General features: G+C 40.3%; 1 protein-coding gene and 1 pseudogene across 1 annotated transcript; one reads left to right on the top strand and one right to left on the bottom strand.

Moving 5' to 3' along the window:
- Window positions 1-4,560: 4,560 nt before the first annotated feature.
- On the bottom strand, window positions 4,561-88,543 carry LOC149198822 (uncharacterized protein At2g27730, mitochondrial-like). The gene is made up of 3 exons (XM_089402171.1): window positions 88,205-88,543; window positions 31,639-31,677; window positions 4,561-5,090 (listed from the first exon to the last, which is right to left on the bottom strand). The coding sequence occupies exons 1-3, from the start codon at window positions 88,337-88,339 to the stop codon at window positions 4,905-4,907; spliced, it is 360 nt and encodes a 119-aa protein (XP_089258297.1). The 5' UTR covers window positions 88,340-88,543; the 3' UTR covers window positions 4,561-4,904.
- Window positions 88,544-123,731: 35,188 nt separating this feature from the next.
- LOC149198823 (uncharacterized) lies at window positions 123,732-124,194 on the top strand (annotated as a pseudogene).
- Window positions 124,195-144,179: the final 19,985 nt, after the last annotated feature.

Raw genomic sequence — 144,179 nt, forward strand, 5'->3', positions numbered from 1 at the left:
TAACATTACCATGAATAGCATATCCATACTAGGGCCTAGACTTGATCATTAAGCTACCCCACTCAAAAATTATTTGTTTCTTTCAAAAAACATTGCATGAAAAAACCCAAAAAAAGTTATAAAACTATGCTGTCCTGAGCCCCCACGATTTTTTCGTGAAAAATCACGCTTTTTTCGAAAAAATCGCGATTTTTTTAAAAAAACGCGATTTTTTCAGTAAAAATCGGCAAAAAAAAGTAGGCGATTTTTTCGTATAAAAATTGCGATTTGATCGGCAAGCTGAAAAAATCGCGATTTTTTCATTAAATCGTGATTTTATCGCGATTTTAACAACACTGCTAAAAACGCGATTTTTTGAACTAAACGATTTAATCCCCCGACTTTTTGGCGACTTTTTCACAAAGGAAAAAATCGCGATTTTTTCCTTATACTCCCGATTTAATCAGGAGTCGACCCAAAAAGTCTTCCTCCCTTCCCAGGCCACGGATAAAGAGGCCGCAAAGGTGAAAAAACTGTAAATTGAAGCTTCCATCCATGCATTTTCAAGTTATTGAATTGTATTGTTTGTCATACTTCTTGCGAGTATAGTAGTCTCATTTGTAATCTGTTAGTTTTGAGGTTAAGATATGTTTTTGTTTTCCAAGGAAAAACAAATCTTTATACTTCATATTTCTAGTTAGAAAGCAAAGTATACATTGGTTAAGCCTCCAGGCTTTCAGTGATCCAGACTCTAACAACCACTGCCCCTTCAAAAGATTACAAAAGTACCAAAAGGACAGGCATACAACAGTCTTCCGTAGAAAGAACCCCACACCATCAAAAACATTATTATAGTTGTTGAATGCTTCCAGAAGAAACAACAAAGAGGAGGTCATGAAGATCAAATAACAACAACCTGTCCAAAAAAAACAAAACCAGTGCCTCAAAAAAGAACCCATTTTCAGGCAGGGACAAAGTACTTGTGAAATCTTGTGACAGCAAAGATCCTTCCTGCAATGAGAGCACGTTTTGAAAGGGAATCTTCTTTAGTGGTGAACTCCTTGCAAATGTGGGGAAATGTTATGTATCAGAAGTGGATTTTACCTCCAAGAGTTTTTGAATAATAGATGCCAAGGCTAGGTTAGTAATCTGACATCTACTGTTTTCTCAAAAAATAAGCAGCTTGGAGTCAACAAGCATTAATTTTCACATCTACTGTGATACTCACTGTTAATTTTCATTGGACCTACCACCTGACACCTTATTACCCAAGCAGATTACAATCTACTGAATAAATGCATGACTTATTTCTTAATACAATTAGCGGAAACAAAAATTAAAAGGGGAAGAGGATCTCAGTGACTGATTACTTGATGACTTTTAGATGACTCATGATATACATTTATTATATTTTTTGTTGATATTTTGACTCTTGAGAGTTGAGACTCAGACAGGACTCAAAATTCAGGAGTTGATTCACTATTTTGATATGTGATGTAGCACTAGACTTCATATACATATTATATATTAGCTTACTTTACATGTTTATGTGGAACTGCATTTATTTGATGTTGTGGATACTCAAATGTTAAAAAATATATAAAAAAACGAATAATTTTGTGTTTTTTTAAATTTTGTCGACTTTTTGCTGACTTTTTCAAAAAAATCCCGACTTTGACGAGTTTTTCAACTTTTGGACCCTTGCCGAATTAATCCCGACTTCGACTTTTTCCACATTGGATAGGATACTTATCCTATCCTTTCAAAATGAACATTAATACCTGTTTGAAGACAACTCCCAAACAGATTACAATATCTCGAGTACTCTCTATAACATTCGGAAGCTCAGCACAAAACTGTAGATTATCTGTCGCATTCAAAGATTCTATATTTGGCAGTGCACATTGTTGTGGATGGTTTTTAAAACAGTTAAGATACTTATGTACTGTTATGGATGGTTTAGAAAAACAGTTAATATGAGATATTTATCCTATCATTTCAAATTAAACATTAATACCCATCTGAAGACAACTCCCAAACAGATTACAATATCTCGAGTATTGTTAAAATTGGCAACTAGGGCCAAACTCCATGTGGGTCATCTTATTTATGGCAGCTGATATTTTTCTTGGATCCCTCTCATCGAGAGGTGTAGGATTGATCTAAAGATCATCCGATTCCGATAAGTATTCATGGAATTATGAATTTATTTGTGTTATAAAACAATTCGTCAAGGTCGGCCAGCAACCAAATAGCCCACACAAGTGCTCAACGTTTTAGTATAAAAGGAGATGACTTGAGAGTCATTTCACACACACTTCTCTCTTGATTTCTCTCCAATTGTCTTGGGTTTTAGTGTGAGAGAAATCTAGGAGGAAGTAGCCCTAAGACGCAGGAGGAAAGGAGGCTTAACAATCAGCCCTAGCTTCTACGCATAACCTAGCCACAGTCTAGAAGAAGAAATACGCTGCCCTAATCTAGAGGACACAATCATGGAGAGAAGCCCTAACGTTATCAAGAAGGAGCCCTAAACTATATGCTGGTCTCTATGCAGTCAAGGAGGAGGCTTATAGCCCTATACGCTGGTCCCTACAAATACGCATTCAAGGAAGATAATAGCATGCCCTAGCCGCAGCATTCGGAGGCTGCCCTAAACAGCATGGAAGGGCTGTGTGGACAGCGTATCTCTGAGGTAAGTTTAAGGGCTAAACGCAGTTAGTTTAAGAGCCGCAGTCACAAGACTGATTTGAGGGCACTTTGGAAGAGTGCAGATCCATGGAAGGGCAGCCGCAACCCTACAGAGTCTTGCTGTAGGGTGCCACAGTAATTACAGGCAGGACGAGGTTGCTAAAGAGGGCTAGACTGCCCAGAACCACAGCAAGAAGGTCAGCCTGCTAACATAGGGCAACCGCACTCCTTAACAGCAGAATTGAAGGCTGGATATGGGACTGTAATGATGCCCTAACCATGCCTATGTGGCAGCATAAGAGTGGACCTTGAACAATGAACTGTAGCATGCAGCAGATTGTATTTTGGCAATGGGGATGCTAATGGATGAGGGACCAGGGTCCTAGGACATGGTCCAGCAGCATGCTGGGACAGCACAATGATGGGGCAACACTGACATTGTACAGCAGTGCTAGTAAATGGGACAGCTGGGCTACATGGTGCTGCTAAGACACATGGGACAACAACAAGGTATGGCAAGAGTATTGGGACAGCAGCAAGGTATAGCAAGCTGTGATGGGACAGCAGCAAAACAACGGGACAACATCAAACATGGAATGGCCATGTCACTAACACTGGGACAACAGTATGCCACACAGGACAACAGTGGCTAGCACGGTACAACAATGGCACATGGGACAGCAGTGCAGCATAAGGTCCAGCATTGTGATGATGAGTGCAGCATGGTGCAGCACGGTGAGGTGCAGCATGATGACGAGATGCAGCACAATGATAGGTGAAGGAGTCACCTTGGAGAATCAGTTGAAGCAGCATGTCTTCAACTGATCTCATGTATCATCTTCTTAAAGATGATCTACACTCTTATCTAGATAAGTCAAAGTGTTGACTTCTGTTGTAAATGTACTATCTCTCTCTCTCTCTCTCTGCTGAACTATTCAAGAACATTTAAAAAGAATTGATCAAGAGTTTCCCCACATTAGGGTTTGTCCCTGGCTAGTGCCACATTTTGTGTCCTCTTGTCTTGGCTTGTCTTCTGTGATTTATGTTTATGTTCTATCTGCAATTTACTTTAATGCTGATGTGATTGCTAATCTGGAAAAGATATTGATCTAACTGTGAAAATTGAAATAAATTGCTCCAAGCATAGGACATATCTAAAATTAACAAGTATTGTCTATCACATTCAGATAAGAAACGCTTCAGAAAAACAGTTAAGATAGGATACTTATCCTATTCTTTCAAACTGAACATTAATACCTGTTTGAAGACAACTCCCAGACAGTGTACAATATCTCAAGTACTGTCTTTCACATTTGGAAGCTCAGCACAAAACTGTATATTATCCATCACACTCAAAGATACTGTTATCAAATTTTAGAGTTTCTCATTCACTACTCTACATAACATAGCAAACGAAACAAACATACATAGACAATTATTTAAAATTCTCATTTAATATTTTGAATTCTGCAACAAACGAAACATGTCTAGAAACGTATTATTTCAAATAAAAAACTTGATGAAGACAAGGAAAATGATAGTTCAACTAATGATGTAAGTGTCACCACTAGATGATAAACCAATTCATCAGTGAAAAACAGCAAAACTTTACCAAATTCACACACAGCAATCTTATTCACACTCTCTGTTGGTGCCTCCATTGTTCCTCCCAGTGCAAATTCAAAATTCATTCACACTCTCTTGGTGCCTCCAATGTTTCAGAACTCAGAATTCTTTGTCCAACGAGGATTCTAGAGAATTGTAATTTCAATTGACAAGTGACGATTATGATGTAATTTAAGTCTACTTAATCTAAAATCGTACAAGTGTGTGATGGTATCATATGTAAGTCTATTTGGCTATCGAATTCATCAAACCATGTAAAACATAAAATGAACAATGTTAACATCGGTTTAGATTTCTCAAAAGTTTAATAATCCCAGAGTACAGACAATTCTAGTGACCGGATATCAAGCTAGATGACACTCATTTGATTTCCAGTAAAGTAATAGCTTGCTTATTTCAACTTCAAAAAGAAAAATGTTCATATCTCACAATATATTTCACGACACTCTGCAAGCATCATGCTAAATTGTATCTTTAACAAGCTACTAACTGAAATTATGGCAAATTGAAGAAAGGCCTTCTGAATCATACAGTATGTTATTTATTGAAATTCTGCTGTTGCAAAACCGTACTTCACATTCTGTGACGAAAAAGAGTCTTGTAATGAAGATTTAGTCATGTTGTTCTACTTTTTTGGGACTTGCTTTAACATACCACCAGACACCAGCAACTACAGCAACCACTCCTGCCAGAACTGCAACATTCTTTGTTGAATCTGTTGATACCTTTTCCGAGCTTGTAGATTCCCCCCCCTGTGTACTGCCCGAGCTTGCCCTATGCTCCTCAGGCTTCACACCCTGGACATTCAGTTTCACATGTCCTATTTCATCAGTCATCCTTCTCTCGAGCAAATTGTAACATTATTTTTCACAAGATCGAAAGTTGGCGAGGAAGAGACAAACTATATCCAACAATAAAACATATTGGAAGTCAATTGCCAGAAAGGTAAGTAAACAGCACTGTAAAAACCAAAGTTTGAGCTTTCAACAACGTTGAAAGCAATTCATTTTGTCTACTTTAAAATATGCAGATCAAAAACAAATTCAGTCACAAATTTTAGGAAAAACAATCGTTTAATCATTAAGCATCTGATAGCTAAAGACAACCCACACGAGTAACTATGGACTCACTTGGTATCAGAATGACACTAGGCTCTGTCAGGAATAAGTGGGTAGTTAAACTCATACATCATGTGCAGTGGATCATAGCCGCAAAGATGGCATGTAGAAATGGAAGAGCAGCTGATGGCAGAGAATTACTGGAGTTGAGAAAAGTTTAAAAGTTGATTGCAGCTTAAAAGTTGAAGCCCTGGTAAATTCACTGGGGGAGAGGGGGCATTAAAGCATTGAGAAGATTGAAGGTTCTTAAAGAAACAAGTTTGCAACTACCAGAGTGAAAGGACATGTTGCATTATGGTAGGAGCTTCTGCAGTTGGAGAGACTGTCTAAGGACAAAATAAGATAAGATGCTGGACTTGAAAAATGAGCAATAAATTCTTGTTTTAATAGATCCAGCATCTTATACAGCAAAAGCAGAGTGTACAAGAATACACAAAAGAGTTCTTGATGTGCATTGGACATCAAGAGGATGAAGATCAATGAGTTTTGAGATATGTTAAGAAAAAGAGAAAAATAGTAAAGAACCCCTTCAAAGAAGAAACAAAAAGCCCAAGGCTTCACGTCAAGTATCTTGAGGTGCAGATTAGGGAAGAAAGAGAAATTGTGGCACTTATTTTGGAGCCGCAGGAATAGATTAGCGTTGAACGGAGCTTGAAACAAAATCCACCTGCATGCGAAAAACCAAAAAATAAAAAATGCCAAAAGACTATCGCTTCACAGGGATATAATGCCTCAGAGAAATCTTGGCTGCTGAGAACTTTAGAGAACGACCCCAAAAAAATCATTCGATTTTCCTTTGACAGAGTCGTAGATGCTTTATATAGTTTTGAGGAGACATACATTGGGTATCCGACTAGAACACCATTCTAGACATTAAGTACCAAAAGTTAGGAAAAGAATCATTTTCCTTTATATAATATTTTCATATTTTCTTCCTCCCTTATTAAAATTTAATCTCCTTTTGACTTTGACTAGGGCTCTTTTCTTTCTTTTTCTTCCTGTCTTTTTAATATAAGTTGCTATATCATCACTTAAATAGGAATTTTAACCATAGTAAATTTTTGTCCAAAACTATATTTTGAAATTTCAAATTAATTTTGAGACCAAAATTAATTTAAATTTTGGTCCAAACCCTAGCTGAATGCTATGACTGCCAGCTTCAATCCTTCTATGCCACATCATCATACTCGGTCAGCCATTGGGGTTTTGGTCCCTAAATTAGACCTTCAACTTTGACAGGGCATATCTTACAAATCATGAGGGCCCATGAGACGATTCTCATACACCGAAACCATCTCCAAGCATAGAATCTTATGGGGAGGGTCTCTGAGGCAAGATCACAAATCTGCATCATCGAAATCTTCATCAAAGTGCGGGATATGATCATCATCCAAGAAACCAAACCCTAGAGCTAGGGTTTCTTTCATGCACCCTCTAATCTTCTTGATACGTGCATTTTCTCTTGCTTTGACCTCGATAACCTGTTGCACATCTGCTCAATCATCCTGCAACTGCTCCCACTTTGACATCAATGACAACCTGTTCAGCAGTTTATGAAGCTATATTGCTTCACAATTCGCCAACCAAGTTGCAATATACTCGGCTCCTGCAGTACTAAGTCCAACAGATGTTTGCTTCCTACTCATCCAAGAAATCATAACGAAGCCCAAACTAAAGCAATATCTTGATGAACTCTTTTTGTCTTTTGCACTCTCTACCCAATCTGAATTTGTGAATCTCTACAGTTGCACTTCACTGTTTGAGACATATCCCAAACATAATTGACTATGCCATCACAGACTATACCATGTTGGTACTTCAACTATAGTTTTAAAACCAGTCGGCTTGAACCGGAAATCGGTCAAACCAGCCGATTCATTGGGCAACCAGGCTAAACCGGCCAAAACCCTGGTTGAAGGGTCCATTTCGCCCAAATTTCACAAAAACTGGCCCTAACCGACAGGTTTAGGACGGAACCAGTCGGTTTATTGCCAGGCCAACTACAGATCCCATAGAATGCAGTTTTGTGGGTTTTGAAGTTGTTTTGTGGGTTTTGAAGCTGTTTTGAGGGAAACTTGGGGTTGTTTTCCTCCAAAAATAGCCCCTCTGTTAAAATTGGCAACCAGGGCAAAACTTCATGTGGGTCATCTTATTCATGGCTGATAATATTTTTATTAGATTCCTCTCGTCGAGAGGTGTAGGATTGATAAAAAGATCATCTGATTCCGATAAGTATTCATGCAGATATGAATTTATTTTGATTATGGAATTATTATCAAGCCGACCTACAACTCATGTAGGCTCAGAAGCCCAACAATCGCATCTATTCAAACACCAACGTTGTGTATAAATCACTGTTTTACAACTCGGCCGAGTTGAAACCGAAACGGTCGTTTTGGACAGAGTCAAACCCCTCCGCAATGACCCGGCCAGCAAACCGGCTCGGCTGACCGAGTCAGCTATGACTCGGCCGAGTCATCCAATGACTCGGCCGAGTCATAGCTGACTCGGTCAACCCGGCCGGGTCCGTATTGACTCGGCCGAGTCATGAAAAGGACGGCTGGGCAGCGTTTTTTATAAAAAAAATTCATTTTTTTGCTGATATTTGGTAAAGTTAAGTAGGGTTTGTGGATTCCAAAGGGTAATGGTAGATTGTTAAATGCTTTTGGGGTCCATTTCCCCCTCCCAAACTCTATTTAAGACAGCCAAATGCTCTCATTTCACTCACAGCAGTCTTATGCATTTGAGTGAGAGTCTTCTACAGTTGCAGTTGGAGACGATGATGATGAGGAGGAGCCATGGGGCCCCTTGTCTGACTCTGATGATGATGATCCAGAGATTGGTCGAGATGATCTTAGCTCCTCTGGCAGTAGCTACTAGCCTCCTTGGTTATTTGTATTTTGTTTTGACTCTTGATCATGTATGACAGACTACAGTTGACTATGTATTTACTATTGCCATTGGGTACCATTTTGATATAATGGATTGGTTCATGAGCCTACTTTGATCATATGTTGTCTTCCATGTATATTATAATGTTGTGTGTTTGGAAACTTGAATGAAAATCTTTAAAATTATGTTTAAAATATTTAAAATTATGTTTTTTTATAAAAAAATAAATATTTAATGTATTTTTTACAACGACCGAGTCATTGAAATCGAGCCGGCCGAGTCATTACCGAGTCGGAGTCGGAGTCGGAGTCGATCCTCGGCCAAGTCCGAGTCCGAGTCCGAGTTGTAAAACATTGGTATAAATATAGGATTTTTCCTCTTTTGGACTCACTCATCTCATCACATCTCTCTCTCTACTGCGCATAAAAGAGTCTTTTCTCTACTGCGCAAAAAAGGGTCTCTCCCTCACACATGTGAAGTCGGAAGCTGCTAAAACTGAAGTTGCAACTGCAGAAGTAAAGTTTGACCTGCGTGGACTAGAAGATCTCCTCATCTGAACTGCGATGTAGGTTCATCTGCACCTCCTCTGGAAGCCGCAACTTTTGGCGGTGGAATCAACTCAATCCGACGGACGGTTTGCAAGATATCGACTGCCCTAGTTTGAAGGAAGTTGTTGAAACTGAAGCTGCAACTGCAGAAGTGAAGTTTGACCTGCATGGACTAGAAGATCTCCTCATCTGAACTGCACTGTAGGTTCATCTGAACCTCCTCTGAAAGCCGCAACTTTTGGTGGTGGAATCAAGTCGATCCGACGGTCGGTTTGTGAGATATCGTCTGCCCTAGTTTGATGATGAAGCCGCTAATGCTAATGCTGCTGATCTAGGGTTTGCTACTGCTGATATAAATCAGATTTATTGTACTATTTCTCTCTGCTGAATTATTGAAGATAAAAGAAGATTTGATCAAAGGGTTTCCCCACACATTGTGGCATTTGTCCCTAGCTAGCCGCCACATCTTGTGTCTCGTGTCTTGGCTTGTTTTCTGTCGATCGTTTAATGTTCTATCTACACTTTACTTTATGTAGATGTGATTGTTAATCTATGGAATATAATAAGAAAAATAAGTAAATTGTTATAAGCATAGAACATACCATAACTTAACATGGTACCAGAGCTGAGGTGAAGACGAATCCCGAGCAAGAGCAAGAGCAATCACCAAAGAGAAGATTGGCAAGGCTATCCTAAAAGAACTATGGGGTCCTCAACACTCTGCCAAAGGCAAGCTTCGTGAGAAAGCTGAATATCACGGATGGCAGATGTCTATCGATCTAACCCAAGAAGATCAAAGAGTGTTGGACCATGTAAGAGGCAATATTGTTGAGCCTCCATCAAATGCATCCACTGCTGGATGGAACAAATGGAAAACTGGAAAAGTCAAAACAGAAGATCATCTGGGACTCTATTGACAAGAACTTGGTGGCCTACATCTCTGAACTGGACACCTCCAAGGAAATCTATGATAGACTGGTGAGTTTATTTAAAGTTAATGATGCAAATCAAGTGTTGTTTCTTAGAAATACGCTGAGGGAAATCAAGAAGGGTAAAGATGAGAGTATGCAAGCATACTTCTTAAATAACCGAGATCAAGAACGATCTCCTATCTATTGGGGAGGCTATTACTAACAGGAAAATGGCACTCACGACTCTTGGAGGATTACCATCCGAATGGTAAGTGTTCAGGACTACTCTTCTGAACAATAATGTAATTCCTGGTTTCGACAAATTAATGGCTAGATGCATTCAAGAAGAAACAAGGGAAGAAGAGCAAGAAATGCCCATGCCTAAAGGTCCTCATGCTGCCTTTTCTTTTCATGCTAAGAAAAGAAATAATTCCAGACCTAATTCAAAAGGAAAGACTGGACCTAAGGGTGGAAGAAAATGATGATGTTACATCTGTGATAAAGCAGGTCACTATGCAAGGGAGTGCCCTGATAGAAAGGACTCACACCGAGACGATGATCAAAATCTCTTTGATGGCAATCAAAGGAATGACAAATTCAATAGCAAAGGTAAGAGGAGAGCTGGGAATCAAGGAAGAGGGCAATCATTCAAGAAGGCTAGAAATTCCAGGATGTATTAAATGCACTTGACCTCAAGGTACATACATGGAAAAATAATGTTAAAGATGCCTTTACTCTTGGGTTTAGTGTTGATTCATTATGTCAGGTCGATGGAAGTCCGTTAGGTGTCATGTCTTATGACACATCTCTTCAGTCCGAACTTTGGCATCGGAGGTTTGCCCCTCTTCATTATAAAGCTATACTCGATGTAAGACAAATGGTGACAGGGATGCCCGAATTCCGAGTAGAGAAAGAAGGTGTATGTCCAGGATGTGCCGAAGGAAAGCTCAAAAGGGGACCATTCCCATCAAGCCAAAGCAAGACCTCCGATATATTGCAGTTGGTTCACTCAAACATATCTAAGGCTGGCATTAAGAGGGAGACTACTACACCACAAATTCTCTGAGCAGAATGGTGTGATTCTCTGTAACAACCAGAGGTGGAATCCGATTATTGAGGAATCCCGTATTCGTCGATTGCTCCAGCAGATAGACATCATCTAGGATATGCTAAGTCGATGAGCAAGGAGGTTCCATCGCATTAAGATGATGTATAGGCCGCTACACCTTGTCAAAGCCCCGAGGAAAGATCTAATCTGTGATTTTCCCAAATGACTTGGAGTCGTCAAGAAACCCTTGTACAAGGGTCCTACATGTTGCATACATTGAGCTCTAGGAGCTCTAAGGGCTTGCGGTTCTCACTGGAGCAACATACGACCACAGGGTGACTCACCCTCTGTTGGTGGTGCGCACTAGAACAAGATGATTCGCTCTCTTGTGGGACAAGATGATTCGCTCTCTTGTGGAATAGGATGATTCGCTCTCCTGTGTAGCAGGATGATGTGTTCTTCTGTGAGGCCTGGATTGATGTGTTCTCCATGGCAATTGTAGTAGAATTGATGTGTTCTCCTGTGAGGCCTGGATTGATGTTTTCTCCATGGCGATTGTAGCAGGATTGATGTTTCTCCTGTGAGGCCTGGATTGATGTGTTCTCCATGGCGATTGTAGCAGGATTGATGTGTTCTCCTGTGAGGCCCAGATTGATGTGTTCTCCATGGCGATTGTAGCAGGATTGATGTGTTCTCCTGTGAGGCCTGGATTGATGTGTTCTCCGTGGCGGCCTGGATTGATGTGTTCTCCATGGCGATTGTAGCAGGATTGATGTGTTCTCCTGTGAGGACAAGATTGATTAGTTCTTCTGTCGAGGCATCCTACCCATGCAATTTGGGACTCATGGGAAGTACCTCTCATCTGATCAATGAGCAGGGAAATGAAGTTAGGGACCATAGTAGTACCGATGGACGCATCATTGTATCTACCGTACTCCCTACGCTAGGATGACCTCCATTGATCTGGGATCAATGATACTGGTCTGGGACCAGTGGTAGGAGTTGTACCATACTATGACACTGACTTCGGGTCGGTTGAGACTGGTCTAGGACCAGTGGTACATACTCTGAGACTAACTTCGTGTCAGTGCACTACTGGTCTAGGACCAGTGAGAGTGGTACATACTATGACGCCGACTTCGGTTCGGTTGAGACTGGTCTAGGACCAGTGGTACACTCTCTGAGACTGCGATACTGGTCTGGGACCAGTGGTAGGAGTGGTACTTACTATGACGTTGACTTCGGGTCAGTTGAGACTGGTCTGGGACCAGTGGTACGTACTCTGAGACTGACTTTGAGTCAGTGGAGGATGATACTGGTCTGGGACCAGTGGAGTTGTACTCACTATGACGCTGACTTCGGGTTGGTTGAGTCTAGTCTGCGACCAGTGGTACATACTTTGAGACTGACTTTGAGTCAGTATGATACATCCTCGATCATTTCTTCTTCATAATTCCGACAAAAGTAGAGCAGTACAGAACAATGCAAGAGCAGAGCAGAACAAAGCAAAACAGTACAGATCAATACAGGGCAGAACAAGACAAAGCAGAACAAGCAGAATAGAGCAGAGCAGGGCAAGGGTCAGGTTGTACAGGGCAATGCATTTGATGGATGAATACTAACGACCGATAGACAAATTGCAGATGAAGTTCTCCCTAGTTGAGAGAGACTGTTAAAATTGGCAACCAGGGCAAAACTTCATGTGGGTCATCTTATTCATGGCTGATAATATTTTTATTAGATTCCTCTCATCGAGAGGTGTAGGATTGATATAAAGATCATCCGATTGCGATAAGTATTCATGTAGATATGAATTTATTTTGATTATGGAATTATTATCAAGTCGACCTACAACTCATGTAGGCTCAGAAGCCCAACAGTCACATCTATTCAAACACCAACGTTGTGTATAAATATAGGACTTTTCCTCATTTGGACTCACTCATCTCATCACATCTCTCTCTCTCTACTGCGCAGAAAAGAGTCTCTTCTCTACTGCGCAGAAAAGGGTCTCTCCCTCACACATGTGAAGCCGAAAGCTGTTGAAATTGATGTTGCAACTATAGAAGTAAAGTTTGACCTACGTGGACTAGAAGATCTTCTCATCTGAACTACGTTGTAGGTTCATCTGAACCTCCTCTGAAAGCCAAACTTTTGGTGGTGGAATCAAGTCAATCCGACGAACGGTTTGCAAGATATCGACTGCCCTAGTTTGAAGGAAGTTGTTGAAACTGAAGCTGCAACTGCAAAAGTGAAGTTTGACCTGCGTGGACTAGAAGATATCCTCATTTGAACTGCACTGTAGGTTCATCTGAACCTCCTCTGAAAGCCGCAACTTTTGGTGGTGGAAACAAGCCGATCGGACAGTCGGTTTGTGAGATATCGTCTGCCCTAGTTTGATGATGAAGCCGCTAACGCTGATGCTGCTAATCTAGGATTTGCTACTGCTAACATAAATCAGATTTATTGTACTATTTCTCTCTGCTGAATTATTGAAGATAAAAGAAGATTTGATCAAAGGGTTTCCCCACACATTGTGGGGTTTGTCCCTGGCTAGCCGCCACATCTTGTGTCTCTTGTCTTGGCTTGTTTTCTGTCGATTGTTTAATGTTCTATCTACACTTTACTTTATGTACATGTGATGCTAATCTGTGGAATATAATAAGAAAAAGAAGTAAATTGTTATAAGCATAGAACATACCATAACTTAACACCCTCCAAGAAAAGCATGCCTACCCTCTCATTTGCCTGACACATCTCAACCCTAGCAATGTTGGCAATTAATGGTTTGAGATTTTTCATTTCATCCTTTTACTTAAATTTTTAGCATTACCATGAAATGACTCGGGATGTTTTAGAGTGGTTTCGACCTCATTGGAATTCATATGGAGAAACTATAATTTTAGATTTCACTCAAAATTCAGCAGACTTAATGGTTTTCAGGATTTCATGGTTTGGGGGTTTGCAATGTTTCCATTTGATTCTATCATGCGTGAGGGTATGAGATTGGCATTTGATCAAGAGCATGAAGCCCTTCAAGAACCTTGATGTTGGTGGCATTGATTGTTGAACTCTGTTGATGTTCGTGGTATTGATTGTTGAACTCCTCTACCAAGTACCATGGCCTTAACAAGAATATACCCTTCACTCGAAGGAAAACCACTAGTTAGGCATGCTAATATTTTTCTACCACATTATAAGGTTCAGGAGATGAACCCTTCACTCAAACCAAAATCATTGGTTAGGAATGTTAAACTTTTTCAATTTCTATCATGTTATAAGGTTGAGCAATCCAAGCCTAAAGACTTTGAGCTAGATGATGTTTATGTATCTCTTGTTGATGATCCCATTTCTAGTAGCGTTGAATCAATGATGAGTTTCATGAGTGACCATGTTGATCAGTGATTTGTAGTTTTGATGTCTAGTTTTGCTACTACTACTACTACTAAAGTTTTAGGAGTCCTCAAACTCTAAGCCATATTATTTATGTAGCTCATATTGATGATGCCTTGTCTAGTAGTGGTGATGAGTTTGATCATGATGAGGAGTGATCGTGTTGTTGATCACTGATATGTAGAATTGTAGTAGGTCAGTGGCCCCAATCCCATAGCTTAGAGCATTGTTTTCGGACTCTAGAGGCCATTTAGAGCCTCATTGAATAAGAATTTTGTTGCTAATATGTATTTCACCCGATGCCATTTAATATATTCATCTTTACATGGTATATAGATGAGGAAACCTTGCATATTTTGTCTCTATTGGTTTGGAATCATGGTTTTGTTGGAAATATTGAGAGGGTGGTGAATCAATATTTATTTTCAATTGTTACTTTTACCAGTTAGATCACTTATATTTAGAACACAAAATGAACAATAGAAGTAAATGGTTTTATTAATATAATCTTTATAATGAATCAAGTACAACATGTGTAGGGCTCCAACATTTGATGAAGACACCAATCTTCAATCTCCCAGGCTCAAACCTGTTGTCAAGCACCAACGTGGACTTTTGTGAGGCTCTAACCTCTAGGGCTTCGACCCTATCTTATCCAAGGCACCAACCTTGAGTTTAGGAGAACTCCAAGGACACCAATCCTATAGCTTCGCTTTGTCTAGATATGTTAGGTTGTTCTTCATGGCTCCCAAAAGTCTTCTTCACCGAGCCATGTCAATCTTCAGCTTCACCACAGTCTCCACGTCATATCATAAATGACAACCTTGAACTCTTAGAAGGTGTCACCACTTCTCTTCATCATACCCAAGCAATTTCTCCAAGTTACCTCATGATGACATCAGCGATGCATCATGGTCTTCAATGTTATCTTCAAGATATCCCACCAAAATGTATTCAACAGTGTCTCCAAGGTCAGTCAAGGCTACTCATCAAGAGGGCTCCAATTTGGGATCTTCTTCAAGACCACTCCACAAAGACTTCAAACAAGGTCTCCACAAATTCTTCAAAGTGTCTTCATGGTACCCAACCAAAGATCTTCAAATAACTTCTTCAAGAGTCTTCAATTTCACTTCAACAAGCCACTCCACAAGATCTTCTTTAATAACATTGAGTAATGTACTTACTTGAGTGTTCTTTTTCAATCTGCCCCAAAGTAACTTAGTCTTCAATAATCTAAATTCTCAAGGTCTTCAATATTGTTATTTAAAGGCTGCTCCAAATTCTAGTCATTGTCCAGCACCAAGCTCTCCAACTAATGTACGCTCAATTAGTTTCAAAAAGCAATCTTGATTGTCCAATATTAGGTATGTTGCCAATTCACTGTATCTATGAGTCAGAACTAGAAGTCCAAGCCACTGGAGTCTATGAGATAACCAAGCAACTGTCCAATCTGAATCTGTGAGATAAATGAGCCACTGCTTGAGGTCTGTCTAAAAGAATGTAATCCTGAGCTTGACATTGAGGTTGCACCGATCTCTCCTCAAGGTAGCTTACCCACAAATCGAGGTCTTCAACTTTATTCACAGCAAGAGTAAGCTACATGATGTAGGTCTGATGTTTGGTGGATGCTTACCACAGACAAGTCTTGTTGCTTATCCAAGACTGCAATCTGGAAACCAACCGAGGTGCTCACAGAGCTTTTTGGCACTGGTTCAAGCTTCATGTATCATCCGCTGAACTATCTAGTTGTCCATCACGAGTTCTGTGGTAGGCAAATGATTTGTCACAAGTTGTGTTCTCTTCTTCCACCCACAGGTCCGCAGAAGTATAATCTTTGTATTTATCTGTGTTCACCAAATTCCGAACTGTATGTGTTGGTCAATGTTGAGGCGTTATTGCCAATATATATGAATTCATTGCATTTGGATTCTGGAAATGTTACGTTATGGAGAGTCGACATGCCAGAAGAATGGTCGACATCAAAAATTTAATACGCTTTAATGTTTAGAGTTTATTCCATAGCGTGGAGCGTTATAAAAGTTTAATACATGCCAAGAGAATGGCATTGACCAAAGTCCAACATCAAATTTTTAATATGGTTTAATGTTATAAAGCTTATTGCATGTTGTGGAGGAGCATTATAAATGCTTTATTAATGTATAAAATTATTATTGTAGAACATGGAAGAATGGAATGTTTTGAGGTCCCTTTTTTTAATTAATATTTTTTTTATGAATGGCTTTTTAGAGTTTTAGGATTCTATATTATAAAGGTAGGTTTCATTATGTTAGGGAATTAATACCTACAGTTTCTAGGATAAGGTCTAGGTTTTAGACATCATGTTAGCGTTTCTAGACTTAGGGTTAGGGTTTCGCCTTATGGTTCTTTAACAAGCAAAGGAGGAATTCAACATTAGATTACATAGACCTAGGGTTTTTTTACTTAGGGTTATAATTTCACACCTTAGGGTTAATGTCTTGCACCTAGGGTTTTCATGAGGTTCATGTATCATAAGAATATTTGCCATCTCCAATAAGGTCATATTGACATCAATGACAACCTAGATTAATAGGTTTCAAATCTTAAAAATATTTTTTGATTAAAAATTAATTATTTCATGTATTTTTTAAAGACCGGTTCATTGAGATCAAACCAGTCCCGGTTTGACCAATTTCGGTTTAAAACCTGGTTTATTAGGTGGACCGGCCCGGTCACTGGTTCCAGTTTTTAAAACTATGACTTCAACACATGTTGAGCCACATGCCTTGGCTCAACTATAAATCGATCATCTTTCTTTACTAGAACCATCATCGTGGCTATTTTCTAGTTACCCTAACTGGGTTCTCTTTCAAAAACAAATCCTACAATGTTCCAGCTATTGTTATATATTAGTGGTCTAGCCTCGCAATCCATCATCCTCAAAATTTGAGGGATCTCAGTATTATGCTTCAAGGAGGTAATGCATCAAACCTAGGTCCTTTATCTCGAACTCAAAGATCAACTCCCCTAAAAGCTAGAATAAGGTTTCCTAAGGAAGACCTAACTGCACCCTCTATAAAATAAGCAAATCGTTCTGCCAATGTTGCTCCTTCTGACACGAGTCCTTCTATTTTCATTAGAAACAAATCATATTGGATGAACCTTGATCCATCAATCCAAGTCTGAGGTACAACCTTTTGCACGCGAGAGACTCCTTCATGTCCCTCAAAGCCTTGAGGTGGTTCCATGAACACTTAGTCCTCAATTTCTTCATGGGGAAAAACGACCTCTACATTCATTTAATGCAAATTCCACAACAATTCTAATAGAAATGCCCCTAGCAATTGATCATCTCCCTCTCTCTGGGAGAACCTTCTAGTCTTAAGTCTCACTTACTTGTCTATGTTGCCATTTGCGGCACGCTAGATCTTGTAGATCCATATAGAAGTCACCATTGACTTTCATTTGACACAATCAAGATATAACTCAAATCAATGATAGACACATGGTTCGAGTTCAGCTACATTTAAGTTCGATTCAAGTTCGAATTTTCTGATGAGGTTCGTATGAGGTTTGCATTCAAGGTATATTTCAAATCAATGTCACATGGTTTGGGTTCGAATTTGAGTTTGGCTACATTTAAGTTCGAATTTTCCGATGAGGTTAATATGAGGTTCGCCATTCAAGGTATACTTCAAATCAATGTCACATGGTTTGGGTTCGAATTTGAGTTCGGCTATAGTTAAGTTCGATTCAAGTTCAAATTTTCTGATGGGGTTAGCCATTAGGTTCGTTCATATATGAACATAATTAAAATTATATAATTCTTTTATATTCATTTATAATATAAATCTTTTATGCCCTGCTAAGTCAAAGGTTCAAACCTCAACTTACTCATGCGTCGTGCTTGGGGGCGATAAAATTGCACCAAGAGGTTATGGTGGCAGTTTTCAAGAATCGACCCTATGTCACGCAAGTACGAGAGTCAGCGCGTTACCGATTATGTTAGTCACAAAAAAAAGTTATATTAATTTAGTATTTATAATAAAATTTAAAATAACAATACCCCAATTTCTTTAATGTTATATAATTCAAAATAGATTAAAAATAATACTTGTAAATATATATATATAATTTTTAGATTATGTTAACTTATCTTTGCATATAGTAATTTTATAATTAAAATGTGCTAATATCCAAACCTATTCATAACATTATTATATATAAATTTCACCCTATCCATCATTTAAACTTGTAACCGTCATTTTAACATTTCAACGTAGTCTACCAACTTGGGACTTTGAAGAAAAGTTGTTTAAGCGAGTATTGACGAAAGAATTCGAAACCACTTTCTGAATTGTCATTGATGTTACTTATTGATGATTTTGAACACCCCATGCAAGTTCAAGGATTTTCAGCAATGAAATGTGCACAATCGATGATGTTGTCGTTATTGCCAAAGATGAAAATCATTTGACCCGATCATTACACCCGCGTATCTGAGATTCTCAAATGCAAAGATTAAAAAAGTCGTTATCCACGCAAGAGACGGAGGTCATTTACCCCAATTCTTACACCCATATATCTACCATTTGTTGCTACCAAACCTCAACGCAGAGAGAACTAAAAGTCAAACCTCTTCGAACCTAACCGAACTTCAATATTTTTTTTTTGAAATTCGCCTAATTTCAAACCTTAACATTTAGGTCCCACGAACCCTGTGACATTGCTTCAAATTTGTTGTTTTGCCTACTCCCTTTGAGCTTGGATCTCATCTAGTACAATATCTCTCAGCACAAGTCCCTGATTCTAGGAGAGTCCTCTTGTCCCAAGCTTTGCTTCATTCTTCCACAACTTCAGTATGTTGCCAGAGCCCTGGTAGCCTTTATTATGTACCTACAATCCTCATTAGGAGGCCAAGGAAGAACGATTATAACCCAATAACAGAAACAAAGACAAGAGGCTAACTAATAGTAAAACATCAACAACAACAATAATAAATGAAAAGAGATATAAAGTACTTATCTTTTGAGGATTATACGGAAATGTCAGCACCCTCTTGATCTTGGCCTTCTTGCATCCATCTCGCAAATTTATCATCATTCTCGTCCTCATCATCAACATGATGTCATTCCTTCCTTGTATGATCTAGGCTTTCTTCTTTTAGTGGAAACATAGCCTTCAGGATTTATCTAGGGTTTACAAACTCTAGGGCTATCAAATCTCCCAAGAATGGTTCTTAGCACAAGATATTTTTCTCAGCTCCCTCTGTTCCTAGAGCAGATTTTCATGATCATATCTCAAGTTCAGCAATAGCAAGGGTCAAGCAATGACACCCTAGCATTATTAACATATCTCAGCAAATGAAGTTATAATGTAAGGCACTCAAGAGCTTTTACAAAGATAGTAGTACAACACACTACTTCATGCATTACAACCAAGAGAGATATTCCTATGCAGGTTTATACAAAACCTTCTATCCATTATAACATACTTTAGAATTCCACACGATCTCAGCACACGTGTATGAAATACACTTGGTCCAAGCAGAGCAATAGTTTGAGAACTTTTCTCTCCAAAAGAATCAAACCCTAGTTCAAATCACTGCCAAAACCCTAATGGCATATAAACTCAAGCTTCTGAAAACAACTTTGCTCATCATACATATTATGAGGTTGTCAATCCTTAGTAGGAATGACAACACTATCTCAAACCATTCTGCAATACAAAATTGAAGACAAATGTACCCTCTTACTGCAACACACCTTTGTGCTCAATACATCAACTATGAAACGAGATAGTAGTATATTCTTTTACTCATACATCAAACTCCATTCAACATGTTGTGGCAACATCTGCATACTACAATCTACTCATAAAATCTTTCTCATAACCTTCAACAATCAATATATCAATGTTAGCTATATAAAAAATGCATTCATGAAATTGTCCATTTTTACTTTCAAACCATCTCGGTTTGAGATCTCATGGACATATCAGCAAATAAACTGTCTTCTTATTTCATCGAACTATGAATTAGCCATGGTTCTAGAAACTTCAAATAACCATATTGGTTTGCAACTTCTTCCTGGATAAAACTAAGGAACATCCTTAATTAGGGCATTGAAACTTGTCATGTCTAAATTTTCTTGTAACATAACTGTGTATCCAAAACCATGAGTGGAAGATAATGTGCTATCAAGTTTCCATGCCTTTTCATATGTAATGAGTTTATCAATAAGCTAACTGTCTCTTCAACTATTATGTCAAAGTACTTGAACTTGCTTTATCAATGGAAGGACAGTGATCTCACAAATCATTTCATTGATGTGCAAAGAGTATATTTCAGCATGAGCACCCAAGCATCCTTGGATTGTGATCGCATATTGAATTTCTTGACTTATGATCAGAGTTATGAATAATAAGAATACTTCTTAGAATGAAGTAGACTTTCTTTAGTTTGAATATGTGACCTGGTCTAAGATTTTCTGAACTTCCGAATTTAGCAATACAATTAGTCAATACTCTCATTTTGAGAACTTTTTGCAAACAAGCTACAACAGAGAACAACTTTGTTGACCTTTCTACAAATTGTGACATTGAGGTACTTTGGATCTTTAACAAATGGACTGAGACCTTTAGAACTTTAGGGCCTCAGCCTCCTTTCTTCTAGTCTTGTCCTATTGTTAAACATAACCATGGGGAAGACAAGAGTGTGAAGGATAAGCCTTGAATGCTGAGGCCCAAGGGAAATTTGGGAAGAAATGAGTCTGGGGGAAGACGAACTGTGGGAGAAAGGATTCCCAGATGTTTAATTCATCACTCTTGTCCATATATTTTTGCTTGGCCCAATTGTGTAGCTCATAAAGGTCAAATTCTGAAATGGTTTCTGCAATTTTATGTTGGGTGTCTACTAAAGGGGCTTTGTTGAAATCCAGGACTGGGGGAATAAGGGGATTGTTCTCTGTGGCCTTTCCTTTTCCCTTACAGTTTGACATTTTATATGATAGAGAATCAGGTACAGAAGGAAAATGCTAAGAAGATTTGGACGGAAAACTCTGACAGAAGAAAGCTTCAAATAGAAGAAACTTTTAAGCACAGGGTTACCTGCGAAGTTGTCGACTGTATGCTGGGAGAATTGCTTTTGAACACTGACAGTTGGCGGCAGAGAGTTCTTCATTCTGTAGAATCAGATAGCTAGTTGATCCGGATTTAAACAGGAACGCAACAAATTACAGAGATAACCATAAATACAGAGATGCGATAACCATAAAAACAGAGATGCAGCGGAAATAATACTTCATTTCATTACTGTAAAATACTGAAATATGCTTACAAACAGAAATGGAAAGAAACCAGCTAGGGCGATGGTAGCTTATCTCTGAGAAGAGATGTGGCGGCTACATGCCTCTGAACTGTTCCGAACTGTGTTACAATGAGGCTCGAAGGCCTATTTATTGTTGAGAAACAATGGAAAACCCTTCACATCCCGAAACCTAACCCCAGAAGATGAAACGCCAAATTGTGGGCCCCGTTTGGGTAAATTGGTACATCAATTTCCCGGGGTCGTAACTTTGGCATACGATCTCCGTTTGACGCGTACGATAGCTCGTTAGAAAGATCTATCCGAGAACTACCACTTTGGGAAGGGCAACATCGGTCCATGGACCCATGTTGCCCCCAAATTTCCCAAAAAACGTCGTTTAGGGCCTCAAAACGGCTCCAGAAGTTGAGGACCCGAAAAACTGCTAAAAATAGTAAACTGTGCTACAATTTAGGAAACTGAAAAGACTGAAAGAGATAGTTGTGGGGGTCCAAATGGGTTGGTGGGTGGCCACCAACATCCACCTGGATCATTCCTCCCCCCTTAGGAAGCAATGGTCCCCATTGCGTTGAGTTCCTCCATCTGCTGAACTTGTCTTGCAATCTCTGATGTGTCCAGTGATGGTGGGAAGCATGGTCGACGATGGTCCACATTGAACATTTGGTGCAGGCGAAGGAATGGAGGGATGATGTGCTCCAAAGCATTGTTCCCCATAGCCTTGGTACTGCTGTAAGGACCATGTCGGAGTGATCTGAGCTTCTGATGGGTTCTGGTAAGGCGTTCTTTCTGTCGATGCAACCAGACTTTGTTGCCCACCTGAAACTTGTGTGGTACCCATGTGGGTGAGGAGAAGTTGTTCCTGTGTTTTTTCATGACCGTATCCCTTTGTTGTTGTTGCTGCATGGAGGAACCCTTTGCAGGGGTCATGGATGTAGCAACGATCTTCCCCTTACTTTGGGAGTGAACCAGACAGATGAATTTCCTGGTCTGTGATATGAGCTTGCTGCCTTTTTTGGTAGTGATCAAAGATGTGGCAGTAGGTGGGGCTGCCTCTGGTATCCTGTATAATGAATTGTTCAAAGAAATAATGACAGCACGAGGCCTTGACTCATACACAGCATGTCGCCTCCACAAGTATGGCTGGCCTAATAATACATCACAAACATCCAGAGGTGTAACATCACACAATACCTCGTCTATGAAGGGCTTGATGCTGTAGGGAAGGCGGCACTGCAGGCGAACTTTGAGATCTCGTCCTTCATGAAGCCACCCGATACTGTACGGCTGTGGGTGTGGTGTAGTCGGTAGGCCCAACCGCTTCACGACCTCTGCTGAAATGAGGTTCTTTTGGCTACCACTGTTGACAATGAATCGCAGCGGTGAACCCTTCACCCACATTTGTGAGTGGAAAAGACGCTCCCCTTCCTCTGGATTTTCGGGCTCATCTTTCTGGATCTTGGCGGTGGCAACAGTGGCGCTGGGATCCGCATCAATGATCTGCTTCCCTTTACCATTCCCCTTGTCGAGTTCTGGCTCAGGGTCGGAACATGCATCTGATTCGGAAGCCTTCAACTCAGCCACCAGCGACTGCTTGGTCCGACACTCACTTGTGTTATGAGTGGGACTCTTGTGGAACTCACACCACTTTCCTGTGTCCTTCTTCGGCTTCGTGGTGTTGTTCTTTTCTTGCGGCTTCGATGGGTTGTCTTGGGTCACCTCGCCTTGGCTTTGTCCTTTGGGCTTCAGATTTACAGATCCAAAGTCTCGCTTCTTCTGTTTGAACTTTTGCTCGATTTTGACAGCGTATCGGTATGTTGTGCCGAGTGAGGAGATGTTCAAGAACACCATCTCTTCCTGGATGTATCTGTGTAGGCAGCCACGGTATTTGAGTACCAGATGCAGCTCAGAACCTTTGATACCCAACTGTGTGCGAAGGGTATGAAAAATGTTTGTGAACTCCGGCACATCTTGGTCTCGTCCCTGCCGCAGTGTGGTCCATTTGATGTATTTGTCCTCATAGCATCCGACAGGGTAATACTGCTCCTTGATGGCATCCCGGAAGTCATTCCAAGTGGGTGCGGCTGAAAATAGTGAGCCTGTACTTTCATCCTTCTGCTCGCAGTAGGTTTCCCACCAGTCCTTGACGTGGGGGGCTGCTTTGAGAAGAGCGAAAACAATCTTTTCCCGACTTGAAAATTCATGAACAGAAAAATACCCATCTAGCAGATTTAACCATTTATCTACGGCATCTGCGTAAATTTTACCCTCGAATATGGGGATTTCAAAATTAACTTGTACCTTGAAGGGTGTGGCATTTCCAGAGTCGCTGTTGGAAGCCGATGCGTCGCCTCTGGGTAGCCGCTGAAGGATCTGCGCAAAGCTATCCATCATCGCGTTCCTTTGCCGCTCGAGCGCTTCTTCGAGCAAGATTTTGATAGGATCTCCTGCCCCCTCGTCTTTCTTCTCATCCGCCATGGGAGGCCGTCGGGATTTGCGAGGCTGGTCTTGCAAAGGTTCGACCAGTTCAAGCCCTAACTCCTTATATCCCGACCTTGTTGGGGACATGCAAAGAAAAACAGAGAAAAAGCAGACCGCTCTGATACCATTGATCCGGATTTAAACAGGAACGCAACAAATTACAGAGATAACCATAAATACAGAGATGCGATAACCATAAAAACAGAGATGCAGCGGAAATAATACTTCATTTCATTACTGTAAAATACTGAAATATGCTTACAAACAGAAATGGAAAGAAACCAGCTAGGGCGATGGTAGCTTATCTCTGAGAAGAGATGTGGCGGCTACATGCCTCTGAACTGTTCTGAACTGTGTTACAATGAGGCTCGAAGGCCTATTTATTGTTGAGAAACAATGGAAAACCCTTCACATCCCGAAACCTAACCCCAGAAGATGAAACGCCAAATTGTGGGCCCCGTTTGGGTAAATTGGTACATCAATTTCCCGGGGTCGTAACTTTGGCATACGATCTCCGTTTGACGCGTACGATAGCTCGTTAGAAAGATCTATCCGAGAACTACCACTTTGGGAAGGGCAACATCGGTCCATGGACCCATGTTGCCCCCAAATTTTCCAAAAAACGTCGTTTAGGGCCTCAAAACGGCTCCGGAAGTTGAGGACCCGAAAAACTGCTAAAAATAGTAAACTATGCTACAATTTAGGAAACTGAAAAGACTGAAAGAGATAGTTGTGGGGGTCCAAATGGGTTGGTGGGTGGCCACCAACATCCACCTGGATCACTAGTAAAGGAACCAAACAATTGGCGTTACGGTGTTTTATATAATCAGGCGAATTGGGTGCATAACGGCCAATCAAACGTCTTTGGAGCAGGGGCATTAATTGATAAAATAGATCAGTGGCAGGAATAAATGCGTCAACGTTTATAAAATTTCACAGGAGATTTTGAATCGCTAACGGATAGGTGACGTGGAGGAATGGTGATGTGGCAAGACAAGTGGCAAGAATCGAGTGGCGGGAGGTAATGGCTATTTGGCAGAAGATAAGTGGCGAAGGAGGAGACACTTGGCGGGAGATGGTTGGCGAAGGGTACAGCCGTTAGCAGGAGCGGAGGTGGTATTTTGAGGGGGGTGACGGTGGTTTGGGGTATTGGGAGGTGACCCCCCAAAATCCTTCAGCATTCGCCACACATGCTTTAGCAGTTTGGGTGGAAACCGCTTTTCACCCCCCCCCACCCCCATGTTAACTGTCAGTAGCGCGGCGTGGTCGAAAAGGTTCATCTACCGTTGATCTCAGTGAAGTGAATCAGAGTCGTTGCTTCCAGCGCAGACTTTATTTGCAATAAAAACATCAAATAAATCAATTATCCTAAGTTTTAACTTGGCAACAAATTTAATATTTATGAATCTGATAGCGGCATTTAAATGTGCATCGCTAAAATTATTGTTTTCTAGGGATTTCATTTCCTTTTTTTTATTTTTGTCAATATTTTTCATTTTTTTCTTTTCTTTTTCTTTATATATTTTTTTATTGTTCTTTCTTTCTTTTTCTTATTTTTTCATTTTTTGACATATAAATGTAAAAAAGCAAAACAATGTTACAACAAAAACCATAAGATAATCTACCGAAACAAACATGATCAGTGCTTAGTAGGGTTTCTTGTCAATGGATCCACCTCCAGAACCACATTATAGACTCTTATTTGGGGTGAGCCACCTCCAAATGATAAGATGTAGTGATACATGAAGCACCATGTCGGCAAATCCCATGCAGTTCCAAATGAATCTAAATCTGAATCCATATCGAATTTGTGGAACTGCAGATCTTGCCATTACCACGTTTCAAATAACATAGGATTTTAGGGTCACCACAAAAGTGTTAACACCATGCTTGGTGTGCTTCATAGCTTTGAGGTACATGGTGCATGCTCAACCGCTCTGATGATCCGAGATCAATCAATGGATGGGAGGTGGTCCATGACGGATTTTCATAGTGGAGATAGCTTGTTCAATGATTTCTTGACCTCAATTAGGTGTTGGCATGGTATGCTTCCCTTAGGCATTGGAGTTTTCTTGACAGATTGGTGGGTACCCTTCAATGTGGCCACATGGAGAATTCACTTGCTTGGAGAACACCCTACTTGGGAGGAGGAGTGTTTTACATCTTTGGAGGACGCCATCGGGCCCTAGATAGCATGGGGTTACATGGATTCTTGTTGAATGGCTTGGAATTAGCTCAAGGATAGTTGTGTTGCAACAGTGATCATGCAAGAAGCAACTAACCTAGTGGTGTATATTGCTTCAGAGAATCAATGGAGTCCATGGATGCTTGTGATGAAGGGATGTGTACTTACCATGTGTAGTTATATCATCCTCGAGCCCATACTGTGAATGGAATCGCCTTGGAGCATGACATGTGTACTTAAAAGTGGAGTACTTCACTTGTGTTGGCCTACAAGTGCCCACTATAGATTGCTTGTATGGGCTTAGGCCCACAATCTATTGTTGGTTGCCCTTAACTCTCATATAAATAAAGGAGACAATCCTTATTGTAATCATCACATCACATGATTGTATCTCTCTTCTCTTTCCACTTAAATTCTTGGAGTTTGCTCTTGTGACTAGGGTTCTCTCTTGTGGAGGATACATCGATGATGTTCACTCTTCTTTCTCTCTCTTGACTCTCCACTTGTACTTGACCTCTTGTTACACAAAAATATCGTCACCATGATTATTTGCAGTCAGTATGGGTCTATCATCACTTGTAATGTCCTCCTAAGCAAGTCTAAGACCTCAGCTCTTCAAATCAAGCTTTGGAAGTGGGAGAAAGACATTAAAAATCAATGTAACTCTGGTTCCGCACTTTCTCTCATGGTCACCTGCGGTCCCGCACCTTCTGTGTACAAAAGCTGCGTACCTACCCGCTCTGTTCCTAACGGTGCAGGTGCGAACCCCTATGAAAGTCAAAAGGCGCAATTTTTATCTTAAAAAACTCACTTTGGGTTAATTCTAGAGTTTTCTAGAAGGAATTTTGACGTGGATTGTTCGCTTTGAGGTGGTTCATGCATCCCAAAAGAGGAGTTAATCCCTTGACTAAAGGAGTTATCCCTTTGAAGGAGAGCTTTATCCCTTTGAAGGAGGACCTAGTAACTTCCCTCCATTGCACTATAAATACAGGCATTGGGGTGAGGACTAGGGAGGTTAGAAGCTGAACATTTTGAGGGTAAATGCTGGTGAAATTAAGACTCTTTGGTTGAGCTTGAGAGGAGAGATCACATACCTCTTGGTTCCATTGGAGAGTGAGTGAAACTTGTCAAAGTAGAGGAGACATCTTGTTGGACCCTGGGAGGAGCTTGTACAGCGTCAAGGCAAAGGTTGTAAAGTTCTTCTTCTTTTGAATTAATACAACCAAACTCATTTTTCTCAACAAGTATCTTATGTTATTTGTTTCATGGACTCCTTGACTTTCATGTTAAATATGTTTTATGCAATTGGCTTTTCAGGTGCTATTTAATTTGTTTGCCTTGTTTGTGTTTGCAGATTCGCGAAGAGGAGCTCATTTGGATCAAAAGAGCGAGGGCATCCACAAGCTTGCGTTGGACCAAAGGTAGGCCCTAAAAACACTTGTTTGCTATTGTTTATTGAAGCATATTTAGAGAAAGATAGTGTCTGGTTGGTTTGCTTGTTGTTAGGTCTTCTTTAGATTCTAGGAAGGTCTATCTTGTCCGCAAGATCGACCCATTCCGCGCGACACGTCTCTATCTCTTGACTCTCCACTTGTACTTGACCTCTCTCTCTCTCTCTCTCTCTCTCTCTCTCTCTCTCTCTCTCTTGCTTGGAGTCATTAAGATTTCTTGATCTTCTCACGATATCTTTGAGTATCTTTGGAAGTCTAGCACTACGGTTTATCCCTTGGAGGTTTGATATTAGGGATAAAACCCCAGGGTATCTTTGGCAAAGAAGAAAAAGAAAAGTGGGTCTCTTGCCTTGAGGATGTGTTATAGTGATTCTTGCATATTGGAACTCCCTAATTGAGCTAAGGGGTTTCATGTTTTCCCTAGTTAAGGTTTAGAGCTAATGGACTTGTATTAGCCTTGAGAGAAGGCTATGGTATGTACATATACTTCATCTTGAGCATATTAATGAAGTTTTTCAAAACCAGTTTATGTGGGATAAGTTGCCCCAAGGTTACTTGGGAGCGGGACCAACATTTTAAAATGCTCCTGATTTGGGAGCGAATCGGGGAGCATTTTTTTATATAATATATACTTTTTTATATTTTGATGCATATATGTCGACAAAAGCATGTAGAATGATGAATTAGATATAAAAAGCATAAAAAAACATAGATTAAACCATATAACAACAATCATCTAGAAGTTATAATCTTCATCAACCACGTCCACAAGTTCGTAACATACAATATATTGAGTCTCATGATTCATCAATCTTAAAGTTTCAAGCTTTCAAAATTCAATATCTAACATTTATCATAATTGATCACCAAAGTTGTACTTGTAAGCTAAGTGTAACCATTACAAGAAAGAATATCTAACATGAAATGAAACAATTTTCAACTTTTATGAAACAACATATTCATAATTCATTACCAATGAGTTATAACTGCCAACTTCAAACTTCAAACTTAAATTGTCATAGATTGTTTACAGAAAATATCATAATAAATATGAAAGGGTCAACAGTTATTGCAACTACTAGAAACTACAAAAGACAAGTAAATCTATTATCTACAGCTTCCTCTTGCCGCCACGAGAAACGTCTAATGTCTGAGCAGGTTGTGGTGGTCTTCTAGGAGTCTCCTCTCGCACAGTGGCACGACCAGAACCAGAAGGCACATGCCCTCCACGTGAGGATGTAGATGGAGGCGGTGACAACAAAGGAATAATACTTGGAACTCGAGCACTAGCACTGCTACTAGATGGTGGGGGTGGCATGGTTGATGTTGCTTTGTCATCATCTCTCATGAACTTTGCTTCCAATTCTTCAAGATGTATAGTGCCATCCTCCAAACTATCGTCCTCTGAGTGGTTGTCCCAAATTTTATATGTTGGATCCTCATAAGCCCAATCACAATAATGACTCAACAACCTCAAGTTGTAGTGCACATAAACCAAGCTTTCTTCCCAGTTTTCATTGAGTATGTTTCTTCTCACATTATGTATGAAGTTGAAGGTGCTCCAACACATATCCGCAGAAGAAGTATTTACAACCTGTGAGAGAACTTTCTTTGCCAATTTTGGTAAAAGTCCCTTGCCCCCGTATGCTTCCCACCATGTGAGAGCATCAAATCTATCTCTATCTTCCATTGCATGCAAAGAATCAAACAAACCAATGCAGCTAAAGTATCTGACTAAGTCAAGACGCATATTAGCACACTCCTCCTTGTTAGGTACCAACTTGTCTAATGCTTCCATATATCCTTTAGATACCTCTGGATCTGTATAGGGTTTGATCCTAACCCCACCCCTAGGTGAAAGTTGGCCCAACCAAAATGGAGAGTAGTATTTTAGCATAAGGATATACGCCAAGGCATGTAGTGGAACATTAAGTTTATCCCACCATGTACACACACACAATTGTGAATCAGTGTATACAAGTTGGGATCATCTTCCTCAATAATATCTTTTATTTGCCCCAACATGGTATCCATCTGCTCATACACCTCCCAAATCATTGGTTTATCTATATCTACAAAACGAATCATGCTATAAATGGGCTTGGTGAATTGCAATACTTGCCTCACACATGCCCAAAATAGACCATCACGAGCAGTCTCTTACACATGTTCAAAGCCTTGCTTGTCCACTGCGTTTGTCACCCTGTTCTTTAATACCTGCCAGTATGGACTTGATACCATTTTAGCCAATGACTCTCTTCCCTTCAAAAGGCGCCTGAAGGTGAGGTAATAGCTAGCAAATCTAGTCTTCGCAATCTTCAACAGCTCCAATCTTGAGTGACTGCAAAAAAGCCCAAGGGTATTGCTATGATTTGTAATAAATTTTATCATTTGTGTGCCTCTCTTGTACAAATCACCAATCCATTTTGTATTGTTAGTTTTATAATATCATGCATCAAAAGGTTCATTGTGTGAACCAAACACCTAGACCAAAATATGTTGAGGTATTTATCCTCAATAACTGCTCCCACTGCCTTATAGTTAGGAGCATTATCAATGATAGCTTGGATGACATTGTATGGCCCAATATGTTCAATTGTTTCAACTAATGGTTTTGTAATGTTGATGTCAGTGTTGAACTTCTCTGAGTAATTATATGCTGAAAGAAAGATGGCACCACTAACGGACACAACAACAACACTTATCAATGGCTTGCCTTTTACATTTGTCCATCCATCAGATACAATGGACACCCCATGCTCAGTCCAAGAATTTGTCATTCTACTCAAAGAATGTGATATTTTTGCTTTTTCATGATCAAGTTCAACGGTTCCAGCATTGTCATACCTAGGGCTCTTGTATCCTTTGGGGGCATCATTTATGGCAGAAACCATTTCATGCCAATAAGGTGAGTGAAGAACATTGAATGGTATCCCACATGCATAGAGAAACCAGTAAGTTTTTGAATCCACATCATTCCTACACCCTTCGTCAAGGATTTTGGGAGTGCGAATTGGGAGCGGGTTCGTGGGAGAGGGGGACGCTGCTCCCCCGCAACCCTGAGTTTCCCTAAAGAGCTTATGTTCATCAAGGTTGTTTGATATCTTTTTTCCTTGGAATGCCTAGAAAAGTAGAATGCCCTGTTAAAACGTAGAAGTTGCAATGAATATAGTCATCTTCTAGATCTTATTCAAAGGTTGTACTTGAGGAAAATCAGAAACAAATCTTTACTTTACAAGGTACTGAGAAATTGTCAAAGCCAAGCAAGCAATATGAAGAAACTAATATTAGTAGAAGTGTAACGCCTTTCAAGGCCTGAACTTAAAACAAGAGGAGGAAGATGCTATGCAACCTGCAAGGACAAGAAAGATTGATCCAAGGGGAGGAAGCCCACAATGTAGAATAAAAATTTGGAACAGGAGAAAGAAGTGGAATATGTAGGTGCTAACGGAGAATTTCAGGGGAAAATAATAGTAGAGTCATAGACCAAAACAAGGTGTTGCTATGGGCATTTGTTTTTTCAAATAAAAGACAGTAAAAGCCCCATAGAGCTATGTAGCAACTGGTTATGTTGTTGAGAAACATCAAGTCCTAACAGCTAGGAAATCCCATCAAGTTCTGTAGATGACCCCACTTGGAGTGACAAAGCAATAGGCTATGAAAGATTCATTTTTCTTGTTCTTCAATAAACAGATGCTCTTCATGTGTAGTGTTACCCTAAAAAGGCACATACATAAATTGCCAAAAGAAAGATAAAAATAGGCAATAGCAAGTAAAGTTTCAAAGAATTTACTTGTCTTTAAAGCACTTTTAATATAAGCATTCATCTAACTGTGTTTCTTCCATTTTATTGTTTAAAAGAAAGTTTTCACTTTTATCACATTAAAGATCAAACAAAATATTTTGGTTTTTAAGAGAAACACAATGTCTTTCAATTTCATCATTGACATTAATTAAAGAATCAAGATGAAGGTGGCTTGCTCTCTAATTCTTTCAAAACAGTTCAAACAGTATGTACCTTACGTGCAAGTTTCTCCAGCTTCTCTTGCTCCATTTTCTGCAAACATCAAAGAGTACCTTGTCAGTTATCGATCAGCTATATGGCAACCATTACTGTTGAAACAGACCATAGACCAGGTGGAAAAGAATCGTTTAGATGACCAGAAGACAAAGTTAAATGTCAAATAATTACACTTTACATTACTTCGCAGCGAATCAACATTGGACCCAATGAAGTTCGATTATTAAATCCTGCATTTATTTTAATGCTGACACATCTCAGGATTCTCACATAGCCCCATACTTATTAGGTACCTATGTTCTCATTGTGGCTCGATAGGTCCACACACTTGCCACTTCAATACACTTGGAGATCCACATGAGTACAAACAAAACCATATTCTTAGGAATGTATATCTTCCATCTCCATCCCCTTCCTCTCATTCTTAGAGGCAGGTCCACACACTTATTGCATCTCTCCTGCTTATCAAACAAGCAACATCCTAGCACTCAAGGCTGACAATGAGATCAAGATGAGAGGAGTTAAATCGGCCTAAAATGGTCTTAAACTTCATTTCTTCATTGAGTTAGACTCTGCCATTCAAATGATTTTAGGTCATGCAATACCCTATAAACACAAAATATTCCAGCCAAAATCTATAGACTGGGATTCAGCTAACTTGCATTGAAATGGATACTCAGACAGGGGAAATGGATTTGAAATTTTTTCTGAAAGGCCAGCTACAATACAGATATTACACACACACACATGCAAGAAAAACAAGAGACATAAAGATTTCAGAATATGATGCATCAATTAGATGTGCAAGCCAAATCTTATGCCCTATTTTTAAACCATGTCTTAGACTTTCAACACAAAGGAGAATAACTGTCACAGTATTCAGTTATATCAATATGGAGCCAATAAAAATACAAAACCCACAACTTGACTCCACAAGGCCTAAACATTAGGAGAATTTAGGCTATAGAAGTGGACTGTGGCAACATGTTTATAGATCAGAAAACTTGAAATATTAGATAATCAAAAATGTGGGGTGAGATTGAAAGTGGTGTATCGTTTTCATCCATGTGAAACAATTCCAAGATAATTTTGTTTTTACTATGTTTTGGTGGATCCACACTTGCCACTTTGATACACTTGGAGATCCACAAGTGTATAAAAAAACCATCATCTAAGGAATATAGTGTTCCCATCTCCATCATCTTTCCACTGTTAGACACAGACCAGTGCATCTTTCCTAACCAAACAAGAGCATCCTAGCTTTAGAGGTTTGACACCAAAAACAAGATGGGAAAGGTTGAAGCAGCCTCAAATGGTCTTAAACTTCATTTCTTCAATTGAGCTAGACATTGCCATTGAAATATTAACTGATTTTAGACAATACCCTATAGGCTATAACCACATAAGCATTCCAACCAAAAATAACAAACTAGGATTCAGTTAACTTGCATTGAGACTGTTGGAAATACTGAGGGGGGGTGAATCAATATTTTATAAATTTCAACAATTTAAGTATCAAAACAATTAATCAATAACATCACAGCAAGCGAACACAAAATATATATGAACAATATTTTTATATTATAAGGGAAGCTACAACATCCGGTTTACCAACTACAACTGGAAGGGCTACAAACCAAAAATTTACCAGCTCCCACTGGAAGGTGGCAACAACCTCCTGAAAGAAGCTACAACCTCCTAGCACCACCCTGCCACCCTATAGAATAAAAGATAAAACAGAATCTTCTTGGGCTCCCATACCAGGAACAATGGCCCAAATACAACAATATTCAAAAAACTTCGGTACTGTCCTTTGTCCTATATCCAATCTGCATGCTGCATCAACTTATACTGTATATAGTTCAACAATGAAAATGCATACCTCGATCACCGAGATCACAAATGCCCTTACTTTGTCTTTTGCTCCAAGACTTCAAAAATCTCCTTCAGATCAAACACCAAAGATTTGCTATAGTGATCAAAGTCTGCGTCAAGAAATGGTCTGTAACATCTCAAGATCTGCTCCAAAAGGGTTTGCTACAAATGATACTTCTGACTTGCCTGAACACATGTCAAGTGTCTGCTTCAATTTATCAAAGGTATGCCACAGTTCATATGTCAAGGTCTTCAAATATTAGTATATGCCCTCAAAGAATCAAGCTCCCAAAAGTCTGCTATACGTCTAGCTATAAAGTCTGCTCCAAGATGCCTCAGCTTCACCTTCAGACCTGTCTTAAATTGACTTAGGATAATGCTTCCAGTGGGACCTAACCAGAGGTGAAATTTACTCAAATCAGCTCCTTAATCTGCTTCAGAAAAAACGGTTCAGCCTTAGCATCAAATTCGGATCTCCTTGCTGGCCAGGACAGACTTCAAACAGAACTTAAGAAACCACCAGGCAAACCTCAAAACAGTGCAAACAGACCTCAGATCAGCGAATATAATCCTCAGACTGAGTGCAAATAGAGGGGGTTCAGGAAGGCCGAATTAGACCTCAGAACCAGTGTTGTGAAAATTGCGATAAAAATCCCGATTTTATCGTTTTATTGCGATTTTTATACGAATTTATCGCGGGTAATTTTTTTTGCACAATTTTTATGAAAATATCGCGATAATTTGATAAATTCGAATTTATCGCGATAACAATCAAAAATATCGTGGGGGTCTCCGGCAGCGAGGTTTTATAATGTTTTTTTTTTTTAATGAAATCATTTGCACAGTCGGGGCACCGAGGTTTTATAAGGGATGCTAAATGTTCGAAATGCAATTTTTTTTTGAAAGAAACAAATAATTTTTGAGTGAGGCAGCTTAATGATCAAGTCTAGGCCCTAGTATTGATATGCTATTCATGATAATGTTAAAAATTCAAGTAAAACGATGAAAATGCAGAAGACTTCTCAGTTTTTCAGGATTTCAGGATTGGGAGATTGTAATGTTTCCAAGTGACACCACCTGCCCGGGCTACCCCTGCCACCAGTAGAGGATGTGGTCTACCTCCTATAGCTCCTACTTCTAGTTCTTCAGCTTCTAGAGCATAGCAGACTCCACTACCAACTCCACCAGCACCAGCATCTACATCTAGAGGGAAAGGGAAAGCTGTGGCATTTTCTCGCAAGATGGGCAGAGGAAATCAATAGGATTGGACTTTAGTTATTTTCTTCATTTTATTGTATATGACATTATGACATGATGAGATACATTATTATATTTTTTGTTGATATTTTGAGGCTGAGTTGGGAGTCAGGAGTCAGGACTTACTATTCAGGACATGATTCAATGTTATGTGTGATTTTAGCACTAGAAATGATATTAAACATCTTATATATTAGTTCTTTTATCATATTTATGTGTCAATGTATTTATTTTATGTTGTAGATGGTTTAGATATTAAAAAAAAATGAATATTTTTGTACCAAACGATTTTTTCCCGATAATTACGATTTTTTACGATTTTTTCCTCGTGCCGATATTATCCCGATAACGATTAATGCAACATTGCCCAGAACAGACCCTTGTTTCTCCAAAATTTCTTTTCAGAAAAAGAGATCCAAATAACCTCAGGAGGGAGTCAGATTAGGGCCTCAGAGCAGCCCGAAATAGGGCCTCAGACAGGCCTGAATTAGGGCTGCAGATCCGTCAAAGAGCCTTATAGGGGTGCAGTGGGCCTCAGGAAAGGGGGGCCAAAATTCCACAGGTGGCTGAAAAACAACTGCAGGAAAATAACCTCAGAAAGAAGCCTTGAACTGCTTCAGGAAACCTCAGATCAGTAGCAAATTATGCACAGAAAACCAACCCAGATATAAACGGAACAAGATAACCAAACAAAAAAAAAAACCCTCCTTGTGATTCGGCCTTCTTCAGATATTCTATGAAGCTCAGACCTTGGTTTACTTCTCCTCTCTTTCTGCCTCAGATAATCTGCATTACCCTGCCTCAATTGCCCACGAGTTGGGTCAATATATAGCGGTTGGAAGAGCCTAGTTTGGGGCCGACCTGCCTAATCAAAGGATGTGACTTTTGCTGAAGCCGACATGAACTGACTTGATTAGGGGGACATTAGGACATTTAAAATTTTTGCCTTCCATATAATCTTCTTTCAAGCAGATTTGGACCCATGAATTTAGACTTCTTTTAGAGACAACAACAAATGTTTAAGCTCATTGAGGGGCAGGATGCTGCTGCAAAACCATTGATTTGAGGCATCAGTCTTCAAAAATTTATACCTCTCCAACTAAGAGGACCCACAAAATGTGCCACCTATCAAATGAAATGGCAAGACAAGGGCTACCAAACTAAGAGGTCCTTGCAACCAAATTTACTTGATTTGTGCATGCAAATCATCAAACAACTGTTGGTCCATTCACCCTTTGACATCAATGACAGCTTTTCAAACAATCTCCCCCTTTGTCATTGATGTCAACACGCATGCTCCCCCTGTCTCCATGCTTCACTTGGTCTCCATTCTGCACTTCCTTTTTTCTCCGTATTTGACATCAATGGCAAAGGATGACTCAGGTCTTTGGGGCTGCTCACCCTCAACATTTGGCACTCAGCGTAACTTTTGTCTTCTTATCATTCCCTTCTTTGTTGTTCTTACGACTCTTTTGTTTGGCTGCAATTTTCTTCTGTTTGCTTGGTCTAGAATGTATATGTTGTTTGGTCTTCTTGTGGTTGTTGCAATCAATCTTCCTAAGTCTTCTTCTCTGATTTCGCAATTTCAAGAGTCAAACAAGAGATCATACCCTTGATCACACATCTTACCAACATTGAGAAGATTGTTCTTCAAATCCTTAGCAAGCAAAACATTTTGTGACTTCATATGTTCGCTTCCAAGACTTGCTACACCTTTTCCAAGTATCTTGACAGAAGAGTTATCTCCAAATACAACATTGCCGCTCTTTTCTTTTAAGCTGACAAATTTGTTTTGATCTCCAGTTATATGTGTTGAGCATCCACTATCTATGTACCATTCATCTTCTTTATCTTCAGTGATCAATGCTAAGTTGCAATCTTCCTTCTTTTTCCTTTCCATTTTCATAGCTGGCTTTTTTGTTTTTATGATTGGAGAATTTTCAAGCCTGCAATCTTGTGCCTTGTGACCATGATTGTTGCATTTGTAGCACACAATATTTTATTCATTAGTGATTCAAATGGATTGTAGTTTCTATTGGTAGATCCCATGAACATTTCCGGATATGTTCCTTCCATAATCATCCCTGATTCTTGCATAATTGTATCTTGTATTGATTTTACAAAGGATTGCTTTATAGCCAAAATTTATGCAGGAGTAACATTGACCAAGAAAAATATTTTCATACCTGGGAGAGTAGGATTGTTATGAACAAAGTTCATAAACGCAACAGAATACTCAGAAGCTTTGAAATATGAAAATATCCATGATAGGACAGTAATATATTTATATGAGAATGAACAGAAGATATCAGATGATGATGATGTTACAAATGAGGGCCCGCTTATAAACCTAGGTAGGTGCCTCTTCATGAATAGCCATGTCCTTAAAGACATGTCTCTTCTATAATAATCACACAAATTAACCATTATATATTGTTGGAAATACTGAGAGGTGGGGTGAATCAGTATTTCTTTTCAATTGTTACTTTTACCAGTTAGATCACTTATATTTAGAACACAAAATGAACAATAGGAATAAATGTTTTTATTTATATACTCTTTACAATGAATCAAGTACAATATATATAGGGCTCTAACCCTAGATGAAGACACCGATCTTCAATCTCCCAGGCTCCAACCCTAGACGAAGACACTAATCTTCAATCTCCTAGGCTCCAACCTATTGCCAAGCACCAACTTGGACTTTAGTGAGGCTTCGACCTCTAGGGTTTCGACCCTATCTTATCCAAGGCACCAACCTTGAGTTTAGGAGCACCAACTCCAAAGACACCAATCTTATAGCTTTTCTTTGTCAAGATATGATTGGTTGTACTTCACGGCTCCCAAAGTCTTCTTCACCAAGCCCTATCAATCTTCAGCTATCCCCTCACTTAATCGACACATCACATCATCAATGACAACCATGCCAATTAGGAGGTATTGCCACTGCACTTCATCGTATCCAAGCAATTTCTTCAAGTCACCTCGTGATGTCTTTAGTGCATCATGGTCTCCAATAATGTCTTCTTCAAGATGTCTTCACAAGTTACTTCTAGGATGATACTCCAAGGTCTGCTCAAGACTATCCTCAAGACAATTCCAAGATGTATGTCACATTTGCTTCATGATGCTTCAAGAACAATGCTCCCTCAAGAATACTTCAAGGTCTCTTCAATGGGATGCACAAGTTCTGAACCAAGTCTTCACACAAGAGCCTTCAATACTAGTTCAATGTCTAGTCCAAGAATTGACTTTAATAGTGCTCCAAAACAATGTCAAGAGTGTGATCTGAGTACTCAGTTCGGTCCACAGTCCTTGGACCAAGTTCTGTAATAAACTCACAGTCTTGTTTGCACTGAGCTAAGGTATCATTTACAGCTTATCCAAGATAGTAGACATCACTGTTTCGGGGATCTGAGTGTGTGTTTCCTGAGCAACCAATTCACTGTACAATAAACCAAGCTAGAACAGAGATCAGAGGTTAATGCTGCACCAAAATCTGAGTTAATTGTAGTGTTGTCTATTCCAAGTTACAACACAGATGTAATGGGACCCAGCCAAAATAGATTGGTTGTTGCACCTATCACCACAACTGTTGCACTAATCCAAGACACTTGATCTGAGCCCTGTTCAAAGATACTGGCATCTATGCTACACCACAGTCCGAGCCTTTTAAGTGGTCTGAGCTACAAGAGGTAATTACTGTTCAAAACTATGGAGGTTGAGGTCACAGCTGCACCATAGTCCAAAGTTTTGAGCCAAAGATCCGAGGTGTTTGAAGCCACAGGTGCCAAGGTCACCGATATTTTTCATCACTGTTTGAGAGAACAGGTCTTTAAAATTTTGCCATGAGTAAGCTCAAGCTTGTTGTCTCCTGTCTAGATCCTTCTCCTGTGATCTGAGCTCTTCTGTGATCTTCACCGAAATCCTTGTGCAAAAAACAGAGGTCTAACCTCTTATTAATATGCTTTTGTCGTCCTTAAACGAACAGCCACGTCTAAAATGCAAGCCGACATGTGTTGACATGTTCAGGTCGGCTCAGTGACCAGAATTACACCATTAACTTGTAAAATCCATAACTTTTAAACACTTGGAGTTTCGGGCTGAGTAATAGCTCGTTGGAAAGGAAAAATTATGCTCTTTAAGATGGTGTAGGTCTCATGGAAGAATTTTGCCTCTAAGGTAGCAAAAAATATTTTTTAATGTGACTAATCCTTTATGAGTGCAGAAATGGAGTGTAGGGCTTCTTCATGGTGATTCCTTCATTAATAATCGTGTCCTTGTCATGTCCTTGTCTTCATAGGGTCATCATTATTATGTCCTTGCCTTCTTCAATGTAGGGTCATCATCATGCTTGCCTTCTTCAATGTAGGGACACCATCATGTCCTTGATTGCCTTCTTCATCACCTTGTCTCCTTCAACATTGTTGGAGGTTTGTCATCATGTGGTGTCATCATGTCCTTGATTGCCTTCTTCATCACCTTGTCTCCTTCAACATTATTGGAGGTTTGTCATCATGTGGTGTCATCATGAAGATCATTGGAGGTCGGGCATGTCAGCATGTTTATGTCGTATAGGCAGTCTTCCAAGTGTAGTCCACCTAAGTCATCATCATGGTCCACATAAGTCATCATGTAGTCTTTTATCATAGACATGTCATCAAGAAGCATGATTGGCACTTCATCAACTTAAACAAGAGTTGTAGTCATCTTCTTGCATCTTCAAGAATATTTGCCATCCAGTCACTGCTATATCAGCGATCAACTATTGACATCAATGACAAGGCTGTCAGCAAAAAGAGGCTTATCCTCTCTCCTTTTCGCAAATTTCTTCATTCTAAGTGGTTGGGGTTTTTTGAGTAAAATTCCTTTGAAAAATTTCGAGTTGTATTGAGGAATTTCCTTTGTGTCTCATTGCCATAAGTTTGTAAAATCTCCTCACTGGTTTCTTAAGGAAGGGTTCTTTCTTTTCAAAGTTTAATATCATTGTAAAACCTTCCTTGAGGATTTGGGCCCTTCTCACTCTGAAAGGGTCTCTTTCTTTGTAATATATAATAATAAAGCAATCTTGTTACTTGAGTGAGCTTGGGAATTTTACGACGGTATCCAACCTCCTCATTTAAAAAGGAGGATTTTTTTATTTCTTAGTTTAGTTTAGATCTAATCGCTAATTTGTTCTTTGCTTAATTTCATCCTCATTGTATTTGGATGTAATCTCTTGCATTGCATCTTTTGTCTAATTTGCTATATGATTTAGTCGCAATTGAGTAACTCATGTCTTCATCTCATTAATATCTTAGATTAAAGTAGTCCTTCTATTTTCGAATTAGCAATCTCATCTACCATCATTTACTTATTCTCTGTGATATAATTCTCACTTAGTTTAATCGCCATAATATATTACAAGTGAAGAAACATTTTATAGAGCACTTCCAAAAAAAGGCATTTGAGTTATCGTTCTAACTTTTGATCTAACTTTCTTTCATTGGCCTTCTTTCATTAAGTAATTGTTACATGTGTCATTGATTATTGTTATAAATCAATATCATATTGTGCACAAAGTGACCTTAATCATAAGTGGATCGCTCTCTCTTTGAAGCATCCTGTTTTCACTAATTCTCATTTCAGACATTGCATTAACATTTTGACATTCCATTCGCATATTAGATTTAGATTTGCACTTTTATAATTTACCTCCAAGCATAAGCTTGGTTGATAAATATTTAGGATAACTCTTCTCTAATTTTCATTCAACTTTCTTGATTTGATTTTCGATAAAGGGTTAAAACATATAACCTCGCAGTTCTCTTGTGTGGCTTGGTCCCCTTGTAGGAATGAAGGCATGTGGATTGTAAGGGGAACTAGGGGGGTTTCCTTAACGATAGACTAGTACCTCATTGTCTAGACTTCTTGCAACTCACTTGAAGCATCTTGTTATCACTATACCTCATTTGAGACATTGCATTAACATTTTGACATTCCATTCGCATATTAGATTTAGACTTGCACTTCTAAAATTTGCCTTCAAGCATAAGCTTGGTTGATAAACATTTAGGGCAACTCTTCTCTAATTTTAATTCAACTTTCTTGATTTGATTTTGGATGAAGGGTTTAAAGGTATAACCTCGCAGTTCTCTTGTGTGGCTTAGTCCCTTGTAGGAACGAAGACATGTGGGTTGTAAGGGGAACTAGGCAGGTTTCGTTAACAATGGACTAGTACCTCCTCGTCCTAGACTTCTTACAACTCACCTGGAGTACTTGCCAAGTTAAAGGAACTGAGGGGAAGAGATCACCCTACAGTAGGCATTTACTTAAAATTAACCAAGAACACTATGTTTCACACACTCACATACAACTTTGTTTCACCTTGAATGTAATTGGTTATCATTTGAGCTCTTTTCTCAAATGCATACAAGTTAGATTGTGAGAATATACACTTATTCTACTTGCAAGCACTTTACTTTATGTACTTGTACATTTCATTTACATGCGCATGTTAATTTTCTTCCGATGACATTATATTATATTTGAGCAATTTTCATTTTCAAGTACAAATTGTCTTCACTTGCAAATTTCATTTTCTATCTAGTTGCTCATCTTTCAAGGTTGTCAGGAAATCTTTAGATAGTGTGGTTTTGTATTGATTCACTAACATTTGTTTTGCAACTTTCCAATCTTGCAACTTATTGTAACTTGAAAGATATACCTTACATGCAAGTATTGTGATTTCATTTTGAGCATATATTTCTTGCAAGTATATTATATTAGCACTGGTCTACTCACATATACTTTCCTTGCAAATTCTATATTGTTGAATCTATTTCCTCTATCTACATTGTCAATATTTATATGCTCATAGTTATTTGTACTTGTTAATCATTTATTTGCTTCAAGTTATCTTTTTCAAGTTGTTGAATGGTGAATCCTCTACTTGATGTACTAACTATCTCCTAGGACTTTGTTAGTTTAACAATCTTTCCTTTAGAAATATTCCTTGGGGTCCACCCCCCTTGGCTTTAGCTAGGAGAGAGCCTAGACGAAGAGAGTTGCGATTAGGTAACACGCTGACAAGCCCTTCTTTGAGCTTTTCCACCAAGGCTACACCTAGTGGGGTTGACAATTTTTCCCCACATTAACTTAGGTGTGTAAGCGAGGTAGCAACAATGCATTGAGGGAGAATCTAAATGAGAGAAGGAAGGCACACTAGGGAGATAGTGATCATCTAAAGAAGGCAAGACACCTTTGAAAACAAACCTCACGCCCAACTTGGGGAAGGATCTGAAGCAAAAGACTCTTAAGGAGCAAAGTGTAAGGTAGGAATACCTTTCTCTCCCAATGGAAAAGTCTTTGGGAGATCAGGCAAGCAAAGTGTATAGTAGGGATACCTTTCCCGCAATGGCAAAGCCTTTGGAAGATCAAATGTTATGAACATAAATATGTACAAAATAAATATAAATAATAATGATGATAATGATTAATACAGTATAATTAATAAATTATGATAGGACATGTCCCAAAGGATATGACTCTATGAATGGGCACTCCTGCTTAGGCGGGACCCCAATTATACGCTCATCATCATATTTTCTACTATCGATTACTTCTATACTATTTATATATTCTCTACATGGACTTCTTTGTATTCCAAATATTTTAAATATATTTGTGTGAAAAGTTAAAACAAACTTTATTCATATCATTTGGCATCAAAGGGTCGTCATTTGATCCAGCGATTGGTCACATAAAAACAATTGTGGTCTCCCTTTGCACCAAGTCTTTAACCACATTTAGGCTTTCAACCACTCTTATTCTTGTAATTAACAGAAGAAAAGAAGTAAAAAGTAAAAGTTTTGCAAAAGAATTCTAGTGTTGTGGAAAAAAAACATTCATATATATATAAAGATTTTGAATTATTGTTAAAAAAGTGCACGTGCAATTGATTCCTCATTAATTGTTGTTGGTGGTTTACAAGCTCGTGGTTTTAGCAACCCATGGTATTTGCAAGGATATGAAAAACAATATAAATACAAATATCTCTTTATGTGAATGATAAGTTTTATCTTTTTACATGAAGGAAATTATAAAGGGAGATAAAGGTGTGTATGTGTATATATATTTAGAAGGTGAAGGAAATTATATATAAAAAAGGGCATCAATTACAAAAGAAATTATCCAAGGACTTAAAGGTGTGTAAGTGGATATATATTTAAAAGACAAAAAAAATTATATATATATATAACGGAATTAGTTACAAAAAAAGGACATTAGTGAAGAAGTTATAATTTCAAGTCAAAGAACTTTAAAAAATTATTATTATTAAAAGAATATTAGGTTAGAAAAACAGGACATTCATCATTATTAAAGTTTTAAAGTGCGAAAAGGTGTTACTCTTCAATTAAGGGGCTAATTAGGTGAAATTAAATATTTTTAAGTGGATAAGGGGTATTATACCAATAATGCCTAAATCACATTAATGTTAAAAGATTAAGCGAAAGAAAGATATTAGCCGAACTTGTTTTGAAAACCTCTACTTCACGCGCGCAGCAGCCCCTAGTGCGATTTGAGTACTCCCTCCATCGCCATGTCCTAGGGAGGGAGCCCTGATGCCCCTCCTCCTTCGCCTCCTCCACCAAAGATCCTTGCATTTAGGAAGCTAATCGGTGACAGTAGTAAACGCCCAGCAAGGGAAACTCAGCACAAGTTTGTAAAGAAACTTGACAGCATCCCCACAGTCGCCCTGCCCATTGAAGATTCCTGTAGATTTGCTTTGAACTTAGCTGAAAGAGGGTTCAACGGTCAATTTACAAGGCTATGGCCTTCCCCCAAGGCTGTCGAGGCGTGGGTACAGAGGAACTGGCGACCACTAGTAAAGGAAGGCATCAGAAGTTTCCTGGTTGGTAAGGGCTTTTTTGTCTTTGTTTTTTATTCAGTAGAAGACAGAAATCTCATCTTTAGGAATGGACCATATTTCATGGGACCTCAGGGTCTGTATCTAAACTTATGGTCACCAGATTTCGATCCGACACAAGATGTGCCGTCAACAGTTCCAGTATGGGTGCACCTCCCTCATCTTCCACTGCACTGCTGGAACCCAAAGTCACTAGAAACGATTGGTAACACCCTGGGAAAATACATAGGCAAAGCAGAGATGAGGGATCAGTATTCATGTGCAAGAATATGCATCGAAGTCGACTTGGAAATAGGGTTACCTGAAGCCATAAAGTTAACAATAGCAGACTAGTCTTATATCCAAGAGTTAGACTATGAGCAGCTACCATTCAAATGCAGAAATTGCCATGAATATGGGCATTTTGCAAGATACTGCAAAAAAAAAAAAGGAGGAGGAAGATCTAGAGAAGTCGAAAGGAGAAAAATGGATCTAGGTGCAAAAAGCAGTCCAGGCCAAGGTGAGTAACAGGAATAAAGGGAAAGAGGTACCGATGGAGTCTGGAACTCCCTTAATAAGAATGGTTCAAACGGAAGGAAGAGGAGAACAGCCAAAGACAACAGCCTCAATAAACCCATTCAAAACCCTCAGCACTTCAATCGAAATTCCAGAAACAGAGATAGAGGAGATTGAACGCCAAGTTCCTTCACTCGAAGCAGAAAAGAAGAACATAGAAGTAACCCAACTTGACTCCCCAGCAAGAACCTCCTCCTCACCTACATATGCAGAAATGACAAGGAAAAAACCCCCGGAAACCTCTGGGTCATCGAAAGACGAGACATTTGAGAGACCCTCTAAAAGAGTTGGAAGGAAATCTCATAAGGAAGCTAGGGAAGAAGAGGCGGAGAGGCAAAAAATGCAAGGCAGCCAATCCACCATTGAAATGTCTATCGGGAGAAACACTAGAACAAGGCCCTCTAAGGGGGGATCAACTCACTCCAATCCTGTTAAATAATGAAACTAGTCTCTTGGAATTGCAGAGGCTTGGGGAACCCTTCGAAAGCTAAAGCAGTCAAAGATCTTCTGAAAATAGAAACTCCCGAGATCCTCATGCTCCAAGAGACTAAGATTGAAGGGGAAACCCTTCTTGAGATCAGCAAATTAAAATGGGGAAAAATGCAAGAAAGGCCATTAGTGCAAGAGGTTCCTCTGGTGGCCTAGCAACATTGTGATTAGAGGACAAGTATCAACTAGAAATCTCCTTTGAGACCCAACATTGGATATTCACCGAACTTCGACACCTCTCTAGTAAGCTCTCCATCTCTCTCTTCAACCTTTATGTTCCAATCAATGTTGCACGAAGCGCCCCCCCCCCCCCACGGTTCCAAGCCCCGAAGCACGTCCTGTACAGAAGCGCCTAGGAAGCTTGGCAGGAAGCACGCTTTCGAATTTTTTGCCGCTTCTTGGAAATTCAGAAGTGTGGTATGGAAGCGCCGCTTCCGAATTTTTTGCCACTTCCTAGAAATTCGAAAGTGCGGTACGGAAGCGCCGCTTCCGAAGCGCACTTCGTACGGCGCTTCGGAGGAGGAAGCGTACGCTTCCCGTATGCTTCCAGAAAAGCGTTTAGAAAGTCGTTTTTTTTTCAAATTTTTTTTTTAATTTTAGGTGAGTTTGCTTGTTGGGGGTGGGTCCACCTTGGGTTAGGGTGACGAATGAAGGCAAAAAAAAAATATAAATATAGCAGATGCTCCCTCATGGTAATGTTAAATGCTTAAAGTAAAAGTGGCATTCTCCTTTATTTTTCATTTTCATTTTACTTAAATTTTTAACATTACCATGAAATGACTCAGGATGTTTGAGAGTGGTTCCAGCCTCATTGGACTTCATATGGAGAAAATAGAATTTCATATCCTATTCAAAATTCAGCAGACTTAACAGTTTTCAGGAATTCAGGATCAATGGGATTGTGGCATTTCATTAGATTATATCAAGTATGAAGGTATGCGGATTGTGGCATTTCATTAGATTATATCAAGTATGAAGGTATGTGATTAGCATTTAATCAAGAGCACCAAGCCCTATATGTATCCTAGTGTTGGTGGTCTTAATTGTTGAACTCCTTTGTCACGCGGCACGCCCTTAGCAAAAATTACCTTTCAAAAGTCAAAATCATCGATCAAGCATGTTAAGCTTTTTCTACCATATTTTAAGTCTTGAATTAGGTAGTTTGATCAAAATTGGGCAATGTTGACTAATATCCCTAGACAAGCAAGGTAGAGGCAAAGGCTAGACAAGCGCAGAAGAATCTAGATTCTAGATGGTTGATGCATCTAAATGGTTGATGCTCGAATAATTAATCATTAATGTACAATGGATGTTATATCTATCTTGATTTATGCAAAAATATGCATGTTTTCATGTCTTCTACAATTAATTTGCTATTTTGGATGTTTGTTTTGAGTATAAATGCAAAAAAATATAAATATATATATAGCAAACGCTTCGCTTCCTAGATTTTTGGAAAATGACGCTTCCGCGTCCCCGCTTCCAAAAAGCGCTTCCGCTTTGCCCCCGCTTCATGCAACATTGGTTCCAATCCACCTTACACAGAAGAAAGAATGTTCGCAGACCTTGTCTGATTTCTTAGACATTTACTCCCCTCAGAATATAATAGTAGTTGGAGATCTCAACCTCGTCATTGATTCAAAAGAAAAGAGAGGTGGCAATAGTGGCAGGGACCAAATGCTTCCATTAGTAGAGGAGCTAATACTTCATTGGGATCTTCTTGACTTCAAACCGAAGAAAGGTCTTTACACCTGGACAAACAATTGAGCTAGGGCATAACACATCTCTGCTCGCCTAGACCGTTTCCTAGTGCAGAGCTCTTTGTTGCTAGGAAAAAGAGTGATCTCCTCGAAAATTCTCCTAAAGCTGGCCTCAGATCACAAACCTATTCTCTTACAGCGGGAAGAGGAAGAAAATTTGGGCCCTATCCCCTTTAGATTCAACCCGCTTTGGTCAGGGAAAGAAGGGTTCATGGAAATTGTTCTGGAGGCATGGTCCATACCCGTGACAGGATCTCCTAGCTTCGTGTGGGAGAAGAAACTAAAAATAACCAAGAGAGCTCTGAAAAATGGATTAAAGAACCCTCAAATTCTCCTACCAGCAACAGAAAGGAGACAGTTCAGTTTTTATCAGATCTGCAAATGGATTTGGAAAGTAAGGAGATCTCTGCTTCAGATTTAGAAAAAGAACAAGCTGCCCAAATCAAATCATTTCGCGCTTTCCGCCATGAAGAAGAGACTTGGAGGCTTAAGTCTCGTAGCCTGTGGCTTAAAGCTGGAGACCGAAATACCTCTTTCTTCCATAGGCAATATAGAGCCCGGCTATCTCGAAATCATATCTCTAAAATCACTTGCTCAGATGGGACTATGCTCAAAGGTCAAGAACAGCTAAAAAAGGCAGCAGAAGATCATTTCCAAAATCTATATAAAGAGGATGGGAATGGGAGTGAAGAAGTCATCTCGGAATTTCTCTCCCACATTCCATCTTTGGTAAGCAAGGAGGACAACACTAGTCTTACGAAACCTTTCTCCGAGGAAGAAATCTATAAAGTAATATGGTCCATGGAACCAGACAAGGCACCAGGACCTGACAGCTTCTCAATTCATTTTTATAGAATCTGCTGGGAAATAATAAAAATTGATCTTCTAAGGATGATTAAAGATTTTCATCAAAAATCCAAAGTGGGAGGTAGTACTAACTCTACCTTCCTTGCATTAATACCAAAAGAAGTGAATTCGGGCACTTTTGACAGGTTTAGGCCAATCTCGCTCTACAATGCATCATACAAAATACTGACAAAATTGCTGGCAAACAGAATCAAGCCATTGCTTGGGAAACTCATTTCTCCCACCCAAGGAGGCTTTGTCAAAGGGAGACACATACTAGACAATGTAATATAGGTGCAAGAAGTCATACACTCCAGTTACCTTCGGCAGGAGCAAGGTATGCTCATAAAGCTCGACATGGCAAATGCATTCGACCAGGTAAATCTTTCTTTCCTGTACAAAGTCCTCCTTTCCTTTGGTTTCAGCTCTAACTTTGTCAATTTGATTAAAGCTTGTACTGAAAAGCCATGGATAGCACCTTTAGTTAATGGCAGGCCAGCAAACTATTTTCAAGCCTCGAGGGGAATAAGGCAAGGCTGCCCCTCTCCCCTTTCTTGTTCATTCTGATGGCAGACTCGTTAAGTAGAAAACTGACAGCTGAAAAGAAAGCAGGGACAGCTCCAGGAGTCAGGTTGATGAAAGGGCTAGAGCCTCTCAATCACGCACTATTTGCAAATGATACTCTTCTTTTGGGCGGAGCCTCCATCAAGATAGCCAAAGTTTACAGTGGAATTCTTCAAAAATTCTGCAACATATCAGGAGCTCTTAAAAGAAAAAGTGCAATATACTGGTGGAATGTGGATCAACAAGCAATTCAGAGAATAGCCCTCTCCTTAGGCTTTTTGGGATTCGCTTCTTGGGATAAAATCAAATATCTCGGGTTACAAATAACCCTGGGCCCTAACAAATTATCGCTGTGGAAATAGGTAATAAGCAAAATTAAGTCTAAGATTACAGCTTGGGGAGGTCAATGGCTCACCAATGCTGGCAAACTCATCCTTATAAAATCTGTTTTGTCCTCCCTGCCTCTTTTTCAGGCTTCCTTTCTTCTGGCTCCAAAGAAGATCACGGAACAAATCTCCATACTTATCAAGGATTTTCTGTGGAGAAGAGGAAGAGGAAACCAAAGAAAATTCCACCTAGTGAATTGGGATACAGTTAAACGCCCCATCTCTGAAGGAGGCCTGCAAATAAGAGACCCAGGCCTTGCCAACCTGGCTCTTGGAGGTAAAATACTTTGGACCCTCTTCTCAAACAGCAAACACCCTGTCAGTCATGTCACAAAAAAAAATATCTAAAAGGCTCATCGCTAAGGAACATTCAGATAGATAACAACATCAAAGGGACGTCGATATGGCATCTCTGCCACCGTGGGATAGAGTTCTTCCAAAAGCACTTGTATCGCATTCCTGGCAATGGAAAAAGAACGATGTTGTGGCAAGACAGCATAATGGGATAGTCGCCTTTGAGCAAAAATGAAGCAACAAAGAAATCAAGAACTGGCTCATACAACAAGGATTCCTCACCCTGGCAGATATCTCGACATGGGACAACTTCGGACAATGGCGAAATTGGGAAATCCCACGAGTTCCAGATCAAATGCGCAGTCGAAAGACCCTCCTGGAAGAAGCATTAACGGGACTGGCACCAGTTCACATGCGTTTAACGAACAAATGGGGAGGGGGAAAGACTGGAATCTACAATGCAAGGCATGGATTTGCCTCTCTTCAACCACAGCAAGCTTCGAGCCATACTGCATCTGTGTGGAAACAAGTCTGGGACCCTCTCGGTCTCCCCAAAATAAATTTCTTCACCTGGGTATTAATGCATGGGAAAGTGCTAACTGGAAACAACCTGAGTAAAAGAGGTATTCACGAGCCACATCGGTGTTCTCTCTGCTGCAAAGCCCAGGAAACCATGGAGCATGTGTTTGTGGATTGCTCTTTTGCTCAAGAAGTCTGGGACTGCATCCTTCAAGGCCTCAATGTCTCTGCCCCATCGCAAGTCAAAGTAGCTAACCTTTTTAGCACCTGGAGAATGCATTATCCTCACATGACCCAAAGAAAGACAGCATGGAACAAAATCTGGAAAGCAATACCTAAATACGTCTGCTAGAAAATATGGCTCGCCAAAAATGACCAGATCTTCAACAACATTCCGAACTCCCCTTTGAAGGTGGCAGCAAAAGCAAAAGCATTACTCCTCGAGACTGTGGCCAATCATCCCCTTAAAAACGATAACATGCTTCTCCCGGAAGAAAAAAAATGGATGGGAACTTATATATTTCGAGACAGGATAAACAACACCACTTGCCCCAGTAAAACTCTTGTATGGAGACTACGAGAAGCGGACTCAGATTTTCAAGCTTGGTGGAGGAAACAGGGTAAAACAACAATCTTTTTTGATGGTGCCTCCAAAGGCAATCCAGGGACAGCAGGAGCAGGCGGAGTGATCTACTCCCCGGAGGGTATTCGTGAAGATAGCTTCAGCTGGGGACTTGGACAGAGAACCAACAACCAGGCAGAAATCCTTGGGCTGCTAAAACCCTGTCAGATAGCACATGAAAAAGGCATTAAGGAAATACAAGTCTTCGGGGACTCAGAAATTTTGATAAAGATATTAAATTCGGAGGACCACTTCAGCAATCTGGCGCTCAACAAGACACTTCAAAGGCTAAGATATGTGCTCCAAGACTTCTCTTCCTATCTCCTTTTCCATATTCTACGTGGCTCAAATAAGGAAGCAGACGCAAAAGCAAACCTAGCATGCCTCCTGCCACAAGGAGCCTTAAGCAAGAATGATGAAGAACCTACATGGAACCCGATCCCGTAATCTAGAGTAAATCTACACCTATGTAAGGAAAAGGAGAGCTGCAACTAAAAGGAATTCTGAATATTGTAATGATGGTTGTTTTGGTTTCGGCCCAACCGATTTTAAATAATTCATATAACAGTTATAGTTAAAAAATAAATAAGATTAAGTGAAATATGACGAAGTTTGAATAAACTCAAATGAACAATTTTAGGAAGGGATGTTATTATCTCTATCACTACTACTCAAGATGACAATTATGTTAGTACCGAATGTACTAACCAATTAGACGGGGATGAAAAATAATATGACATAACCAATTTACAATTAAGTGTTGGGGACCATACTTTTGTCTCGCAATTCACAGTTAAATCTTTATTTTCTGATGATAGTGACATTATTCTAGGTTCACCCTGGATGGAATCACTAGGGTCTTATAATATGACATAAGCAATTTACAACTAAATGTTGGGGACCATACTTTTGTCTCGCAATTCACAGTTAAATCTTTATTTTGTGATGATAGTGATATTATTTTACGTTCACCCTGGATGGAATCACTAGGGCCCTATAAGAAAAAGTCTTTATTTTTCCTACAAGAAGAAAAAAATAACACTACAAGCCATTACATAGGAGCCAAAGTTAGGAACACCAAAAGACATTCAAAAAATCTCAAAAGTAAATACTTCAAGAAAACAAAAATAATGCAAAATATGCAAAAAGAAGTTGACAAGATTACTGCAAACCAAAATGAAGAAATTTCTCACCTCAAGGACCATACTAAAAAATTACTTATGCAAATTAAGAAGCTTAAAAAGGACAAAAAGTTGTTGGAAAGCAAAGTACAAAAATTTATCAAGAAGGAAGTATTAAAATCTTCAGATGTGAAAATTCAAGTTGAAGAAAAGGGAACAAATACAAATCCTGATAACCTCACAGGTCAATCAATTCCAAATCTAATTGAAGCAAAGACAATCTCATATGTTGTAGTTCAAACAACAAAAATTCCAAGAGAAGATCCAGTAAACAAACCAACGACATTAGTACACAAAAAAGATCATATGTCAAAAATAAGTAAACAAAATGTTACAAGTACATTAAGGAAAATAAGAACACAAGGATCCCTTATCAACACCAAATCATAAGAGCAGACATCTCAACCAGTCAATGAATCCATATGACCAAAGACAGAAACAATTGATTTCCACTTTGAAGAATATCAATGTCAGCACAATTAAGTCTTATGATAACAATTCATCTTTGGAAGCCTATAAGTGCAATGTTCCGCGGAAAATCAATTTGAGATGGTTAGATCACATTACAATTCGACAATTATGCTCAGCACTTACAAGCCTATATCGTGTAGTATCATGCAGCGTGACAACCTCAAAATCATGCAAAGACATTACAAGTGAAAGCACTGATATAAAAGCCTTTTCATCAAAATGCTTTGAGGACAAAGCATTTTTAAAAAGGAGGGAATGTTATGAACATAAATACGTATAAAATAAATATAAATAATAATCATAATAATAATTAATAATTATGCTAGGACATGTCCCAAAGGACATGACTCTATATGAATGGGCACTACCACTAAGGTATATATATGGGACCCCAATTGTAATCTCATCTTCATGTTTTCTACGATCAATTACTTATATACTATTTACATATTCTCCACATGGATTTCTTTATATTCCAGACATCCTAAATATATTGTGATAAGGAACTTTGTTTGTATCATCAAACTCTATTAAGGAAAGAAATAATGCACCTGAAAAGCAAGGCTTGTACTCTCTCTAATATAGTCCAGTTTGTCTACAACAAGTTCGATCCCCAAATCCCAAAGCCCTAGAGAACTATGGGTTTGAGGGTCACCTCCATCAGAAAGAGTTTGGTCGAGGTGTGCACAAATTTCCCCTAGAAGTATTGTCTCTCAATCAGGATTAGGGAACCATACCCTTTACTGGCCCAAGGATAGAGAGCTTGCTACAAACCAAAACAAGGCCCTGTGAACTATACTCCTATGTAAGTGAACATTGTGGTGATCTCAATCTCTATCCATCTATAGTATAAAGGTAAGTTTGTAAGAGATCTCTTCAATGCGTTAAGGATCAAAACCTTGGTTTTACCCAAGTTGACCTTTAGTTTTTGAAGGTAACAAATACTAGCCAATGTGTCAATTTGTCTTTATAAGCCCCAAGAGTAAAGGCCAACAAAGCGAAGTAAACAACAAATAGTAGCAAGAAGATCAACACATCATATAGAAGACAACCATCAACCTCCCAAATACGTTCATGAAGGAAGAACTCTAGCTCATCAATACGACTCCCAAAGAGGACCTACGAGAGGGGACACCTCTGTTTTACCCCAACGGTACTCAAGATGAAGTCAAAAAGGTCGTTTTTTCATCAATATAGATCCCAAAGTGGGTCGATGAGAGGGGCACCCCTATTGTTATCACCCAAAAAATGATCAGTTAGGCACTGCTTACTAAGTTGATCGAAATACACCATGTAGGATCAATTTTACCATGGTAAAACCTACTTTGACCACAGGAAATAATTTAGTAAACCATTTTTCCTAAATTACTTCTCATTAAAATTCAAAAAAACCCATGAGAATAATTAAGTAAATCATTATTTATTTAATATTTTCTAGAAATAATTATTAAATCATTATTTGATAATTATTTCTCATAACTTTTGACTTAATCATCATGGAATAATTAAATAAATCACTATTTATTTATTATTCCTTATTTATTCTATATTTTCCTTTTGAGATAATAATTATTTCAAATTCATATTTTCCTTAATTCTCAAAAAGTGATTAATAATTCATTTTTATTTGTTAATTACTTCAACCACTTTCTAAATAAAGATATTTGACCATTTTGAATATCCTTTTCCTCTCAAAAAATAATAAAGTATTCTCAACAGCTAGATTTTGATTTAGTCAATAATATTTTATTATTTTTTAATTCTTAATTTGGCTCAATACTTTGTTATAAATACAAGGTTTTCTCTTCATTCTTTACCATGACCATTTTTTAGTTCAAACACCATTTTTGTTTTGTCCATTACAAATTGTGAGAGAGAAGCACACCGCTGAAGCACAAGGACAAGAAAAGGACCCATCCCACAATGGGGGAACTACAAACCCATGTGGGAATTTCTCCTCAAGGTGTATTCATTAGTAAAATCATTTGATTAAGTCGTCCATTAGGATATTGCACCTTTTATGTTGTTATATGTTTCTATTTGCAAAATCTATTATGTTGCAAGGTTTTTCTTCATGTTTTATTGTAGAACTTAAGCATAGAAGAAACTATCTTTTGTTGTTAGGTTTATAAGTCACCTATAATTTAACGGATTTTCGTACACTTCTCCAAAAACTTTACACTAACATATGGTGACTCCACTGGTGTAGTAATTCAAAACCTTGGTGACTGTTGTTTTAGTTATTTTTAGTGTTTTTCCTGAATTTGTATCCCTCTCAATTTCTATTTTTAGATCTCTTCTATTTTCTGGAAAATTTTCTGCCTTTGTTGGGGTTTCGAATCTTTCCGCAAGTCACAGATACCAATTGAGCAAGAGACTGCACAATCTAGATCAAATCTGTCGAACGAGAAAGGGGGAATAGAGCACACTTTTTTGCCCTTTTTCATCGCACAATGCACTTTTCAGCCCACAAACTGCACCCAACACACTTTTCAAGTCATTTTCTACACACTACAACTTTTCAAAAAAAAAATCAGATTTTGCTGACATTATTGTGTGTCTCTCGAGAAGGGTTTTTGTTCTTTCTTGAATCACCTCTACGCCTAGATCTACTTAGTAGTTTCTCATTGAGGAAGGAAAAAAACCCCTAGGGTTTAGAGTACACCTCCATCATTTAGGAAGATAATTGTTGAGTTAAGGAGTCTAGTGTGCAACATTTTCAGCAATTTTTTTTAGTGTTTTGTCCACTATTTTGCAATCCCTTTAGACAAGTTTTTATAACACTTTACTCCCTTTAGAATCTTGTGTTTCCTTTCCCCCTCAGGATCCCCTTGTGTATCCTTGCTTTTGAAACTTTTTGCCTTTCTTTTTCTAGCATTTTCACCTTTGTTGTTTGTTGGTTTTATACATTATTTTCAATGGATTTTTGCCTTTAGATCCCAATGCCATTGACACTAGATCTTTTTGCCATTTTTTTTTGTCTTTAAGTTGCCTGTTTGCCATCATTTTTGCTACTTGATTGCCATCTTGGGTGGGGGGTTTGTGTGCTTCATTTTACTGTTCATTTTCAGTACTATTTACAGTGTATGCACTTTATTTTCAGTAGCATTGTCATTATCAAAACATGTTTAATTAACTCATCCACTTGACACATTATTCACACACGCACACCATAAGAGAATGTGAGCTTGGTTATCACTGCCAATCCAAGACTTGAAACAATCCACCTTAATAACTTAACTCACATAGATTAAGCCCACTTGGGCACCAAGGCCAAAACAATCTTTGTAGTTAGGTGTAGGATCAGTGGGATAGGCTTCCAATAACACCCATTAATCGCTTACATTGAGACATAGAAAGTTGACATATTAGGGAGCTTAAAATCCTTCACCATCCCACGATCCAAAGTTGGAGCGCATCAGAAACCCGATTCAAAAGGGGTTAAGGCTAGATCACGGTGCGAGCAGTTCTCCTTTAGGCTACCCAACTCGTGGTAGGGAATTTCGTGTCATGTTTGATCACCAAGAAGCTCAAGACTCAACCGCCGCTGTGGGACGAAGTTAACATTAGTGGCCAATCTTAGGAAAACACCCTAAAAGACCGGCTGTGAGCAAGCAGTTCGTTCTCTACCCCACCTTTCTCTAGGCAGCTCTACTCGTGCAAATCAGATTCTGTCAAGTAAGAAGTCTCTCGGAAGGCCATCTAAAACAGTGGAACTAGGGCTTGTTTGAGAATTTAGATCACCTTTAGGCTAGAGGTTGTTTTTCCTTTAATAGGACGTGTTTGCTTGAATTAGAGTAGCATAACATTGTAGTTAGTTTACACTTGCACAACTGCACTAATGTTTGCTTGTTGTTTGTTAATCTTTTCTCCTATCATCACCCTTTTGTCCATTGAGTCATCTTTGTCTTGACACCATTGTGCCCCCTAGGCATCTGTTGTAGAGACTTCGTGGCCTTCGCCCCCAATTTCCTTTAGGACATCTTACTCCTGCTCGTCGAGTTCAGACCCATCCTCGTAGTCCTCCATTGATTCCCCATATTGACTCTAGTTCTTTTGATTCTTCTAGTTCTTCCTCTGATTCTGCATCTTCCCAACCTCGCACTGCCACCATGTCAGGCACTAATGTGGGTGGTGGAAACCTAGGTGGTAACCAAGGTAACCCCACAGGCAAACATCTTCACGTATGGCCACTAATCCACCCTTGCTTCCCTATATGGTTGGTTTGAGCCTCCCTGATTTCAGCTAGCTTATCAACGATCCTCTTCTCCATAACCCGAATTGGCCTCCCATGCCTACCAAGCTTCCTTTCAACATTCCCAAGTTTGAAGGTAATCCTAGAGAATACCCCACCAATCATGTTCGCTCTTTTCACATGTGGTGTTCATCAAATTCCATTACTAAAGGCTTCATTCGTCTTTGTCTCTTCCAACGCACCTTAACTGGAGTTGTTGCCAAATGGTATGTGAACCAATCACATGCCTCTCATTCTACCTTTGCAACTCTGACCCAAGCTTTCCTTTGATATTTCCAGTTAAATCTCCAATACGACACAAGTGTCAAACTCATAACCTCTTTTCACCGAACTTCTGCCACCCGCCTTTCTCATCATGTACAAGAATGGCGCAGAAGGAGGAGCATGTGTAGAGCCTCTCAATTCGAAGACCATGTATATATGGATTGGTTTTTGAGAACCCTTTTGGCCCCCACTAATAAAGATGTCACCTCTCACTTCCCTCAGACTGAATAAGAAGCTCTCCAGATAGCCTTAAAATATGATCTGATCTACGCCCAGTCAGGTGATGATTATATTGTCCTCCCTGATCTGCCTCAGCCTAGTGTTGCTAATGCACCAGGGGCATCTCATGTCGGTGACAGTATTATTGGATCTCTTTCCCACCCTCAACCATCACCATATCCTCAACCTTCTATGAGTTATGGTCAACCTCGAGGTGGGGGAACTAGTTCCGCTTACAGCTATCTTCCTCTTGATCCTTCGCGTGTCAACCCTTACCAAGGTATCCTGAATCCTTACTATCCTAATGCACCGCCTAGCGCTCCAACCCCACCGCCTCAACCTTCCATGCCTCCAACCCCCTCTACCACAACGCAACCACCTCCACAAAATCAAGTGTATGCTCAACAAAGTACTACCAATCCCCCCAACCCCAAGAGAAGGAATAAGGGGAAGGGTAACCAAAATCAGCAACCTCAAGGTAACCAAGGCAATCAAGGTCGACAACCTAATGCCCCTAAGGGTGACCAGCCTAATCCTGCAACCTAGCAACAGGGCCAATAGCCCAAGAAAAACAAGGATCTTAGAACTAATAAGCCTTGTGCTTGTTGCGGAGTTTTTGGCCATTATACTCATGAATGTCCCCTTTTACCTCAGATGCACTAGGCAAGGGAAGCCCAAGCAGTTATCTCCAGAGGACCTCAGCCTATGGTTCCACCTCCTCCTCCCTCTTCATCATAGTCGGCAGTGCTGACTAATCCATTTTCTCATCAAGGATATGTGGTTGCCCAACCCACCCAAAGTGTCATTGTTAAGGTCCAACCCTAACCCCTTTATTTATGTAATAAGCCCAATGGGTCGTGTCATAGTCATAGTTAGTTAGGGAATCAATAAAGCCCGCATTAATAATTGTAAGTGGTTGACCCGCATTGGAGAAAAGGGACCACAATTAGTTGTAAACAGGCCATACTTAATAAATAAAGTGGTTAACCCTTGTTATGCAAGGGACCACTAGTAATTCGGGTTTTGGATGTCATTTAGCTATAAATAATCTTAGTAAGGGAAAGATCATGGAGTCTTATTGTAATCGAGCTCTGCTCTGCTGGAGGTTGCCCCTTTGAAGAGGCAAGTTAACATTGTTTATGTTTCTGAATAATAAAATACTTGTAGTTTTTCTCATTTCATTCTATGTTATGGGTTACAATTCTTTGCATTTCTGGTATTCTAGAATTTCTCACAGGTCAAGAGAATAATAGTCGCAGCCCCCCAACCTTCACAATCTGGCAAAAATAATTACTAGATCCTAATGATGGATTCTAAAGAAATCAACCTCCAGATCTCAGTTGTGCCAATATGACAAACCTCTTGATAAGTCAATCACTGATTCTGAACCCAAAGTTTCCACTAAGCCCCTGTCGTCCACTGTTTTAAAAACCGGCCGTTTCGACTCCGATTCGGCCGAGTTGGTCAGAGTCATAGCCCAACCGGGTCGACTCGGCCTTTGAACTAGACCAGCTGACCGGGTTGTTACCAAGTCGGCCGAGTTGGCTAACGACTCAGCCGGCTCGATAACAACCCGGCCCGCTCAACCGAGTCTGAGCCAATTCGGCCGACTCGGTAACAACAGCCAGCCAAGTCACTTCAGTGGAATTTTTTTTTTGAAATTTCATTTTTGGGGACTCCCTGGGCTTCCCTGTCTGACTCATGGGTTTCCCTGTCTGACTCTGATACCTAGTATTGATATGCTATTCATGGTAATGTTAAATTCTTAAAGTAAAAGTGACATTCTCCTTAATCTTCATTTTCATCCTTTTACTTGAATTTTTAACATTACCATGAAATGACTCAGGATGTTTGAGAGTGGTTCCGACCTCATTGGATTTCATATGGAGAAAGTAGAATTTTAGATTTCATTCAAAATCCAACAAACTTATCAGTTTTTCAGGATTTCAGGATTGGGGGATTGCAATGTTTCCATTGAATTTTGCAATGTATTAGGGTATGGAACTCGTATTTAATCAACAGCACCAATCCCTCTATGTACCTTAATGTTAGTGACATTGGTTGTCGAACTCCTCCAGGATTCGCTCCCAAACCAGGAGCTTGTGAAAATGTCGCTCTCGCTCCCGTTTTCGCTCTCGTCCCTGCTTTCGCTCCAGCTCCCAAGTAACACTGAGCTAGATGATGTTGGCAAATCTAGCAATAACCAGTAGTACTGGTCACAGACTTTTGTTGTAGAGGCCATTTTTAGCCTCCTTGGTTATGTGTTTTTGTTTTGATCTCTATATCATCATCGTGTATGTACTGGACAGTGCACTGGGTGCCATTTTGATATAATAGATATATTCATGAGCCTACTTTGATCATATGTTGTCTTCTAGCTATATTCTAATGCTGTATGTTTGGAAACATGAATGAAAATCTTTAAAATTATGTGTTTTTATAAAAAATAAATATTTAATGTATTTTTTACAACGACGGAGTCACTGAAATCGATTCGACCGAGTCGATACCGAGTCGGAGTCAACCCTTGGCCGAGTCGGAGTCGGAATCAGAGTTTTAAAACATTGTTGTCGTCACCTAATGGTACCTTATAGATCCCACCACCTAAGGTAGAGGTTCACCCCAAGATCACTAAAGGACCATTACATTGAAATGTTGCTTCTCCTAAAGCTGCCCATACATATAGCATAGTAGATAACTTTGTGCAATCTCTTGCTGCCATGTCAACGCTGGAAGTCCTGCAGACGTGCCCATCCCAACAGAAAGCTCTACTATATGCTTTGGGCGTTGTGGATCCCTCTGATGATCGTATGATCATCTTTGATGTTGATAAAACAAAACATCTCCCCTACCTTCATCCGTTGCCTTTCAGATATCAGTCTCCATAAAAACGCCACTATTCAGAGATGTATAATAGACGAAGCGCCTCCACTTGTGTGATGGTCGCTAATGTTTAGAAGCAACTTGATTCCCCTGACCTGTCACCATCCACTATCACTCTCCATGCTTGGGATGGTCACCCCTCGCAGCCCCTCAGTTTATATCGCAACAGCCCCATCACTATTACTGGCAAGACAGTCTTGATGGATATCGAAGTCATTGAAGCCCCTTTAGATTATAACATTTTATTAGGTCGTAGTTACACATATGCCCTGTTAGTTGTTGCATCCTTTGTCTTTCGCAAGATGTGCTTCCCTCATAATGGAAAGATTATCACTATCTATTATAGTTGACTTACTCTAACGCCCAATTGTAGGCTTCTCCTCGGCCCTAGACTTCTCCTAGACCGATCGAGTGTGAAATCCCCTCCCTCCACCTTGTTTTCAAACTCTTCCCGAACACCCAAACCTAGGAACAACAGGTCATCATGCTTGAGCGTGCTAATGAAGACCATCATGTTGCCTAGCAAACCATTGAAGTGGCCAAAAAGCGCACCAATGCTCAGTATGACCGCAAAGTACACCCTCATACCTTTCATGAAGGCGGCCTTGTTCTTGTCTATGACCAAGCTCATTATGTCCTAGGGCATGGAAAGTTCAAACCATTATGGCACGGTCCTTATATCATTCGTAGGTGTTTGGGAAAGTGAGCATACCTTTTAGAGGGTCCAAAAGGAGATATCATTCCCAATCCTCGCAATGCACTCTACCTAAAGAAATTCTAGCCATAGCATTTCCCATTGAAATGCATGTTCTTTTTTCTTTTCTGCATTTAGGTAGTTGCATGTTCTTTTTTCTTTTCTGCATTTAGGTAGCTTGCATCCCCCATCATCTCACTTCTTGTCTTCTTGCGTCTTTCAGATGGATCCATCATCCACACCATATATCGTTATGTCGATGGTGCGAATTGCTGCTCCATGAATCTAGTGTCGACAGCTTGGGCTAGTTTTACCCCTTTGCATTTGTTAGTCCACTCCAACAGTGTTTGCATCAGATTTGTCACCAATAAGCAGGCCGAATATGATGTTGTGATAGGTTTGTTAGCTGATGCCCTTGATCATCGCATCATCCACCTCCATGTTTGTCTTGATTCCTTGATTTTCGTCATGCAATTGAATGGCATTTATCATGTGTGTAATTATGTCCTATTTAGAAAATATCTACGAGTTAAGCTTTTGGAGCGTGAATTTGAATCCATTTCATTCAATCATGTCCCTAGAGCACGAAATAACTATGTAGATACCATTGCAAATTACATTCTAGATTAGCATTTATCACATGCATATACAAGAAAGACATTCATAACATAAACAAATGGCAAACCACATCGTCACAAAAAAATGCATAACCACATTATGTATCATAATATCCATCATATAGTGTTTTGAGTCCACTACTCTAAATACATCTGACATGCCCATCACATGTTACATACAAAAATGGGGGCACACATGCCCCTATGACTAATCATTGTCCTCTAGCGAGTCCCGTGCCAATGGGTCCATTCCCCCAGCTCGTAAGTCTCGAATTGTCTAACCGACCATTGTTATGCGCCTTGTGATAGCTTGCCACTCATAGGGAAGACTAGTACATGCATTTGTATACTAGTCTTCTAGCTCGTGCCACCCACACTCTATCACCCCAGTCAATAGCAAGTCGAACCTATGACAAAGATCCTTCAGTAATGCATCATTATCTGGTCTCTAATGTGATGTCGAACCCCCTGATCTGTAGCCCTAGATGATGCAGCTCACCCCGTATATCCTGTCAACCTCACTGATGCTATATCTGCATGTCACAAGTTTGAAAATTAATACCACATACATATGTTTTCTAAACTATACATGCAACAAAAATATAGCAACTATCACTTACCATTCAATCCCCACGTTCATCTGGGTGGTAGTCGTAGATCAGGATCTCCCAAGAAGTTCATTTCGTTGTATGGATAATCGTCTATGTACAATGTCATCTAATCCCAATGAGCGAAGAACTCAGGTCGGAACACTGATCTAACTCCCTCCCCGCCCCTCCTGTCCATCGAAGTAGTTACCCCAGTGGCGCATCCTTGGCTCCTGGGGGCCCCCATCACAGATTTGTACATGTGGTCAGATGGAAGGGGTCTTCTCAAAGAAATATGAGCATAGAACTATCCCAACCAAATAGTTATCATTGGCCCACTACCTGCATAGACCCAACTGAAGTTTCAACAATGTCAGCAACCTCTAGGTTCACCCATAGTAGGCCCCTTTCCAGTACACTCTCCATGAGCATCATCTTCCCTCCATAAATGCAGTGGAAGGCATGACTACCCAAGATCTACACCACTGCTGCGGCCATAGCTCATTTCTCAAGCGTCTACCAAGTCATGTAGTTGAATGCTTATGTCCTTTACCCAAGTACCAAGTACACAATGACAGTCCACAAACTCTCCAATATGCCTCCCCATGAGGCAACTTTAGATGAATCTCTCCCACAACCCCCAAAGGTGACAACCTTGTCAAAAAGTATATGTCCTGAATCATGATCTAGATCCCAGTAGCTCACAATCTGAGATAAAAATGGCTCATCTGCCCTCATCAATGTGCTCTCCAAGAACTTAAGCAACCCATACAGTGCCAGAGCCCCTCTAAGAGCCTAATTCCCCCGAATCTCAGTATGAAGATCATCAAAATCTCGTTCTCGCCATACCAACTTTAACTCTGCCATACCTGCAAAATACCACTATATTTTGTCAGCTCAGAGTCATAACATGCATTTTAGAACTCGGCTTCAACTCCCAGGAAACCCCCAGCTCAGTTTCTCCCTCAAGTTCTAGGCACAATTTTTTCCTGAAAACTGCAGAGGGCACACTTTTTAACCCCTTTTCTATGCCCTGGGACACAGAAAAAGGCCCAACGGGTGCGTTGCGACCATGAGCAAGAACAAGGATTCCCCCGGGCAGTTGAGGCCCTAATCTGAAAATTTAATCCACTGAAATTGATGAGTAGGGTTAGGCAACCTAACTGAAATTCACAGATCTAAATTCTGACAGTCGATTTGTCCACTACAAGCTCTCCAAGATTTAGGGCCCCCTCCCCTCCAAATTCTCCAACAACTCACTGTGCAAATGAATGGGATTTCAGGGCAAGAAGCCCTTTTATAGGAAAAACATGTTTTCCCTTTGTCCATTAAGCCCTAGTTTTTCGTTAACCATTGCGAGCTTGGTTTGACGAACCGTTAGCACTGTTGGAAAGCTCTAACCGAGCCCTATAGTGGGTCTTTCTTTGTTTTTGGTAATTTGAAACTTCACCAGGAAGCCATTTTTTCCATGAGGTCTCACTTTGTTGCCTCTCAAAACTGAATCTCTTCATATGAGTCGCCTTTAATTTGGCACCACTTTGCCTTTGCACTTGTTTACTTATGTGTCAAGTTTCATCATGGGTAACCATTATTTATTCATGTTTTTACAATCCCCCTTGGGGCTCACCCATGTGGCAGCATCATCGAGTCGCCCTTGCATCCATGGAGTCCGTTCAGAGTCTTAGCATGTCCTGTTACAATCCATCATCCATTGTTGCATTGCATTCATCCCATTTCACTCATATTTGGCCTCCAACTATATTGACCTATCTTTGAAAAGCCTTCATCTGAATAATTGACCATCCCCTCTAGAATCGAGTCAGTCGTTGCCAAGTCAACCATGCATAATATGCTTTGACAAGGGAATTCGTTAGTCCACCACTCATATTTTCCCTCCATCATCATCCTTGGTGTCAATCTATCAGTCACATTACTATGATTCTTGTGCCTTTGTTGAGGTATCCTCATTGCCTCAAATTTGGCGGGCCCTCTTTTGTCGACCTGAGCACATTTATTCCAGGAGAGTGGTCTAGAGGGTGGTGTACCTTGGATCCATCCTTCTTCATTGTTCGGTACCTTGGATCAAGCAAAGGGAATCATCCTTGCCCTTTGACTTGATTGTTTCTCCCATGTTCGACTTCGTCTCATTATTGCACGTTCGAGAATTGTACAATTGATGGTCCAGTGATCCAGCAAATTGTACCAACCTTTCTCGATTGTGAGTGAGATGTTCCAGACCTCATGAGGGGGTAGCTCTTCAGGTAGCCCCCCACACGCCCGGATGATAGCAAATCATGATCCAGCCTTAGATGCAATTCCGTAGATTCCACTGGCTCGGTTTTAGCCGCTTGCAGCACCCACAGGATGCATGTCTCCTTTAGATAGTCCATTCAGATCTTCAAAGCCCTATCCTGTTCAACAGGGCTTCTCTGATTGCGATCTACCATAACCATGTCAACTTGAGGGGCATTGTGTCTCATGTACCCATATCTCAGTCTTGGCCTCTGTTTTCCAGGCACATTATGTATATGGGACTCATTGTATCACTTCCTAGCCCATTGATGCCAACATATCATGTAACATGTACTTTGTTGCTTTGTTGCTTAGAGCCACACTGTTGGGCACGTCATTACTATTTGTACTCAGTTATCTCGGCGAATATGGGTATCCCTCAGTTATCTATTGTGTGCAAGGTTTTTCTTCATGTTTTATTGCAGATCTAATCCATAGACGCAGTCATCTTTTATTGTTAGGGTTATAAGTCACCTATAACTTAAGTAAGTGATTTTAATACACTTTTCCAAAAACCTTACACTAACACCTGTTTCACCCAAATGGTACTTTGGATGAAGTCAAAAAGATCATGTGCCATCCTGAAGCATCCCAAAACCGACTCATAGTCTCATGATATTTTTCAATAGGGTCTCAAATATGTTAATGTCACTAAGTCTCTAGAATTGTTAAATTATGGTATGTTCTATGCTTAAGAGCAATTTACTTCAATTCTTCTTATTAGCCCAATGTCAATTTCGAGTATAGCAATCACATTAACATGAGAGTAAAATGTTGATAGAACATTAATGAAATCAACAGAAGACAAGCCAAGACAAGAGACACAAGATGTGGTGCTAGCCAAGGACAAACCCTAATGCGGGGAAACCCTTTGATCAATTCTTCTATATTCTTCAATAATTCAATAGAGAGAGAGAGATAGTACAATATCACAAATTTGTGATTTACAACAGCAGTAATGAAACCCTTGAACAACAATAGCAAAGGTGATCAATCAGCTCCCAAAATGTCCTCAAGACAACCTAGGAGAACTCTGTCTCCAACAGCAGTAATAGCAGCCCAAAACAGTGAATGTAAGATGGTCAAAATAGCAGTCAATGCTACAACATACTGCAGCCAGCCCTAACCAGTCAACGTTGTCCCAAATGTGCCCTCCAACAAGTCAACGCAGGCTGTCCAGCAATGCGGCTAGCCTAGGAGAGGCTACCCACACAAAACCGCATTCCTTTATCACTTGTTGCACCTTCCTGCATCCTTGCTGCCCTAACTACGTCCTCTTTTCCCACATGAGAGAGAGTCTTCTTTCTCCTTCGTATACCCAAGAGACAAGGAGAGAGAAGAGATGTGAGGATGAGATGAGTGAACTAATGCCTCAAGGTCACTTCTATTTACATGCCACGTTGGGGTTTAGTTGGGGGTGTGCAACACAATTTTAATTGCTAGCTCACCTTGACAAATTGTCAAGAAACACAAATAAATTCATATCTCCATGAATACATGTCGGACTCGGATGATCGTTAGATCAGTCCTACACCTCTCGACGAGAGGAATTCAAGAAAAATATCCGCTGCCATAAATAAGATGACCCACATGGAGTTTGGCCCTAGTTGCCAATTTTAACAGTCCCTCTCAACTAGGGAGAACTCCATTTGCTAATCCATCTGTTTGTCGGTACAATCTATGCCATCAAATGCACTTCCCTGAACTGCTCAACTCTACTCTTCTCTGCTCTGTTGAACTATAAAGAAGAAGAAATGATCAAGAATGTATCATACCATCCTCTACTGACTCGAAGTCAGTCCCAGATAAAAGAGAGTGCCCAATAGCACTCTCACTGACCTGAAGTCAGTCCCAATAAAGAGAGTGTGTCATACCACTCTTACTGACCCGAAGTTAGTTCCAAAAGAGAGTGAGTTATATCACTCTCACTAACCCTAAGTCAGTTCCAATTGGTCCCAGAACAATGTCATCCTAGCATAGAGAGTACGGTAGATACACGATGTGTCCATTAGTACTACTACGGTCCCTATCCTCATTTCCCTACTCATTGGCTAGATGAGAGGCACTTCCCATGAGTCCCAGACTGCATGGGTAGGATGTCTCGGCAGGAGAAGGATGAACCACTCATCCTGCCTACATGTTGCCACGGGGTATCACAGGGGAAGGCTGCATCAATGACCCTGCACATAGCGTAACACTAGGGGAGGGTGAGTCACCCTATGGTCGCTCGCCGCTCCAAGAAGTACCCCAAGCCCCCCGCAGCTCCCATAGCTCAAAGTATGCATCATACAAGACCCTCATAAAAGGGTCTCTCAACGAATCCTAGTCGTTCTCGAAAAGTCAAGAATTTAACCTTTCCCAGGGGCTTTGTCAAAATGTCGACGACCTACTCATCTGTCCCAATATGATGGAGCCTTAATGCTCCTCGTTGTACCATATCCTGGATAAAGTGGTCCCTGATATCGATGTGCTTGGAGCGATCATGAAATACGGAATTCTCAGATAAACAAATATGACTCTGCTTGTCGCAGAGGATCACACTGGTATCCAATGTATATCCAAACAGCTCACTAAAGAGCTTCCTCAACTAGACAACCTCACAGGAGGCCATACTCGCAACAATGTACTCTGCCTCAACGGTGCTCAAAGCCGCTGACTTCTGCTTCCTACTCATCCAAAATATCGAGGCAGAACCTAAAGAGAAACAACACCCAGAAGTGCTCTTTCGATCCACCACATTGCCTGCCATATTAGCATCGGAATATCCATGTAGCCTCACATCTCTGGCAGTGTATCTCAACCCATGAGTGATTGTGCCCCAAAGATATCTCAGAAGATTCTTGGCACCAATCCAATGTGAGTGATGAGGCTCAATGGGTCTGTCACAGGAAACCTATATTAATAAAATTTTAGAGAGATTTCGGATGAAGGATTGTTCACCAAGTGTAGCTCCCATTGTGAAGGGTGACAGGTTCAATTTGAACCAATGCCCGAAGAACGACTTTGAAAGGGAACAAATGAAGAACATTCCATATGCTTCTGCTGTCGGAAGCCTGATGTATGCTCAAGTTTGCACAAGACCTGACATTGCATTTGTTGTGGGAATGTTGGGACGATATCAGAGTGATCCAGGTTTAGACCACTGGAGAGCTGCAAAGAAAGTAATGAGGTACCTTCAAGGAACCAAAGACTACATGCTTATGTATAGACGGACAGACAACTTGGAAGTAATTGGCTACTCAGATTCTGACTTTGCTGGATGTGTTGATTCACGCAAACCAACATCAGGTTACATTTTTATGATGGTCGGTTGCAAAACATATATGCAGACGGGAGTTCACCAAGAACATCAATTCTCCTATGAGTTGACAATACTCAGAAGCATTTCCCAAAACAGGTCTGGCAACACTACCGCATAACTTCTTGAAGTTAAGCTCCATCGGGGTAGTCACGAGCTTGCAGTCCACCATACCAAATCTCTCCAATATCTTTACCACATATTTCCCTTGAGATAGGAAAATTTCTCCTGGCTTTTTCCAAACCTCCAACCCTAGGAAATAGTGCATCAGTCCTAGATCCTTCATCTCAAATTCGAAAGCCAACTCCCTCTTACATTTGTGAATGAGAGGATTTGCACCTGTCAGAAAGAGGTCGTCTACATACATCACCAGTATGAGAGGTTTATCATACTCAACCTTAAAGTAAAGGTTTGGATCAACTTCAATCCTAATGATTTCCAGCTTCATCAAGTAGCTATCGATCCTCTCATACCAAGCTCGGGGTGCTTGCTTCAGCCCATAGAGAGCTTTCTTCAACCTGCATACATGAGATTCTCGATCATGAATCTCAAACCCCTCTGGTTGTTCCACATAGATTTCTTTAATCGAACCATGCAAGAACGCGATCTTGACATCCATTTGATGTAGGTTTCGTGCTTGCGAAGCGGCAAGGGCTATGATCGAGCAGATAGTGATGTGTCAGGCAATAGGTGCAAATATCTCATCATAATCTACACCTTCCTTTTGAGAGAAACCTCGAGCAACAAAGCAAGCCTTATACTTTTCAGCACTCCCATCAGCTCCATGCTTGATTTTGTAAAGCCACTTCGAGGTGTCAATTGTTTTGTCCTAAGGTCTAGGGACCACATCCCAGACATCATTCTTCATGATGGACTCGTATTCCTCATTCATAGCATCCTTCCATACTTGATGCTTCATTGCTTCTTCAAACAATGAAAGCTCATTTTGAATAATGGTGCTCATAATGGTCAAGTATCCCTGATACCTAGTTGGCTTCTTACTTTCACAGAAAGTCCCTCTGGGTGCAATATGTCCTTCGGCATCACCAAGTGTCCCCCTAAGCCGTGAGGGCCTCTTCCTAGAAGAGGAAGCCTCTTGCGGAGGGGGAGCAATAGGATCCATAGGTTCTTCCACATCAGGTACCGTCTCATTTTCCTTCTCATCCGCCTTCCTGGTGTCAACTTCTTTATCTTTCCTTAGAATAGGAAGATTGTCAACCTTGCTAAGAGCCATATCTTCGTCAAAGGTGACATCATGACTTATCTCGACTTCCCTTTGACCAGCCACATAGATTCTATAGCCCTTGGAATTTTCGCTATAGCCCACAAAGATTCCCTTCTTTCTGGATGCACCCAATTTGCTCCTTTTCTCTTTCGACACATGAAAATATACGAGACTTGCAAAAATTCTAAAATGAGAAACATCAAGTTTCTTACCAGTAAACATCTCTTCAGGAGTCTCAGAATCCAACGCTTGATGAGGACATCGGTTTTGAACACATACGACGGTATTCGCAGCTCCGACACATAGAAACTTCAAAAGCCTTTGATCATGAAGCATGGCACAAACAGCTTCCACAACCGTACGATTCATCCTTTCCGCCACACCATTCTGCTTAGCAGTGTATGGTGTTGTGGTCTCCCTCTTAATGCCAGCTTCTTTGCAAAAGTCATGAAACTCATTGGATTCATACTCGGTCCCATTATCAATCCTTAAGATCTTGATCCTCTTCTCGATTTGATTCTCGATCAAGGCTTTGAAGTGACGGAACGAAGAGAACACTTAATCCTTCTATTTCAAGAAGTATATCCAAGTCTTGCGAGAATAATCATCTGTAAAATTGAGATAATATAGATATCCTCCCAAAGAGTTCACAGGCATCATACCAGATATGTCGGAGTGAACCAACTGCAAAATGTCAAAGGTCTTGCTATGGCTAGAGGGGAATGGTCCCCTTTTGAGCTTTCCTTCGGCACATCCTAGACATACACCTTCATGCTCTATTTTGAACTCGGGCATCCCTGTCACCATTTGTCTCACATCCGGTAGAGACTTATAATGAAGGTGGGCAAACGTCTGGTGCCATAGTTCAGACTGAAGAGATGTGTTGCAAGACATGACTCCCAACAGACTTCCTCCAACTTGATATAAAGAGTCGACTCGAAACTCAAGAGTGAAAGCATCTTTAAAATTCTTTTTCCACACACGTACCTTGCCATCGATGAAGGCCACCTTGTAGCCTTTGTCTTCCATAGCCGAAATTGACACCAAGTTCTTCTTGAGATCGAGTACATATAAGACTTCTTGCAAATGAATTGTGTTGCCCTGATTTAATTGAAGCGTAACATTCCCTACACCTTTTACGAGATAGGTGGAATTGTCTCCAAGAATAATCTCCAAGTTTGTCTCCTTCTCTATCAAATTAGAGAGAGCTTCCTTGTAACCAGTGAAGTGCCTTGAGGCACCACTATCAATAAGCCAATTTCCCAACGAGTCCGAAAGAGAGGTAGTGGAGAGGGTTAATATCAGATAATATTCATCCTGCTTATTGTTAACGTTTGATTCATACCTGGAGTCCTTGCTTTCTTGGAGGGTTGACCACTTCCTTGATTTCCCGCATTCCTTTTTCCTGTCATTGAACCTGCCATTCCTTTGATTGTGGTTGGAGTTGCCCCGGGAGTGATTTTGATCATCATCATGTGATGAGTCCTTTCTATTTGGACACTCCCTCACATAGTGGCCAAATTTATTGCAGACGAAGCATCTTCCCTTCCTTCCACCCTTCGATTAGGTCTTTCCTTTGAAGTGACCTTTAGACCCAGAATTATTTCTCCTTTGGGCATGAGAGGAGAAAGCAGTGGGATTGCCTTTGCTTGAAGGCATTTCTTGCTCCACCATCCTTGTCTCTTCTTGAATGCATCTCACCATCAATTCCTCAAATCTTAGAATTAGATCATTGTTGAGAAGAGTGGTTCTAAATACATACCATTCGAATGGGAGCCCTCCAAGGCTAGTGATAGTTAGCTCCCTGTCAAATATGACTTCTCCAATCAATAGGAGATCATTCTTGATCTCAGTGATCCTTAAGAAGTAGGATTGAATATCCTCGTCCTTGGCCTTCTTAATATCCTTCAACTTACTTTTGAGGAACAAAACTTGATTTGCATCACTAACTTTAAACAAGCTTACCAGTCTATCGTAGATCTCCTTGGAGGTGTTCAACTCAAAAATGTAGGCCACCAGACGCTTGTCAATTGAGTCTCGGATGATCTTCTTTGCTTTGACTTCATGCTTAGTGCACTTGTTCCTTGTAGCAGTCGATGCATTTGATGGAAGTTCCGTAATTCTGCCCCTCACATAGTCCAATACTTCCTGCTCTCCCAATGTCAGATCAAGAGACATCTTCCATCCATGATAGTCAAACTTCTCACAGAGCTTGTCTTCAGCGGGAAAGTGTGATGAGGAACCCATGAAGCCTTTTGACTTTTTCCAACTGTTTTCGGTGATTACTCTTGCTCTAGCTTGGGCTTTGTCTTCACCTCAACTCTATGTCAATTTCCAGTATAGCAATCACATTAACATGAGAGTAAAATGTTAGAACATAAATGAAACCAGGACAAAGAAAGCCAAGACAAGAGAAACAAGATGTGGCGCTAGCCAGGGACAAACCCCAATGTGGGGAAACCCTTTGATTAATTCTTCTATATTCTTCAATAATTCAGCAGAGAGAGAGATAGTACAATATCACAAATCTGTGATTTGCAATGGCAGTAATGAAACCCTTGAACAGCAATAGCAAAGGTGATCAATCAGCGCCCAAAATGTCCTCAAGACAACCTTGGAGAACTCAGTCTCCAACAATAGTAAGAGTAGCCCAAAACAGTCAATGTAAGATGGTCAAAACAGCAGTCAATGCTACAGCATACTGCAACCAATCCTAACTAGTCAATGTTATCCCAAATATGCCCTCCAAAAAGTCAATGCAAGTTGTCCAGCAATGCGGTTGTAGCCTAGGAGAGGTTGCCCACACAAAACTGAGTCAATGGAGCCTCTACGCTGGTCAACGCAGTCTTTTATCACTTGCTGCACCTTCCTACATCCTTGATGCCCTAACTGCGCCCTCTCACAATGATGCCCTAATTGCGTCCTCTTTTCCCACGTGAGAGAGTCGTCTTTCTCCTTCGTATGCCCAAGAGACAAGGAGAGAGGAGAGATGTGAGGATGAGATGAGTGAACTAATGCCTCAAGGTCTCTTCTATTTATATGCCACGTTGGGGTTTAGCTAGGGGTGTGCAACACAATTTTACTTGCTGGCCGACCTTGACAAATTGTCAAGAAATACAAATAAATTCATATCTCCATGAATACATGTCGGAATCGGATGATCGTTAGATCAATGCTACACCTCTCGATGAGAAGGAATCCAAGAAAAATATCAACTGCCATAAATAAGATGACCCACATGGAGTTTGGCCCTAGTTGCAAATTTTAACAAGAATAATGCCTCCCTCAAGACTATGTCAAATGCTTTTCAAAAGTCTACAAAACAATTGTAATACTTCGAAGAGCAATGCCAAGCCTCCTCAATAATGGTTTAAGTGTGAAGATGTGATCAATTGTCTAGTAGTTGGGGTGGAAACCTATCCCCTAACCCTAAGATGATAGCTCTCCAAACTCCTCGTAAAGCCATTGGTGTAAGACCATGGTGTAAAGGTTGGAGAATGTATGACCCACTATGATAGTATGATGGTCATTTGTTTTAGAACTACTCCCTAATTTATGGATAGGATGAATAATGTGTCGAGCCCAAGACAAGGGGAAGCTAGAACATACCAAGTAATTAAATAAAGCAACAATATGGGAATCAAGGCACATGACAGCCATGCTTAAGAAATTCAACCTGAAGCCCTTCCTCATTAATTACTATGTTGGTACAAATAGCTCTAACTGCTCTCTTAATGTCCTACTCAAAGGTAAGGTGACAAGCAGAGTGGGAAAGGAGATGTAGGTCGAAGGTTGAAACAACGCAAACTTCATTTTAAAGTTTCCTCTTTGTGTTTCTTTATGTCCAAAAATCTCCTTTCTAGGCCAGAAATGTGCCCTATAGCAACCAAAATGTTTAGTTAAATTGACATATGTTTCACTACCTACAAAACACAGATTTGTCGAGATACATTTCACACTCATGCCAAAACTCAAATATTGCTTTTCAGTTTTCAAAAGCACCATTTCAGTGTTTTGCGAACGGCACCAAAACATTTCCATGCCCTTTCCAAGTTGTATCCCCTTCCTTTTAGGCTTTCAAACAACGGAAAATGTATCCCCCTTTCTCCCATACATTTCGAATAACTTAGGAATTCAGTGTTCCAACATGGAAAAAACATGTGTCAAGTAATGTTTCATATGGACAAAATTCCCAACATAATAACAATAATAATACTAATATTGAAGTGCTTCATTAGTCTATAAAAGAGATTCATAGTAAATAGTAACGCTATAAACAGAGTTACTCCATTTGCAAAAAAGTGCAAGAACATAACCAATCGATATAAATCACACCTCCATTGGGACCATTTAAAAGAATAAGTGTCTAGAAAAATGCATAAGCTAGTAGATCCTTTGAATATCTCCTTGATTATTAATGATTTAATATTGTTTTCAAACAATTAACTAAATTTCTTGTATAAAAATACTAGCCAAACAGTTGCAATTCACTAATCCAAACCAACTATAATATTCATTATATAATGAAATATATCATAGCATCCAATGGCTCTAGGTTAGTTGGTAAAGTAGGGGCATTTCACAAGCCCAAAGGTTCAAATCCCTCAAAGACGCATTGCCCATTATCGATAAATTGTCTTGTCAAGCACGTTGTTTCAAGTAGTGGAATCCAGAGAGTGATAATAAGAAGAATCATGTCAAAAATAAATAAAGGAGTAGCATTGTTTCTTGCTTTTTTAATACTCTAAAATAGGCCCAAAATTAAAATATTAACAATATTGATAATACTTCATAAGGGTAGGATGAAAGGGATCATTTGAATAGGAAATACACTACATGTTGTGTTACCTCACAAACTAGCAACTTAAATTAAAGTCCATAAGATTGGTATTAGCCTATAGCTAGCTACAAGGGAGACCAATGTCACCTCACCAACCCTCTTCACAGTTTAGGTTGGCTCTTCTCCGAGGGGGTTGTTAAATGAAATACTTCTAATGAAATGATGAATGTCTATAGAAAAAAGAAGTGCTTTATGATTGCTTTAAAAATAAGTGATGGGAGAATCAAGAATAGTGTCCAATCCATTGGGAATGTGGAGTCGAGAATTGATTACCAAGAGTCCATTGGTAATGTGGAGTCAAGAATTGATTACCAAGAGTAATAGCCATGGGATTAAAAGTGAAGATAGTCCTCAAAAAGGATCCACAAACCATTGATCTTATTGCCCATCAATATAGAAAATTACTTGTAGGAATTCTTGATGAGGAAACCCAGTAATGAATGTATGAAGGCATGTCTACAAATGGACAACATCAAACGTAGCAACCAATTCAAACTATGACAAGGGATGCTACATTCTAATAACAGTTATTGACACAAAGATAAATAAGAGTGGGATGAGCCACAATTAAAGTCTTCTTTATGAGGTAACTTTCTTAATTAGGAATAGATGTTACCTATATCATTTCAGCCATTCAAACATTTGTGACGCAAGTGACCTAGAAGTTTAGAACATAAATATGTGACAATATTAACCCCAAGAATAGATACCACAAACGTAGATAAATAAGAGTAGGATGAGCCACAATTAAAGTCTTCTTTATGAGGTAACTTTCTTAATTAGGAATAGATGTTACCTATATCATTTCAGCGATTCAAACATTTGTGACGCAAGTGACCTAGAACATTAATATTTGACAATATTAACCCCAAGAATAGATACCACAAACGTAGATAGCCTCTAGCCTTCCATTGCCTTCAATATCTTCAACAAAAGCTCAAAGGGGGGAGCTCCCAAAATCCAACTATACCTTCAAATGTGGAGACCAAACCCTTATATAGATTTGAGCTCAACTCCTTTTACAAGAAATAGGTAATTGTTTCCCTAGATCCACTGGTTCTCCAAGGAATACAATAAAATATTACATTTATAACCTCAAAACAAACTTCTCACTGGAAGTAGAAATGAGTTGTTGAGATCCACTTTTTGTTGAAAAAAGTAACTAGTGTCAATCTTCATAATTGTACTTGAGTCATGATGTAATGTAATTGTCAAACGAAAGAAAAAGGATTTTTCATTATAAAATAAAATGACTTAATAAAGAATGGGTTTCATGCTTGGGTCAACAATTTCTAGCTCAAAGCCTCCATTGAAGGCTTCTAGGTTTTCTATTGAATCAATAGAGTCATTGTCATTTTTATTTGACCCTTCCTGGGCTTTTGTATCATGTAAAAAGAATTATTTTTTAGTCAAAAGGATCATTTGTCACCTCCACACCAAGTCAGCCCTATTGTCAACAAGTCGATTTGAATTAGGGCTATTTGACCCAGCTGGAAGGCTATAAATAAGAGACAATTCGACCTATCTGGAGCACTCAAGAAGTTCAATCTACAAGAAAGAGAAGCAAAAAAAGAGAGTGAAATTGTTGGAGAAGAAGAAGATTAGCTGGGAAGGTCTAAATCGAGTTTTTGGGCATTCTATCTAACATGCATGCGAAGTCACTGGGATGTTGTTGGGGCCGAAATTATGAATCTACTACAGGTCCAAAGTTATGAAGTTGGGGGCCGAAAATCTGTAGTTGGGGGACCAAAATTCTGGATTGAAGCTACAACTATGAAACTAGTACTTGGAGACTTTGGCAACGATTACCTACAGGAAGGAAGGGCTAACTTAGTGGCTAGAAGAGGTCTTTGTCTAGGTCTAAGAGGTTTTGAATTGTCTCATCTTGATTTGATTCTACTAGTGGAAGAGTTGACTGGGTTTTCCCATATAGAGGGGTTTTAAACCTTGCTTAGTGCCTATATCTGGTGTCCCTGATCTTCATGTTTTGATTTGATGATTGCTTGATGAAAAGAAGAACATAAACAAAGTTAATAAGAACTCATGAATATCACAAGTAATTATCAATATAAGAAAATATTTTTTCCTTTCCGATTTTCTAACATGGTATCAGAGCTAAGGTGAAGAAGGAAGAAAAAGGCAGCTTGAAGATCTATTGAAGAAAAGGGAATCAAAAGAAGGTTATTAAGGAAAAAAATTATATAAGGAGAGAAGCCTACTATCTATAGGAACTATGTCAACTACAATGAAGGGAGAAAACAAGCTAGAAGGAGCCTCCAACTACAGGGCATGGAAAAAGAGGATAGATCTTATCCTCGCTAAGCACAAAGTTTTGGATCTTGTTCAAGGAAAAGTTAAGAAGCCTACAGATGATGCAGGAAAGGAGAAGTTCAGAGAAACTGAAATCTTGGCCATGAATCTGATAGTAGATGGAGTAAAGGACAATCTAATTCCATACATATCCAACATAGACTCTGCTCAAGAAATGTATGAAGCTCTTTCCAAGTTATTCACCATCAAGAACATTGGTCAGATAGCTAGCCTCAAGAATGAACTAAGGACAATAAGGATGACAAGAGACGATATTGTGTCATCATATTTTATAAGGATATCTAGAATAAGAGATGAACTCCAAGCAATAGATGAGGTTGTACCAGAAAAAGAGCTCGTAATTGTTGCTCTTCTAGGTCTACCAAAATTATGGAGTGTTTTTGCATCAAGAATTAGCAATTGGAAAGATACTCCAATCTTCGAGCAAATGTGGAATGCATGCAGTCAAGAAGAAGCTCGTATCTCATTAGTAGATAACAAGAAGGAGGATGAATACAACAACACCTCTAATGCTTATTCCAGTCATCACAAGAAGAAAGGAACATTCAAGAAATTCAAAGGACCAAAGAAGAAAGTTGACCTATCCAAGATTGAATGCTACAATTGTCATAAGATGGGTCATTACAAAAGTCAATGTCCTAAAAATCCAAGGAATAAGAAGACAAAGAACATGCAAATGTTGTCGATGAAGCTCCGCCTAAGAAGAAAAAGACTAAAGAATCTAAAGTCAAAGATCTATTTTCTAGAGACTCTTAGGGATATTATCCCTTGCATATCCTTCTATGTTTAAGTTCTGCAGTGTTTTCTTTCATGTTTTGATTTCTAGAGTTCATAGATATATCTTGTTAGAACCTTTTTAAATGTTTAAGTTGTAGGTATCCCTCAGAAAGATTGGATTAAGAGGGAGCCTTCACCATTTTACCAAAAGATAAATATATTGTTCTTTGTTTCATCTTTCGTGTTTGGTTTTCTCCTCACATCGAAATTTGTTTGTATTGTATACTAATAACCTTTTCTTTATATTTTCCTCGATAGGAAAGCTTGTAGAATACACAAAGGTTGTGGAGGAGACTTCAAAGGAAAGACGTAAATCATGAAAGAAGATTTGTTGCAAAGGAAACCCTTCAAGCACTGAAGTCCTACAAAGTTTGTGAAATAACAACTCAAGGAATGCCTTAGACTACAAGTGTTGTTCTTCTTTTGAAATTTGCTTTATATTACTGACATACTTATGTCTAGGGTTTTGAATCTTAAAGATTCTTGTTAGGGTGATTAATCATTAGATTGAATCTATTATCGTTATATTATCTCTTATCATTTGATCATTCTTGTGAAACCCTAACCCTTAGGGTTCACTGTAAAACCCTAACCTCTTGTTGCTAAGGGTATGTCAATGTTAATAATGAAACCCTAGTCTACTTAGGGATTGTTGATGAAGTCTAGAAATCTTATTCTTTTGAAGTTTAGGGTTTTGATAATGTTATGGTAAAAACCCTAGTCCTTTAGGGTTTGTTGTTAATGTCTAAATGAAACCCTAGATCTTTAGGGTTTGGTAAATTAGGGTTTATAAGCAAAACCCTTGTAATAGTTATAGTAAGATCCTAGGAATGAAACCCTAGGTATATATTCGTTTGTTTGATCAAAACCCTAGCCTAAATTGTTCGATGTATTGATCTTGGGTTTACCTAGTAGATATTGTTGTGAAATGCTAATGCATGATTATGAAATCCTAGATATGTATATGCGAGTATGCTAACTTAATTGTTGATATTCATGTTTTAGTTTGTGAGATCTGGGGTTTGTAACAAAAACCCTGGTAGATATTGATATTCTATGGTATGATGATATTGTTTTCATTTATTTATATGGTTTTAATAATAAAATATAGGTTTGCAACTAACCCTAGTAGAGTTTGACATAGAAGCATATTGTTGAAACCTTAGATGTATAGCACTAAGATTGGATTGTTATTTGATTAAATTGCTAATATCTAAGGCTTTATGTCTCGAAAATGGAGTTTAGGGTTTATAACAAAACCCTAGCAAGAAGTTGAAGTCTAGTATGTAAAAGGATGTAACCCTTGTTGAATATGAACCTAACTAGGTTTAGGTATTTGATGCTTCCATTGTAATGATTTTGATATAATTGACTTCATGCTTCTATATATTTGTGTTTGGTTGTACAAAGTTTTGCAGCTACATAATCTTCAAGATGTTGAAGATGTTCGTAATTGAAGATTATGATGACCATGATGAAGGAAGCTATAAGAATGATGATAATCAAAATCACCTTGATGACATGAGAAAGAACGAAGTATAATTGATACTATTGTTTTCCCTAAGTTGAGAGGGAGCATGTTTAGAAGAAGGCATACATCTCCCCAATTGAGAGGGAGGGCATATTATGATGAAATAACTTAAGGAAAGAATGAAATCAAAGAACGAATGAAAGTACTACAAATCGATTTGCAAACAAAAGATATGAGAAATACTGAGGTTGTATTTGGTGCTACTGAATAAATGAAAGAAGAAGAAAGCCTCCAACAAGTTGTATATAGATAACTTGATGATGATATAAGTAGCATCAGAATGTCTGAGTACCCCAAAGGTTTGTGTTTACTTGTATATATACTTCAAGGTTCATTACTGTTAAATTTGGACAACTAGGTCCAAACTCCATGTTCTGATGCTCAGATTAAGAGGCTAATATTTTTGTTGGATTCCTCTTTCTGAGAGGTGTAAAATCCATATAAAAATAGTCTTAATCCGATGAGCAGAACTTATATTTTGAATTTATTATTCTTAATAAATTATATGTGCAAGGTCAGCCAGTTTTGTAATGTAGGCTCACATGCCCAACAGATGTGTCACACACCCTCATTGATGGATATATATACAGGAAAAGTTGGAGAAAATTTGATCACAACACAACTCACATCTTCCTCTCTCATCCTAAAAAGTACGAGCTACCTGGAGGACGAATTTCAGCCACACGTGGGAAGGACGAAGAGGATTTTTCTGCTGCTAGGGTTTCGCAGAAGTTTGACCAGCGTTGACTTTGGTCAACGCTTGGTCCAAACAAGCTGAAAACTTGTGGGAGGTTCGATTTTTGAAGGCCGTACTACCTGGCACAAAAATCGAGGTCAAAGGGTTGACCGTTTTGCTACTGCGTTCACTTTTGGCTTGCTGCCCCTGCGTTGACTTTTCAGGACAGCGTTGACTTTTGTAGAACTGACTTGGGTTGACTCATCTACTGGTTGGAGGGTTGTTGTGACACATGCTGGGCTGGCTGACCAAAGGAGACTTTGCTGGTTGAAGCATCCTGTTGACCGCCGAAACGAACACATACATTTTTCTTGTTTCTGATTTGTCTTCTGTAAGATCTGCTTATATGTTCTATCTGCATTTTGCTTATCTACTTGTATGATTGCTGTGAGAAAAGTGAAATTGCTCTTAGCATAGAACATCTACAAAACTTTACATGGTATCAGAGCTGAGGTGAAGACAAACTCTATCTATAGCAATCATCATCGAAGGAAATGGATTCCTCTAAGCTTGAATTCAGGGAGAATGACAAGCTGACTGGAAGTGATGACTTCCATGCCTGGAAGATGTTATTAGATCTCAAATTAGAAGATCATGATCTCCTAGATCATGTGACAGGGAAGATTCAAGAACCTCCATCAAATGCCTCTGCTACTGTTAAACACAAGTATAAGAACGGACAAATCAGAGCAAAGCTGCTGATCAGGGAATCCATAAATAAGAGTCTGGTTGCCTACATATCTGAACTAGGCACATCCAAGGAGATGTATGACAAACTGATACTTATGTTCCGAGTAAACAATGTGAACCAAGTGCTATTCCTCAAGAACAAGTTGAAGAATATGAAGAAGGGCCGAGACGAGTCTATTCAAACTTTCTTTATGAAGTTGACCGAAACCAGGAACAATCTGCTAGCTATTGGGGAGACAATAGCTGATCGTGAGATGGTTCTCACCGCACTTGGAGGACTTCCATATGAATGGCAAGTATTCACAACTACCATTCTCAACAATAATACCATCCCTAACTTTGATGAGCTTCTGTCTAGATGTATGCAAGAAGAAACAAGGATGAAGGAATTTGATAATGAAAGAAATGCTGCCTATGTTGCTCATTCCCGAAAGAAGAACTCTGGTGGTTCCAAGGACAAAGGAAGGACTAAGACTCAAAAGAAGAAGGGTAAATGTTTCACCTGCCATAGGACTGGACACTATGCTAGAGAATGCCCCTTCCAGAAGAATTCTCCCGATAGTGACGACAACAACAACAACCGAAGGAATGGGAATCGAAGAAATGACAAATCCAAAGGAAAGAGGAAGGCTCACTTTGAAGGAAACAATCCACCTTCTAAAAGGACCAGAAATACCAGGTATGAGGAGTCTAATGTTGTTAATAAAAGAAATGAGTATATTCTAATATCTGCTCTCTCAGCTGCATCTCCGCCCGACACTATGGATGTCTGGCTAATCAATAATGGTGCCTCAAGACACATCACCGGATTCAAGGAAGCACTTTCTGACATTGTTGAAAGGGATACTAATCTAGAAATTATCCTTGGGGATAATGCCACTTATCCTGTGAAAGGGACCGGGACTGTGACCCTCCACTTGTCTCAAGGACAAGTCCTCCATCTACAAGATGTACTCTATGTACCCAAATTGAAGAAAAACCTTGTGTATGTATCTGCCATGGAAGACAAAGGTTTCAATGTAACTTTCTCTGATGGAAAGGTACTCATGTGGAAGAAGAGCTTCAAGGAAGCTATCTCAATTGGTTTTAGAGTTGGTACACTCTACCAGGTTGGAGGGAGTCCGTTGGGAGCTATGACTTGTGATACTATCCGTCAAACCGAACTATGGCACCGAAGATTTGGACACCTTCATTACAAGGCTCTCCCCGAAGCAAGGAAGGTGGTGACAGGGATGCCTGATTTTGGAAATAATCATAAAGGTGTATGTAAGGGCTGTGCTGAAGGAAAACATACAAGGGGACCTTTCCCCTCAAGTGTCACAAAGACATCTGAGATATTGCAACTGGTCCATTCTGATCTTTCCGGTATGTTGCCTGTAACATCCCTGGGGGGATGTTCTTACTATATGACATTTACTGATGACTTCTCTCGCAAAACCTGGATATACTTCTTGAAGAAGAAGGATGAGGCTTTCATGTGGTTCCGTACCTTCAAAGCCTTGGTGGAAAATATGACCGGAAAGAAGATCAAGATTTTGAGGACTGACAATGGCACTGAATATGAGTCAAATGAGTTCAAAGACTTTTGCGGAGAAGCTGGCATTAAGAGGGAGACTACCACTGCATATACTCCTGAGCAGAATGGTGTTGCTGAACGCAAGAATAGGACTATTGTGGAAGCTGCCCGTGCCATGCTATGTGACCAGGGTCTTCCAAAGTTTCTGTGGGGAGAAGCTGCAAATACTGCTGTGTACATTCAAAACCGATGCCCTCATTCCGCTTTGGACTCCAAAACTCCCGAAGAGGTTTTCTCTGGTAAGAAACCTGATGTCTCACATTTTAGAATTTTTGGATGTCCTGTCTATTTTCATGTGCCGAAAGAAAAGAGAAGTAAGCTGGATGCTACTGGGAAGAAAGGAATGTTTGTGGGCTACAGTGAGACTTCTAAGGCATATAGAGTCTATGTACCTGGTCAAAGGGAAGTAGAGATAAGCCATGATGTCACTTTTGACGAAGATGCTTCCCTGAAGAAAGTAGTAGATCTTCCTAGATCTGAAGAAAACCATGAAGAAAGACCTGGAAATCTGGAAGAACCCCAGGATGAGACTATGCCTGATGTTGAAGGGCCAATGGACCCTATTGATCCTTCCCCTTCTCTAGGAAAGAGGCCATCATGGCTCAGGGACACCCTCGAAGATGCTGAGGGTCATGCTGCCCCAAGGGGAACATTCCGAGAAAGCAAGAAGCCGTGTAGATACCAAGGGTATCTAGCTGCCATGAGTACTATTATACAATCTGAACCTGGATCTTTTGAGGAAGCCATCAAGCATCAAGTCTGGAAGGATGCTATGCATGAAGAATATGAGGCTATTATGAAGAATGATGTCTGGGATGTGGTCCCGAGACCGAAGGACAAATTTGTTGTCACCGCTAAATGGCTCTACAAGATTAAACATGGATCTGATGGTAGTGCTGAAAAGTTTAAGGCAAGATTTGTTGCCCGTGGCTTCTCTCAAAAGGAAGGAATTGACTATGACGATATATTTGCACCTGTGGCTCGATATACCACCATCCGATCCATCATAGCCCTTGCTGCTATGCAAGGATGGAGTCTTCATCGGATGGATGTCAAGACCGCTTTTCTGCATGGTGCAATAAAGGAAGAGGTGTATGTAGAACAACCTCTGGGATTTGAAGTTCAAGATCGAGACTTTATGTCTGCAGGTTGAAGAAAGCCCTCTATGGGTTAAAGCAAGCACCCAGAGCTTGGTATGAGAGGATGGATAGTTACTTGATGAAGCTGGGCTTCACTCGAAGCAATGCTGATCCAAACCTTTACTTTAAGGTTGAGGAAGGAAAGCCTCTCATTCTAGTGCTGTATGTGGACGACCTCTTCCTGACAGGTGATGACCCTCTCATTCATCAATGTAAGAGGGAGCTTGCTGCTGAGTTCGAGATGAAAGACCTAGGACTGATGCACTATTTCCTAGGCCTGGAGGTCTGGCAGAGACCTGGAGAGATTTTCCTTTCTCAAGGAAAGTATATTGTGAAGCTTCTGGAAAGATTTGGGATGGTGGACTGTAAGTCCGTGTCGACACCAATGGAACTCAACTTTAAGAAGTTGAGTGGCAGCGCTGCAGGGCCTATCTTGGCCAATCCTACTGAGTATCGTCAACTCATAGGAGCTTTGATGTTCTTAGTGAACACCCGTCCGGACATATGTTTTGCAGTGAATACTTTGAGTCAACAGATGGTTGAGCCTCATCATTTTCACTGGGTTGGTGCCAAGAATCTTTTGAGATATCTTCGGGGCACGATAAACCATGGGCTGAGATACACTGCCGGGAGTGTGATACTCCGGGGATATACTGATGTCGATTGGGCTGGCAGTGTGGTGGATCGTAAGAGCACATCTGGATGCTGTTTCAATCTTGGTTCTGCTTCGATCTCATGGATGAGCAGGAAGCAGAAGTCAGTGGCTTTGAGCACCGCGGAGGCCGAATACATTGCTGCTAGTATGGCCTGTTGTGAAGCAGTTTGGTTGAGGAAGCTCTTTAGTGAGCTGTTCCAACATGTGCTAGATACCACTGTAATACTCTGTGATAATCAGAGTGGGATTCGTATGACTGAGAATCCTGTGTTCCACGACCGATCCAAGCATATTGATATCAGGTACCACTTTATCCGGGATATGGTACAGCAAGGCGCCGTAAGGCTCGATCATATAGGAACTGATGAGCAGGTCGCGGATATTCTCACTAAGCCCCTGGGGAAGGTCAAGTTCCTAACCTTCCGTGAGAGTCTTGGTGTCGTGGAAAGACCCTATGATGTGGGTCCTGTTGGACGATGAGCTCTGGGAGCTCTGGGGGGATTTGGGGATAGCTTCTCGGAGCTATAAGCACTCATAATGCTTCTGCCCCACCCTTGTGATTATTGAGCTGGTTCGCCACTCATTTAATCTGTGCCCCGTATGCATCCTACCCATTGAGTTCAGGGCTCATGGGAAGTACCTCTCATTTGGACAATGAGGTGTGGAAAAACTAGAGACTATTAGCAAAGACTGATGGACGCATCAGAGATTGTCGTACTCTCTATCTAGGATGGCATGGTCCAACCACTTGATCTGGGATCAAGATTTGTGAGGTCTGGGACCTCTGGACTGATTATGTCAGTCAGGGAATGATGTCTTTGTGACTAACCCACTTCTGTTCTGAAATAAAGAAGCCAGCAAAGCAAGTTTCGGCGGGATGACTCACGATGTTAATTGCACTAATAGATGGAGTTCTCCCTAGTTGAGAGGGAGTGTTAAATTTGGACAACTAGGTCCAAACTCCATGTTCTGATGCTCAGATTAAGAGGCTAATATTTTTGTTGGATTCCTCTTTCTGAGAGGTGTAAAATCCATATAAAAATAGTCTTAATCCGATGAGCAGAACTTATATTTTGAATTTATTATTCTTAATAAATTATATGTGCAAGGTCAGCCAGTTTTGTAATGTAGGCTCACATGCCCAACAGATGTGTCACACACCCTCATTGATGGATATATATACAGGAAAAGTTGGAGAGAATTTGATCACAACACAACTCACATCTTCCTCTCTCATCCTAAAAAGTACGAGCTACCTGGAGGACGAATTTCAGCCACACGTGGGAAGGACGAAGAGGATTTTTCTGTTGCTAGGGTTTCGCAGAAGTTTGACCAGCGTTGACTTTGGTCAACGCTTGGTCCAAACAAGCTGAAAACTTGTGGGAGGTTCGATTTTTGAAGGCCGTACTACCTGGCACAAAAATCGAGGTCAAAGGGTTGACCGTTTTGCTACTGCGTTCACTTTTAGCTTGCTGCCCCTGCGTTGACTTTTCAGGACAGTGTTGACTTTTGTAGAACTGACTTGGGTTGACTCATCTACTGGTTGGAGGGTTGTTGTGACACATGCTGGGCTGGCTGACCAAAGGAGACTTTGCTGGTTGAAGCATCCTGTTGACCGCCGAAACGAACACATACATTTTTCTTGTTTCTGATTTGTCTTCTGTAAGATATGCTTATATGTTCTATCTGCATTTTGCTTATCTACTTGTATGATTGCTGTGAGAAAAGTGAAATTGCTCTTAGCATAGAACATCTACAAAACTTTACAATTACTGATTGGGGTTGTGATTTGCAGGATCTCTTCGTAAAATATTGGATGTTTGAAGCATGCTTGGAGTGGTGGATATATATCTTATTTAGTTGATAAGGAGAGATGAAGCATCCTGTGGCAACAAGATACTTGGGAGGACATCTAGTCGGCCTATGTGTTGATGTGGGTGGCGTTGGTCATGGAGCTCTCACCTTGGATACGCAACTAGATCCCTGGGTTGGTGATAGAGCTTAAAAGCCTAATGGTACCTAGTGGCTAAAGCTTGAGTTCACCTTGGTCCCACCCAATTAGAGTACCCAGGTCAAGAATCTAATTTGTAGCACTATGTGTGCTAGAACTCTTCATAGATCATATCATTTTGAGATCTTCCATTTACCTATATATGTAATTATCAATACCTCCCTAGTTAAGAAGGAGTGTTGAAAAATGTAACTAGTGTCGATCTTCATAATTGTACTTGAGTCAAGATGTAATGTAATTGCCAAAAGAACAAAAAATGATTTTTTATTATAAAAAGAAAAATTACTTATTAAAGCATGGATTTCATGCTTGGGTCAACAATTTCTAGGTCAAAGCCTCCATTGAAGGCTTCTTGGTTTTATATTGAGTCAATAGAGCCATTGTCAGTTTTATTAGACCCTTCTTGGGCTTTTGTATCGTGTAAAAAGAATTAGTTTTGAGTCAAAAGGACCATTTGTCACCTCCACACCAAGTCAGCCTGAATTAGGGTTATTCAACCCAGCTGGAAGGTTATAAATAAGAGACAATTTGACCTATTTGGAGCACTCACTCAAGAAGTTCAATCTACAAGAAAGAAAAGCAGAAAAAGATAGCAAAATTACTAGAGAAGGAGAAGATTAGTTAGGAAGGTCTAAATCAAGTTTTCAGGCATTCTATCTCTCACACGTGCGAAGTTATTGGGCCGCTGTTGGGTCCAAAATTTTGAATCTACTACAAGTTCAAAGTTCTAAAGTTGGGGGCCGAAAATCTGTAACTGGGGGGCCGAAATTCTAGATTGAAGTTGCAACTGTGAAGCTGGTACTTGGAGACTTTGGCAAGGATTATCTACAAGAAGGAAGGGTTGACTTGGTGGCTAGAAGAGGTCTTTGTCTAGGTCTAAGAGGTCTTGAATTGTCTCATCTTGATTTGATTCTACTAGTGGAAGAGTTGACAGGGTTTTCCCTATAGATGGGTTTTAACCCTCGCTGAGTGCCTATATCTGGTATCCCTGGTCTTTATGTTTTGATTTGATAATTGCTTGATGAAAAGAAGTTAAAAGAAGAACATAAACAAAGTTGAATATCACAAGCAATTTTCAATATAATAAAATCTCTCTGACTTTTTTATTTTCTAACACTTTCCTCTACTAGAAGAAACAATAAAATAATCCTCTTCATCTCCAAGGAAAACAATATAATATAGTCCTCAAATAACTAACTCCATGAGACAAGTCAAACAATAATAAAATAATGAGGGGTTAGTTATATGTAACAACCTCCAAAGAAATAGGCTCATGCAATGTGTCACCTATCCTTCTAATGTGCAAAATGCTAGCTTTGAGATTACCACACTTTGACCAAAGTAAAACAATCTCGTGTCTATATTTAGCCTTCATGTGGAGTGCTCTTCAAGATAATAAATGAATGTACAAATATCATGATGAGAGCATTCTCCAAAGTAACCCCTTTGACCATGCAATAATATAAAATAAGCTCATGAACAAGAGCACCCTAGGAATGTGTGTTTCAACAATATCTTTGACTAAGTAAAACAATAAAATGCTCTAAGAGTAAGGTGTGCCTTAGAAGGCCTCAAGACCACCAATAAACAGTAGATAGTTTTCGCATCAGGTGCACCAATGATCCTTGTGCATGAAAATTACCTTAACCAAGCAAATCACTAACTTAAGGAGTGCACCCTTGGAGAATGTGCCAAGGTTGTTAGATATTCCTTCAACAAATAATATAATAACCTTTGAGAAGGGTGCACCCTAGAGAAGAGTGCCAAGATGTTTAGGTTCATTATTACTATCCTCAATGCAGAAACCAATATCATGTACTGAGATGCAAAACCATGTGTTGTATTCTCCAAAACCAGAAGCATATAAGAAAATGTGTCCTAGGAATATGTTTCATCCTCTTCAAGCCATAGAATATTAGTATAATGAATGCCTTGCCTCAATATATGTGCCAAGGAGGAGAGAACTCCAAGGAAAACCATAGTATATGACACATTAACACCTATCCAAGTGTGAACTCGTGCTATCTCAATAAGCCCTCAAGTGGTCAAATCACCAAAAAGAATGTATGCAATAAAGTTACTGCTCCACCAAGGGGTGTTAAACACACAAAAAAAGTGGTTTATGAGAGCAATTACCTTGTATCTCCTCGATCATTCTAATTCACGAGCTTCAAACTCATCAAATCAAGAAACCATAGAAATATCTAGTTAAGGTGAACAAGGAGCAAGTATGCTAGGCACCATTGATAAGCAATGCTATCCAAAAGTACAAAGCATAGGATATTCGGCATCCAAAGTGATAGGTTGCTCCATTTGAATGAAGATTAATCATAATCAAATGATAGTGAAACACACTTAATTTAACTATCATACAAAGGAGCAAATTATAAACGCTTTAAATTCAAGGAGAACCTAATTTGATGGGTTCCCACTCCATGAAATGCATTAAGTGTTAAATAATTTCTAAAGACAAAACACCCCAAACATCCCAACTTCCAAGGGATGAAGGCACGCTAAATCATCAAGAATTTTAACCATTGGCACATGCAAACTCATCAATTAGACCACCATTGTCACACTAGACCATCTCGTCCCATGCTTACTAGCAACCATTATAGCACCAAATCCACCACAAGATAAACACACCCCATGCCCATCAAAACATCTAGCAATGTGATCCTGCAAGCTCAATCCTTGTGACAAAAGAAACATTTGTTGTGATGAAAATTACAAGTGCAAACCTCACGCAACATGAGGGGTAACAGATTGAAAATACAATCAGACTTGATTGGTTGGCTCAACAACTACTTGACATTTCACATGCATGAAGATTTTGGAAGTGTAAACAGCCGCAATGCACATAAACAGAATATACATAAAATATGGAATTCAGCAAACAAATCCATGGAGTAGTCATCATAAAGGTCCCTTTACTCTAAATGGGGGGGCATCTGGCCATGCCAGCCCCCCTCTCCTCATTTTACACCTTGACATCTGCATTGAATGCTCGACATGGTTTTGTATTTGCATTACTTTTTGTGTTTCTATTTCTAGTTAGTTAGCTCTCTGCTTCTAGTGGAGTAGTGATAGGAGTTGCTTTCACATCCTTACTGCATATTCACGTTGGTTGTACTTCAGATTTTGTGGTCACTCCTTGAACATCAATAAATTGTCTTATATTATCTACCATTTTAACTGAGCAGCAACATCAACAGATGAAAAAGAAAAGCAAAAAATCTAAACAGCAACAAAAACAAAGTGCTTCAAGTAAGAGATCATTACAGTGTACCTCCTGACCAGGATGATCAAATTGTCTTGAATGTACTCGAGTTCTACTGAAAGAACTTAATGCACTTATAGCGGTCTTCACAAAATACTACACTTATAGACGTCTTCACAAAATGCTAGCTAGTAAGTCAAAATGGTTGTGGTAAGTCAAACTGGAACTAATATTGGGCCATTGGTAGTTTCACACCATAGACCAAGATTCCGTTCCATAAGATTTACCTGACACCTTACAGTAGCCAAGGGAAAACCGACGGGCAGAGGTAGAACTTGTGGCACGCATAACACCACCCATGAGCTGTACACCTACTGCATCCACATATTTAAAAGTCAAACTTATGACATGCATACCACCACCACGTGCATAGCACACCCTATGTCATCCTTAAAGGCTTAGTAATTACCCCATGGTGAAATGGTAAAGGTATTGTTCTTGCTTAGAAGAGGTGTAAAGTCCAAAATTGTATCCCTTGTTAAACTGTGGTTGTAGAGCCCCTCTGATCAATCAAAGGCGAAATTACCTGTAAAGGCCCAGAATCCCCAAAAACAATGTTGTTGTGTTAATGCAGTCGATAGAAATAACAGACATTCGAGACTAGACGGATGGCCGGCAGATGGCGCCGACAAGTGGAAGGTCTGGTGAATTTGACAAATTGAAAAACCACCGATCACGACATTTAAGGCAAAAGTAGACCCACTATATCTACGAAAAACTATTTGCCAATCAGAAGTTCTGGACTGAAAAATTGGGTAACTAAACTTCAAATCCAATCATGGACAGTCAAACGCAGAAATAGCTAAATATTCGGGCATAAACTTTTCATTGTTTCGACTCGCCGAAATCGAGATTTCAAACTCACCAACAATAGTTCTAACTGTAAATGCCCCGCAGTTTTGGGGCATGGATGAGTTTAGGGTTGAAAACCCTGACCTTGATATAGATATTTTCGGCCGCTTTTTCCTCCTCGCTGAGAATCTTTCCGGAGCCTTGACTAAAGCCCCTTCGAGAAAAATGCCTCGATCCCATTTCCATCCTCTGCAACGCAGACCTCAGCGCCGGTGCCATTTTGAACAAAATCAAGGTTGTCCTGCAACTAGTGTCCTAGAAAGGAAGAAAGTAGGCTTGCAGCTTGAGTCTGCCGCTTAATTTTTGTTGTCGGACTTATTTTCGTTTATACAAAACCTTTCGACTGAGGCGTTGGAATCTAGGGTTTTATTACTCCTAAATCCATTAAAGCTTGCTTTTATCACTGAATCCCGTTCTTTTGCGTTTCTATTATAATGTGCATACATTTTATGGTGCTACGATTCGTTGATAAAGGGTTAAGGATGTTCATATTACAAAAAGTTATTTACATTATATAGACGGGAAAGCTAATATATCACTATAGATTTATTTTGTTCATTGATTTATCCATTTCAAGAGGGATCCATTGATTTATCTATTTTCAAGAGGGATCCATGTGAAATTGCAGATTTGATTTTTTTACTTGCTTAGTAAATTTATGGAAAGGAATCTTTAGATCAACTTCCTAGATAATGAGTTGATGTCGATAGGAAGCGATCTGTCGCAAGAGGACCATATTGTTTCCCACATTCACGACACGAAACAAGAAACAAGATGAAGATGGATGAAACAGAGAAACAGAGGGGAGGTAAGGGTGCAAACTACAGAAGGATTAAGCTCTTGAACATATCGGTGACACGACTCCGAAATGCGGCAACACTTTGGTACCAAGGGATCGAAGGTCATGCGAAGACAACAAAGATCAAATGGAATGAGGCAAAAAGACAAACCCAAACCCCGGAAGTCCAATGACGATGTGAAAATATCACAAACCCGGCGAGAAGCAAAAGTGTCGATGGTCAAAAGCGACTAGCTGCCATAGGTAATCAACAGAATATTTCCAAATTTTATTTTTTCCCCTACCATTACTGGCGAGTACCCCAGTTATTTTTTAAACACAAGCTTGAAGGGGATAGCATATACTTGCAATATAAGTTTGTCCTTCTGACAAATCCAACCTAGTGAAGTCTTAACGAGCCCTATGGAGGAGAAGCTCGAGTCTCATCATGACGATGAGTCCAATGTCGTCAGGGTTTAACGAGTCCGACATAGGTAAAACTCGGAGTCTTTTTCATGTTTAGAGAGTTTGAAAAAGACACGAAAAATAAAATTCCAAAGGAGCCATTTTCGTATGTTTGTGTCTCAAAAGCCCGAAAAAGTAGAAAACGATACTTGAGAGAACCGCTTGACCATTTCAATCAAAGAGTACTTTTCATGAATAGTGCCTCCAGCCCAAAAAAGTAAAAAACTTACTAGGGACATGATGTTTTGTAACCATTAACGAACTCGAAACGACAAGGGCTCGACAATCTTTTCACGTTTCAAGAGTCAGAAAAGAGCTTAAAGTTGACTCAGGACAAACTTTTGCGGTATTTACCAAGCATGTATCGATTATTACCCACATCTGAAACACCTGTTACTACACAAAGAAATCCAAGCATAAGACCTGTTCCACAAGAATACACGATTAATGTTTGAAAACCTAAGTCAAAACCCTAAATTTCAAAGAAAAAATAATAATAAATAAATAAATAAAAAAGAAAGAAAGAGGCATATGGTAAAAAATAATTCACTTTGTGTTTGTTTTAACCATTGTAAAAACTTCAAACTACATGTACCTTGCGAAATTGGGTGGCCGATTCCCGGAGTTTCGATGGTTCATTGCTTCCCAAACTTCCTCCAAGTAAATACTTGCCCTTTCTCTTATTTTTTGTGTCAATTTGAAACGTAATTTCACGTTTTTGGCTGGGTTTTGGAGGAATTTTTGGTTCAAAAATTCTGCCTTGGTCATCGCAGGTTTCCCCCTCGGGGTTGCGACGACCGAGAAATCTAAACGGGCCAAAATCAGGATCGTCGCAGGAAAGTGATGTACCCCTGCGACGATCCAAGAAATTATGAACTAATCAAACTGGACTGTCGTAGCTGTTTTAGAAACAGCTGCAACGAGCGCGAAAAACACAAAAACTTCATTTTTAAACCACTTTGGCATATGAAAATGGTTGAACGACTTTTAATAAGAGAATTCTTGTGAGTGCAGGTGCAAAATGGCATTCTCCTGGCAAGAACGCACTCACGATGATGATGACGTGAGAGGGGCAGCCGATCCTCAGTGTTTGAATGTCCTCTGGAACTGCGGACTGCTAAAATTCTTCTTAACACCGCTATTGAGAGCGCAACTAGATCTCCTGGAATACTTAATTCGATCGTGGAACCCAACGGAGGGGAAATTCATCATCCGTGGGCAAGAGGTTGACTTTGACACCACAAATATCTATTTTCTGACCGGGTTATCACGATGAGGGGAGAGACCCCGCATGGGTGGTGTGCGAATCACCGGAGATTCCTTAGATATGCTCATCGCACGAGTGTGCCCAGGGGCACGGAAATCATCCACTAGTGGTAAGTTACAGATACCCACGGTGAATGATCTGTCACTACGAGTGTTGTTATTCACCATCACGAGGGTGGCTGGTTCCCAAGCCCAGCACAAGGCAACCAAAACTCAACTACGATTGGCCTTAGACTGTCTCAATCCTACTATGTTTGACTGGGCAGAGGCCGTGTCTTTGAACATGAAGAGGCAGTTGACCAAATTCCAGAGAGGTCAGATGAAGCAATTTGGGTACGGTTTGTTAAGAAATTTATTGCATAACATAAATAATTACTGAGAGGAATAAATATAAAAATAACCAGCAACAACCATAAACACATAAACACAAATGTTTATCCGGGAAAACCCAAAATCCGGGGAAAAACCCAACCTAATAAGATCTCATTAGCATTGGCCAAAACCCTGGCCAATCCGACCAAGTGAGCCTTCACCGCTCACCTCCAAGTCTTGCATTACAATGAAGTCCTTCCAGCCTTTTATAAGCTCCATTACATATAATACCACAGGCAGAATACTATAGGTGCACAATACCATGTGCCCCAAAACCATCACTGTTTAACCTGGTCAACTTTGACTCTATCCTGAGTCAAGTTTACCTAACAATTCCCCCCTTAAACTTGACTTGGGGTTCCTTGACTAACTCTAGCCAAACTTGCTAAGTGAGACAATCCTGCTCACTCTAGCTCTTACCCCCCTCAGAGTTTTTACCTGGGGTATTGTTAACCCGACATCCCCCTATCACCTAGGTCTAACCCAGACTTTATTGGTGATCACCGAGGGGTACACATGCCTTACCAGGTCTTACAGTAGTATGCCCATTTACATGCAATAATTTTGACTTCATTAATTTTATTTTTTGATTATCGCTGCTGTGATTCTGATCCATCCTCTCTCAATTTGATTTGCTCAAAAACTTCTATCAAACCGCTCCAACTACGAGCCCAATGAGAACCTCGTAGATTCCAGCACCAACGGCCTCACGTAGCAAAGAGCGTGGTCGAGCCCCTAAGCCAGGAATCGCTCACTGACCACTCCTTAGGCCAGCCCTTCCCATTCCATCAATTTTACAGGGTTTGTCATCACCCAAACGAACTTGTCCAAAATCTCCTTGAACATAGTCAAGAAAGTATTTCTTATCAGGTGTGGCATGGAATGAGACCCCTGAATCTACCACCCAAGAATCAGTAATATTTTCAAAAGAAAGAATCAAAGCATCTTGTAACACCTCACCTGTCACATTTGCTTCATGATTCTTTTCTTGTTGTGCATCTCCTTCTTTTCCCTTCCGAGATCTACAGTCTTTCTTTAGGTGTCCTTTCTTTCCGCATTTCCAGCACACTATCCCCGTTCTGGACTTGGATCTGCCTTTCCTTGATTTACTGTGATATCATGAGCTCTTTCATCTTTCCATTTTTCTTCCCCTAGACTCTGCACTCAAAGCATTACCTGATGTCTCATCAGAGCTTTTCCGTCGCATTTCCTCGCTAAGGATAGCACCGACAACATCATCAAAATTTAAAGTACTAGATCCAGAAACAGAGTTACTAATGGCCATTACTAAACCATTCCAACTTTTTGGTAATGAGAATAAGAATAACATAGCTCTAACTTCATCATCAAAGTTGACCCCTACAGAACATAACTGACTTGTAACAGCATTAAAATCATTTAAATGGTCTGCAATAGATCCACCTTCCGACATCTTCATATTAAATAATCGTTTCATAAGAAATACCTTGTTTGAGGCCGAGGGTTTTTCATGTAGTTTCTCCAACGCCTTAATCAAACTCTCTGTCGTTGTTTCCTTCGAAATGTTGAAGGCGACCGACGCTGCGAGGCACAACCGTATTGTTCCGAGTGCCTTTCTATCGAGAAGGTTCCATTCTTCATCCGTCATACCCGTTGGCATCTTTGTTTTTCCACCCAATGGTAGGTATAGATCTTTCTGATACAGATAGTCTTCCATCTGCATCTTCCACAACGAGAAGTTTTGACCGTTAAATTTCTCGACCCTAAACTTACCATCTTCCGTCATTGCTCCCACTCGAACAAGGAACCTTCTTTCCTGCGAGTTTATTAGCCAAATAGAGCTTCAGCTATGGTTCACCCAGTTTGGGCTACGACCACCCCAAACAGCCAGTCCTTCCTTTCTATTATCCAGCAAAATGAAGAGACACAACCTACAGCAGATCCGCTGTAATATTCTCTGTTTTCTCTCACAGTCTCACCTCTCTGCTTCTCGCTCGGAGAATACACATTTATCACACAGCCTCAAATACAATGCCCTCATACAAAGAGAGGGGTTGCCTTATAGGGCAAAAAACCCTAAACTAAACATAAGTTCTACCGTCAGATCATCCGCCTAATGAACAGCCCAGATTGACTAGAAATTACTATACTTTTACAAGGCAATTTTACATCTGTTTTTAGCTTCGGGGGCGCTGCCCCTTAGCCCCCGCCGAGGGACCGCTGGCCCCCGGACCCCCCAGCCAGGGGGGATCGCCCCCCCGGACCCCAAGGGGTGTACAAACTTCTTGGGGTATACATCCGGCTGAAACAAAGACCTCTAAACAATCATGCTCCACACACAACATGGTTCGATCTTAATACTGCTCATGTTGGAGCGGGTACCTATCCTTTAGTTACAAGACATGCGAGTGGGGTGGCCAGGACCACGAGAGACTCGAATAACTCGGTGGGCTCTTGTGATGCCGCGAGGAGGCGACGGCCAGCCAGTGTCATGGGGTCCCGAATTTATGGAGTGGCTACATCATCAGCAGGTGGTGGTCGAGGATTGGCCATACGCAGGGATGGACTTCAGGGGAGACCCTGACATGCTGCTTCCGCCTGGAGAGCAGTGGGATGAGAGAGGTAAAATACTTAGTTTGACCGACAAACTTTTTGTAATTTGTTTTTGGATTTTAAATATACATGCCCTGATCATTATGTTCAATTCTTCGCAAATGTTGGACCTGAGAGACCTGTAGGTCTCACTCCTACTGCCCGGAGGGCTGCCAGAGAGATTGACCTACCACCTTCGGGTGGAGATGCTGAGGAGGAGATAGCCCAGAACCTAGAGGGCTTGACTGAGGGGATCCCAGATTACAGAGGATTCGAAGAGATCCCCAGACAGTACCAACGACACACTGTGGGTGTGTCGAATAGGGTACATCGGCTGCTTAGACGGGTGGTCCGAGTAGTAGTCTGCTATAGAGAGCATCATCCATAGTAGACTTCTAGGTTTTGTTTTCTGCAAATTTTGAGAGACATGTGTCTCGCGATGTAACTTGAACACACATATATATTTTTTGGACATATACATATATTTTTTGAGTGCCTCGGTGCGCAACACACGATATACATCTATTTATGTTTTACTGCATTTACCTATTGTGTCTGAATACTTGTTTATGATTTTTATAAATTGCGTAAATGTCTATCTAATACATGGTTTGCTAATGCATCAGTTAACGTATTTAGCCTTCTAGGAATGTGATGATATGTGATATAATCAAAATTTCTTTCTAGTGAGCGAACACGTAAATACAACCTTAATATTTGAGGGTTTCTGACGGAATAATGCCCATTAAGTTGAAGAACAATAAGATGAGAGTCTCGATTCACAATCAATGCACAAATATTGAGGTCAACGACCTCAGCCAATAATTCAATGACGACGCTATATTTAGTGACATTATTTGTGGTACACCCTAGACAAACACCTTGAAGGTCTACTAACTCACCATGAGGATTGTAGATCACCCATGCCGCAGAGGAAAGATTATGGGTACTGCGACCTGCACCATCAGCGAAACCAATATAAGGTGCAACAAACATTTGCACAAGAAGTAAAAAGACACAATAAGCGGCAAACGCTTACACACCAAGCCAAACATGTACAAAATGAAAAGCACACTTATGTACACAGCAGATGCACAAAAGACTCATGCATAATATTTATAAAGATAAATCCCATTTTGGGGCTTATCCAAAGGGTTTCCTTCATAGTCAATTAGCTCATAGGCCCCTTTCTACAAAATGTGTTTCACAATATAAGGCCCATGCCACATAGGTTCGAATTTTCCTGCCCCCAACTTATCATTTGCTTGATTGTATAGCAAGACTAAATCGCCCTCAGCGAAAGAACGAGGATCAACTTATCATTTGCTTGATCGTATAGCAAGACTAAATCGCCCTCAGCGAAAGAACGAGGATTAACAGTCTGATCGAAGTGAGTTTTCACTCTCTTCTTCTGGGCTTCAGTGACTAAAGAAGCAAGTCGACGGGTCTCGTCTAGCCGCTCTAGATAAAGAAGGCGTTCTTCCACAGGAGTAATATTCGGGAGCAATTCGATAGCTAACTTGAGAGAAGGTATTTCGCATTCAATCAGAAGGGTAGCTTCCAGACCATAAACCAGTTGAAATGGTGTGAATCTGGTTTCATCCTTCACTAAGGTACAGTAGGCCCATCAGGCAGAAAACAACATCAAGTGCCAATTGGACTTGTGCATGCCAATGGTACGTTGAAGCATCGTAACCAACACTTTGTTGAAGGCTTCGACTTGGCCATTGGCCTTAGGGTAATAAGGCATCGAACTATCGTGACGCAATCCTAACTGGGTTGTTAACTCAGTCGTGATATAACCACGGAAATGAGAACCGCGATCAGTGACAATAGTGTGAGGGACTCTAAATCGAGTAATCACATGATTGAATAAGAATTGTGCAGCTGTCTTACCGTCGTTAGACAATGTAGGCATCGCTTTGGCCCATTTTGTAAAATAATCGACGAAAGCGATGATAAACCCGTGCCCCCGGCCGAGCAAGGGTTACAGGTCATAAAACCAATGCCTCATTTAGTAAAAGGGCCTAAGGTAATGACAGGATGCAAAAGGGAAGGTGGTGCACGCATCTTTTGCTGGTAAATCTGACACGTATGACAAGAACGAACAACGAGAATGCAATTCTTAAAAATGGGGGCCAAAAGTAACCAACGCGAAGGATTTTTTGGGCAGTAGCATGACCAAACATATTACCACCACATGCACCAGAGTGGCAGTTAGTCAAGACTCGTTCAACTTCCTCGAACATCAAACAACGATGGAGAACGAAATCAACGCCGAATATGGGGACGAATACATCATCGAGCATCCTTAGACAAATCAGGATGGAAGGAAGACGTCTGGAGGTAGACAATAATGTCACTATACCAGGGATCGAGGGTATTGATCAAGAAAAGAGTGTCGTCTGGAATGCAATCCTCTATCCGAGAGGGAGCGGTAGCAGACGGTAACGAGCAAATCAACTCAGCGAAGATGAGTGACTTCTTAGACTTGGCAGTAGTAAACTCCAAATCGAACTCTTGAAGGATAACAATCCATTTCGAGTCCTTGCCCCCCAGCATTAGTGTGACAAAATGTATGTCATCGGGTTGCAATCTGAAATCACAGTCATTGTACACAACAAAATATAATGACGAAAGTGTTGGACAGCCTGGACGGTTGCCAATGCGAGCTTCTTGACATAAGTGTATCGAGTCTCAGTGTTAAGAAGGTTGCGGCTAAGATAATAGATAACGTGCTCGGAACCATTGTTGTCGTCTTGAACCGAAACCATACCAACAGTACTATCAACAACAGCTATATAAAGCATATAGTCATGGTGATAGTCAGGTGGACGCAACAAAGGAGCAGAAACAAGAAGTGTCTTGAGTTGCTCGAATGACCTTTGGGTGATGTCATCCCAAACAAAGGGAGTGTCACGCTTAAGGAGACGCGTGTAACCTTTAGCAACCTCGGCGTAGTTAGGGATAAAATGACGTAGGAAATTGGCTTTTCCCTACAAGCTCTACAACTGATGCAAAGAAGCAGGAGGTGGGAGATTCAGTATGGCTTCAACCTTGAGGGGGTCGAGACGAATACCTTCTTTAGAAATGACAAACCCAAGGAGTCTACCGGATTCGACGCAGAAGACACACTTATGTGGATTAAGACGAATACGGTAATGTCACAATGAAGAAAAATCTCGCAAAGGTGGTTTGGATGGTCATAACGTTTAGCTGAATGAGTTGGAAGGTCATCCAGATACGGTTGAACAATGTGACAGATGTCATGAAATGCGTAGGACATTGCTCATTGGAAAGTGGCACCGACATTTTTTAGGCTGAAAGGAAGCTTTTTGTAAGCAAAGGTACCCCACGGGCAGATGAAGGCAGTTTTGTGTTGATCGGCAGGCGAAATATTAATCTGGTTGTAACCAGAAAAGCCATCCATAAACGAGAAAATCTCACTCCCAGCGCAATCGTCGATGAGCTGGTCAATAAAGGGAGTAGGATAGTTATCTTTCAGACACGCGCGATTGATGTCACGATAATCAACACAAACCCTAATAGTGCCTTGCTTTTTGGTCATAGGGACAATATTAGAGACCCAGTCAGTCAGTGGGATAGGGTAAATAAACCCTGCTTTGAGAAGTTTTTCAACTTCTCCCTTAATAGCCGCGGCTTTTCTTGAGTGCACAGGGTGTAAACATTGTCAAACTGGTTTGGCACCAGGGTATGTAGGTATCTCGTGTACCACGATACTGGGGTCAATACCGGGCATCTCTTCATATGACCAAGCGAACATGTCGTGAAACTCTCTGAAAAGGTCGATGTAAAGCTGAATCTCTTATGGAGAACAGGTAACTCCAATGTGAATATTCTCAACAATCCTTAGTTTGACAGAGATGTCGATGGGCATGGTTTGCGTAATATTCCCCATATTTCCTTCAGAAAAAACTTCATGAATCAGGATAGGTGTCTGAAGCGGCTGACAGGGAATACACGAAGCGAACTTGTCTAGACAGGTAGTCATGGCCCCATGGCTTTGGAGAAACGAGGACCAATGGTGATGATCGAACCAAGGAGGATCCTCAAAAGACATAGTTTCAAGAATGGCTTCGTCGGAAGGAAATGTCTCTTGTAATAGATTCGGAGAAACAATGTCTCCAAGTTAAGGGGATTACACATACGTGTCGAGAGATCTGCTGAAAGGAGCAGAGTCGGATGACGAAACCGAAGCTGAAAGGATTTCAAATGGGAGGGTTCAACAACATTACCTCGCCCCGTGAATCCACCTGATCGACGGGGGAATCAACCAAGGATCAGAACGGGTAGAAATCATATTAAAAGAGGCGACAGTGGGAGGTGGGAGTGAAAAAACGCCCATAAGGGCAGGATCTTTGAAAAGTCCAGCACCCACACTCTCATAGGGAATATTGGTATGCTCCACAAACAGAATATTGCCATCCAAAGAAGAAGAAGCGAAGAAGGACAGCTGATCTACCGTGACAATTTTCCCTTGATGAGGAAAACGAAGTACATGGAATAAAGATGAAGCCACCGCATGCATGGCGTAAGTCCAACTTCGGCCTAACAAAAGGTTATAAGTCAAATTTGCGTCAACAACTTCGACTTCAACCTCAACTGTCTTCCCTTCTAGGGTAATAGGCAAACGCAGGAGGATACCAAATGGATGAGAATCTCTTCCATCAAAGGCTTCCAAAGTATTAGGAGATTGACTCAAAGACGGGGAACCGATGGCCTTCCAACAAGCAACAGACATGATGCAAGTGGAGGCGCCCTCATCAATAACAGTGCAATGAATATTCTTCGAGTTAATGACAACTTGAATGAGGAAAGCAATTTGATGAGGAAATCGTGGCACATGATTCTCAAGATCAAATGTAATTAATTATGAATCGGTCGGGCAGATAGCAGAGACTTCCGTTGGGGGGGACAACTCTGGAGAACTTCTAAAGTGGACATAGCCGAAGGAGCTTGGGCTAAGTCCTCAACAATACTATAGTGTTGCGCGACACGAGCATTGGGGTTATAAGAAGATTTCTGGAGGACTCCCTTAGTAGGAGGTTGAATGACAGACTCAGTGCTAAGCTGTTTAATATGAAGAGGGCTATAACTGGACGAAGGAACGTTTGAAGGGACTTCAAGTTCCTTACCGGCAAACAGAGGATATTCTTTCACTCGAGTACTCACATGGATAGGGATAGTCCCAGCCATAAAAACTTGGGAGCCAAAAGTGGAAGAGGACTGAGGTTGATCGACCACCATTTGAGTTTGTTGAGAGGGAAAAGGCTCTTTAAGCATAGCAGGAGTCCCTGGAATCCCCTTAAGAAAACGACTAACTTCAGACTGTCTAGAACAATCTTTAGTGTAGTGATCCTCGTCACAAATGAGACAAAGGTACTTTGGTTTGCGTTTAGCACCATCATCGGTCAGAGGCTTACAAGGGTCCTGCTTCAATGGATCGGCCTTATTTTTGCCTTTCCCCTTTTTCTTACCTTTCGAGGCTTTATCTGCTGCGATGGACTGGACGACATTGACTTCGAAGGTTTTACCAGTATTAGTTGTGGCCTAAGATGCATTTTCACCAGGAGCAGTAGATTTTTGCTTCGCAGGATTCATGGAAGACTTTCGGGAGGATTGAGTAACGGAACCAATAACACTATCGATGGAGGGTGTCGACGGGGCTTTAGAAATTCTAGGATGTGGAGCATCAGGCAAGCTATCTACCCCCTTGTCTTTATTTTCTTCCGCCATGGGAGGTCGTCGGATTTTGCGAGGCTGATCTTGCAACAGTTCAACAAGATCGAGCCCAAACTCCTTATACCCTGACCTCGTTGGGGACATGTAAAGAAAAAAAGAGAAAGAGAAGATTGCTTAGATACCACTAATCCAAACTTAAACATGAATGCAACAACTTACAGAAAAACACTTCATTTCATTAATAGAAAAATATTGAACTATGCTTACAAACAGAATGGAAATAAGATAGCTCAGGCGATGGTAGCTTATCTCTAGGAAGAGATGTGGTGGCTACATGCCTATGAACTGTGTTACAATGAGGCTTAAAGGCCTATTTATTATTTAGAAACAATGGAAAATCCTAAACATCCAAAAACATAACCCTAAGAGATGAAGTGCCAAAACTGTGGGCCCCTTTTAGGTAAATTGGTACATCAACTTCCTGAGGCCGTAACTTTGGCATACGATCTCCATTTCGCTATCATAATACCTCGTTTCGAAGATCTTGAAGAGGAGGCCAAAAGCAAATAAGCAAGCTACTTTGGGATGCTTTCAGTCTCTCCTTTTTCCCTAAGAACGTCATTTAGGTTATCAAAACGGCTCCGGAAGTTCAGGGCCCAAAAAACTGTCAAAAATAGCAAATTGTGCTACAATTAAGAAAAATGAAAAACTGAAAAAGACAGTGTTCGGGGTCCAAGTGGAATAGGCGGGTGGCCACCAATATCCACTTGGATCATTCCTCCCCCCTTAGGAAGCAATGGTCCCCATTACGTTGAGTTCCTCCATGAGATAGGGAAACTTCTACTGGAGTTGGTCCTTGGTGAGCCACTTGCCTTGGTGAAGGAGTTGGCCAACTTTGACAACCCAATATAGTTGGATATTTTGCTGACGAGTGTTCTTGATCTATGTGTCCATGATCCGATCGGTGGTGGCCTATTCCATGCAGTCGGGGTTTAGTTCTGTTGGTGTGAGTTGTTCTGCAATGTCGGATGTGTCTAGTAATGGTGAAAAGTATGGTCGAAGGCAGACTACATTGAACACTAGGTGCAGACCAAGGAATGGTGGAATTCTAAGCTCAAAGGCATTATCCCCTACAACCTTGGTGATGGTGTACGACCCATATTGGAGTGGGAGAAGCTTGCAGTGGGGTCTAACGAGGCGCTCCTTCTACAAATGTAGTCAAACTTTGTCGCCCACTTGGAACTTGTGTGGCACTAAATGCTGATCGTGGCACTGCTTGTACTTAGCATTGGCTCTGTCCAATATATTATGGACCTGCCAACAGATGTATTGTATGCACTCAATGAAGCTATTAGCCCTGTCGGCATCGGACTCAACATACGCCGAATCTGCTTGAGTAGCTGCAAATGGTATGGCAACATCAATGGGACATAATGGCTGAAATCCCCGCCCTACCTGAAAGGGGCTGCGGCCTGTTGAGCTAGGGAGAGATCTGTTTTAGCTGTGCTGGACATAGGGGAGGCTTTCATCCCATGTACGTGGATGCTTCGAGTTATACATACTTAGAATGTGTACAATCATCATGTTGACAACCTTTGTTTGGCCATCCGTTTGGGGATGCAAAGTCGTGGACTTAGTAAGTTTTGTATCTAGCATTGACCAGAGACTTGACCAAAATGCACTCAGTAATCTATTATCCCGATCTGAGACAATGGACTGTGGGATCCCAAAGTGTACCCATACTCACTCAAAGAAGAGCTTAGCAATGGCCTCTGTTGTGATACTCTTCTTGCAGGTTGCCATGATGGCCATCTTAGAGAATCTGTCAACGATGATGAAAACGAAATCGTTGTCGTGCTTAGTAGTAGGAAGGCCCAACATGTAATCCATGGAGACAGATTCCCAAGGCCGACTAGGAGTAGGTAGAGGAGTATACAGGCCTTGCTTCTTGATGGTTGGGTTCTCAATGGCGTAACCGGTGGAGGATCTAATGTATTTCCCAACATCCTAACGAAGTTTCGGCGAATAAGAATACTTTTGCAATGCTGCCACTGTTCTCTCTAATCCGGAATGTCCAACGACCCGACTGAAGTGCCCTCCCAAATCATCTTGGCACGCTTGTTTGAAGGAAAACATATGTGTCACAGGTAGCATAACAGTGCATCGTGAAGGTGAAAATTTGGAGCTTACTTCCCTTCCACGAGTGTTTGGTATGTGTTGTCGAATTCTGGATTGCTCTTGTAAAGATGTGGCCACTCTGATCTCTCATACCCACAAGAGTCGAGCACAGTGATCAGTGCCATGAACGGTGGTCGGTTAAGGAAATCAACGACATTATTGATGCTCCCCTTCTTATAATTAATGTTTATATGGAACTGTTGCAGGTAGGTGGACCATTTCTAATGGTGATCGTTTTGCAACTTCCCTTATGTCTGTATGAACTATAGAGGTCGGTGGTCTGTGTAGATTACTGTTCCCTTCCCAGAATGTAATGCTTTCATTGATGGTAGGCCTGCACAATGAAATACATTTCTTTGTCATAAGTAGGGTACTTTCGGGCTGTGTCGAAAAGTGTCTCACTGTCGTCAGCCACTGGATGCCCATGCTGAGTAAGAACTGCACCAATAGCATAATCGGAGGCATTTGTGTCAATTTCAAATGGTTGTTATAGGTCTGGTAAAGTGGGCATTGGTGCAGAATAGAGATGATTCTTCAACTCGGAGAATGCTTGTTGTTGGGTTTCAGACCCAAAAAACTTTGCTTTTGCTCCGCGCTTGGTGACTTGACTTAAAGGACAAGTGATATGAGAGAACCCCAACACAAACCTACGGTAGAAGTTGGCAAGACAGAAAAAGTTGTGGAGCTCTGTTAGAGTGGTTGGCACTGGCCAATCCAAATGACTTGTATCTTGGATGGGTCCACATGTACACCCTGCTCATCAATTATGTACCCAAGATATTGAACTTGGGTCAGGCCAAAGGTGCATTTCTCCAAGTTAGCACAAAACTTGTGTTGTCGCAAGGTTTGAAGGACCTGTCGAATATGGTGGAGGTGCTCGTCCCAACTCTGGCTGAATATCATGATGTCATCTAAATACACCACGACGAATGCATTGGTGAAGGGTTGCAAGATGTCGTCCATCAGTCTCGTGAAGGTTGCAGGGGTGTTCGTCAATCCGAACGGCATGACCAACGATTCAAAAAGGCCCTCCTTGGATTTGAAGTCAATCTTCCACACATTAGAGGGTTCCATAGGCACCTGGTGATAACCTAACTTCAAGTCAATCTTACTAAAATATTTGCCCCCCTTGAGTTGGTCAAGAAGGTCATTAATCCGCGGGATTGGGTACCTATTCCGGACAGTGATCTTGTTCAACTCCCGTTAGTCAATACAGAGCCTCCAGGTCCCATCCTTCTTCTGTACCAAAACATTTGGGCTCCCATAGGGTGATGAGCTTGGCCTAATGTGCCCTTTCTGCAATAGTTCATTAATCTGCCTCCTGATCTCATCGTTATCCAAAACAGAGCGCCGATAAATCAGCCATTGGGCAGTAGCGCCCGGGTCAGATCGATGGAGTGCTTGACCTGACAGTGTAGACATACCCCTATAGGTGAGGTGAAAATATCCCTGTACTCCTCCACAACCTTGTACATCTGCTTCTGTTGTGCAGAGGAGCCCTGCTTGGAAGCCGTGGCCACAACCTTCTTCTTTCCCTGAGGGTGAATCATAAGGAAAACAAATTTCCTGGTTTGGGAAATGATCTTACTGCATTGCTTTGCAATGATCAAAGAGATGGCGGTAGGCGGAGCTATCTCCAGTATCCTGTACAACTTGTTGGCCAAGGTAACAATCACAGAGAGAGGTCTAGACTCATATATAGTGTTATCACTCCTCCAGATCTCCAAGGCTGAGGAAGTGTCCAACTTAGGTAACCACAAACCAATCTTTTAACTTGGTAGCTAGCCCTACCAAGCCAGAGAGGGCTCTCTCTAAACAATCATAGCCAAGAGGGTTGGATAGGTTAGGGTTTTAGGCTAGATATAAAATGCAGAGGGTTGTCAGATTTGATTTTGATTGGGTTATTCACTGGATGAGTGAACTAGGTCAGAGCAACAGAGAATCAGAATTGTAGACATCTGATGGGGCAAGGTAGGCAAGTACTTTAAAACTTTGTAGTATATTTATGGAATGGTTTAGACTTATGAGATGCTAAAAAGAGCATGAAAATCATGAATTCTTTTTACGCTGAATAAATAAAACAAATTATGATGATTTTCCCAATACAGAGCATAGAAGATGTATTATGCTTATCACATCTTGAAAATCAAACATATAAAGAAGTGAAATAGATCATGGAAGATACAAAACATTCACACACATGTAACTGAATAAGAGATAGTATCAAAATACCATGCCACAGAAATCCCACCAAAATAGCTGCAGCTCATCCAATATATTCCATGCCAAACTCTGAAACACTAGTACAACATCCAATAGAGTCCAATCTGTAGAATGACTAAAAAAGTACATAATATAGGCCTTAAAAAAACTCCTCCCAGCCTTAGTGGTCGAATCCATGAGAGGAGGAGCAGTTCCACCAAAAACTAAACTAATAGCTAGAGTGTAGGGTGGTCAAAGTGACTCATCCCTCACTTTTTGGAAACTGATTCATTACATCACAAAAAGAGTTTTCACCTAATGTATTTACCCTCGGTAACAATAAAAACATAATTATTACATTTATATCCATCAATTACATTGGTAAAAACATGATTTGCTAAGGTGAAACTGTCAAAACTAAGAAAATTTACAAAATGAAGAAACTTAGAAAATTTGTGTCAAAAGCGTAGCGCCACTGTCCTAAGCGCAGCGGCAACTTCAGCTCCACTTTTGAGTGGGTTCTCGGTGTCCAAGTTGAGCCTAGGATAGCTCATTGGAAAGCTTGTCCTATCTAGTTTCAGAGCTTCATTTAGTTTCAAAAATGGTCAAGTTTTGTCTCTCCAAAAGTTTATTCTCCCAAGACTAGTCAAAAGTGCAGCGCCAGCCTCCAAAACAAGGCAAAAACATGAGTTTTTGGGTGTTTTTTGACCTTTTGATTGCCCAGTTGACCCAAAAAAACTTAGAAAAGTGGTTTTCTTGACTGTATTTGGCCTTTTCAATCCAATGGTGGTGACAATTTTTCATTTGGAGGCCTATAGGAAAAGCACATCGCCCTAAGTGTGACTGGTGCAAAAATGCAAAAAACTCCAAAATTCTTCAAAATTTGATCTGTGGAAGGCTGATGAGGTATGTTAGGCCATGAGTGATGCCTCTGCAAGTATGTCAAGCTTCTACTTCTCCTTTTGTTGAGTTAGGGCTTCAATTTTTTCCTTTGCAGTTTTGTGTTTTGTCGTGGCAATCCTTTCTCTATTGGCATAGTGTTTTTCCATCTTCTTCTGAATTTCATTTTGTTGGTTAGGTTTGTCTAGGAGATTCTCTAGATGTTGACTGACCTTATCAAGGCAATGCTCCCAGTTTTCATTGACCAAGATGGCAAATTTATCATTCCATGTGAGCTCATTAGCAAGCTCAACCTCCATTTATTTCTCTAGTTCTAGAGCTCTTTTCAGCCCTCTAGTTCTAGGTCTTTTTCTAGTTTCTTGCTCTTCTTCAGGTTCACCATACCTGTCATAGGCCTCTTCTAGCAATGCCTTGGATTTCATTGCTTCCCTCTCTGCCTTGATGAGCTTAATCTCCATGACCTCATGTTTGGCCTCAAGCTGCTTATTTTCCTGCTCATAATATGAGATGATGTATTTTGTCCTCTGCAGGTTGATCTGGAGCTCCTTGATGAGTGCATTTTTTTCTTTGATGAAAATGTTTTTTCTTTCACTGTCATCATGCTCACCTAGGTCAACCAAGTCAAAATCTTGCTCTGTCTCGTGGAGGTCCTGCTGCTGCTGCTGGATCTCTACCTCTATCATCTTTTCTTTACCTTTGTGTACCTGCTTTGTTGATGAAGAAGGCAAGGCCCCTCCCATAATTTGTGGGGCAAACACCTGCATGTGGCCTCTCCGATAAGTATGTGCCAATGTGCTCACATGTGCTCTTAAGCATGATGAACTTAGCTCTATTAGGTGACCTTGCTGTTAGACTAAACAAAGCGCAACTGAAACAAATATAAACATACACAGCACATACAAAAAACCACACAAAACCATAACACAAAGATTTAACGTGGTTCACCTAACCAATCTGGGCTACGTCCACCAGAACAGAGGCATCGACAATCTTATTATTCAAAGGAGATTACAGCAAATCTAATAATTCACACATACTCTCGGCTCTCCCCTATTTTCTCTACTTTCTCTACACACTCTTACAATCCTCTACGGGATTACATTTCTATATAGCTGGAGCATAAAAATGAATCATAAATTCCCTCACAACAAATATAGGATGCATTAACTCCTCCTCAAAAAATACTGGAGCTAATATAGCAACTAATCCTATTGTTGTCACATACATGAGATTTTTCCCAAATTTAATAAAACAGAAAATCTCAACAATCTCCACCTTGACAACAATTAGCCTGATGCCTTGTTCATTTCTTATTTTTATCTTTTATGCAAGCCAAGAGAAGTCAGACACCAATGTAGCTTCTCTAACAAAACTGGTTTCGTGAACATGTCTGCACAGTTTTCCTTCGTATGCACCTTTTCAAGAGAAACACCCATTTCAGTGATAACTTGTCTTACAAAATGGTACTTGATTGGTATATGCTTTGATTTACTATGATAGGTTGGATTCTTAGCCAAGAGAATTGCATTTTGACTATCACAAAATAACTTGATGTTGTCTTGTAACCTCCCAAACTCACCAATCAAACCTTTCAACCAAACCGCTTCTTTGCAAGCATGTGAAGCAGCTATGTATTCTGCTTCAGTAGTGGATAAAGCAACAATATTCTGTAGCTTTGACATCTAGATAATATCTCCACCTACAAGAGTAAATACATACCCTGAAGTTGACCTTCTCTTATCCAAATCACCTGCAAAATCGGAATCAACATATCCACAAACAAATTCACTACTTTTATTATAAGTGATACAATAATCACTTGTGCCTCTCAAACACCGAAGCACCCATTTCATTGCTGACCAGTGTTCTTTACCTGGATTTGCCATATGGACAACCCCAACTGCATGTGAAATATCTGGTCGAGTACAAACCATCGCATACATTAAACATCCTACTACATTGGCATACGAAATTCGAGACATATATTCCTTTTCTTCATCTGTATTAGGACATAAACTGGAATAAAGCTTAAAATGGGAAGCTAAAGGGACTGAAACAGGCTTCACATTGTTCATACCAAACCTCAAGAGTATTTTTCTCAATATACTTATGTTGTGATAGCCACAGCTTACCATTGCTCCTGTCTCTGAAAATCTCCATGCCCAAAATCTGTCTTGCTGCTCCCAGATCTTTCATATCAAATGTCCTAGCCATATGAGCCTTTAACCTGTTGATCTCTGTTATGCTTTTGCTTGCTAAAAGCATATCATCAACATACAACACTAAGATAAAGAACATGCCATTACTTAATTTCTTAAAGTAAACACAATGACCATATTCACTTCTTATATAATTTTGACTCAACATGAAAGAATCAAACTTCTTGTACCATTGTCGAGGTGACTGCTTCAGGCCATACAATGATTTCTTGAGCCTGCAAACGAATTTCTTATTGCGATGCTGAACAAACCCTTCCGGTTGTTCCATATAAATTTCCTCATCTAAGTCTCCATGTAAAAATGCAGTCTTAACATCTAGTTGCTGCAATTCTAAATCAAGCAAAGCGACTAATGCTAATGCAATTCTAATTGAAACTATTTTAACAACTGGTGAAAAAATCTCATGAAAGTCAATGCCTGCTTTTTGAGAAAAACCTTTTGCGACCAGCCTCGCTTTGTACCTGTCCTCAGTATCATTCACACCCCATTTCAACTTGAAAACCCATTTACATCCCACAGTTTTCCTGTCTTTCGGAAGTTCAACCAGATCCCATGTGCCATTCTTACCTAAGGCCATCATTTCGTCCTTCATGGCTGCTTTCCACTTGTCACTTTTCGAACCTTCTACAACTTCCTGATAGCACAGAGGTTCATCGTCATTAGCGGTAAATGCAACTGAAGTAACATAATCATCATACCTTTTAGGAGGGCGTTTGATTCTTGTAGACCTCCTTAAGGATGTTTCTGGTGCTTCCACAATTGGCTGACTACCATCTGTAGGAACTTCTTCATGATCAGCATCTGAGACCTGTTCATGATCTACATCTGAACCTTGTTCATGATCTGATTCTGAAACCTGTTCATGACTAGTATCTGAACTATGGTCATCATGACTATCATTAGAAGTGCTTTCAAACTGAATGTGCTGAAAATCAGATACATCATCCTGTTTCAATCTATTATCTACATCTAACTGTACAAGAGAGGATTCATTAAACTTTACATCTCTGTTGATGATGATCTTGCGGGTAGTAGGATCCCACAATCTATATCCCTTTGTTCCATCACCATATCCAACAAAGATATACCTTTTTTACTTTGGATCTAATTTAGTTCGCTGATGTTTAGGCACTAGATCATATGCATCACAACCAAACACTCTGAGTTTAGAATAATCACAAGGGTGACCTTTCCATACCTCTTGAGAAAATCTTGCAACCTATTGTCGTGGATGGTGATCGATTTATCACATAACAAGCTGTAGCCACCGCTTCTGTCCATAATTCCTTCTGCAAACCGGCGTTACTCAGCATACTCCTTGCTCTCTCTAAAAGAGTCCTATTCATGCGTTCAACAACTCCATTTTGCTGAGGAGTATAAACAGTGGTCTTATGTCTCTCGATCCCTGCATCCTTGCAATAGTTTTCAAACTCCTTGGAAGTAAACTCACCACCATTGTCAGTTCTTAAACATTTTATAGTTCTACCAGTGATGTTTTCTACCAATGCTCTAAACTGCTTGAAAATTGTAAAAACATCAGACTTCCTTTTCAACATGTAGACCCACACTTTCCTAGAAAAATCATCAATAAACGATACAAAATATGACGATCCACCATATGAAGTTGTAGGGGCTGGAACCCAAACATCTGAATGGATATAATCAAGTATTCCTTTACTAGTATGTTTGCATGTTTTAAACTTTTGCTTACTTTGTTTTCCAAACAGACAATGTTTACAGAAATCTAACTTTCCACACTTTAGATTAGGAAGTAACTTGCGATCAACCAAAATTTTGAACCCTCTTTCGCTCATATGGCCCAACCTTTGATGCCATAAGCGAATGGAACTACTGTCATGTTCAAACACCATAGACACATGATCTAACCCTGTTCTTCCTTCTAACTGAAATAGATTTCCTACCTTCTTAGCTTTCATTACTAGTAAAATACCTTTGTAAATTTTCATTACTCCACCTTGAATTATAGTTTTATATCCATTTGTGTCAAGTGCTCCTAGTGAAATTAGATTTTTCCTTAAATCTGGTACATGTCTTACATCAGTTAACATTTTGGTTGTCCCATCAAACATTTGCAGCTGTATACTCCCTATTCCCACAATATTACATGTGACATCATTACCCATGTACACGACTCCATCATTAATTAATCTATACGTCTTAAACCATTCTCTATGAATACACATGTGGTTTGATGTGTAGAAATTTTGAATAATTTAACACATATTCACAGAGATTATCCTGATCATACAATTATAAGCGGAACATGTATAATACATAATCTCCTCTACGTTGGTCATCAATTTACAGAAGCAGAAACATTCACAGGCACACATAGAAGCATCAATCAAACTCATAAACACAGTATGTATCCCGGGGAAGGCATCTCGCTAAAAACCCCACAATATCTGTATATTATATTGATTGAATCATGTAACATTACAAAGCATAATACTTCTCACAAGTATCTCCACCTCTGTTACACACAATACAGCTCAGATCTGATCTCCAAATCTATTCCACTGCTTGCCTGCCTCTCCAGCTCAATACCTGCTCAAGAACTGATGAGAATAGCTTCCCAAACTCGATTTTCACCTGCAAAATAGTCACTCACTCTTTGTGGACGTGAGCAAAGGCTAAAATGCGGGCCAAATACGTGAGCAAACTCATTGGCATACTCAATCCCTTGATTGTGCAAGATCTGGTGCACAACTATAGTCACAACTGATAGCAATCTGATTCTCTACCACCTGTCCCTGTTGAACTGAACATGCACTGACATGCAACTGAGTTAACTGATGTATTCTTTAGTTGTATTATGAGTTATAATTAGTTTAACAACTCATCATTAGTCTATCTGCAGTTAGAATAACTACAACCAGTTTAACTAAGTTAAACTGAACACAACTCCATCAACTGTACCTCTAGTCCACTAAACTCAACTCACTTGAGTTCTAACTGAAGTCATGCATGCAACAACTCAACTGACTCATAAGAAAAACGAATTTCCTTCTGACAGCTGCATGTGCCACTTCCGTAGCTCAAACTGAAGTGCTCCAAGAGAATAAGATTAAGTTTATAGTCCAAATATTATTGTGAGATAATAATATTTGACTTTTCTATTTTTGACAGCCAGTCTAAAAATAGACTTGATCACTCACACTGTGATCACTCACACTTTCATCAAAAATAGAAGTCCATCTATTTTTTCCCAACTTGATCAATCATCCATAAACATAGACATGATCCATATGTCTAAACATAGACATAGTCTAAAAATAGACTTGCGCCAAAAATAGCCTGCGGGCCCACTTAGTGAAGGCGACTCTTTTCACTAAGCTCCATCATCTTGTTGCAATCTCAACATGATGCACCAAAATCTAACAGCCAATGTCGATCATGATTTGACAAATTAATTGATAACACTTCATCACTCATACCTGAACCAGATGCCGAACCTGTATCTGTCGTGTTTGCTTCTTGCTTCGTTGTCGAAGAGTCTTCTTTGGATGCTTGCTGTCTCTTCCAACAGTCCTTCTTCAAATGTCCCAATTTGCCACAAAACCAGCACTTTACCTTACTCTTCTTCCCTTTCGATTTTGATCATGAGTCGCTGTGCTTGCCAGAGCGTCTTTCTCTCAAACGACCTCTAGCCATCATTTCTTCTGATGTAGAGGTGTCGGCATTTGACCTCTTCCTTGTCTCTTCGGACAACAAAGCTCCAACAATATCATCAAATTCAAGGGTTTCTGATATACTTAGACTGATAGAAGTAACAAAATGATCCCATGACTCGGGCAACGAGCACAATAAAGTTATAGCTTTATCTTCTGATTCAAATTTTACTTCTATACTTTCTAATTGCACCATGAGAGTATTAAATACATTCAAATGATCAGTAATAACTGTACCTTCCTTCATATGCAGACTGTACAATTGTCGCTTCAGAAGAATCCTATTGGTCAAGGATTTTGTCATGTACAGCTTCTCCAGCTTTGTCCACAAACCAGCAGCAGTTTTCTCTGACACGATGTTAAACAAAACATCATCCGCCAAACACAGTCGAATACCACTCAGAGCTCTTCCATCAAATTCATTCCATTCATCATCTGTCATGGAGTAAGGCTATTTGGATCTTCCCAACAACGCCTTCGCCACGCCTTGTTGCACAAGCAGATCATGCATCTTCACTTTCCAGATCTCGAAGTTATTTTTTCCATTGAACTTCTCGATCTCAAAACGAGCGCTTTGAGTTTTTGCCATGTTGAATAAAAAAATCTCCAATTCCAAATAAAAATGCCTCTATCATACCGTGTAAACGCAATTTGAAAAGAAAAACAAAAAATTGCCAGTTTACCAGAGGGAAAAACTGTCGGGCGCTCCTTGACAGCGAAAAAACCGTCTCTAAAACATAATCCACTGCCTGGCGCTCCTTTAACAGCAGATGCTCCGCGCTAGAGAAAAATCCGTGTAAGTGTCACAAAATTGGCACGCTTAATCCCGTCGATTTCGCACCAATCATAATATTGGAGCTCTAGCGCGAGTATCAGACTCGGATCCACGCCAATTGGCGCATCTGTTCCAAAATAAAACGCGCCAACCCGTTCACTGCCAAAAATTGGCGCGACTGCCTCTGTTAAAACCGCGCCAATCGCCAAAACTCCACCTTCAGCCGATCTGTCACACGCACCAGCTCCACAACCAGAGACTTGTAGGTTATGGGCCCTCCACGCTCCGCTGCGCCGCTCTGATACCACTTGTTAGACTAAACAAAGTGCAGCTAAAACAAATATAAGCATACACAGCACATACAAAAAACCACACAAAACCATAACACAGAGATTTAACGTGGTTCACCCAACCAATCTAGGCTACGTCCACCAGAACAGAGGCATCGACAATCTTATTATTCAAAGGAGATTACAACAAATCTAATAATTCACACATACTCTCAGCTCTCCCCTATTTTCTCTACTTTCTCTACACACTCTTACAATCCTCTACGAGATTACATTTCTATATAGCTGGAGCATAAAACTAAATCATAAATTCCCTCACAACAAATATAGGATGCATTAACTCCTCCTCAAAAAATACTGGAGCTAATATAGCAACTAATCCTATTGTTGTCACATAAATGAGATTTTTCCCAAATTTAATAAAACAGAAAATCTCAACACTTGCATGATCATTAAATGGTGATGATGTCGGTGATACTGAGGGTGGTTGATCAGATGGAGGAATAGATGTAGTGGGTTGAGATGGAGGGGGTATGGTTTCAGCATGATGATTAGTGGGATGAGATGAAGAAGGCATATCTTCAGCGTGTGGAGCAGTGAAAATATCAATGGCAATGAAATTGTCCCATAAGATTTGCAATTGGTCAAGGTGATGAAGGACAATGATCTTGATCAATGAGTGATGGAAAAGGCTATTCATCTACTGGTCATAAGCTCTCTTCTGCACAATGGAGGCCATTTTGTCTATACTTTTGAATAGGTAGTATGGGATATTTAGGAATTTGACCCTTGTGAAGTGCATAAGCAGTCTAATATGGTAGGTGCAGAGCCTATGTTATGCTCTTAACCTGCAAGACGATACTAGAATACCAAATATGCGAAGAAATATACCCAAAACATAGAACAATGAGAAATAACAGCAAGTATTTTATTATTCAAAAAGCAATGTTCACTTGCCTCTTCGAGGGGGCAACCTCCAATAAAGCATAGCTCGATTACAAAATAAGACACGATGCTCCTCGCAGGGAGTCTCTATCCTTTATATAGGATTCATACATGCAATATCATGGGGCAATACCATGGTTCTTATTAATACCATATATCTAATACCATGGCCCATTTGCAACTAACTGTGGTCCCTTCATTAAATGCGGGTTAACCACTTACAATTATTAAATGGGCTTTATTGACTCTTTACTTAACTATAACTATGACTCGATCCTATTACATAAATGAGGGGGTTAGGGTGGGACCCTAACATGCCCTCCCCCATAAGAATAGCCTTGTCCTCGAAGCTGAAGCTGCGAAAACTGTTGAAGAATAGTGGCTGGTTCCCAGGTTGCATATTCTAGAGAGGTGTCTTTCCACTTGACGAGGAATTCCTTGATCATGTAGCCACGCAGGTGTCGTTCTCGTGTGTCCAGGACCTGTTTAGGTTGGAGCCAGATTGACCCTTCTTCATCCAGTTCAGGTAGACTGGTTTGAATTCTGCAATTGTTCCCAATCACTTTCTTGAGGCATGAGACATGGAAAACTGGATGGATTTTTGCAATGGGTGGCAAAGCTAGCTTGTAGGCCACTTCCCCAATGCGTTGAAGTACTTGATACAGTCTGTAGAATTTTGGATATAGTTTCTAACAACCCTTGTCTTTGAGTGATGTTTGCTTATATGGTTGCAGCCTAAAAAATACTTGATCCCCTTCTTGAAATTGGCGTTCTGAGCGATGTTGATCTACCTGTTGCTTCATGCAGTTTTGAGCTTGATGAAGATTCTCTCTAAGATGGGCGAGCATGGTTGTGTGGTTCTGTAGGAGTTGATCCATTGCTTGTACCTTTGAGCACCCCTTGATATAAGAAGTAGGGGAAGGAGGGAGTTGACCATAAATTGCTTCATATGGAGTCATTTTGGTGGTGGCATGATAGTTGGTGTTATACCACCACTCAGCTAGAGGTAACCACTGTACCCAGAGATGTTGCTTTTCTGAAGTGAAACACCTAAGGTAGGCTTCCAGACATTTGTTGACTGCTTCAGTTTGACCATCAGTTTGTAGATGATAGGAAGTACTGAGTTTTAATTGGGTACCTTGTAGCCTGAAGACTTCCTGCCAAAAATTATTGGTGAAGACCGAGTCACGATCTGACACAATGGAAGTGGGCATGCCATGTAATTTGAAGATCTGATCCATGAAAGATTGAGCGAGCAAAGTCGGTGTAAAAGGGTGGGGTAGGGTGCAAAAATGAGCATACTTAGAAAGTCTGTCCACAACCACCATGATGACTGACTTGTTTCCTGACTTTGGAAGATCTGTAATGAAATCCATAGAAGCCTCTATCCATATTGATGCCAGGATGGGCAATGGTTGTAATGTGCTTGGTGCTTTGACTGTCTCTCCTTTGTGGCACTGACAGACGTCGCATTCCGCTACAAAAGTAAGAATGTCCTTTTTCATGCCTGTCCAAAAAAATGATCTTCGAGTGTGAGCATACGTCTTCTGAAAGCCTGAATGTCCTGCAGTGGGGGATGAGTGCAACTCTGCCAAAATGTGGCTTTTGAGGGTGGATGTTGGTGATATTACGACTCTGTCCTTGTAGTGAAGAATCTCATCCTACCACGAGTAGCCCTTGGTGGAATTTGGATCCGCCTACAATTGAGTAATGAGTTGGGAGAGCCAGGGATGTGAAAACCATTCCCTGCGAGCCTCTTTAATTCATTCTGGAATGGGAAGGGAAATTGCGAGCAAGGTACTTTCCTCCTAAAATTGGCGAGATAATGCATCTGCTACAACATTTTCGCGCCCTTTCTTGTAAATTATCTCATAATCATATCCCAACATTTTGGCGAGCCATTTATTTTGTTGTGGTGAGGATAGGTGTTGCTCCAAAAAATATTTAAGGCTTTAATGGTATGTGCGGATTTGGAAGCATCGCCCCAATAAGTAACGTCGCCAGGTATCTACTGCATGTAAGATGGCCATCATCTCCTTCTCATAGGTAGATTGTCCTAGATTCTTCCCACTTATTTGTTGGCTTGTGAAGGCCCAGGGTCGACCTTCCTGCATTAAGACTACCCCAATACCCGTACCCAAAGCATCACATTCAATGACAAAAGATTTGGTGAAGTCGGGTAGTGCTATGACTAGAGTGGAACACATGGCATTTTTGAGAGCTATTAAGGCCTGTTGTGCTTCATCATTCCAGAGGAATGAATTTTTCTTAAGGAGTTGAGTGAGGTGCCTAGCAATGCGACCATAATTGCGGACAAATTTGCGATAGTAGCCCGTGAGACCTAAAAATCCTCTCAAGCTCTTCAAGGTCTTAGGTTGAGGCCAATCCTACATTGCCTGGATCTTTTTGGGGTCCACCCTGACACCTTCATGCCCCACAATGTGGCCCAAATACTCAACTTCTTCCATGCCAAAAGAACACTTGGACATCTTCACAAATAATTTATGCTTGCGGAGCAGTTGCAAGAGCAGATCTACACGCTGAAGATGTGCGGCCCAAGTGCGACTGTAGATGAGGATGTCATCGAAGAAAACCAGGACAAATTTCTAAGATATGGTTTGAGTAGGTGGTTCATAAGGCTCTGAAAAGTAGATGGGGCATTACAAACACTGAATGGCATGACGAGGAACTCATAATGGCCTTCATGAGTTCTAAAAGTAGTCTTTGGAATGTCGACTTCTTTCATGCGAATTTGGTGGTAGCCTGAGCGAAGATCAAGCTTAGTGAAGAATTGAGCCCCATTTAGTTCATCCAGCAAATCATCAACAATCGGGATGGGAAATTTATCTTTGACTGTCAACTTATTGAGGGCCCTGAAGTCTGGACATATACGCCATTCCCCATCTTACTTGAGCACCATGACCACCGGTGATGAATAAGGACTAATGCTGGGATGAATGCTGCCTGCTTCCAAAAGTTCCTTGATTATTTTTTCTATTTCATTCTTTTGGGCGAACAGATATCTATATGGGCGTACATTTGGTGGTTGGGCCCCTGGGACCAAAGTGATGCTATGATCATGTTCCCCTCTCGAGGGTGGAAGCTCATGAGGCTTATCAAAGGTGGGCAGATGGTTATTTAAGATATGTTGCATCTCAGGATGAATTGGAAGAGAATTGGGTTCGAAGGCCTGGATGGCATTAAATTGAGCTATAACTCCACGATGGCCCTTTTTTAACAATTTTTCCATCCGATGTGAGTTGATGATAGAGGGAGCTCCTGCCTGGAGTCCGCAGAGGGTATGTGTGTGGTTGTTCTGCTTAAAGCTCATACATAACTCCTTGAAATCCATTGTGATTGGGCCAAGTGTGCGAAGCCATTCAACACCTAGGACAATGTTGCACCCTCCCATGTGTATGGTAAACATGTGGGTCTTTAACTGATAATCCCCCATTTGAAGTTTGACATTTTCACAGTGGCCTTCACATTTCATTGTTCCCCCATCAACAATTTGGACTTGGAAGTTAGAAACTGCTCGTACAAAATAATGCACTGCTTCCGCGACTCTTTGATGGATAAAATTATGTGTACTTCCACTATCAATCAAGACTACTACTGGGTGATTCTTAATAAAACTTCTGATTTTGAGAGTTTGAGGCGAAGAAATCCCTACCAAAGCATGCAGTGAAATAACTGGTTCTTTAGGTACATTGTCCTTCTGGTTGTCCTCTTCTTCCTCCTCTAGTTCCTCAAGTGGTGGGGCTTCCTCTGATGAGTTGTCATTAGTAGCATCAATTTGAAAAAATTTGGGCTCCTTGCATTTATGCCCGGGGGAGTATTTTTCATCGCAGTAGTAACATAATCCCTGCTTTCTTATTTCTGCCATTTTTGCAGGTGACACCTTTTGAACCTTAAGTGTTTGGGTAGTGTTGTGAGCCTGCGGGGGGCGACCCTTGGCAGTGAAATTTGGGTCGATAATGCACGTTCTACTTCACGAGCTATCCTGCAAGCCTCTAGCCATGAGGGAGGGTGGTGTAGTCGGACGTGAGCTTGTATGGCCTCTTTAAGACCACTGATAAAACATTCTGTGTAGAACTCATCTTGTAGACCTAAAGTGCGGAAAGCTAATGCTTCAAAGGCTGTAATATATTCATCCACTATTCGATTTTGTCGGAGCTTAGTGAGACAACCCAAAAAATCAGAGTCATGGTCAAAGCGATCCATAAGAGCTTTTTTGAATGTGTCCCAAGTCAAGGGCCTTCCATAGCAACGTTGATGCCATTGCCACCATTGCCATCTTTCATTGTCCAAGTACATGATCCCCACACTAAGCTAAGTGGCATTATCTAGGATGTAATTCAGATTTAAATATTGCTCCATTTGTTCTATCCATGCTACTAGGTGAGAGCCATCAAATTTATGCATGTCCAACTTGGGTGGTCGCAGACGGAATTGTTGGTGGGTGCCCCAGAGGTGAAGATAGTGGCTAGACTCACCCTCACTGTGTTCATTGCCAATATATGCCTCCTCGCGGGCTTCCGCCTTGCCCATAGAGAGTGTTGTAGTTATTTTCGTCAGCGGCTCTTGGATGTCTTTCAAGGATGTCCATCCTTTCATTCACCATAGCTTGATTTCTAGTTTGTACCATGCACCGAGCCGATTTACTTGAAATTTGGGACCGCTCGAATTTTTTTGGCACTAACAATTGAGTGTACCACCTTGCTCAGCTTGTTGTCCTGATTCTTATGGGCTAAGTTACCACTAAGCGCCCCGAGGGGTCTCAGACTCGTTTTTTTTTTGAAAACTCCTAACGGAGTTTTACTCCTTGCGTAGGAATACTACAGTAGCCGAATCCCCGAAATGTCAATGCTGCCAAAAGTATTGCGAAAATCACGCCCAGGTATAGGAATCCACACAACTACTCAGATCTGGATGGTGGATTTGATGGATCTGAGAGATCTGAATGGCTGATCGGATAGATCTGAACGGCGGAACAAATTGTTGTTGCAGATCTGATGGATTTAATAGATCTGAATGGCTCTTTCGATAAATCTGAACTGTGGGACTGATTGTTGCTGCTGCTGCAAAACCCCACTTGCGAGATCTGATCTGGCAGAGATTATGCGTGATCTAGAGATATAGAAGGGAACTATGGTCTTGAGGAGTGTTAGGTGCTACAGATCGCAGTATACATAAGGGTCTGACAGTAGTACTCAGCCTAATTTTTTAGGGCATTAACCAAGGAGGATCAACCATACCCTTAGCCGTACAACCCGACTCCCTATCGTACGGGCGAGTAATCTCTTTGAGTGTTGTTCTCGGCGTACTGTAGCAGCAAGACGGCTGACAGTTTATCTATGGCGAGGTTTCAAGGGAGCTAGGGGGCTTCTGATATACCTAGAGGGTACTTGGAAGACAGCCTGTGCGCGATTTTGTCTAATGCGCTACTACTCAAAGGGGTACCCACAGGGGTTACAAGGGAGTCCAACAAGCGTGACCACCTCTTGTATTTCCTGCGTGCATGCCTCCCCAAATCCGCAGGTTTATGTGCTCAATGACATATCCCATGGTTTAATGACGCCGGAACACGTCTCTAGCCAAAAAAAAAAAAATATGGAGATCCCACCGGCCCTGGAAAGCGCTCTGATACCAATTGTTATGCTATTAACCTGCAAGATGATACCAGAATACCAAATATGCGAAGAAATATACCTAGAACATAGAACAGTGAGAAATAATAGCAAGTATTTTATTATTTAGAAAGAAATGTTCACTTGCCTCTTCGAGGGGGCAACCTCCAATAGAGCAGAGCTCGATTACAAAATAAGACACGGTGCTCCTTGCAGGGAGTCTCTATCCTTTATATAGGATTCATACATGCAATACCATGGTTCTTATTAATACCATCTATCTAATACCATGGCCCATTTGCAACTAACTGTGGTCCTGTCATTAAATGCGGGTTAACCACTTACAATTATTAATATGGGCTTTATTGACTCTTTACTTAACTATAACTATGACTCGATCCTATTACATAAATAAGGGGGTTAGGGTGGGACCCTAACAGCCTAGATAACCTCCCTTCACAAGAGAAGTCCTTCATGATGATTTTCATCATGGGGGCATACCTATTAAGAAGGTGGCTGAAAGGGAACACCCTCCTCCTTTCATTTTTGTATAGTGGTTTGATGAATGGTTCATAATACTGATCCTCCAAATCTTTTGATTTAAACCACCTCTCACCCATGTTTGGAATCCCTATGGCAGCAGCGATGATGGAAGTAGACAAAGTGAAGGTCACTCCTGCTAGGGTCACTTGATTATCTTTAAGGTTTGATGCAAAAAGTCTAGTCAAAACAAGGTGATGCTGAGCTCTTTCAATCATTTTGCAAAAATCAAGGCAACCTACATACTGAAAACATGAGACTGCCATTGGTGAAGCCATGAGTTCATTTGTGTTAGTGGGCTCCAGCCTTAGGATTATGCCTCCTTTGTGTGGCCTCCTTTGTTCTCTGTCCTCTTCTTCTTGCCTATCCTCCTCTTCTTGTGTATCCTCCTCTTCCACATAGTCTTTGTCTTCCTCCACCGTGTTTGGTTAAGAAACCCTAGGAATAAGGTAGGTAGGAATGGGAAGTGGAAATAGGTGTTTGACACAGATTGTCATTGATGTCAATATGGCAATATTCGAGGAGCTAGAGGAGCAAACAGAGCAAAGAGTAGACAGAGCCATTGGAGGAAGCAAACAGAGCCATCGGAGTAATGGAGGAAGCAAACAGAGCTATCGAAGAGCAAAGGATGCATTTACACTATTGGGAGCTATCAGAGGCCAAAACCCATCTATATATGCATTTAACACTATCGGCAGCAAAAACATATATATACGTGCATTTACACTATCGGAGGCAGAAAGACTTAGTTGGATTGCATATACACTATCAGGGGCAAAAGACTTAGTTATATGCAAATGCACTATTGGAGCGGAAAAGGAAGAATTTATATAAGTATGCACAGAATACACTATCGAAGGTGCAAACAGAGGCCAAAACATATATATTGAAAATACACAATCGGAGGCGAAAAGCGGACTTGAAATTTTATGCACGGGAGCGTTGAGTCTTATTGGGTCCGGCACATAATATCGCATCGCTATAAGTGAGTGGCCTATGTTAAGGTCTAGACCTGAACCTTTGCGATTTGCAATTCCTGACATATATTACATGGACACTTCGGGAGCGGGAGTTACAACGTGTTACGCGGCCCATTGCAATCGCCGATAGCAATTAATGATATTGCATCAGACCTCCGTCAAAGGAAAGCGCCGATTGAGATGAATGTTGCGGACTCGATGCAACATTACAATTGATTTAATGCTTTGTCTGTCCGCCATGTCAGAAGTGACCATTGCAAGTTATATGCTGCGACTGCCGATGGCGCAATATGCTGTGACTGCTGATTGCGATTTCACTACGGACTCGATGTAGGTATAGATGAGGGTACAATAAAATTTAAAGTCTGCCCCTTTAATAGTTTCGCCGATTTTTCTCATATTTCCCGTGTATTTGAATATTGGCTTTGCGCGCGGTTTGAAGGCAAAAATGCTTTAAGAAATGCTCCCGTTAGTTCAAGAGGTCGAACTAACGCCGATTGTAATTGCGATTGGGACGTGGAATGTATGTTAAATAATGTTGTCTCTATGTATGCCTGTTATCATTGAAAAACAGGGCTCTGTTACAGTTTTGAACATACAGCGACCGAAAAGCCAAGAGGCTGAATGGAAAGCCAGTGTAGAGGAAACCGAAAAGCCAAATAAATGGAGAAGAGGGAAGCCAAAGGACAAGCTAGCGGAGAGGAAACTAAAGTGAGCATTGAAGAAGCTGAAGAGTCAATGGGAAGCAGAAACTAACAATCTGAGGCAAGAGGAATACAAAAATAGGAAAAGCAAGGAAGTATTGCGGATAATCAGAGTGAGAGGAAACTGAAGGAGAGGCAGGAGATGCAGGAGAAGCAGGAGATAGGAGTAAAGTAGAAGTTCAGTAGGCTTGGGAGCAGAGAACTACAACAAAATAGGTGATACCAGATTTGGGTTGGAGCCCAAGAGGTTGGAGCCTCAAAACTGAACAAGATTGAAATCCTTGGGAGTTGGTGCTCCTAAGTGCATAACTATTGCAAGACAGAGTTGGTGCTATGGAGGTTGGAGCCTCACTGAAGTCCAAGTTGGAGCTTGGCAACTAATTGCAACCAATTGTATATATATTTTATTTATTTCATTGCACTATTTGTGTTAATAAAAGCCCTAATTCCAACTATCTATTTCTGTGTTCCATATGTATGTGTGTTTTTGGTAATAACAAGAACAATTAAAAAGAAATACTGATTCACCCCCCCTCCCCTTCTCAATATTTCCAACAATAGGTCTAGGGAATAGGGATAGGGCCATAAAAATTTGGGGAGATGAGGCGGTGGATTATGGAGTTGTGGGACGTGATAAGAGGTGAAAATGTCAAGGGAGTTGGGAATGAAAATTAAATTACAGGTTTATGGTAGAGGTTACCTAGGAATTTTGGAAACCTAGGTCTTAGGGTTTTATGGGAAAAGTGTTTAGGGACTAGGAAATTATAGTATAAGGGTAGGGATGGGTTTAATAGTGATGTAGGAAGGAGTTTTAGGGTCTATGGGCATCAAATTATGGGATAGGGATGAATTTAGGGTTTTGTCCCTTGCCCAATGGCCAATTTTTCTTAGGAATCAAAACTTAAAAAAAAAAGTTGTTTAGAAGTGCAAATAGGTGGAAAATAGGGTCACTTACTCGGTAGAAGAGGAAATAAGGCCTTGTTGAAATTTTGAGAGGATTTGGATGCATTTTAGTGTTATGGAGGCTTACTAGGCAAAAGTACAGCGCCTGTGTTAAAAAAGGCAGCGCCTGCAGCTCTAAGCGCAGTGCCAAGAAATTTTTTGCATTTGAACCTGCAAAATCGACCTTTTGAACCAAGGGAGTGTGAGGTCGACCTTTGAGAGTGAAAATGAATTTGCTTTTGATGTCTTGGTGGCTTTTATACTTCATGAAATTGATGATTTGGGCCTTGGGACCCACTTTATTCCTTTTAACATTCACTTTACTCTTGGAAACTATACCTTTGCACCTGACTTTTTCTTTGACAAATTGATCACTTGATATACATTGAGAACACTTTGACCTTTGACTTTTGGTCCTTTGGCATTTTGGAACTGAGTTGACAACTTGGGAAAAGTTACTTATTACATATAATGACATAAAATTACATAAATATAAAAAATAGGATTACATCTCTATTTTTGGAATAAAATTACAATCTGGAATGAAATTCTTACTTGAAATCAAAATTAGAACTTTGGCAACCATGGTTACATGCTTGTAAATCCTCTTTAACTAAAAAAGGGATATTATTTTGTTCACTCTCATACTTTTGTTGGCCTTATGCAGTGAAATGGTGTTTTATTGGACCTTGGAAAAATGAAACCTAAAGAACTAATGGGACCTTGAATGAGCAGACTCCAAGTGGATATGACTAACACAAAGTATGATGAAATGAGCCTTTATAGTCAATGTATGCTTAGTAAGACACATGAAGGTGGGCCAACAAATATTGATTTTTTGAGAGAGAGTAGGGCTTTTGACATAGGGCTACCATTAGTGAGTAAATTTTTAAATGAGGACCTAGGTGGAATGACAAAAATTTCAGAATGGGACCCTAATATGACATAAAAGAGGGGTTTTGATCACTGATGGTAGTATGCAAATACTGACTCTAACATATACCATGTTGCTTCCACAAGTATTGTTGTCCTAACAATACATCACAAACTTCAAGAGGAGCAACATCACACAATACCTCATCCGTGAAGGGCTTGATGTTGTTGGTGTTAGCGCTCGAACTTGGCCTCAGGCTGAGGAAGGCAAAATCCAAGGCAACATCAAACCACTTAGCCTCGTAGCTAGCCCTACGAGGACAGGAGAGGGCTCTCTCCGGGTCTATCTCGGCAAAAGGTCTTCAAAGGGCTGAGATGACCGATATGAATACTGATTTTAGGCTAGTAAATTGATTAAAAAAGGGGTTTTTAATAAAATGATGGGGTTTTTCTGGGCTGCATGGGGCAAAGAAACAACTTGAACAGAGAAATGTAATCAAAAACACAGATTGTCTCCTGAGGCAAGGTAGGCAAGAAAGTTTAACATCAAATTGAGATTAAATGGAATGGCAAGACTGCTGAGGAGCTGACAAGGGCATAGAGGATGAATCCTTGTCAAACAGAAGAAAACATTAAATATGAACAAACTTAAAGGCAGAGCATACAAAATATGAATTCTACCTTAACACTTCATTTGTTCAATTGGAAACGATCATGAAATGACATGAAAACATAACATGTTACATATGAAACAAAAGAGGACACAAATGTGAAATCTCATACCACGAGAATCTCAGAAGCCAGAGCTGGGTATTTTCATTAAAATCCCTGTCAAAGACTGTACAATGAAAGCTCTATTCTCTCTCCTCCACCAGCGCCCAGAACTCTCTCCCTCTCTCCTTACAAATGATTTTTTAATACATTAAATAAAACTATCCTAGGAGAAAACAGATCGACCCAAAACAGGGGCGTTGTTTCACCTGAAGTTACAAAAATAGAAAAGAGCGTTTCATCTATTCTAAAATAGAACAACGTCCCTCTAAAAATCCTCTGATGGCCGACAAACTGGAGCGCAGATCCCGTTGAATCATTAACTGAAGTCATTAGTAGGAGATCGGTTCCTATTTTTTCTGCTGTGATGGATATCTTCGTTTTGTTTTAGGCGTATTTTGACTTGGCATTTCTCATTGATAAGAGGATACATCACGAAAATCAGGCACTAAACAGAGTAGCCACTATTTAATTATAGGAGGGCAACAAACTAGACTCAAACACATTACATAACGCAACACATACAATTTTAAGATTGTGAATAACGAAACGAAATCCAACCACTCATTCTAAACACAGCATCTTCTAGGCCTTAATTCAACCAAAACCATGACATCTAACACAGACCAACTTTCAATCATTATGAAGTGATATGCTGAATGAGCCATTTCCAAGAAGGACTAACAAGGTAAGCTCCAGATTCGGCTCTTTATAAACTAAAAAACAAGGTTTAAACCGGCTCTTCTTCTTCGTACTCGGCCTCATCATCTGCAGTTGCATCTTGATACTGCTGATACTCTCACACCAAATCATTCATGTTACTCTCTGCCTCTGTGAATTCCATCTCATCCATGCCCTCACCAGTGTACCAGTGCAAAAATGCTTTTCTCCTAAACATGGCAGTGAATTGTTCGCTGACTTGCCTGAACATTTCTTGAATTGAAGTAGAGTTTCCAATGAAGGTGGATGCCATCTTAAGACCTTTTGGAGGAATGTCACAAACACTAGACTTCACATTGTTTGGTATCCACTCCACAAAATAAGAGGAATTTTTGTTTTGAACATTCAACATTTGTTCATCTACTTCTTTTGTGCTCATACGTCCACGGAACATAGCAGAGGCTGTCAGGTAACGCCCATGTCGAGGGTCAACTGCACACATCATGTTCTTGGCATCCCACATTTGCTGTGTAAGTTCAGGCACAGTGAGGGAGCGGTATACTTGGGATCCTCTAGATGTCAAGGGAGCAAATCCCACCATAAAGAAGTGTAAGCGAGGGAATGGAATCAGGTTAACTGCGAGTTTACGCAAATCAGAGTTTAACTGTCCAGGGAACCGCAAGCAGCATGTACATCCACTCATTGTTGTAGATATTAAATGGTTAATATCTCCAAATGTGGGCGTTGTTAACTTCAAGGTTCTGAAGCAAATGTCGTAAAGTGCTTCATTGTCAAGAACCATGCATTCATTTACATTCTCCACCAATTGATGTACAGAAAGAGTTGCATTATAAGGCTCCACCACTGTGTCCGATACCTTAGGTGATGAAAAAAAGCAGAGAAAGTTAACATCATTCTGTCTGGGTACTCCTCCCTTATTTTCGAAATCAAGAGAGTCCCCATTCACGATCCTAAACAAATATTTCCCTTGTAGAAAGCTACATATTGTCCTGCTGCAAGTCCTTGATCATCTTCTAATAGTTTGACTATGGCGATCTCTTGAGCAGTTTCTCCCAAGATCAGATGTTCGTTTTCTTTATGAAGGTTTCCCTTCACAATCTCTATATGACAGTCGTAAAATTTTGGTCCATGACGTACCTTTCATTGTAGATTTTCAAGATCCTCTGGAGTAGCACCATGATCCTCCGGGAAGTCGAAGACCTTGACGCTACCCAATTGTATAAAACCAAAATCTTCTGTGCTTCCCAAGAAAATCCCCTGTCTCTGCCTCTAAAGCACACCTTCCATCTCACCAATATGTTTGGCACTTTGTCATTTTGTTTTTATTACACTTTGAACTGATGACAATTAGTTGTTTTTGCAGGGATTGGAGCTATTGAAGCTGTTGCCATTGAAGACTGTAGAGCTTTGGAACATTTACCTATTTATTACAAAAACATATTTGATGATTTCTTCTTCAAAACAGGGTTTTGAAGAAGAATCTATTTCACATTGATGACATTCCTGAAATAAACATCTACTGAACCTTCTCCTAGCCTGCAAGTGTTATTGAAACATCAAGCTTTACAAACATCTAAGTAGCAGTGGGTGAAAGCTAATTGTCATTGGCCTGCATATTTGAACTGAGATTTTGACAGCCACCTGTCAATTTGACTCTGACAAAGAACTTTGAGAAGACGAAGTCTAACAGTTGGAAGGAGGCACTGTTGGCTGACGCGAAGATCTCGTCCTTGGTGAAGCCACCCGATGGTGTACGGTTGTGGATGTGATGTAGTCTTTAGGCCTAGCCGCTTCACGACTGCTACTGAAATGAGGTTCTTTTGGCTCTCGCTGTCAACAATGAACTGCTGCGGAGAACCCTTCACCCACATCTGTGAGTGGAAGAGGAGTTCCCGCTCCTCTAGATCTTTAGGCTTAATCTTCTGGATCTTGGTGGTGGCCGTGGTGGCACTGGGATCTGCATCAATGATCTGCTTCCCTTTGTTAGTTCCCTTATCAGGCTTTGATTTAGAGTTGGAACATGCGTATGATTCAGAATCCTTAAGCTCATCCATCAGTGACTACTTGGCCTAACACTCACTTGTATTATGAGTGGAGCTCTTATGGAACTCACACAATTTACCTGTGTCTTTCTTTGTTTGCATCATGTTTTTCTTTGCTTACTGCTTCGGCGGGCTATCGTGGGTAGCCCTATCTTGTCTTGGTCCTTTGTTCTATGGTTTGGGGGCTCCTTTTCCTTGCTTTGGATTCATAGATCCAAAGTCCTGCTTCTTTTGTTTAAACTTCTGCTCATTCTTGATAGTGTCACGGTATGCAGTGTTGAGTGAGGAAATGTCCAAGAACTCCATCTCATCCTGGATGTACTTGTGTAGACAACCACGGTACTTGAGCACCAAATGCCGCTGAGTATCCTTGATACCTAGCTTCAGGCGGAGGGTATGGAAAATATTTGTGAACTCTGACACATCTTGGTCCCTTCCTTGCCATAGCATGGCCCAATTTATGTATTTATATTCATAGCTCCAGACAGGGTAATATTGTTCCTTGATGGCGTCTCAGTAAGAATCCCAAGTGGGTGCAGCTGAAAACAACGAGGGTTCATTGTTGTCCTTTTGTTCACAATATGTTTCCCATCAGTCCTTGACGTGTGGGGCGGCTTTGAGAAGTGCAAAAGTAATCTTTTCCCTGTTTGGAGCGTCATGAACTGAAAAATATCCTTCAAACATATTTAACCATTTATCTATGGTGTCTGCATCTATCTGGCCTTAAAATATGGGAATATCGAAGTTAACTTGTACCTTAAAAGGAATGGTGCCTCTAGAGTGGCTGCTGGATGAAGATGCATCGCCTGTGGGTAGCCATCGAAGGATTTGGGCAAAGTTATCCATCATCACGTCCCTCTGTCGCTCGAGGGCTTCCTCAAGCAACATTTTGAAAGGATCTCATGCCCCCCATCTTTATTTTATTTTGCCATGGGAGTTCGTCGGGTTTTGCAAGGTTGATCTTGCAACGATTCACCTAGATCGAGCCCTAACTCCTTATACCCTGACCTCGTTGGGGACATGCAAAGAAAAATAGAGAAAGAGAAGACCGCTCTCATACCACTGATCCAAACTTAAACAAGAACGCAACAACTTAAATATATAATCATAAATACATATATGTAGCAGAAAAACACATCATTTCATTAATAGAAAATAATGAACTATGCTTACAAACAAAATGGAAATAAGATAGCTTGGGCGATGGTAGCTTATCTCTGAGAAGAGATGTGGCAACTACATGCTTCTGAATTGTGTTACAATGAGTCTCAAAGGCCTATTTATTATTGAGAAACAATGGAAAATCTTAAACATCCAAAAACCTAACCCTAGGTGATGAAGCGCCAAAACTGTGGGCCTCGTTTGGGTAAATTGGTACATCAACTTCCCAGGGTTGTAACTTTGACATATGATCTCCATTTGGCTATCATAATACCTCATTTCGAAGATCTAAAAAAGGGGGCTGAAAACAAATCGTCAAGTTGGTTTGGTACTTTCCAATCTCTGTTTTCTCTAAAAACATCGTTTAGGGCCTCAAAATAACTCCGGAAGTTCAGGACCCGAAACCCTGCCAAAAATAGCAAACTGTGCTACAATTAAGGAAAACGAAAAACTAAAAGAGACAGTGTTGGGGGTCCAAGTGGAATAAGAGGGTGGCCACCAATATCCGCCTGGATCATTCCTCCCCCCTAGGAAGCAATGGTTCCCATTGCGTTGAGTGCCACCATGAGATGGGGAAACTTCTGCTGGACTTGGTCCCTAGTGAGCCAGTTGCCTTGGTGAAGGAGTTGGCCAGCTTTGACAACCCGATATAGTTTGATCTTTTGCTGGCGAGTGTTCTTGATCTTTGTGTCGATGATCTGATTGGTGGTGGTGTGTTCCATGTAGTCAGGGCTTAACTCTGTTGGTGTGAGGTGTTCTGCAACATTGCATGTGTCCAGCAATGGTGGAAAGTATGGTCGAAGGCGGTCTACATTGAACATTGGGTGCATACCAAGGAATGGTGGAATGTTAAGCTCGAAGGCATTGTCCCCTACAGCCTTGGTTATGGTGTATGTCCCATATCACAGCGGGCAAAGTTGGTGGCGGGGTCTAGTGAGGCACTCCTTCTGCAAATGTAGCCAAACTTTGTCACCCACCTGGAACTTGTGTGGCACCCGATGCTGATCGTGGCACTGCTTGTACTTAGCATTGGCTCTATCCAATATATCATGGACCTGTTGGCGGATGTATTGAATGCACTCAATGAAGTTGTTAGCCCTATCAGCTTCGGACTGGACATGAGCTAAATCTGCCTGAGTAGCTGCAAATGGTATGGCCATATCAATGGGACATAATGGCTGAAATCCCAGCCCTACCTGAAAGGGGTTGTGGCCCGTTGAGCTATGGAAAGCTATGTTGTAGTTGTGTTGGACATAGGGGAGGCTTTCATCCCATGTGCGTGGATGCTTCAAGTTGTACATGCGTAGAATGTGTACGATCATCCTATTGACAACCTCTGTTTGACCATCCGTTTGAGGATGGAAAGTCGTGGACTTAGTAAGTTTTGTATCCAGCATCAACCAAAGACTTGACCAAAATGCACTCAGGAATCCATTGTCCCAATCTGAGACAATGGACAATGGGATCCCAAAGTGTACCCATACTCGCTAAAAGAAGAGCTTAACAGTGGCCTTTGTTGTGATACTCTTCTTGCAGGCTGCCATGATGGCCATCTTAGAGAATTTGTCGACGACCACGAAAATGCAAATATTGTCGTGCTTAGTAGAGGGAAGGCCCAACATGTAATCCATGGTGACAGATTTCCAAGGCCGACTAGGAGTAGGTAGAGGAGCATACAGGCCTTGCTTCTCGATGGTTGGTTAGGCAATGGCACAAGTAGTGCAAGATCTAATGTACTTCCCAACATCCCGACGAATTTTCAGCCAATAAAAATACTTCTGTAATACCATCACTATTTTCTCTACTTCGGAATGTCGAGCGACCCCACTGTAGTGCACCTCCCAAATCATCTTGGCACGCTTCCTTGAAGGAACACAAATGTGTCCCAGTTGGCATAACAGTGCATCCTAAAGGTGACAATTTAGAACTTGCTTCCATTCCAGGAGTTTCTGGTAGGTGCTGCCTAATTTTGGATCACTCTTGTAAGGATGTGGCCACCCTCATGTCTAGTGCCTAGAGGAGTCGAGCACAATGATCAGCGCCATGACCGGTGGTCGGCTGAGGCAATCAACGACATCACTGGTGCTTCCCTTCTTATACTTAATGTTCAGATGGAACTGTTGCATGTAGGTGGACCATTTCTGATAGTGATCGTTCTGCAACCTCCCTTGTGTCTATATGAACTATAGAGGTCGGTGGTTTATGTGGATGATCGTTTCCTTCCCCATAATGTAATGCTTCCATTGACGGCATGCCTGCACAATGGAATATATTTCTTTGTCATAAGTGGGGTACTTTCAAACTGTGTCTTAAAGTGTCTCATCGTGGTAAGCCACTGGATGCCCATGCTGAGAAAGAATCGCACCAATAGCATAGTCGGAGGCATCTGTCTCAATCTCAAATACTTGTTGCAGGTCTAGTAATGTGAGCACTCGTGAAAAACATAGGTGATTCTTTAACTCAGAGAATGCTTATTGTTGGGTTTCAGACCAAAAAAACTTTGCTTTTGCTCTTGCGAATGCAGTGTTGGGAGACAAGACCAGCAACATCACGGATGCAGCAGGAGGAATCAGTGTGATTGATGTAGTCAGAGTTCAAAGTGATAGAGGCTAGAGCAGTCACAGACTTTGATGACAGAGGCATCATTCTGATTCAGGTTGGATATTTTTTTTGTTTCTAGAGTTGCTGGAGCAACAACACTAGGGAGAAGTGTTGCATGCAGAACACTCCAAAGGTTCAGGATCGGGTTCGTGTTGAATGCCTTTCTTGTTGAGAGGGAGTGTTGAAAATAGCAACAAGAAATGCTAAAAATAGAAATGTTATAAATAGCATTGCTATAAATATCATTTCAAGGACCAGTGTTGGAAATAGCAACAAGGAATGATAAAATAGAAATGCTAAAAATGACATTGCTATAAATAGTATTTCAGGATACATTCCAATTTTAGTTAGTCCCTGAACTAAAATTGAGAATCAAAATTCGAGTTTGATCTTAGCAGTTGTTTCAAAAGTAATTAATTAATTCATCTTGTGTTAATAATTGGAGAAAATCAAACATGAAGTTTGTGTGAAGACATGCAAAAATTATCCCTTTGATTGAGGAAGTTATCCCTTAATTAAGGAGATTAGGATGAGTTGTAATTAGTTAGCTCAGTTAACTGAGTTAAGTCCAGTTAGATTAGTTCCAACAGTTTGTGGAACTGATTGTGAGTTCAGTTAGTTAATGCATGCATGCATGTAACTAGTGTACTTCAGATAACTAAATATTCTCTCATAAATAACTCATGCATGTCAGTTTAGTCAGAGACCCAGTTGAGATCAGAGGAAGGGACGATGTACTATTAGTTGGAGGATTTTTCCTATATAGGAAACTCATCCATGCAGTGTAGAATTTCCCATTGTAGGTCAACAGATTATGGAATATACTAAAGCAAAATACAAGATCTACTTCTACAACAAACTTGCGGAAGCTTTACTCGAATATGAGCTAGATCAGTCAGAACACATATAACAGAGAAGAAGAAATCATACACATGAAACACAGAAGAATACTCTGGGGAAAGCCTCAGCTAAAAACCCCGCTATCTGTATTATGATACAAGTGGAAATATGTCCATATTACACAAAGCTTTAGCTCACAAGCTATCCAGCTCTCAGTACAATCCCTTTGCTGCTCATAGACAGTCAAAGGCTTCTCACAAACCTTCTCCTCTACCCTCCAAGCCTCCTATTTCCTTGCACAGTTTCTCCTGGGGTCCAATGCTGCCACCTATGTGTAATTACCTCACACACTGCTCACTAAACTCAGAAGTAACTGTGCAATCCTGAAGGAGATAATTCCTTCTTCATGGATGAGTTTCCTATATAGGAAAATTCCTCCAACTGATAGTACACTGTCCCTTCCTCTGATCTCAACTGGGTCTCTGACTGAACTGACATGCATGAGTTATTTATGAGAGAATATTCAGTTATCTGAAGTGCAGCAGTTACATGCATGCATGCATTAACTAACTGAACTCACTTTTAGTTCAACAAACTATTTGAACTAATCTAACTGGACTTAACTCAGTTAACTGAACTAACTAATTACAACTCAAAGTACAACTCATCATGATCTCCTTTAATCAAGGGATAACTTCCTCAATCAATGGAGAAACTGTTGCATGTCTTCACATAGACTTCAAGTTTGGTTTTCTACAACTAATTAACTCAAGATGAATTAATTAATTATTTTACAAACAGTTGCTAAGATCAAATTCGAATTTTACTTCAGGGACTAACTAAAATTGGAATCTATCTTGAAATGCTATTTATAGCAATGCTATTTTTAACACTTCCATTTTTCACTCGTTGCTATGTCCAACACTAGTACCCGAACTATTATTTATAGCAATGTTATTTTTAGCATTTCTTGTTACTATTTCCAACACTCCCTCTCAACAAGAAAGGCATTCAACTCGAACTTGATCCTGAACCTTTGGAATGTTCTGCATGCAACAGTTTCTCCATTGATTGAGGAATTTATCCATCAGTTAAAGAGATAAGGATGAGTTGTAATATTGAGTTTTAATTAGTTAGCTCAATTAACTGAGTTAAGTCCAGTTAGATTAGTTCCAGCAGTTTGTGGAATTAATTGTGAGTTCAGTTAGTTAATGCTTGCATGCATGTAACTACTGCTCTCCATATAACTGAATATCCTCTCATAAATAACTCATGCATGTCAGTTCAATTAGAGATCCAGTTGAGATCAGAGGAAGGGACAATTTACTATCAGTTGGAGGATTTTTCCTATATAGGAAACTCATCCATGCAGAAGGAATTATATCCTTCAGGTTTGTGTAGTCATTTCTGAGCCAAGTGAGCAGTGTGAGGTGGGAATTCACACAAGTGGAAGCACTGGACCCCAGGAAAAATTGTGCAAGGAAATAGGAGGCTTGGAGGGCAGAGGAGAAGGTTGTGAGAGTCTTTGACTGTCTATGAGTAGTATTGTTTGAATGCAAAGAGAGCAGTATAGCTTGTGAGTTGATTCTTTTTGTAACTCGAACATATTTCCACTTGTATGATAATACAGAGATTGGGTTTTAGGTTGAGGCTTTCCACGGGTTATTCTTCTATGTTCATGTGTGATTGCTTTCTCATTCTCAGTTATATGTGTTCTAATTGATCTTGCTCATATTTGATTAAGCTTGCGCAAGTTTGTTGTAGAAGTAGATCTTGTATTTTGCTTTAGTATATTGCATAATCTGTTGATCTACAGTGGGAAATTCTACATGCAGAAGGAATTATCTCTTTCAGGATTGCGCAGTTATTTCTGAGTTTGGTGAGTTGTGTGGGAGGCGAATTCACATAGGTGGCAGCTAGAGGACCCAGGAGAAACTACACAAGGAAATAGGAGGCTTGGAGGACTAAAGGAAGGCATATGTGTTGTCTATTCTGTCTATGAGCAGTAGTGAGGGATTGTACTAAGAGCTGGATAGCTTGTGAGCTAAAGCTTTGTGTAATCCTGATATATTTCCACTTGTATGATAATACAGATAGCGGGGTTTTTAGCTGAGGCTTTCCCCAGAGTATTCTTTTGTGTTTCATGTGTATGATTTCTTCTTCTCTGTTATATGTGTGCCGATTGATCTTGCTCAAAATCGATTAAGCTTTTGAAAGTTTGATTGTAGAAGTAGATTAAGTATTTTGATTTAGTACATTGCATAATCAATTTAATCTGCAGTTAGAATTTCTACAGATTCTACTCTACGAAGATGTCATGATGAAGAAGCCATCCAACAAAAATTAATGTTGAAACAATAACAGGATGAAGTCATGAAGGGCTACTCGATAGAAACATAGGAACATGCAAGTTCAATAATGCATCCATGAGAAGAGTATTATGAAGCATGGACAATATATAAAAGGAGTAACCAGATGACAAGAGATCCTGATATATGACAAGGCGACCACTTTCCATAAAGGAAGCAATGACATGACAAACCAGGAAGGAAAGTGATTGATGGATGGTGCCCTACCAAAAGGAAGTTCGAACCAAGACTTCATGACATCGAAAGAAAGAAGAAGATCAAGCAACTGAAGGACCCACAAACAAGAAGTTGATTATGAATGGACAAGTCCCTAGATAAGAGGGAGTTATAACAAGTTTGCAATTACAAAGGGACTTGGACAAGTACCTTGTCAGAGGTTACTTGGGCATGTCTTCCTCAATTGAGACGAAGACACAACATTCTTGTCTTCACTTGGGAAGAAATAATGGGAGGATTGGGTAATCATATGGCATTCGATACTATTTGAGGATGTGTAGGGCATCCAAGACAAGAGTAGGCAAGAGGACTGATATTCTTTGAGGGTTGGGAACCCAAGATAAGAATAGTCCTAGAATGTCATACTCAGTGAACACCTGGGTGGGTGTGTACCTTGAGAGACAATGACTAAGGTGTCTATAAGTCATTGGTCTCTCCAACATTTTGCTTTGATCTATTGAGAGATAGAGTTTTTAGTTAAGGCCTTGTTGTTTCAATGATGCTATAACAGATGGATTGCAAATCCGATTTCTCTTACGTGAATTCTTTAAGATTGAAACATAGCCAAACACATTATAATGTTGTATGAATACCACCCTAGTTAAGAGGGAGTGATGACGGAAATGTTACTAGGTTCAGTGTTCATAAATGTACTTTCGATATTTGTATTTATTCAAGAAAATAAATATTACTTTATAATACATGTTTATGAGTTTCTTGCTCATTGAAGCAGGTCTAGCACATTTTAAAGTGCTATAGGTGAGTCAAATAGTCAAAATAATTATGTTAATGACCTTAAGGTTATGTTACGTTATCTATAAGAGTCAAAGAAGTCACCTCCAAGCAAAGTCAAGTCTCCTCCTAGCAAAGACACTATCAAAAGAAGCAATGGCACCATTAAAATCACCCATCGAAGTAAAGGAAGTCAAGTCGGCCTACAAGTCGGCCTAAAGGAGGGATAGTCCTCTATATATAGAGGTTGTCCACTCCTCTAAAGAGGACACAATCATCTCTTCAATTAGCGAGCAAGTGATGTCAGATAAAAGGTGGAAAAGTTGAGTTTAAAGGAGCCTCTATTCCAATGAATAAGGAGGAGATATAACCGAAGTTTGAGAGACTGTTTTAGGGTGAATTAGAGGCACATGTGCAAGGAAAAGGAGGGTTTTCTGTGGTCACTACAACAACAACATCAAAGTTACTCATCTCTCATCGTTTGGGCTACAAACTACGCCTACTAGGCCTCCTATCTAAGTGAAGAAGCAAGGACCTCAAGCGAAGGAAAGAGGAGCCATATAACGTCAGCAAGACCTATCACAGTGCAAGAATTAGGGATGCAGTGCTGTGACACTAAGCTTACTACAATACATCAAGAAGGGACTCAGTTTATCAAGGGAAGGAAGGAGTATCCTTAGGTGAAGGATATCAATCAGTACGAAAGTTAAGTACCTCTTATAAAATATCTACTAACAGTGGAAGGAAGAACGAAGTGTCGAAAGAAGGACGAAGTTCCGGGGAACAAAGTGCCGTAAGGAGGTGGACAAAGTGTCAGGGAAACATAGTGTAGAGAAAAGAGAGGACTTGACTTGTGCTTGGAGGATCTTCTAGTCAAGGGTCTAGGGTTTGGCATTGATCAAGAAAGAAGCTTCAATAAGAGAAAACTTACCGAAGGGTTTTCCTCTCAAGAGAAGATAGGTTTTGACCCTTGAAGAGAGCCAACATCTTATGTTCTTGTTTTATGTTTTGATAACAGTTTGAGGAAGCACACACACATGCATTAATAAGAGAAGAATAAGATTAAGCTAACAAAGACAAATTGTAAAAATACTTCACAAATTGTTATCTAGTCTCAAAGAATCACTCTACACCTAATTGCCCTAGATTTTTCAACAATTTGATCTTTAAAGTTCGAAGTTGTAATCAAATTGTGTATTTTTTTTCACAAAAGAGTGTTACTTTGACTAACAAATACAAGATTCATTAGTATATTGATTACAAAGATCAATGTGTTGCTTTTGGTAGAGTATTAGTGTGTTGTTTAAATGGTTGAGTATTAAGTATGTAGAGATCAGTGCCAAAAGCTTAAATTACAAAGTTTTCTTATGAATTTAATGGTGTTGATAAGTCTTCTTTCTTGTAGGAGATAATTGATTTTCATGTATTTATGATATTGCTTGCTTAAAGGATTGCAGTGATAAAAGATTTTGACTGTCACGAGTATTTTGCAGAGATATTCATATACTCTTAACTTTGTATGTTGTAGTGACGTAAAGACTCTTATTGATTGACCTACATGTTGGATCTGCCTTTGTTTGCTTGATGACATTCTATGATGAATGTAAACGTTGTATGTTGCTAAGTTGTCTTGTTGTTTAGGATTTGAGCACAATGAATGAATGAATATGCTCGCAATGACTTGATGTTTTATGCAGAGACCCATGACCAGTGATGTTTTGTAGCGTGGAACCTATTGTTTGATTTTCATGATAAGACAGTTGGAGGAGTAGAGATCTAATAGTATATGAAAGTGTTAAACACACACATGGCAGCAACAGAATATTAAAGATGACCAACAACTCTGGAATGCTTAACGCAATTCCTGGAACTCTTCCAAAACTGGCAAGAAGCTGAAGTCTTCTGCTAGAGGAAGTGTCCCCAATTATTTGAAGAGGTGTCAAAAACTGAAGGCATGCTCAGGGGCATCTTTGTCTCTAGCTACAACTCTGAATCTGGTATGGCAGGTTGTGGCTCAGGCTCGCTTGATGTGGCTTTGAAGCTTGTAACTGACCATCATTCCCCCCCCCTGTCATATACAAGGTGAGATGATGGAGAAAACTCATCTGCAAGACTATTCAATACTCTAGAACAAGTTCGAACATATGACTAAAATATCTTCTTGGCTGTTGATGCCCATTGCCAAGAATCGATCCATCCAAGATGAATCTTTGTTCTTACAGAAGGTGTGTTTCTTAAGCATCTATTTGAAGAATGACTGGTTTTATGATAGTGCTTACATGGATGAAGATCAAAACAGTGATCTTTCAGATGGCCAACTCGCTCGCAGCGTTGGCATTTCACAATCTGTTGTTATGGAAGAGGGGCAGAATCTGGAACAGCTGAAGGTGAACTATCATGAAGAAATCCAACACTCTGAAACTGGATGGGCTTTGAGTAGTCTGGAATATGAAAGGACATCTCCTTATCATATCCAAGACCTGTTCTATGCTTTTTGTGGACAAGCTCTTCCCAAGGTCTGATGACCGACTTGGGAAGTGTAGGCTGAATTTCTGCATCTTCATGTACAACTGCTCTTGAGGGGCTTAATGATCTGATCAATTTGTTTCTTATGGGAGCTTGTTTCAATGTTTTGAACAGAAACAGGTTCAGAATGATGACTCCTCTGTTTTAATTCTTCTTGTTGTAGCTGAGATTCAAGCTCCAAAAATTCTATCTTGTCTTGTGTATACTGCAGATAGGTTTTAATATCACATAGAGTGTTCTTATTGATTTTGACTGTATCACTAACTGTGGAGTGTATTGCAGTATTTAGCATCTCTAATACTTCACCAATTTTATCCATTTTCCAAACAATCAGTCCAAAAATGCACTTGTAGAAATAATAATGGTTTTAGAAAATTAATTTTCCAACATGAATTAATTTTCACTGTTGTCTGCTCATGTTCTCACTTCACAATGTCTTGTGCCTCAATTTCTACACATCAAGCCTGATATTGTTTCCTTAACACAATGTCCAGCTTGACAGACTTGCATCCCACATGCTCTTTCCGCCTATTCTCCAGGCTCTGCACATTCCCCGAGATTACCTTTATCGCAATCACTCACCGTAGTCCGCCTTGGTCACACCACATATCACCCCTTCCGCATCTGATTTGTGACTATCGGAAGTGTTTAAATAACACTTAAGGCTTTAAACCGGAATCACTCAATATTTAACGCATTTGCCTTTAAAACCCGGGACACGCCACTTTATCACAATACATAAAAATACACTAGAAAACAAAGGAAAACCTCGCTCCGTAAAAAATTCACTCGCTTCTATAAATATCATTGGGTTTGTCTCTCGAAGCCTTTCTGCTGCGCCGCTTCCCTCGAACTCCGATCTCTGATCAGCGCTTATAGCTATCGGCTATTGCACCGTCCTTCACACCTGGCCTCTTCCACATAAAAGTTCTGATCTGACATGACTTATGGACTCGATGGGTTTTAGGTTGCAGTATATAATTCATCGGGTCCGCTCCTAAATCGCATGTCGCATATCGCACTTAGCTCAAGACTAATCTCTCCCTTTGATGTATTATGTTGCGATATTACTTGTTCCACTCTTGCGATTTAATCCTGACCGTTGACCTTCCAGATCCAACGGTTGTTGTGCATCAACTCTTCACCTCTCCGCTCTTCTCTTTGCTTATGTTTTATGCTATTTCTTCAGCGTTTCACTGTGCACTCCCTCCTGAGCTTGGACTTTGATCCTTCTAATGGATTCAACGATCCATTATGATCCTCCTCTTCGTGTATCTCTCTCTGTGTAATTGCTGAACTTCACCTGCACATATCTAGAGCAGCCTTCTTTGCTGGGGTAGCTGGTTTAGCAGCCTTCGCTGGCTTGGCAGCAGGAGCCTACGTAGACTTTATGGATGGAGTAGCGTTCAATGGGTACCAAAAGTTTGAAGCAGAGACCACATAAACGTTTTAATTCCCAAAGAACCCGATCAATCAACCAATAGTGAAATACACTTAAACTCACCTTTTCACCAATCCGCGGCTTTCGCACAGTTCCCGAGGTTTAACTTTATCGGCTTCATTCTCCACCGTAGATTTCAACCCCGCGATCCGATGGTTGATATCCTTTCCATGATTAATCAAACTTGCACGACCGTCCTCTGCCGTAGATCTGCACTCACAAGATCTGACGACTTTCAGTGATTTCGGAAGGAACATTTGCGCGACTATTACCCATCCTAAATGGGCAGTTTTTCTCTCTCCTCTAGTGGCTACGTGTCGTGTGGTGAGTGGAATCGGGAAGACTCGCTATATTACCACTTACCTCTTTTTATGCCCCTGAAATAACGTTTCCTGTGCAAATACCACCTTTTTCGCTAGCTATCTTTCGCACGTCTTCTCCAAGCGATGACCGTCAGATCTGTTGATCTATCGATCAGATGACTGTCACTCCCCTTCAAATTTTGACTCAAAATTATCGGATTTCCCATTGTTCCGCTATAAATTTAACACTTCCACCAGTTTATATTGGAGTCGTGGTATGGAGGAGCTCTAATATCGAAGTGTGAACCGAAGTGGTAGGGACCGAAGTGTGAATGAGGTAATATTACGGAGGAGACAATGATATAGTTAAGCTCGAAAGACAACACATAGGTTGGGGCAGGTGAGGAGAATGCGTGGCGTTTGAGTTTCAATAGGACTTCCAGGTTTGAAAGCAAAGAAAGACTGAGGTTGTGGTGCCATTCATGGGTGAATCGATTTCGATTTTTGATGGTACTCTTTCAACTTTTCTGTGGATATGAATTTGAGACTGATTCATTCAAGGCTTTGAAGACACCATTTCCAGTGTAGGTACGCTTCTGTATTCAAAAGGAATGCTCTTCATTACCAGAGGAAAAATTCAAGGTTGCCTTAGTGGTAATAGACAGATAGGCTTGGATGGCAGAGTCCTAAATTTGACAAGACCACAAGTCAATTCCAAACCAAATTCAGATTGGTGTAGCTATGAACCAGATGATATAGTGCTCACAATAATCTCAACGAATATATAAATACAACTAAAATTTACTGCAGGAGTAATGCTATAACTCACCATATAAACTTTGAACTTCAATTAACGCACAAAGAAAGAGCGTATATAGTAGGATTTCATGGGGCAGAGAGCCAAATTTACGTCTTGCATTCCAACCGGCTGCAAATAGATTCTGGAAAGCGTATTAAGGTGGTTCACAAAATTCAAGGTATGGTATAATGTTTAACTCTCGACCAACTCATTCGACAACAGAGATTTTACAGAGATGGTAGTCTAGAATAGCGGTACATGACTGACATGTATAGAAAGGCCACAGAACAACAAACTCACATAAGTGGCTCATATTTGAGCAGGGTTGGAGATTGCCCGCTCTGATACCATGTTAAACACACACATGGCAGCAACAAAATATTAAAGATAAACAGGAGAGTACCTCTATTATTAACAAATGACATACATTTATAGTACCCGTTGGGTTCCACATCCCAAGGTCTCTTGGACTTCCTTAGTCTATTCGGCTTCCACACCAACCCTTAGAGGATTAGGTGTCCAACATCAAAAAAGAGGTTGTTTGCAAAGAACATTTATTTTGCGGGGGTATACTCATAATATGTGCATTAGTGATTTAGTTTCTTAGCTTGTGCACTTGGATCTCACAGTGAATGGAGGCTGAATGATTTTCATTGTATGGGTTTACCCTAACTTATTTTTAGTATGCAAGGTAGAGGATTTGCTTGGTTAGAGGTTCATGATTCTGATGTGTCCTCTGGGATTTTATAATGAGTGTAATGTTGTTATTTATCCCTTGATATTACATGTGGGATGTCAGGTCAAGTTACTAAGTAAACTAACACAGGTGTTTTACTTGTCAATCCGGGTTTGTAGAGTTGGAAGCATGTCCAAAGTATATGGATTCCAAGTAAAGTCAATTTTTGAAGGCAAGGCTCAAGGGTTAAGGGAAATGCATATTACAAATAAGTTCTAAGTTTAAAGAAACTAAAAAGTCTCTGATTCAAGATGCAGTAAGCGAAGGAAGAGGCTCCTAACTTAGGAGGTCCTGGTTGTCCTTCCCCATAGTACTCTCTTCAATAAGAGAAAATAAAGAGCAATAGTTTGTGATGTGTAGAAACCAAGAGAAGAGGCTCCTAACTTAGGAGGTCCTGGTTGTCCTTCCTCACAATTCTACTCCAACAACTTTACCATTGCATCAAATCATAAACTGGAATTCAAGAAACAATTCAAGAAATGTAAAAGGATGATTTTTAGTCGTGTTTCATAATTTGATAGAAAGAGAATTTAACTTAAATCCTTTGTTTTCCTTTTGTACGCAAATTATATTTTAAACCAAAATCATCCAAAAATCATACAAAAATCATAACACGTCTAATTAAGTGAATCATAAAACTGAAACAAGAAATACTGAATCAAAACTATGCTAATTTATACAAAATTTAACCGAAGTTTACTTAGCTTGGTATGGGGGCCCTCCAACCTTGCCTTGTACACCTGTAGAACTCATCAACTACAACTAAATAAATCATCCACAACATGAAAAAAATAATAGAACAATAGAAATGATTCTTCAAATTATCTCAAAAGTCTCCAATAATCTTTATACAAAATTCCTCCTCTCTTGAATGGTCCATAAACTCTGTTTAAATAAGAAAATCATAAAGAAACTTTGCTATAATGGCTCTAACAACTCTATCAATCCTAATCCATCCATACAGGTTGAACTCATCAAGTGTGGTTCACAAAATCAGGAAAAATCCCACAAAATACTAAATTTTCTCCTTTTTACTAGGAATTCCTGTATGACACGTCAAGTTTGACCAGCGTTGATCGGGCTTGTTTTTGCTCAGTTTAACTAAACCAATAGGTGTTTCTTCTTCCGTGGTTCCCAAGCTTTCCAAATATGCGCTCAGATCTCACCCAAGTGTCCTGCACATATGAATTCCATGAAGCTATTACGAGAATTTTTAATATAGTCCAAATTTACTCTTAAAACCCATTTTTTACAAAAAATTTAAAAACTTAATTTAGTTACCAGAATATTCAAAATAGGACTAAAATGAGGCATATATAGGTGAAATAGGATAGAATATGGTTGTAAATAAATGGATTTAGGATAGGCAAAGATGACCAACATTGAGGGTCAACACGGGATTGAAGTTAGAACTTGAGTATGGTCATGTATTGTCTTGATTACATCGAGATTAATGATAGAGATTGAATGCAAGCACTATTGTTGCTTGTCTACAATGAATATAAATTATATTAAAGTATTGACATTCTATGCTTACCCTCAATATTTTTTGTGTGTCATTGATATATTATGCAAAGATATGATTTACAGTGATATAGTGATTGTAGGGAAGGCCTTCACTCAATGAGAAAGGTGTAGTGTGTTGGTTGATGCATTGAATCATTATGGTTTGGTGGAAATTTTGATATTGATTGATCTATTTGTCTTAAATTGCCTTGGTTAAAGTGATGATGCATTCTTTGATGTATGGTGAGTGAATGTAATGTTTTGAAGGTTGAATCAAGTCATGTACTAAGTGAGAGAGTTTTCATGGATAAGTGCTCTTAATGGGTTTGAATTGTGAGATTGGTTTTTGAGCAGAGATTATGGTTTGTGATTCGAAAATATTGATGAGATAAGGTTTGATTATCTAGTGAGAAAATTTGTTGTAGAGAAATTTCTTAATTGATAACTGTGCAAATATCATATGTGTATTCAGTTATGTGATTGAACAGAATGTATATGTGGGTTTAGTTTGAAAATTGGATGTGTGGTGAAGTAAAATTATAAGTGCGGACATGCACGAATTCCTCTAGCCCAATAATGGGTCTAGCCATAGCAAATACATTCTATGGAAGATTTCCTTAGGTTAGAATCGATCAAGAGGGCCTACCTCTTAGTTGCTTATCCTGCTTGATGATGTCCTCGCTTGCTCGCCCCAGCAATCTCTCGCTTCCTTCTTCAAGCTCTTGAAACAAGTAAACAACAACAACACTCAAACATAATAATAGACAAATTACAATTCAACCTACATAACAAGTCAAGAAACATTAAGCCATGAATATGTAATATTACAAAACATGTAGGAAATAAATCGATAGTTGCATATATTAATATCAAAGAGAGATTACAACCATTCGTCTTGACGTTGCAGTCTTCCTTTGACAAGACCAGGTTCCCACACACTTCTGTTAGCATTCCATGATGGCCTCAATCAACAATAGTTTTAAAGCTCTTCCCTTTAGGCTTGACTACAAACCAAATCACACTTCTCCCTCACACAAATAGATAGCTACAACTAGTAATAGCTTGTTGTCTACTCCAAGCCAAAATAGCATAAGCACACTAACATCAACACTTCAACACTAACACTAACCTGTGCTTGGGAAGAAGGGAGGTTTATATAGGAAATGGGCAGGAGATGGATCCTCTTCTCATGGGAGAAGGACCTATCCTTTGAGGTAGTTCCATCATTATAGGGGAAAGGAGCCCAAACTGTCATCCTCGATCCCATCCGGCCAAACCATTTACCAGACTTCCGTTACAGAGCTTCTAGAGCTGGAAGCTTCGACTCTAATTTAAAAAACTTTCCATAATAGGACCGATGCTACTGAACACAGCTCAATTGCTCCGGTCGGTGCGAGGAGTAGTGCTAATCTCTACACATCGGCACGGGGGAGACAAATGCCATTAGCGTTGGCCTTGTAAACTGGGCAAAACAAAAGTTTAAAGGGAAATGGTGCAAAAGGGAAATGATTTGCTCATGAAGAGAGACATAATGGGAGTTTCTTCATGAAGGCAAAGCATGAGGGGTTCACTGTAGAGGTCCTCCAGGATCAAGGAAGGGGGAGTACAGGGACAGTGACAAAATGTTGTGTAATAAATGCCCCCTAAATCGTGAAGGCCGAACTGTAGTGAGGGATGAAATGCTTTATAAATCAGTGCACGGAATCGTTCTGCCATCGGAAAAACTGCAAGCAAGTACAGATACATATACATAAACTGAGATCTCTGTGAAATGATACATGAATCGTGGCATGGACGTAACCATCCATAGAATTATCATATAAATGGATCTAGGTATGGGCATAGCCATCAGTCAAAGAGGATCACATATGATAACTCATGGTTTGGCCATAGCCAACCATCTGAAAGAGACATGCATATCATCATAACCATGTCACACCACTTCGCAACCTGGACTTTTGTGATCTGAGTCCAGGGTCTTGTGCTCCAACACAACCCGATCAAAGTACAGATCCTAGCATGCAAATAGATGCGTTGATGTCGAACATGTTAGAAAGTCGCTTGATTACCAGTCAATGCTGTAAACTGTTAACAAGCGCGAGAGAAACCACCAATAATGACAATAGCCCTCAAAGCCTCCAGACAATTTGGGTCATTCATTGCCTGGGTGTCAGCATCTTCATGTTCCCGTCCCTTCCAATCCACCATTTTCGGCGATTCTTTCCTGCAAAAGCCATTAATTTGAGTCAATAATCATCATTGGCATATTAAATTCAAGGTTAAAATGGTCAGTTTTTGAGAACATAGGGTTTTTCCCTATCCACGACGCTGACGTGCCTGTTTTAAAAATAGTTGTGTCGATCGGTGCAGATGGCTTTGCTAATCACCCTTGGCTAGCGCGATTTCGTGCCCCAAAATCGCGTCGACCGAGGGTGAAAAATATTTTTAAAATCCTCCCTAAAAATCTAAAAAAATGGCTAAAAGCAGAAATAAATAGCATGGAAACGGAGCTCGGGGCTTCGGCTGTTACCTAGAACTAGTGGCTTGTCGATTGACTTCCCGGATCTCCCGTAATCTGCTCAGGAACAACTAGGGAAAAAGTGGGTAAAAAGTCTTCACATCAAAGGTAAAATGGTGAATGGTAAAAATATATTTACTTTTCCCAATTTATGGTGAAGTAAAATTATAAGTGCGGACACGAACAAATTCATCTAGCCCGATAATGGGTCTAGCCACAACATATACATTCTATGGAAGATTTCCTTAGGTTAGAATCAATAAAGAGGGCCTACCTCTTGGTCGCTTATCCTGCTTGATGATGTCCTGGCTTGCTTGCTTATCCTGCTTGATGATGTCCTAGCTTGCTCGCTCCAACAATCTCTCGCTTCCTTCTTCAAGCTCTTGAAACAAGTAAACAACAACAACAAACAAACATAATAATAGACAAGCTGCAATTCAACCTACTTAGCAAGTCAAGAAACATTAAGCCATGAATATGTAATATTACAAAACATGTAGGAAATCAATCGATAGTTGCCTATATTAATATCAAAGAGAGATTACAACCATTCATCTTGAGGTTGCAGTCTTCCTTTAACAAGACCAAGTTCCCACACACTTCTGCTAGCATACCATGATGGCCTCAATCAACAGTAGTTTTAAATCTCTTCCCTCTAGGCTTCATTCCAAACCAAATCATACTTCTCCCTCACACAATTAGATAGCTACAACTAGTAATAGCTTGTTGTCTACTCCAAGCCAAAATAGCATAAGCACACTGACATCAAAACTTCAACACTAACACTAACCTG

Source organism: Pinus tabuliformis, chromosome 2_1 (assembly GCF_031772625.1).
Source record: "Pinus tabuliformis cultivar Carrire ecotype Pingquan chromosome 2_1, CPIR1, whole genome shotgun sequence".
NCBI lineage: Eukaryota > Viridiplantae > Streptophyta > Pinopsida > Pinales > Pinaceae > Pinus > Pinus tabuliformis.

What these genes read in the sequence shown, in the direction of transcription:
- LOC149198822 (XM_089402171.1), bottom strand. Translation starts at nt 88,339, where the DNA reads ATGGCACCGGCGCTGAGGTCTGCGTTGCAGAGGATGGAAATGGGATCG. An exon ending in CCGAAAATATCTATATCAAG is followed by an intron (nt 31,678 to 88,204) that starts GTCAGGGTTTTC and finishes TGATGTTTGCAG; the next exon opens with AAAATGGAGCAAGAGAAGCT. An exon ending in TGGAGAAACTTGCACGTAAG is followed by an intron (nt 5,091 to 31,638) that starts GTACATACTGTT and finishes CTGAATGTCCAG; the next exon opens with GGTGTGAAGCCTGAGGAGCA.